The 110,361-nt window shown below is 39.4% G+C and overlaps 1 protein-coding gene across 16 annotated transcripts; it reads left to right on the top strand.

Moving 5' to 3' along the window:
- The first annotated feature begins 28,567 nt into the window (after positions 1 to 28,567).
- On the top strand, positions 28,568 to 109,716 carry ARHGAP12 (Rho GTPase activating protein 12). Of its 16 annotated transcripts, XM_074867371.1 has the most exons (20): positions 28,626 to 28,704; positions 31,286 to 31,332; positions 34,493 to 35,247; positions 62,982 to 63,245; positions 70,401 to 70,541; positions 72,150 to 72,230; positions 80,488 to 80,613; positions 84,442 to 84,516; positions 87,283 to 87,344; positions 88,945 to 89,026; positions 90,972 to 91,094; positions 95,894 to 95,998; positions 96,347 to 96,445; positions 99,029 to 99,131; positions 100,143 to 100,262; positions 103,137 to 103,235; positions 105,368 to 105,445; positions 106,289 to 106,423; positions 106,702 to 106,804; positions 107,234 to 109,716. In XM_074867371.1, exons 3-20 carry the CDS (start codon positions 34,579 to 34,581, stop codon positions 107,406 to 107,408), a joined length of 2,640 nt encoding a protein of 879 aa, XP_074723472.1. In that variant the 5' UTR covers positions 28,626 to 28,704; positions 31,286 to 31,332; positions 34,493 to 34,578; the 3' UTR covers positions 107,409 to 109,716. The 16 variants fall into 16 exon arrangements, 15 of the variants coding, with proteins under 15 accessions (XP_074723463.1, XP_074723386.1, XP_074723395.1 ...); XM_074867362.1 differs by lacking the exon at positions 31,286 to 31,332 and having other exon boundaries at positions 28,568 to 28,704; XM_074867285.1 differs by lacking the exon at positions 31,286 to 31,332 and having other exon boundaries at positions 28,617 to 28,704; positions 95,897 to 95,998.
- Positions 109,717 to 110,361: the final 645 nt, after the last annotated feature.

The following is a 110,361-nucleotide window of genomic DNA, read 5'->3' as shown; positions in this document are numbered from 1 at the left end:
AACTGCAGTTACCTGCACTCATAACCCACAAATTGCTAAGGAATTCATTGACAGAACAAGTTTGTTCTGTTGGTTGGCTTGGGGTGGCTTCCCTCTTGAATGGACCAAGAAGTTGTAACACCAATTTAAGAAGTGTCAAAATGGATCACTATATTTAACATGTGCTATGTGCAAATCTTTCTCGAGTCACTTAAGTATAACCTCACTGAATGACACACAAAACTCATCTTGAAGATGATTACTGAAGACTGATGGGTACATCAGAATTTTTACCTGTGGATTTTTGAGCTGATGAATCTTCTGAGCTCCCTACGCGACTGTTCATCATTCTATCTTTAACCAATCCTTGCTGGGGGGAATGACAAGTGAAGTGGGACTGGGCAGGGAGAATAATTTGAGCTGCTAACTCCCTTCAGTGTTTCATTATGAAAGTTGAAGGTGCAGAGGGTATCTGCCAGCTAGGCTATCCAGTGTAAGGGGGAGAGGAAGAGTTTCCCGAAGATGAAAAATATAACACAAAAGAAAAGAAGAAGAAAAATACATCCAAACGAGACTATTGTAACAGAGCATATTTAGCCTTTTTACCTTTGAAAAGGAAAGAAAGGGGTGTTGCATAGCATGGTGTGGCATACCTGCACCCTGGATGCCTTGCAGGTGTAGATTTCACCAGCATACTCCTTGTAGGGTCTGCTGTGCTCTACACAGTGTAGACATACAAGTATTGCGGGATGGAGCTAAATCCATCAACTGGCTTCACCTAAGGGACGTGTTGATACGTATTACCTTCAGCAAGTAAGGAGAGCAGCATAACCCACATTCTCCACATTCCTAAAGCCACAAAACAAGGTGTGGAAATGACTCGGGGGTGCCCCCAGGTGTGTGTTTCAGAGAGCTATTTCCGCAGCGTCTTTTGTGAGCAACAAATACCCGGGAGCCCCTGTCCTGTTATGAAAGTCAAGTCAAATTATCTCCTGCAGTTGGAGACAAAAGCACTTCACAGCTGATAACACCGTATTGGAGATACCTGAGACACCACTTGCTGTTTCAGTGGATGCTCGATTTGGCTTTTGTCAGCAGCAGCGTTAAAAAGTGTGTTAAAAAGCAAATTAGCTCAGCAAAGTGTAAATGTCGGTGTTAGCCTGTCTGCTTAGAGCCTCCATCAACAGGTCGGGTTTGGATCAGCCCTGGGGAGTGTTGTGCTGCCAGGGCCAGTGTTTTACATGATCACTCAGCATCCTATTAACAAGAAGGTATTTGAAGAATATTTTGTGCTGAGTGGGTGTAAATGATTCATTAAATGCTTTTACTCCAAAAAATACCCTTCAGCAGAAACCATGACATCTTAGTCTGTTGCCCCGGAAAGCTCGTTTCAACCACAGCTTACTGCAAGGCCTTTCTGGTTTTGGTGTCAGCCACGTGCAGCAGCCTGGTGATCGTCTCTGTTTTCTAGGGTCTGGTTTGCAGTGGGGAGTGCAGCAGGGTGACCCCCCCTTCCCACTGCTGATGGAAGAGGGAAGCTCCTTTGGGAGAGGGTATCCTCTCATATGCGCTCTCAGAGCTGTACCTTGTCGGGTTTCCACGTCCTGGTGGGTTATTCGGAGAGGCAGCGCAGAGCTCCCTTTGCTCACAAGTGGTCAGATGGAAGTCCTGATCCTGCCACCACCAGCCTCAGCCCCTGCCGCCTTTCCCGGTGAGACTGGAGCACTTCCCCCCTGCCCGCCTTGGGGGCCCGGTGTCAGTGACTTGTCACTGTCCTGGGGGAAGGGAGGAGCTGCCTGCTTTTCCTGGAAGAAGTTCGTATTCCTGCTCCTACAGGTCTGTTTTCCTCTCTAACTGCGAGGCCACATGCCACAGGGACACGTAACAGGAGAGGAGCTGAAACAGCAGGGCCTCGAGGGGAAGAAATACAGGCCAGGCTGTGGAGCAATACAAGTTTTGAGTTTGGTGTGTGACACTTTCTAGGTCTGAAGTTCAGCTTACAATAAAAAATTAAGAGCTCTTCCTCTGTCATGGCTGAGGTCTTTCTACTGCCCATGAAAAGGCTACTTTGTTGATGAGCCTACAAGGTCATGATGAAGTGTGACCCACGCTTGTCATGTCACTACCTGGGGCAGTAAAAACAGAATTGCCCAGCTGGGGTTAAAATTTCAGCTATGCAGAGCTAGTTATTAACAACCAGAAACTAACTTACCCTGTGCAAGCCCCTTCCATGGGTACTTTATGAACCCGGGACCTCAGGGATGCGAGAGAGAAAAAGGAGAGGGCTGCCCCTGGGACGATGGGAACTTGCTCACTGGGAACCGCTGGTCCAGGGATCCGGTCGTTGAAGCCGACGGATGATGAAATCCCTGCTCTCTCCCTTGGCTCGGGCCTCTCTTCTGGCGTTAACCTGACCCCCTAACTCGGGAGCCCGGCCCTACCCTTTGGGAGAGCGGGTCCCGACGCCGGCCGCCGAGGCGGGCAGGCACCGCTGGGGGGCGCCCTGGGCCCACGGGGCCCGGCGGCGGGACTGGCCGGGCGCGGCGGAGGCGGGGAGGGGGGAGTGGGGGGGGTGTGTGATGTCTCTCCTTTGTACGGGGTTGATTGGTTTTGCTTCCAGGCGTTAACCAGCGCAAATGACTGCTCAGGTCGTTTACGTTTAGCAGCCTGGGGCTCTTGGGCGTTACTGGTTGCCCGCCTGTGTCTCTGTGTCCCTCTCGCCCCCGAGAAAGCTCCGTTTTCCCGCGTTCGGCGGCGGCAGACCGGCAGCAGCCCGGCCGCAGGGCAGCGGCTCCTCACGGGGCTGGAGCTGCACTGGCCTTCTTCGAGTCGCCGGCTGTTTTGCTTCCTTTAAACCTGCTTATAATTTGTACAAGTCCTTCCCATCCCACAGACCTCTTCCCCATCCCAGATTTCAGAGGGGACACTTCACCAGGTAACAGAAAAACTGGTTTTGGCCTCCTCGGTGCTGAGTGTAGAAGACGACTAACGCCTCTGGGCCTGCTCTCGATATAGCTCAGCAGGCGGTTTGCCTCTTCCGTGTGTTGTTGGCTCTTACAGAGCTTTGCATCCCCCCAAACCCCGACATCCTTTGCTGGGGGGCTGCTGCTCACCACCCGGCCTCCCAGCCTGTCCGGGTGCACCCACCTACCTGTGGGGAGAAACCGTGCGGACTTTCTTCAGGTGTAGCATCACTGCGGGCTCCCCTGAGGTGTGACCTTTAGAAAGGCTCTTAAATAAAACCTGTAGAGTTCATACTCATGCTAAAATACCCAAGTAGCTCTACTGCCCTCATGCAGAACAAGTGCCATTTGTCACAAGGAAATGCTCTGGGAGCAGATCCTGTGTGTTTCTGTATCATGACATGTAAAATAGTGACTGTAAAACTCTTCTTTCCCACAGAGCTGCATAGAATTGAATCTTGACATTAAAATATTGTGAAAAGCTGCATATTATGTTTCTGAATAAGTACCAGAATATTCTCCTAGGCATTTTGTGGAAATTTTTTTTAAACCATCTTTATTTAAACCATTTTTTTTTCAGGAAGATACTTGGAAATGTCACAAAATTTGGTATCTTTATTTGAACTGCAAAATAGTGATATAAGATGCAGAAAGTCAGACCTCTGCAGTGGGTGAATCATTATCAAATCCACTCGTAGGTGAAGCTTTGAGACATTTTTGTATTTTTCTCTCATTTCCAGCTGACTTGTCTCTATTGATCCACAGACACATGAGTAGCATGAGAGGCAGCAAGAGTCATTCCTGATGAGAAATGGATTTTATCCCCCCACGCTCATTATTGTAGAGGACTGTCAGTTTCCCTTGGCAGCCCGTACAATGGGCTTGCTCTCTAATAAATGCAGATAGCATTAAATTAATGTTTCATTCCCATGGTGACAAACAGTGGCATCCAGTTCCAGCACAGGATAATTCAATGACAATATGGCAGCAAACAAGTACCTTGCCTGTTATGGGCTAATCAGAGATGCAGGGTGTTCAAATTGGACTCAAAGCATCCATGTAGCTTGGAGTGAGTTTATTAACCTGGAGACACACTGGTGAAAATGAGCTGGGAACCAGGAAAAGAGAGAATATGTGTAAAAAAAGAGCCAGCGCACATGAAAATGATCATAAAAGCATGAGTCAATTTTAATAAAAATTTTCCTTCTACTCTTCATCCAGCTCTAACTGGAAGCTGTGCAGGAGCTGTTGGGAGGAGAACTGTATCCACACTGATTTCAGGAGCGTAAGTATGCATGGCCATGAAGAAGAGGATCCTTGTTTCATATGCTTGGTTAATGAAGATGATAGAGATCGGGCTGCCAGCCTGGCGAACGGTGGAATTTGGCCTTGGTATGTTCTTTGGTCAGAGTCTAGCAGCCGAGGATAAGGCAAGGCTGTAGAGAACCAGACCCAGAGGTGTTTGAAAACTTACATGAAAGAGCTCCAAAAGACAAGAGCAGATATTCACAGCAGAGAGAGAGTCTAAGGGCTGTTGAAGCCTGAAGAGTGACCAGAGAGAGGCCTTCAGAGCCCTGCCATGCTGCTGGGAAGGGAGCTGCTGGCCCTCAGGCAAGACCTGGCTCTGAGGCTCCTCTCTCTGCTTCTCCCCTGCTGCTTTTGTCCCCTCCCTCTGGATGCATAGCCGGTGGGCCTTCATTTGGTCCAACAGTGAATGCATCTTTCTTTTGAATTTATAATACATATGTGTAGATACTCTAGAGAGAACAAGATACTGAGCTCTTGAGACAACTTGTAGAGGAGAGATTTTGCAAGGACAGGGATTTCAGCCTACATTATTATGACTTGCCCCAGGGTTTTGTTCTGCACATCAGCAGTTCTGCAGGAGGGGAAGGACCAGCGGCAGCCTCTTGGAACAGAAGGTTCCCCTTTCACTTGCACTCAGCTATACACGCTACGTGTTTCTGAAAGGCTGTTTTGCGGCATGTGTTCTCAGTGAGAGCAATGCTTCAGTTAGTGCTTGGGATAGAATCTTATGGGTGCTAGTTGCTTTTTCCTTTCCATCACATTAGTTATTTCAAAGCATCTCATTTGTGTTCCCTAGAATTATTCTAAAGATTCTCATCACACTTGGTTTTTTTATTAATGAAAGCTCTTGGAGCCACATCTGGCATGTGTTATTGATCATAATCTCATGGCTGGAAGCTCATCTTGGTAGCTATAGCAACAGAATGTTTTTTTCAAATGTCAACATATCTCCACAAAAAGTGGAGTAAGGGGGAGCAGATCATTTAAATTACTGAGCAGCTAATAACTCTTTTTTTCTGTAACCAATTCTGAGTTTTCTAATTTGATACAGTAAATAATGGATAGGAACAAAATCTTTTGACAGCTACATCTGCTGTGGAAGCTCATGAAAGAGAATAACATGGATGCACATGGTGTCTCAAGAGTCCTTTTCACTGGTCATGCATTGCTCCCATCCTCTGCTGGGCTGCAGGCATCATGGGAGGGAGGGCAATCCTCCCTCCGCTACCCAGCCAGGCAGGGGTCTCAGACACTGCCCACCACAGCAGGGCTTGCTCCAGCTTTCAGGGGCAAGAGGTGCTGTCAAAATGTGCCTAAGGGTTAAGGTGAAATGATACAGGCTGAAATTATAACTTTCTGTAAGTGTGCTCTGATGCCAAAAGGGAGGTTAGCACCATCAAGTTGTTCTTATCAGAGATTTTCTCAGGTATGTCTCAGGTACAAGTCACCTCTGAACCGGGGGAGCTTCACATAACCTGGCCTGCGTTGCAGGATGGCTCTTTGCTTCCAGCTCCCATGTTTGGCTCTGAGACCATTCCGAGCGGTGTTTCTTCATCCTGCCTATAGCGGCATGCTGCTGGCACTTGAAAATAGTGATGCTGGGACAGTCAAATGAAGCAGTGGGTGGATGCTGTTGCCTCCCTTGCTTTCCCTTAGGGCTTTCCAGCAAGGCAAGCAGAGAACCGCCCTCAGCCTCTAGCCAGAGCAGAAAGTCAGCTGCAGCTGTGGTTGCCTGCCCTTTTCAGATCTGCAAGAAACTACATATGGGTATAAACAGTATTTCTAAAAAATTTCTAGAGATTCAACCCTTGACATCATCTTTTCAGCAGCTGAAAAAAAAAAGCCCTTTGGAGGTGCTGGAAACACAGCCCTGAGAAAATCCCAGAGGGCAAAGGACAAGCTGCTTCCCTGGGGCCCCTCACTGCTCCCCAGGTAGGGGCTAGAAACTGTTCCCATTAGCTCCCTGATTGATGATCAATGCAAAATGCTTCAGTGGCCTTGACGTGCTCCCCCAGTTGGCTCTTGTGTGGCATTCCCTAAGTCTCAGTCCCAACGTGGGAGGTCTCCCTGGGGCACAGAGCCTTGGGCAGGGCTGAGGTTCTTGGCAGCACCACACAAAGGGCCTATATTATTATTATTATTATTATTATTATTATTATTATTATTATTATTGAAATCAAGCTCGTAGCTGTAGGGCAAATCATCCAGGGGCTCTGCAGCTTCAAATATCACCTATTCAACCCCCACTTCTGTGCAGTCCTCCTCCCCACAGCCCCACCATCAATGTGGCATGAGGCTTTCCATGCAGACACCTTTTCCACCTAAGAAACCCCATAGATCAGCCCCTTTATCCCGCTCAAAAACCAGGGTGGGTTGGGGGTTTTTCTGCAACGTCTTTCCTGGGTTATGTTCAATCTCCATTCATCCCAGCGGATGGCTGTGGCTGGGCGTAAGTGGCCACATACACCCAACCACAGCCCCAGCATTTTTCCCCTGTGTAGATGATGCAGCCGCTCATGCATGTTAATCCCAGCGCCAGGTCACTGAACGGGAACAAGGCAAGGATTGTTCCTCTGGAGACTGGGGGAAAGTGGGAACACAAGGCGTGGGGAGGGGAGAGGAGAGATGCGCCGCCCCATCCTAAACAGCAGCAGAGGGTGAATTGTGTCTCCGTTTCACTCTGTGTAATACCAAGGGCTGGTTGCTGGAAGAGATGCTAAGAACTTGTTGCTGCTGAATAAAAGGGTGAATTGGCCCGGGTTGGCGCTGACTTGGTGAAACACGTTTCCCCTTTGCTGCACTCACAGAGCACCCTGGGAAAGGAGATAACCATCAGGAAAATATGTAGCCACGGTGCTGCCAGGGATTTGACGCAGCAAAATACTTCTGCCATTATTGGTTTCTGCTGGTTGAAGCGCACCTCCCTGCCGAGGCAGGTCCCTCGCTTCTCTAATGCTTAGAAATCTGGGTAGGTGAGGTGCTGGGTACAACGTCAGTGGGAAGGACCAGTCTGGTGTGGATGAGGATGAGCTCTGTGATGCTTTGCTTCAAGTTCAGCTGGTCAAGTGCATCGCTGTGAAGAGTTTACAATTTCATATGGTGAGAGCAGAAATGGAAGAGTAAAATACGTCCATAAGAGTAGACAAAATCAATGTGCCTGGAGAGAATTTCAAAGACAAAATGGCTCATGTGGTTTGGGGAAAGTCAAGGGGGACTTCTTCAGAGAAGCGGGTGTTGTGTTAGGCTGGATAGGAATAAAGGTGTATAGAGCTTTTCTTTCCCCGATTTCATTTCTTCCCCTGCTCCTACATTTCTCGAATGCTATCCCAGGAAAAGCCTTTCACCTTAAGCAAATATTTTATTGTATTAGCATAGCTTAGGGGGTCTAACGGAGTAGAGCTAGAAGAGTTTGCCTGGTGCTGCAACTAGCAATGGGCAGTGTCATTGGCAGGATCATCAACAGAAAATTCAGCATCCACTGGGAAGTTTTAGACTCATATAGACCTCAGATATTTTAGAAAAGATTAATGAGACCACCTTTTATTTTAATTCCTGTTGTATCTTTACAGCAGTGCAGGTTACACACCACCACACACATCTAAGAGGGGCCTCAGACAACACCATAACCCAACATTTAGGTGTACTCACAGCAACCTGCCCTGACCCTGTAAGGATCTAGTTCTGTTTCCTCCTACTTTTCCACACCCACAGTCATCAAAATCCCTATATGTCTGTCACCTCCCAGGCCACTGCAGCCAGGGAGATGGGAGGTGCTGACCCCTCTTACACCCAGATTAGAAAGTCTTGGTGGTAGGGAATGTGCTGCAGGGAACATTTCAGTATTTGGTATTAAATAATTGTAGGAGCAAGGATGGAGAAAGGGCATTTCTACCTTTGCCGATGAGTGGTGACCTCTAGGCCAGAGACTCACGCTGACTTGACACAATAAATATTTACGGACTCCGTTCAAAAAGGGGAGAGCTTCCGCATGTGGAGCTGAGAGGGCAGTGAGAGCCTGCAGCTGCCCATGGGCGGAGGAAGGGGCTGGACCAGGGTTTCCCACATCTTGGCTGACTATTTTAACCACTAAACCAGGGGGTGAAAGTAGCAGCAATGAAAACCAAACCCAGCACCTAAATGAACCAAAACAGAAAGTCATGATTCATGTATGGGTCTACAGAGAGGATTCCCTACTCCCACTTCCTGTGTACTGTCAAAGAGCTGAAAAAATCTCATCCTTCTTTTTTTAAATATGGGATTAGAAAGAATATTTGCAAAGAAGTGTTTAAACCCTTGCAGGGAGCAGGGCTGGGCTCTACCCTCCCTGGCAGCTGTTCCAGCAGCTGCCTGGGGCACGCTGCACTCCCTGCACTGGCTTTTCATCTTGAGGGTAGGTACCTACCTCTTCTGTGTCCCCTGTGTAATTGGGATGTTATGAATGCTAGCTGAAAAGTTAAATATCACAGGGTGCTATTGCAGCCTAAATCATCCCTGTGACTCTAGTCTGTGTTTGTAGCTAGTTGAGTGTGATGATTGTAGCAGGATTGTTTTCTAGGCTTGGAGCCTGAAAATGCCAGACAGATAGAGAAGGAGAGCAGGGCAATGCATTTAGCTGAGGCGTTAGGTCTGTCTTCTCTCTATATTACTGATACGTTCATTTATATTTGACTCTGTCAGCGTTCATTTAGTACACATGCATTAGCAAATACTTACTAAAGTCAGATAGAAGCTGACTGCTGTCTAATACACCAAATACCTCAGCCTACTTACAGCACTACACAATGTATGCAGTATTTATTCAGGTATATATATATAAAAATACATATATATGTACACATACATGTGTGCGAATGTATGCATGTATATGTATGTTTGAATTTCTTATTCCTCGAGGCAGTTATGTTCTGCTGATCCTTTGACGCAGGGACAGCCTTGTGGATGCTCTCCAGTTGAAATGACCTAATTCAATTTATGCTGTGAGCGTGGGGTTAGGCAGGGCTGTTCGCCGCCGTGCATGCAGCCCCAACCCACGCAGCCTGAAGTCAGCGGCAGCCCCACCAGTGCCCAGGGAGGCTGTGGCCAGAGTTCCTCCTGCTCCAGGGAGCAGAGCAGCCACGGGTGAGCATCCCTCCAGCTGGTGGGATGGGAGCAGCTACCCTTCCCCAGCAGGGCATTGGCTGCATAAACCAATTTGGTGCACATTGGGCCTGGTGCCAAGTGTCAGAAAAGCTTGTGTTTTATTTAATAGGCCACTTCCAAGACAGAGACTGAGTTGGCAACAGTCCTGCACTGTGGACTCCCTGCTGTGAACTTGCTGCCTTCTCCATGGAGCGCAGTGAGTGTTCGCTAAGGAGCACGCAGCGCCCTGGGAGTGCGGCGTGTCATCCTAACGCTGTGGCTGGTGGTACCCCCGTGGCTGGCAGCAGCAGCGCACCGGCTGCCCATGCCAGGGCAGGCCAAGGGGGCAGCCGGCAATTCAGGCACCTCGCAGTCAGGTGGCATTGGTGACCACTGCTGCCACTTCTGCACTGGGGGGAATGGTGGTAGGAAGCTGCTTGCTGCCACCTCTCTTTCTGCACAAGCACCCCCAGAGCATCTATAAAGTGGAAGATCTTGTCCTGTACTCTGATTTACTTGGAAAAAGATAGGTCACTAAATATTGACTCATTCTGCAATGAGACTAATACTTTCCAAACAGCTGCAGGTCTCTCCTACCCTCTGAAATATTCTTGTGGGGGAGTGACGTGGAATATGTTCCCCTCTAAAATATTATTTTCATTTGATGTGTGTGCTAATGCGTGTGCAATATTATCACTGAGATTACCCCAGACAGTCACATGTTGGAAACTTTGTACAGTTTGTTTCTATAATGGCACTTCTTACTGCTAAGCATTTTAAACTATTTTTTAAAAGTAAAAAGCAGACAAATAAATATTGGGAAAGTCTTGCTTGAGACAGGGAAATCAGGTCCTGGGGGAAAAGCATTTTTATTGCTCTTATTTTATGAAACACTTCACAGAGGTCAGATTTCTGTGTAAAGATTGCACATGGGGGTACAGAATGATTTTCTGAAAGTCTGATAGTACGTTACTAGCAGAGGCATTAAATGCTGATGGAGGGGATGGAGTGGTAGGGCTGTGTTCAGAGTAAAGCACCTTGCTCTTTGTTTGCCTCTTAAACTTCTCTGAAACAGGTTTACACAACATCTTGCCTCTGCCTGTACAATTTGGCTGTGCTAGCTGAGCTCTGTCCCGGCCCTCCCTACCTTCCCTTGCAAACAAAGGAGGGCAGGCCTTTGCCCACAGGAAAGGGAATATTAAAATTTAAAAAAACAACCCCCAAACCTCAGGAAAGGGCATTGTGCTTTGAAGGGAGCTAGCCTGCTCACCCGCTCCCCAGTGACTCATGTCCTTGGTGGCTGTGAGCAGCAGGCATGGCATGAGCCTGAATCAGGATGTTGATGGGTGCCGCAGGCAGCCATGGGCATGTGTAGACTAAACGGGAAGTTCAGGTCTGGGATAGCGAGGCTGTGGCACACATCACCGTTCCTGCCACAAAACAGGCACGTACCAGACTCGACACAGGTGCTTAGGGACACTGCATTTGCTTTGCAGGCACTTTTTGAGTGCTCCTGGCTGTTTGCAACAGTGTCCAGAGTGTCACCTTAGTTGCCCGCTGGTTCGGTAATGCCAGCGGTGCAGCAGGCGGTGTGCGGGAGGAGGTGTTCAGCAGGGAGGGGCCCGTGGCACTGGGGTGCTACAAGGAGCAGTGACTCAGTGGAGCGTGCTGCCGGCTGCCACGCTCCTTCCTGGAAGGAGTCTCTGCCGCTGTTCCTCTTTAAAAATTATGAAATTGGCTTCTGTGGAGGAGTATTGTTCATAGTCATATTTAATTAGATAAACCTCCAAGCTGGGTGTGATGCCAAGAAAGGCGCAAGGTTAACAAGTCAGAGTGTCAAAATCTGCTTTTCCTACTTGACAAAAGTGTGTATGAATTTCACTCTCACACCGTGACATGGGGATGTACCTCCAGCTGGCCCTCAGCCTTTTGCTGGCACTACTTGCCTAAGATTCACTGCAATTTTACAGTTCTTGAATGACTGGCTTGGATAGATCAAATCTTTGATGTATGTATTCCTATCAACCCTGTGTGTGTGAACAGGAGGAAGTGTAGAAGCGCTCATCAGGACAACAGTAATTAGTTGCAACTTCCGAACTGAAATGCACAATTAATGCTGTGTCACATACCGAGTATCAGTCATGCAATGAGAAGGTTGTAATGGCAATTAGGAATTCCAGAGTTTTAGGGCAATCGCTGTGCCAGAAATCCTGCTCAGCGTGTACAAATTGTCCTGGGCAGTATTAATCCATTGTGCAGCATCAGGCAGACGAACTGTTTGCATCTCAGGGTAACTCTCTTGCAACCAGATCTCCAAAGAGATGACAGTTCTTCTGTCCTGGAGCACATCTCTGCGTGATAAAGCAACCCTGAGCCCAGCTGAGAGCCAGGTCCCTCCCTGCAAAAAAAAGTCAGCCCCTTCCTTCCCTCATGAGCTTCTCTCCTTCCACAGAGAGTGGGGAGTGGACGTGCAGCAGGCAGCCCAGGGCTCCAACCTGCCGACCCATCGAAGAGCAGGGGCACAGTGTCATCAGCGCCTGAGCAGCACTTCCCTCCACCAGTCACCACCAGGTTATGTGAGTGTTGCACACACAAGACTGACAGTGAGGGTCTCTCCCTGACAGCACCTCTGAAGAGATCTCCTCACCTGTCCTACAAACATGAAGCATGGAGAGCCCTGCAGGTCCTGTGCTCTGCTGTGCCGCAGGGGCTTGAAGCCTGAGAGCTTCATAAAATCATATTTTCTTGCTCTCAGAGGCAAACATGTCAGTTTTACAAATGCCAGCAGCCCTTACCTGCCCACCTACCAGTTTGGTGAACAGATCTCAGACTTACCCATGGCATTGGAGGTGTGTGAATGAAACTGATCTGTGCCTGCCCCAGTGCCCACGGCTCAGCAATGCTGTCCACTGAAACCACCAGGTTACGCAGCTTGTCCATGGGTATCCTACCATCATTGTTACACATCCAAATATCTGTCCTGAATCTGAGACACCTTTGCAATGGCTGAGCTCATGAGTCGCCTAGTTGCAAAAGACATCCCAAAGGACAGTTATGCCTGGCTGATGCCACTGTGTTAGTCCTCTGATCCCATCAAAGTCTTCCAGCACCACAGAGGCGCTGCCAGAAATGTTGGTTTGGGTACCCAACCTGGGATTTCCCAGTGTTTGGGTTTTCTCAGTCATGGTGAGGGTCGGGGCATTTTCCTGGTCACCTCCAAAAGCAGGGAAAGGGCGGACTAGCTGCCTACTGAACAATGGGGGGGACAAACAAGTGGTGTCCCCACTGAAGTTGAAATTTAAAACCACACCACTTTTAATGTGCTAAGACACTTAAAAAAAAAGAGGGAGCTGGGGGCCAGTGCAGACAGCGCAGTGCTCTATGCCTGTCAGAGGGAGGAGAGGGAGGGAGATGGTGAGCTCCCCAGTTTCCCCATTAACACCACTCCTGCTTGCTTTTTTTGATTTTCAAGAAAGCAAACTTGTTTTTTCACTAAATGCTTCCTGCCTATATACCCCAAACTCTTCATGTTTGTTACTGTTTTTCCTAAAGCATTTTGAACTAAATGCTGCTTTCAAACCTGTCCCCAAGCCCTGCTGCTACTACAGGATCTGCTTTTTTAACCTTCCTCCCCTTAATGGTCCTCTTACAGTATTTATTGCTCCCTCTTTGAATAATGGGAGATTAATTTAATTCTGCATCTTTTTCACATAGTAATTGTTATTAAATCTCTGAATCCTGATGCAATATTATCAAGCAGCTTCTACCAGCTGCTACAGCAGTAGGGCTGGAGCCACAGACCACTGTTTTTTTTCATTTTGTGGAAGTCTTACAGGACTCAAGAAGAACCAAATATTATTTTCACTGCAGACTTTCCACAGGTTACTAAACCAACGCCTGCACTAAACTGACTGCCCTTATTATTCTGAATAGGGAGGCAGTTCCATGCCATCATTATGAACTGGTTTGAGAAAATTACTGATTTTTTCAGTTCAGCAGCTGAACCAAAATGTTAATAAAAGAAACAAAGATCAGAGTGAGCAGTGTGTAAAATTTGCAGGTGTTTCTTTTACGTTAAAAAAGTTTTGTCCATGTTAAACCATCCCATCTGACCCAAAGCAAAACATTTTCTTTCCTTGCATTTATAAAAACAAAAATAAGAAGAGGCTTCATATACAGATCTGTTCCTACACACCCAAATTTATCCCTCACCAATAGTACCTCACACAGCAGGTGGAAAAGATGGCAAAATAAGAGAAATTTAAACCCACATCTGCCATTTAGGGTCAGTGGAGACTTTCCTGGAGCGTGCTGGCCCAGAGGGGTTGGGAACAGCCATATCTTTGGTGGCCAAATGCCTTGGGAGAGACAGTTGTTCCTCTGGCTCTTCTCTTCCCCCTCAGCAGGTTTCCAGGAAATCATGTGAATAAAAGCCTTTGTAAGGAGAAAGGAGAGAGGGTCATGGAGACAAGCTGGAGAGGACGATGCCAGCAAGTGCCACGCTGACAAGTCCTTCCTCAGAAAGCAGCTGTGCTCCTATTGTGCTGGGTGAATGACAAGGCTCTGCCAGGATGTCACGCTGACCCAAAACGTTGCCGCTGTGTCCAATTGACCAATAAATCATGTCTTGTTCGGAATGCTCTCCTGAATAGCTGGGTAATCACTGCTTGTTGGCTAAATGCTCCCTAATGGGTGAGGTTTCATTTGGAGTAGATGTGAGTCTCTGATGCCTAAGGGTGAGTGTTTTTCAGTGGTGCAAACTGGAAGAGCCTCCAAGTGAGCCGGGCCAAGAGCATCCTGCAGCATCCCCCCTCCACAGTGGGGAGAATTGTCACCAACAGCTGATCATGTTTTTGTTTTTTTGTTTGTTTTTTTCCTAGAAATAGCTATTTGGGTCAAATTTATGAGCAGTTTTGGGATGACTGAATTACTTTTGGGGGAGAATTTGCAATTTCCTTCTAAGAAACTGCTGAGATCTACCAGTTAATTGCTATTAGCAGCTCTGAAGATCCTTTGGGCAGGTGGAGACCATGTAGAAGAGACAGAAGTGAGACAAAACATTTTCCAAGCAAAGATATAATTAGGGATTAGAGAGACTGATCCTACTGCATAGTGTAATTAGGGGATTATGGCATGGCATTGACCTGGATTAGACTTGACAGAAAAATCTCTACCCTGCTATATAAAACCTTCCAGGTTTTGATATGGAAACCTGTAAACAAAAGATCTTCACTGCCTTAAACCCGTGTCCTACAGCAGCCTCGCACAGCTAAGGCTTGCATGTTGAGGAGTGAATGGAAACTTGTGTGGTCTCCTGGGTTAGAGGTAGAGAAAACCCTGATGGGAGGTGACCACCAGCTCCGTCTGCTACTTCCCCTCCCCTGCAGGGAAACTGGTCTCAGCTGAGCCTCTTCTGGTGTCCCCAGTCCTCCCCCGTCCAAACCTTTCTCTGAGCCCCTCCCGGGTGTTGGCAGCCTGGGGGAGTGGGCTTGAGGACCTCCTGCTCTGGCTTCTGGGCAGGTTCCTACTGAGATCTCCACTAGGGTTTGGGAAGAGGCTTGAAGGGCACCCACCACCCCCCCAGTCCTGGGCATCACGTGGGAGGACAGAGCCACTTCCTCCTGTGAGGCCAAGGAAGGCACCTTGTGGGCCGGTGGGCAGGGAGAGAGGGAGAAACCTGCCTGCGCACAGCCCCAGTATCACAGAGTTCTACATCAGCCAAGCCAGCCCCTAAATCAAATGAAGACAAATAAAATTGTGAGAATCAGCTACACAGATTACATTCCCTTACCTCCTACCCTAAAGCATTTCTAAAATCAATAACTCAAAAAAAATTAAATCATACCTCTAAATGGACCACCAGCAGTATAGGCTTGGGTGCTCTTGGTACATTAGTTGATGAATTCTTACTAAAAGTCAATAAAACACTCCAGTGAAGCATCCCCCAAATCAAGCAGTAAGACCAATGCTGCCATTCAACCTCAGTATTTTTTGTGGTGCTCAGAGCCATAGATTCCCAAGGAGAAGAGAGAAGCGGGGAAGCATAGTACCCTCCCGCAGCTACGAGCACTTGGCCGTGGGTTTCTTTGTCATGTACTACAATTGCAGCAGCAAGGCTGCCTAGTTGTCACGTCATCTTCTTCTCTCCCTGTACCACTTTTTTGTTTTTATCTAGTATTAATTCTTCAACACAGAAGCCACCTTTTTACTGTGTTAAATCCTTGTTCATGACAGTATAGATTGTGAATGCAAATGACTCTGAGTACTTCACTTCCCTCATTACATACTCTCCAGCACACAGGTGGATAATAAAATAATAATCTACATCTTATGGTCAGTTAACGAGAATAAATCCATGGGTGAAATGAATGTGACAAAAGCCTGCTGTGAGAAGGCCCTGCAGCCTCTGCAGATCCATTTCCTGTTCCATGCTCAAAAATCAATGTATAGTTAAGTTTCAACAGCATTCACATGTAACTGCTAGATAATAAGAGGAGATCTTGACCAAATCAAAGGCTTCTTTTACTTTGGGGAGCACTGATTTTGACAAGGTCATTTGTCTTTCTCTTGCTGTGCAATCACAGAATGAAAAATTGCAGAATTTACAGAAAATAGAGTCACCAGCACATCATCTTGTCAGCCTATGATTTGTCTGGAGACGAATGACTGTCGGATTTCCTCAGCCTAGGAAGCTAATATGAACACTGTCTGTGGTCTAGTAATTTTGCTAGACTTCCCAGCACTCACACCAAGCCAAATATTCAGGATAGTAAAATGAACATATTTAAACATGTAATTTTAATGAAAAATTATTCCAGAGCAAGTGTTTGGATTTTCAGATCCATCCTCTTTTAAGGTATTATTTGGAACTGTTTCACAATTTTATCTATAATAAGAACTAAATATTTGTGATACACCATAAGCTTGTCTAGTAAGTGTGCTTGTCTCCCCTATACATTCTATTTTCCTTGGTGAAGATTATTACCCCCTTGAGTACCATACTCAGCCTTTTGCTATCTGACAAGCCAATTAAAAAGTTATTTGAAGTTGTAAGTAAAGAAGTAAAAGAAGATTTAGAACTATAAAAAGTAATCGGTATACTTCTATAAAAGCACATATCTGGAGGATATTAAATGACTGCAACGTACAGTCAGGAATAAAAGGTAACATAACAAATTTGAGCTGTCACTTCACCTCCCATTAGGAGATTAATTAATTTTCCTTTGACAGTGATAGCAGTTGAGATTCAACATAACGACACATGATATGAAAGCATAAAAGCTTCTTTTAGAAGTGCATATTGATAGTCATCTGCCTGGGACCCTACAAAGTACAGTAGGTCTTTTTTTTCCCCACATTTGGCCCAGCAGGACCATTAGGTGGTTTGTCAGAGGTTGCAGAAAGGCTCAGGAGCTCCTGAAATTGGGGTGCGTCCCTATTTCCAGAGAGGTTTTTTGGGTTTGGAAGATGCTAAAGATTTTACTGTTCCTAAAATACCTGCTTGCTTAGGGGAATTTTAAATGTGAGTCTTGTCACTTGTGTTTGGGATTAATTAACCCTTGGGAGAAAGAAGTCTTCTTGTATATCTAATAAAATTGCCTGAAAAGGTCTGTATTTAAAAGAAAGCCTACATGCATGACAACCTAGTTCTGCATAATAATCCTGTCACCACTGCATGGCGGTTGCTTTGGGGTTCACCCAGAGCCTCGGGGGCAACTTGTTCCCTCAACACCCCCAAAGATGCCACTTGTGCTGCAGCAAGCCACCAGTTTGCAGCTCTGCCATCCAGTTTAAGGGGCCTGACTTTACTTCCAGGAACTGGGATTAGTTTCTCTGGCAGTCCACCCTGGTTTTCCAGCAGATGGCAATAACCCATAATGGGTGAGCTGGAGGAGCTGGGGGCCTGCGCACCGGTGGGACAGGAGCCTCCCCAGCAGCCCTGCCAAATCCCGGCGGTAGGGAGAGAGGGGAAAAGCAGGGAAGAGAGAGCAGCAAGCCGATGAATAATAGATTACTAAAATCTAGCCAGCTAGAAAGTGCATTCACAGGAGAGGGAAAGAGTGCATAATTCATCTGTAATTGCTCAGGGGGTGATTTTAAATAAAGAAAAGAGAAGGGTTGCACATTCCCTTTGTTTCTTTTTTAAATTTTCCAGTGATGGAATTGTGGTTTTGTTCACATATCTTGGCCTTAGGGCTCAAAGGTGACCCAGCTACCGTCCTGCCATCTGTAAGGTGATGCGGCTGGTCACACATGGGATGCCAAGGCGTGACTGAAGTATGACCTAAAAAATGACTGTTGCCTGTAATACTGCAGGCAAAAAGTGGTGAACGTAGAGGATGCACCTTTAAAAAGTCAGGGACAAAATCCTGGTACTATCTTGTTGATGACTATTTCATAACTCCTGAAAATACTCCAGAGGAATTTCTATCTTGTGATTCACCGTTAATCATCCTGCTCACTTTGCAAACCATCAAATTTATGTGAGGTTAGCTTTTGTCACAGCGATTGGAAACCTCTTTAACTTTCTTGTGTTTCTCCAGAATAAACAAGAGAACAGGAGAGAAAACGCAGGCTGGCTAACCTGGAGTCTATAAAGGATGTTTCCTTGGGAACTGACCATGTTTTTGTCTAGAGTTGATGATTTTACGTGATAAACTTACCCTCTGCATTTGTCAAGATTAAACACCTCAAAATTCTTATTGGCATTATAAAAAGCAACATAAATATAGACCCATACTCTCAGCTCAGAGATCTGCTTGTGCCAACATCCCGTCTCTGAAAATCAAGCTCTTTTAGAGGAATAGCAAATGAGACAACATGCTCTGATTTCCTATTCACCGGGGGGAGGTACAAAAGGCTGGTCTATGCTGTAAAACCTGAGCATTTATAACTGTCCCTGTTCCACGGCTACCTGCGTAAAGCTCCTTTTGTTTTCTCATCTTGCTACACTCTTGGCCTCAGTGAAAGACTTTGGCAACAATTTCCATGCTCTAGTTTGTATGAAAACCTTTCTCAGTTTCTACTTTGTAACATTTCAGTATAACTGAATGTTCCCTTCTTTTTTCTTTTCTATTGATGAAAGAGCGCACTTAGAAACTTTTGATCTGCTTTCTCCTTACCATGATGTTATATTTTTTCTTATGGTGTTTCCTTATACTGGTCTCTTCCAAAGATAAATTTTTCAACCTCTTCAAAAAAGGCATAATAAAGTGGGAAGAATAGGTAAAACCCACTGATAAAACATGCTGAAAAATACTGAGGTAGTCTTACAAGAAAAGGCAATTCTTCCATTTTTATGTCTCCCTTGCTGTCTTCCTAAGAAGCAAATTAAAAGGTCTGAGGAAGATAATTGTTTTGGGTGTGTGTGTGATTGAGATCCTAATAATAAAGTAATTGCAAGAGCAATAGTTGAAGACCTATATCTGTTAAAAATTAGTGACTGCTTATTATTTACACACCATTGTATGAGCGGACCTGTTTTAACTTCTGCTAGCATGACAGCTTCTCAGCCTCCACAGCAACAACCTGTTTCATGCTTATTTTTGAATTACTGTGTGTTCAGCACCTATTGAGACACTGTTTGTGGCATGCATGGAGTATGTGGTCCAGATTATCAGCTCTGCGCTTATTTTACTACTCAGTTATGATGAAGCTGATGCAGGTAGATGAGCACTAGCATATCTTTCAGTGCCAGATGGACTGGCACAGAAAAATGCAGTCTGAGAGACCGGCTCAGAAGTTAATTGTCTTGCGCTTTATTTTCTGAACGAGACAAGATGCCTACAGATACTGTGTTTCTTTTAATGATAAATTGTGGTTATTAATGCACTAAATATTTTCCATTAAACAAGAGTAGGAATGGATGATATATTTCCCAGTGAATAGTAAACTACAGTCTCATTCATTCAAAAACTTCATAGATTTGATCTGAGTTCATTTGAATGATGCTGCCTAGGGAGAGCAAAGGAAAAGCAATGTCACCGTATTCCCATCACGGAGCTGGGGGAGGGGACCGCCTCTCTTTGAACATTCACTCTCAGCATGAAAGATGCAGGTTCAGTGTCTGCTTGAGGGGATTTAAGACCCTCCACCACCTCTTTCTTAGTCCTTCATTGCTAACCTCCATGCCATTAAATATTCTGGGGTGCTTGCAATCCTGTTGCTGCTGTTCCACTTAGCATTAATAATTAAATCTTCACTGGCAGAGGTACTGAGCTTCAGATATCTTCCATCCTCGAGGAATGCTCCAGGCTGAGAAGCATTCATGTCCTTTGTTGAAATGACTGCTCATATATTTTCCACACACCAGAACTGTGCCAGCCAGAGGGACTGAAGGTGGCCCACTTTAGAGTGACTGTCTCATGGTTAGGATGCTAATCTGGAAGAGATGGTAAACATGATTTTAAATCCAGTTTCTGCTTCATTTGAACTGAACTACAAGGTCTTTGTTTTGCTATAAAAACTCTCACATTTAAATTTGTTTTGATGCAAGTCAGAGCTTGTTTTTAATTTTGTTCCCCCCCCCCCCCTTGCTTTTTTTGTCTCAGCAGGAAGCCTGAGAACTCACCCTCCCTTTTCATTAATTGCAAACATAACGATAACAAAACTCTGAGCCAGTGAACACCTCTCACTTGGCTTTGGAGTTTATTCATCCCTAAGGTATAGCTATTATTTCGTAATTGGAAGCACCTTCTAGGTATTCTTTTATCAGTAGTATAATAGATGCTTACAGCTCTGCTACTACTTCCTTGTGAGCCTGCCTTGGTGTTAAAGCTTTTATCTTGGCTCAGCTGTTTGCAACAGCTCTGGGGCTCCTCCCTTCCAGGACATAGTTTCATCCTAACCGAAACCAGCATCCTACACAGCGTCACTCTGTCGTTAGGGCAGACAGGTGCTGCGCCATATTTCTTCCCACTCTGCAGGAAGAGATCATGACCTCAGTTATGTAAAACAGTGGATGGAGCATACATATTATGTACCGCTCAAGTCATGACCTAGTATGCACAAGGCTTCTAGACTTTCAAATTACAGACTGAGCTAATTAGAACTGGCTAAAATATCCAGATATTGCACATGTTTTTATTTCACAGGCTTCAAGAGATATAAGCCTCTACTCTTTCCAAAAATGTTTATATTTGGCATCAACATTTTCACTAAAATGTTTAACGTTTATTAAATTGAAACCTGATTACATGGATCGATGATTTTGATGAAAATAGGAGAGTTTGGAGATTGGCTTAATGACAGCGATATAGGCAAGAAGTTTTCGTGAATGCTTTAGGGAGTGCCGGCACAGTGGATGGCTGAGCCTACAGGAAAAGGCATTAGACAACAGCTGTGGTGTAGAGGTGAATTACAGTGTCACAGCTAACACAGTCTTTCTTTTTCCCCTTGCTTTATCATGGAGCAATTGTAAAGTCAAGCTATAATCTACCAAAAACATTCCAGGGGATCCTTCACATCAGCTTGGGGTGTGAACCTATGCTGGTCCAGCCAAAATACTACAAATTTCCATTCTTTCTAATGACAAACCAATTTTACTATTTAAAACCACATACAAATAAAGACCCAGCGAATCCATTTTTGTGAGTTTCTCCCATGGTTTGCTCTCTAGTGAAAAACTTGAATGACTCATTTCTGGCTAGAAGCAGCCGGGACAACAGAACTAATGGCAGCACTGACTGTGTCACCTACAGCGTTATTGCTATGCCAGCCTTAGAGCAATTAAATACTTTCTAAGGGTTTCTTTTCCTTTTTCAGTGGAAAACAACTGGGCAAATAGAAAGAACAAGGAAAACCAGCAGAGAAACTTGCAGGAAGGCAAACATAAGACAAAATGTGGACTTGGATTTCTGAAGATATCTCTATTTGAAGAAGAAGCAACAGGATTGGAAAGGGTTTGGTCTCTGAACTCCAGTGACTCCTTGGGAATGGCTATGATATGCTGAAATTAATAAGAACTCTGAGCCAGCACATAGTTTCCTTCATACCAGCCCACTCAGGGACTTGAAATAACTTTTCTGTCAGAAGCAAAGCATAGAACTGAAAGAACGAAACACAGCGTGTCATGGAAATGTCATAACCTACCTGACTCTTTCTGTAGTAGCTATTGGCACGGAAGGTTTGTTTGTTCTTTTATGAAGCAGAATTAGATAGAGAAGAGTTGGTGCAGGGGCTATAATGGAACAGAGGAACTGGGGAAGAAAGAATAAAAGGTGGCATCTGTACTAGTAAATTAATCATGGTCACAGGCACTGGAACTTGATCATCTATACTGTGAAATTGTTAGAACAGTCCTTCCCATGGTTTTGGTCAGAGGCTAACCTGCTGTCTCCCACACATGCCCTGTGATGAGACGTTTCCCAATAGGCAGTTTAGATGTTAACACCATATTTTGAAGAGTAAGAGCTCTATGGCTGTGGGCCCTTCTGGGCCGGTTGGCCTCACTGTCTGAGGGATGCTCAGGCCTGTTTAGCTCCCTGATATAGGCCCATCCATAGAGAATTCAGGGACCTTCACATCCTTCTTCCTTTGACATAAACGACCAAATCACATATTTTCTCTAAATGTATCTAACAGCATCTTGAAACAAGTTAAGATTTTTCTTGATTCTAGTGCTCTCTCTGAAGCCATTCAAAACTTCTACCCTTCTGATGGCAAGGAGCTTTAAAAAAAAAAAAAAAAAAAAAGCCATTTGCATCCATTTTGCTTAGAGGAAAAAGATTATGTTGGTATTTCCCCTGACATATTTGCAGAGAGGAATCAAAATCTCTCTTCACCTTTGTTGTGTTCAACTAAATACAAGAGTATGGAAATAGTTAGGGACCTTGCAGAAGATGGAGTGTACTGTTCACATACTTCAAATAGTCTCTTCTATGCTGAGTGATAAAAAAAAAAGGATTCTGGCTACTCTAGTTCTTATTTCTATTACAGGTAGAAAGCATGTCCTAATTTCCAACTCGTATCTATTCACAGCTCAAATAGGAGAGCCACCCTGCACATAAGGGTATTTCATGCAACCACAGCTTGCCCAGTCCTGTAGACAGCCCTGGACACTAAAGCTGGGCCTGTGCTAGTAAATAAAATGGGCTGAGGCTGTCCTCTGGCTCTGGTGAACTGGCAGCATCCATCAGCTAAGCTCTTTCACTCTCAAAACCAGAGTGGGTGCATCCAAAGTGCCTAAGGGGAACAGTCTCTGGTCCGTGCTAATTCTCAAACTGCTTGAACATGGAGACATTCACTTTGGCTAAACCAATGTGCCAAAACCATGCCAGGGAGCATGCAACAATTTAACACGGTGGGTGGCCCTGTTTGTTTACCAGCACAGCCATAGCCTTAGACTGTAATTTGCAAGAATGTTTACTGAGCTGAATATCACAGTTACCAGATGAAATATTTTTCTGAATCACTAGGATGCATAGAGTGAAACCTCTTCCATCAGGATTGTTCTCTAGCTCTGTTTTCTTTAAGACCAACCCCATGGTGACTAAGCAACATCTTTAAGAGAAAATATCATGCTTATAAAACACAAGATTTCAGAGAAAAACTGAAATATAACACATGCATGTCTATTTTTCTGGGGATAGGTAGGATTAAATTCACGTCAGGCAGCTGAAAATTAAAATTCCAAGTCACTCAGTTTTAAACTTTCTCATGAATTTGTCTAATTCTTTTTGTACATGAAAACTTTTTGCATTCACCAATTCCAGTAGCAATGATTTCTACTGTTTAACGACATTGACAGACTCTAGAGTGCAATTGTTCTGATCACATATGGGCACCTACTTTAAGATGAGATTAATTATTCCAGAGTCCTTTGACTGTAACAAATAAAACTCCACTGATTCTCAAGGGAGCTTAGACATCTACCTTTGATGTAGATACATACTAATAGACACCCAAAAAACCTGGGCAGGATGAACTTCTCCCCTGACTTGTAGCTATGCCTGTTAAGCTGAGATGAATTCCATACGGTCTATCAATTTCTGCTGTTCCTCAGAAATAGCATTCAGTATAAACTGGGCCACCTCGTATAACTTCACTTTGACTGTCCACTGGGAACTTTATTGGACCTTGAGAAGCCTCCGTGGTTCCATGGGATTGGCAACGTGCAGTTTGAACTTCCAGCTTCAGAGCGCCTGGAAGCGAGCACGTTGCTTGCTGAGCCACGCTGGGCCCTTGCACTGGAGCAAATTCTGAACTTGTGTGATTTGGAGAACCAGAAACTCCCTCTTGAAGCCTGAATTTTGTGCAGTATAATAAAATGAACTTCAATATGAATAAAACAGTTAACACACAAGGTTTTATTTCATTCTTTTTGCACACCTATGTAGTATCGTTATTTCAATTCTGTTTATCAGTGGTTCATAAATACAATTTCTTCCTTTTCATTAGACAAAAAATAAGTTACTTAGAAATTAAAGACACTGATGTAGGACTCTCAATTCTCCAAGGTATAAATGGACATTTACATCATGCTTTTTGAATATCAGTACCTTTCATTACAGGAAAGAGATCTTATTTAAAGGATTAATTGTGCCTTTTGTATGTTTTGCCTGTTAGCTCAAACCATGGCTAGATCAAGGCACGACTAGTTGTGCAGAGCTGACTAAGATTTAGCTTAGGCAAAGGCCTTAAATCAAGGTAGCACAAAGAAATGTTCTCCTTCACCCACTGTCTGCTTTAGCTATTCTGTCAGAAAATTATTCAATACCTTTCCCCACTTTTAATTCTGTGCTGTGACTCAGAGGTATATTTTCATGCTCAACATAGAAGTAATACAGTTTGGAATACTACTCTCAAGAAAGGAAAAGCAATAAACAGTTTAACTTCACAGGCAAGTAGTGAGCCTGGTCTTGGCAAGAGCAGTATTAAAGGATCAGCTTGACCAAAAGAAATCCCACTTTGTTCTTTAGTACTGCTGACAATCAGATAGTTGTAAAAAAATTGCTCTTTTTACTTGCAAACTGAGACTGCTAATACAAACAATAGGCACATTTGAATTTCTGTCACAGCTTCCATTGAATGATCTCAGAGAGATACAAATACTAAACACCACAATGGCCATGTGGCAAATGAACAGAGCAAAGTAAAAAAGCATGCGTTGACCACAGTCCATTCTGGCTGATACTATTTACAGAAATAATCTCCTGGCAAGATGGAAAAATCTTACAAATTCCTCCCCAATTTTTCACAGTAAGACAAATTATCTTTTCTGAACTGTGGATAAAAGTTCTTCCTTAAGGCAGAGAACATTCCTTTGTAGTGTCATGGTGAAATAAGTTCTTCACCGAACTTCTGAGAAATCTTGTTCCTTTTTCTATATTCTTTACTTTCTTTGTTCCCTTTTATATAAATAAAAATGGCTCATCTGCTAGTTGAGTCAGGAGATGGGAGTAAATTGACAAGTTCATGCAAAAAGCCCACAGTATTTGCACTTCGTTAAAAAGTGTTTTTGTAGTAGTGAGAAAGAACAGAAAGGAGGAATTGATTGTATGTATATATGTAGGTAGTAAAAGTATTTTTAGATAGAGGTGAGAGGCTAGAAGCTGTCAAAAAACTGAGAGTAGGAGCAGAGTAGACAAGAGATGCCCCAGGTAATGCGCTTTTTATATCAGGCAAGTTGAACCATTTTATAAAATACACTTGTAAATAGTATTTGAAGTAAAATAAAAATATTTTCTATTGATATGAAAACTGTTTGCTTAATTAAGTGCATTTCTTTGTCTAAATTCAGAACGGTTTCTCTAGGGCATATCGCTACTGAGGTTATAAGACCAAACACGGAGAAAAAGTCTCTGAAAAAAGGAGTGAAAACCCAAGGAAACAGCAAAATGAGCAAGGTGGGTATTTGCAGTATCTGCCTGTTAGATGTGAGAAGGCTTTTGTAATTGCCTTCTCACTCATTTCTGAAAGAAAGAATCAACATAGTTCATAATGAGATTAGTCTGTTTGGTAAGCGGGGGTGGCAAACAATGAATAAACAACAGGGTTTAATACCGATCACGTTTTAAGCAGCATATTTCTGTTGGTTACCCAACATCAGTCCTGGCATTATGACTAAGAGGATGGCAACATCCAATCTCAGATACGCATTTCAAATTAATTAATACACGACACGCATCTAGAATTACTGTGACTGAGGCATAAAATAATGGAGAGCCGAACTTGTAGAGATTTGAAATAGAGGACTCTAAAGAAAAAAAAAAGCAAAAAAGTAAAATTGGAATTTGCCCTTCAATTTTAATAGGCTCAGATTTTTATACACATGACCCTGGTATTTCAGAACTTTGGATCTAAGGAGGGAAAGTATCCTTTCTATGTCTATTTCAAATGCTAAAAATGGATTTTTCCAAGACTGAATTTTCAGAACTATGAAACTTTTTTTTCTATGGATTTGTGTTTTATGATAGATTGTAAGTGTTGGGTCAACTCTTTCTCCACAGCTGTGGCATTTACAATGTCACTTTCTTATGTGGCTTCTCCTGCATCTCTATACGGCTGCCTGCTTTCACAAAACTTCTGGGAGCTTAATTACCTTTGAGACAACACCCTTTTGGCAAACATAGTTAAATTTAGACAAAGGTTTTGAAAGTTTGGCGTAACAGAACAGACAGACACAGTTCAAACATTGACTTTTCATAAGGAATCAGTTTACAAATACAGAGAAGGACGTCTTTGTGTGTGAGTTATGATATAAAACATTCAGAACACAACACATACATGAATTAAGTGTCCTGTAGTTTCTACCACAGCTCACATATCCTACATAAAGCAGTTGCAGTTGGCAATTCTTTCAACCCCAAGATTCATGATGTCACTACGTGTACTGGATCTTTCCACATAACATATACATATAGTCCCGTCTGAGGTGTCAGTATGACAGCCATCCTACATCTCCAGGAAAAACAAGTCACGGTGAGTAAAGGTTGCGAACTCTAGCTCTTTCTGCTCCAGAGAAATGACAGAGAAATCCTTCACAGATGGAAAATGTAACAGATGCTAAAATTGGAACTTGGGCTGGACAGTTTATTTGTAATGTGGAATCTTTTGTGACTGCACTTGGGCAGGGACTCAAAATTACATATCTTCTGGCACCTTCGGCTCTATTATGCATGTTGATATTATGTGGGACCATTGGTTCAACACTGACTCAGAGGGAAGAGTGCCTCCGACTGAATCACTAATGCCATATCCTGCAGCACTCTAGTGAAGCCTTGGCAGTAAGGAAGGATAATTACAATGTGGTTACTATGACTGATTTTTGAGATGCTTTTATGTATACCTCAGGCATGTCAGCAGGTAAAATGCAGTCAGCTTGCTCAGAAATACCCAAGTGTCCTGAGTATATTATTTTCTACCACAAAACTGGGCATACAGATAGAATCTTATTAGACAAAAAATGCAACTGAACACTATACCCTGAATTACTCTGTATCTTTTCCACATATATATAATTTACAAAACAGTAAGTATGAATACAAAACTGTCCTTGTACAGATTTCTTTCACCTTTTGATGATAAATAACAGACATTTATACAAAAGATGTTGCTTCCCTTACAACAGAAACACTAGTCTCTAGTCTGTTTTTCCAGAGTCTGTGAATAACTGCTGAATGAGTAGGTGTGACAGTGACATCAGCCTTCCAACATCAACAAAATTTTACTAACAATGTTATAAGGCCAGGCAGCCCAAAGTCAAATGATCCTTGGTGCCAAGGGGACATTTTCACAAGTATCAGGCTGACATACACAGTAGCAAAACTCTGCAGTGTTTACTACTTGTCTTGCATGTTGTCACATGCCACCTGATAGGAGGCATCAAGGAAATACCGATACGGGAAATATCATTCGATACGAAAATGTGTCCACATGGTCAGTTATACCTACTGATGCTATTTTAATCTCTTCCTCAAACAGGGTCTCTGTTTCTCTCTTCCTCTTGCTTGCACTCCTCAGGTCTCTTCCCATCGCCTTTCTTTGCCTTCAGCAAATCTGTACTTCCTACCTTCTGAAGATTTTACTGTCTCCTTCCTTCTTCTGTGTGTTAAAATAATCTAAGAAAAAGTTAGGGCCAACATCAGTCTTGATTAGATTAATAGAGCGCAGACAGTTTACACATCTCAGTGCCATTGTTTCAGGATGTTTGCAGATTCATTCCGATACCACTGTATGGGTTACAGTCAGTTCATGGTTTCAGGGTTATCTTTGCAACCATGACGACTAGATGCTATTTTTTTAAAGATGAAGATAAGATTACTTACAATTTGAAAATGCTGTGAAGGACACAGAAATGTTCCCAAACTGGACATTTGTCAACTTTTACTAATGTAGTAAGAGATAGCAAGCAAGTTAACTCAGAATAACTGAATGGGATTATTTTATTTCTTTTTGGTCAGATTATTTGAAATTGTTTCTTCAGTTATGAACTACTAAGCACTCAGACCGACCCCTGGTTGCAGGGAGGAAGGGGTGTAGCTTTTGTTTTCTGTTTTTTTTTATTACTGAGAGAAAGGTCTGGATATTTCACATTAACATGTGAATTAGAAAATGATCTTATCGCTCTGGCAGTCACGCTGGATTGCTTTAGCGGACTGTATTAAAGATGGACGGCAGAATGGATGGACTAACCTGTACGCCCACCAATGCCAAATTACGCGCAACGCCCCCTTTGGGGGCCAGGACCCGCGCTTTCTGTCAGGCTGCTGCCCCTCGAGCCTCCGCTCTGGCGCCAGCCCGCGGTCCCGGACAGCCCCACGGCCGAGCGCTGCCCAACGGGCTGCAGCCAGGCGCGGGGCCGCAGCTCCTCAGCGGGCAGCAGCCGCGGAGCCGGGGCCGCGCCGCTCGGCCGCTCACGCTGCTGAGGGCTCCGCGGCGAGCCCCGCGGCAAACACCCCCCCCCCCCGCGCCCAGCCCCGCCGGCAGCCACGCGCGGGGCGGGCGGGGCTCGGCGCACGCCGCGGCAGGCCCAGGCTCGGACCCGGGGGCGGCGCCCACCGCCACCCCGGCCCGCGCCGCGCGTCCGCCGCAGCGCTCCTCGCGGCGACACCCGAGACCCGAGTGCCATCGCCGCGCCGGCAGGGCCGGGCCGGGCCGGACGGGACCGGATGAGAGCGGCGGGAACGGGGCTGCGCTGCGCTCGCCCCTCCCCGTGCCACACGCCCCCCGCGCGCCCCGCCCCCGGCACGTGACGAGGGAGCGGTGACGCCGCCGTGCCCCGGAGCTGACACTCGGCGTGGGGCCGGCGGGGCGGGGGAGCGGAGCGGAGAGCAGCGCAGCGCGAGAGCGGCCACAGCCGGAGCGGGACCCGGGCCCGGCCGTGCCGCCGGAGCAGGTGAGGGGCCGCGCCTCCCGGCCCGGCGGGGGGGAGGGAGCGGGGAGGAGCGCGGCGCCGCCGCCGCCGCCGCCGCCGGGACAATCGGGCAGGGCAGGGCAGGGTGGCCCCGCGGAGGGCACGTCCGCGGCCGCGCCGGGGCCGGCTCACGGCAGCGGCCCAGGTCCCCCGGCGCCGCCCTCCCTCTGCCGGGGCGCCGCCGGGGAGCGCCTGCCGTGCCAGGCGGCCGGCGGGGGGTCTGGGCGGCGCCGCCCCGCGGTGCCCCCGGTGGCTGCGGCGGCTTCGTTCCCTGGGCGCCGCCGGGAGCGCGGAGTTGGCGGCGGCGGGAGGCAGCTCCGCGCCCGGGCGCTGCCGGTGCGCCCGCGGAGCCGGGGGCGGCCGGGCCGGGCCGCCCGACCTGCCTTGTGCAAGCGCCGCTCACCTGCTGGGGCCGCGGCCGGCGGGAAACAAAGGGCGGCGGCGGGCAGCGGCGCCTTGGCGGCCGTTCCCGGGCGCCCCCGCCGACCCGGGAGGGGGCTTCGACGCCCTGGCGTTAACTCGAGCGCGGCAGCTTGGGGTGGTTTAAAGGCCGGGGTGCGGCGGTGCGGCGCCGTTTGCAGCCGGTCGTTGGAGTCAACAACTTAACAAAAGCCCGCGACGAGGAGCAGGTGGGCTGCTGGTGCGTGGAGGCTCCTGAAGGTGCGGGGTGCCGCGGCGTGGCTCGAAAAGTTGTCCTGACGGTTATTTAAAATGCATCGCTCATCCAGTGCTCCGAGGCAATTGTTAAAGGGTTACTTATTATGCCTTTAATTTTTAAGGCTCTGGGAGCTCTGGGAAGCTCGTTTATTTGGAAGTAGTGCTTTTTCTCTAGCCTGTGTTGGTAATCTCTGAGGAAACAGTAAAGGATTAAGTTTGTTTTCATAAACCTTACAAATTGTCTGTGTCTTGTCTATATCTGTTGTTTGTTTTTGCATCTTCGCATCTATTTTTATACAACTTTTGCATGCTCTAGATGTGCACTTTGCAGATGGTGGTTTTTATAGGCACTGCTGAGGGCTGGTTGTCTGCGTGAAAATATTAGCTGAGGAGTTAGTTGTGCTGGATAAAGAGTGGTAACCCTTGGGAAGGAAGGTATGAATAGGGTTGCATTCTAACCAGATTATTGTGGGACCAGTCTCCCAAGCAGTGTTCATGCAGTACAGCTTGCACCCCGAAGAAAAATGCCCAGGCAGAAGCATAGAATCTAGTGAGCTGTAGCCAGGGTATCTCATCTGGCCTGAACTGATAAGAATTTATCCTAATTTAGCTCCAGTAATTGAGTTTATTTCTGTATCAGCACTGCGGAAGGGTTCATTTCAGTAGTGGGTGAAGTTTGATGCTGAAAATGGAAAAAGATTACACAAGTCAACTGCTGCTGCTTTGTAGGACACCCTGAACAAGGTCACACAAAGATTTTTAAGGCGATTGTTTAACATCCTCAGTGGCATTTTTTAATAACTTATCATCTGCTTGTATTATAAAGTAAGTAACAATTCCATAGCCGTGGTAAGGTTTTTTCCAAGAGAAAAATAAAAGAAATAGGAAAAAAGTTTTTAGTGTATCTCAAGTCTCAATTATCTGGGTCTAGAAGATCAGAAGAAAATACTCTGTGATATGAAACACCTATTGTGTACCTTCTGATGTTTATGTTTTTTTTTTCTTGTCTCGATAATGGTGAAGTTAGGGGTGATCATGTCTAATATGATATATGATTGTATTATCTACATATCATATATGATCATACTTATGATTCTGTGTGTGGTAGGACCATGCTTCTTTCAAGACCCTTTGCATGTGCTTCGAGATCAATGTAGTGAGCATCGTTCTGCCGTTCAGATGGAGAGCTGTGGTGGCCGCCTTGCTGTAGGGTTTAAGTCGCCCTGGGAAAGGCTTACCCCCGAGCAATCTAAAGCTTTTCAAACCCCACCCGTCTAAGGTGGGGTTTAGAAAAGGTCTCGTTTTGTGTGGACGTAGATAAAATCCGGCGAGAGGCAAGCGTTTGCACCCTCGCGTGGGGAGAGGCCCCCCGGGCCGTGGCCGCGGAGGGGCGCGGGGCGGGGAGAGGAGGCAAGGGAGGAGCTGACCCCCTCAAACACCGAGGGTTGCCAGCCTCACTCGGCCTTAGCTGAGTAAGAGGTGGGAACGGTGCCCATCGGAAATCGGATCCCGAAGAGATCTGTGCGTGGGTATCGAGTGGAAGAGCCTCTGGCCGCTTGCTTCCCGAGTGCGGCAGGGCGCTGGGCGGCCGGGGCCGTGGCTGTAATCACGCGTGTCCTCTCCTAGGGCGACGCACGTGCTCTGCGAAACGGTGTTGCTGCGTGGGGATGTGGCCCACCTTAAATTAGCTACCGTGTAGCAATCGGGGTTTTCCTCAGCAGAAGAAGAGTGTGGCCTGAGTCTGTTTTTTGGTATTTGTAAGTTTTCTTAGGTCTTTGGTGTCAGTGGGGGCATTTGTTGTTATTAATCTCTTAATCAGGCATTGAGACTTTATTTAAGGTATTAAATCTTACAGCTGTCCTCTGTGGAAGTAAATAATATTTCATGATTATTGTCCTCTAATTAGGGTTCTTCAACCTTCGTTACCAGAGTGGGTGCCATCCAGCATTACAGGTAATGGTAAAGGAAAAAAAAATACAGTGAGATTATAAAGTCTGACCTGACCTATCACTTCAGCTGTCGACTAGTAGCACAACGAAGTCAGTACTCCAAATGTCAATACTGTGCATTCACATCGGAATTATTCTAAGTCCCTTACAATAGAGGTTTGGCCAAGGCTTTGGTGGCTCTTTAACCCGAGTTCTATGAGACAGATAGATGGACACTTGAAAGGACATGACAGTGAGCTGTCCCCTGGAGAGCGCATAGGGTACAGGCAGTCTACCTTCTGTGGCACAACAGCTGCATTAAAAAAATTCAAACAAAATAAAATGTAATGCATTTGCATTTATGAAATCAAGACCATGGTAGTTGTTTGCAGACCTGCAGGGTTAATGTTGATATTTGTTAAATTTGGAAAGATTTCCTACCTATGCCATAGGTATTGCTTGCTTTTCTCTGTTGAGGTGGAGAATTAGAGCCTTGTTTGATCCTGATGATGTGTTATGTTTATAAAACTGTTTTAGTGTTCTGATCAAATGCAGAACACAGCCTGTCTCTTTTTGATCATATGTTCAACATTACCAAATGTTTGCTGTTGACTTGATAATTTTGCCGTTTGGGTAAGAGAACAAAAAACTGTGCTGCTTATTTTTGTTGGTTTTTATTTTTTTATGGAAAGGGATGAGACTGCAAAACTGACTTCAAAAGTGGATACAGCTATTTTTGTAGCTACTGTATTTTATTTGACCTGTATTTCTTAAAATTCTGGTTTTTTAAGCATAAAATGCAACTTGTTGAACCTATCTGTCTTGAAAAAATGTGAAGCATGCATTCTCAATAAATACCTGTATGAAATTGGATTTTTCATTTCTCTTTTGCCAAACTTTTAAACACTTGGTAGCCCTGTGGGAAACCATAGACTTAGGTTCTCTTCTTGGTTTCTGTATTGGAGAAGGAAAAACAGTGTAAATAGATCCTCATGCTACCTTTTGACTTCCAAGGTAGCAGACTTTAGAGGTGGATTGTAACTTGGGAACACTTGCATTTTTCTGGTGTATGACCTTGAAGCCATGAAGGGGGTTGGTAGCAGCTTTGAAGTGTTGGGAGGAGTCAGGTTTAGTAATGAGGAAACCATAACATTTGTTAAGGCAGAGCTTCCAAAACTAGGAAGAGAGTGGGAATGGCTGCAGTTTGTGTTTACCTTCTGCTACAGTTGTTAAATAACTGCAGAGCTGCACTTGAAAAAATACCTATTTATGTAGAACAGCAGGTAAGCAAGTTTATTTTGTACCGAGTCTGTAAATAGACTATAATGCTGTGAATTTCAGTGTACCATTTTATGGTAGAGAGAGTAAACACCAGAATCCTAGCATTCTTTTCTACTCTCAGCTTTGTTGAATGTGGTACCGTCATTCCTTCTGCTGAGTCCTCGATAAAATTGTCTGACCTTCTGATTCCATTTGGAGCTTTGCGAATGATGGTAGCTTTCAAGTTACCTGTAGGAAATGCTTCCTGGAGGTAAAAGAAGATGGACTGTAGGAGAGAGAAAGATGCAGTTTAAAGATGGGCACTCTGTCTTGGCATCATACTTGAGCTTTTTAGCTGCTTCTTTCTCCGCTCAGTTATGTGGGAAATACATTATTTTTTTCAAGGCTCAGACCAGATGGCAGAAATGGTGAAAGAGAACTTGAAGAACTGTTGGGGGTTTCTGCTTAAGCTCTCCCCAGTAGCCCTTTTTTGTTGTTGTTTCTGTCCTTAGTCCCGTTTAGGGTAGCTGAGTTTACTCCGTGTGTGTGTCTGCATGGAATTGCAGTAGTTCCACTCTGTGGCAGGGTAAACGCTCCAAATCTCATCACAAAGTCTTAACTTGCGGAGTTGCAACTTTCTACATAATTTTTCTCATTCATGAAATATGCATTTTTAAACAATATTTATTAATCTCTATGAGATTAAATGTGGCAGCATTTTACTTGAATTCACCTGCATTCTATTTGAATGCTAGAGATCTTCCCCTTTACTTACCTGCTTTGATTTTCACGATTAAGAAACCGTATCTTTCATGTTAACTATGTTGTGTTCAGTCTAAGTTGGCAAGACTGATGCTTATCCACTTAAGAATTGTGACATTGATGCTACATGATTAAATAGAGAGAACTTGTAGTTCATGGGTGCGGATACAATGGCGTTGTCTGGATTATAAGGTGCTGAAAGCCCTTCTCAAAATTTTCACGTGTTATCCATTTTTTGGTTTCGGTTCGTAGTCCTGTTTCATTATTGTTGGGTTTTTTGTTTGTGTTTTCTGTTTTAGTCAAACTTTTGGTTAGATCAGGTTTTCTCTAAGGTATGTCACAAAAAAATTCTCTTAAGAGCAAAGTAAATATGTGAAATTTAAATCACTGAAACGAAAGTATCTTGGAAACATTGAATACTTTAATACTACCATGGTTATAGATTAAATGCTGTATTGCAGTTACACTAGCAATTTACAGAAATAAAAAGTGATTATACCACCTGTTTTATGGAAAACAGCTAGATGCATAGGCAACGTGATCTGCAGCCTCAGACAGCGTGGGTCTCATAGCTCCTAGTCACCTCCTTCTCCAGTTAGGTGAAGGTTAGCAGGCTTTAGGGTGTGCAGCACGTATGGATCAAGGATTGCCAGCCCCTGCTGAACCTGATGACCAGGGTGTAGCATTGGAGGAAGATTTAAGAGATTTTGTAAGGAATTTTGAGCACTCTTGAACTGAAAGAGGAATCAAAATAAGCAAATAATAATATCTTTTTGAATATTTTGATTAAAACCAGTGTAGTAACACAGTTCCATTAACAAATTAAGCCTGTGTGTAAACAAGAGATTGACTCGGACTAGTATTCCCTCCAAGCCCCTGATGATCGAGCAACATTAGTTAGTAATAGAAACAGGCTTAATGAGCCACTTGATAACAGGAGGTTTGTGTGAATAGGAGAGTTAAATCAGTGACTAACTTGTTCTACTGACTTTCTGTTTTATCACTGAGAAAGGTATCTGAAAATCTTGCATCTTTCTATCAATTGATTAGTTTGAGGTTGACATAAATTGAATAGGCAGGGTTATTTTTGAAATTAATTGCCTCTGAAGTGCTCTTAAACAATTACTTTATTACATATATATGTTTTTTTCTTTTTCTTACAGCTCTGTTTATTAACAGGAAAATAACACTTCAGAAACAGAATGTGGCTTACCTTTTGCCTGAAAAGGTGAAATCTTTTCAAATAGAAATGGCTGATAAAGGTGGGAAGATCATTCCAGGACAATTGTACATTGAAGTGGAGTACGACTATGAGTATGAGGCCAAGGACAAGAAGATTGTGATTAAGCAAGGGGAGAAATACATCTTGGTGAAAAAGACTAATGATGATTGGTGGCAAGTCAAGAGAGATGAAAATTCCAAACCCTTTTATGTGCCAGCACAGTATGTGAAGGAAATACCACGAAAAGCGCTGATGCCACCTGTTAAGCCTGCAAGCATGCTGCCAAATAATGCTTTGAAGTTGACGCATGGATTACAGAGATCAACCGAAAATGTGAATAAGTCACCAGAGCTTTCTAGTTTTGGAAAATCTTCTCCAGTTCAAGTGTCTTGCTTAGTTCGAGATGCCAATCAAAATCTGGGACTGAACAATAGCCCCGGTCAAACTCCCGGTTTGAGTCTGGACCTTACCCAAAACAATGGTAAACTTAACAATGAGTTGCAATCTCCCAAGGTTTCCAATCAGTATAGAACCGTCTCCATGGGTCATTTCCCATGTCCAGAGTTCTTGGAAATAGAGAAGACCAGCTTTTTGCATGAACAATCTTGTGATTCAGCAGGAGAAGGCTCAGAAAAAATTCACCAAGATTCGGAGTCTGGAGATGAACTCAGTAGTAGCTCCACAGAACAAGTGCAGGTAAGCTAAAAAAATCATCCCTGTAGATTTGTCTGTGTTGTTTTTTTTGTTTGCTTATTGCCATAGTTACTTGCTACTGTTTTGAGACTTATTCCTAATAAATTCAGATTGTTGAAGTAAAAATGTCATATCTCAGCATGAACTGGTTATTGAAGACTAAACAGTTGATGTGTATAGCTCTATTCCTTGCAGAAATACTTTGCTTTGGCGATTAATTCCATTTACGTTATCCTGTGATTCAATGTTACAGAACCACTTTTGTTCCTTCTTCATTAAGATTGTTTTGAGATGACACTGAATTTGGGTTATATTTTCTTCCAGACGAATGGAGCCTACTGCAGTAACTCTTCACTTCTTGGCTTGTTGAAATAATAGTGCTAGTTACTGCAATCTTTTCCTAAGTATGTGTATAGATAGTGTAAGAGCTGTAAATAGATGTATTAGTGGGTTTAATAGTTAAAAAATGGTACACTTAAGATTTATATGTTTAATTTCTGGCTTGATTCTTTTATTTGTAGACTCTCATTGTAATGAGTCAGCCTTGCCAATTCTGCTTTTTACAACTTTACTCTGTATTAAAACTCAAAACATGTGAGTTTGTTAATTAGTATGGAAGAATCTCAGGAATGATGTACTCCCACTTCAGGCTAAAACTGAGCATTGATGGCCGCCTTAGTAAAGTGGTTTCACTTTTTTTTTTTAACAGGCCTCCTCCACCCCCAACAAAAGATTAGCACTCTGATTTAGATAATCAGGTCACTTCTAGTGCGGGTAACCAAGTTAATTGGTCTATTGTAATCTATCTTTTTTCCTTGAACCAATGATGTATGTGTACTGACACATAATTATGTATGTGTGTATATAGGTAATTCCAACACACCACACCCTTCCCCACATTCTGTAGGGAGATGTTAAATTATTTTAAAATTCTAAGGTTAAAAGCTCTCTAGTCTTGAACTTTCTTACTCTGTAATGTTAAACTGTTATTGCTTGGGTACAAACTGATCATTGTAGTAAACACCACTTGCCAGCATGTATTCAGAGTACTAAAGGAACTCACTCAAGTGTGGTAATCAAATAAAGGTTGATATCAGCTAACTTTAGAAATAAAAATCTTATCGTGGAGTGAATCAGTACTTTGCTAATAAGACAGAATTAAGACAAAGCTGCTTAGTTAATGAGTGAATGTGGGAAGATCTTAAAGATACAAGATTGTTTGGGTGATTTAGGCTTGGACTCTGAACTCTTATATATATGTATTTATTGAAATACTTGGAATCAGTAGTTTTTTTAATATCCTACTCTGTTCTTGACCTCATTCTTGAAATTCAAAATTTCTCTAGTTATGGGACTTAATGCCTTTAATATTTGTATCTTTCATGAGAATTTTATTTTGCCCCCCCCCCCCCCCCCCCATAATAAGGAATAAATAGAATTACTGAATTTAATTTTGAGTAATTTCTCACTTATGCAATGTGAATATTGATCAGTTTTCTTGCACTTTCTTTACAGAGTGTACTAGCTCACTGTAGCTGATATGAGTCACTTAGAACTTGGAAGGATAAAATAATTATTAGATATTTATTTTAGAAGTGTGTGTAGTAGCCCATCTGCTGCTGTAGTAATTGATCGCCAAACAAATGATGAAAATACTAAGGAATATTTAGAAACTCTATTCTACTTTAAACTTTAGTGTGGTAAACTACATATATTGTATGTTAAGATAGTTCCTTGTACTGTGTTGACTATAGTGTGATGCATCTCCATCTCTGAAGTAGATGAAATTCATGTTACGTGCGTGTCTTTTGTCAGATGATAAGACATACGTGGCCTGCTGCTCAGTTTCCACCGGACCCTGTGGCTATTGATGCAGTGACACTTAGTCTTTTCACCTTTCTCCCTCCTCCCACCCCCACAAATATACTTGACTCAATGCTACAACCTATTCATAAGTTTGGATTTGAGTGGAGCAGCTATGCACATATTTGTAGACTTCACTGGGTTGTGGAAGGTCTGAATACAGGATTTTTTCACAGTACTTAACTAATAATGCTACATTTTGTCTGTGGAAGAAGCATGGCAGTTTCTGATGTTACTGAAGGACTTGCCGTTATTGTGGTCTTGGGTGACAAGAATCTGGATGCTGAGTCTTGCAGTTGTCTTATTTTAAAACTGTGAAGTAACTTAATCTCATCATGTGCAATCACAAGCTCTTTAAATACAATGAAAATGTTTGATATTTAGTAGCCATAGGGATTAAAGCAGTAGTAGCACCAATGTCACTGTTAGCTCAGTCTAGATATTCAGAGTGCCAGCCTTCTCACTGGAACAGCCTTGTGTTTTTTTAGAATTCTTTCAATAATGACTATTGTTTAGTAGAGATCAGCTGTGCAGAAATTAATGGCTCAGAAAGCTGTTTTTATTGCTCTTAGTCTGTAGTGAGAACATCAAGTTCCCGGCTTTCACGCACAAACAGGATTTCACTTCACAAGACTGACTGTAGTTCTCCCTCCCTGCCTACTGTGGAGTTCAGTTTTACGCAGTCTGCATTATAATAAACTCTAAACTACAGGTGTTTTCTCTTAAATTTGTAAGATTAGAAGCAAGAATGACCTTAATAATAATACCTTTGTGTAGGTGATTTTTTTTGGCTCAGGGTTAAGGTGATAGTACTGAGCCCTAGCCCAACCTTCAGTGTGTTTTCAGTATCCTGAGTACAAATGTATGAGATGCAGAGAAATGCTTCTGTTATGAGATTCTTCTAAGAGGTGGTTACATTATTCTCTGAAGATTATCCTCCTTCTTTCTGGTAATGAACTGCAGGTTCTGCAGCTGTACAGTCTGGAGCTCATAGGCTTGCTGGCTGTGGAAATACTGGAAGATCCAGAGTCTCCGCAGTACTGCATAAAGGAAGGATTTTTTAGCAGCTGAAATATTATATGAAATGAGGGATAGAGAGGTAACTGAGAGCAGAACTTGCTAATGAAAATTGAAGCAAATGATCTGGTCAAGAGAAAGAACAGGACTGGGTAATGAAAATTCTTGACATTTTATGCAAAGAATTTCCAACTATTGGGTGCAGCTCTGGTGCATAAGGCCTTGTAAGAATCAGATGTGAGTTTACAGACTTGAACTGTAGGAAGGTAGGGCTTGAGAGGAAACAAGCTACAGTTTAACCAGATTTAAATCTCTGGTGGAGACGGTAACTGCAGGTAGAATTGGAATTGAATTAAACGCTTCAGGAGTGCACAGCTGGACATAAGAATCACAGACACAGTGGTGGTGCTTGAAGCTGTGAGAGTCAATGAAATTCAATAAAATTTTAGGAAAATGGTGTCAGGTGTGATGTCCCGATCCCACAGGAAGGGCAGAAGATACTCTTCAGAGAGGCCAGGAATGGGGGGAAAAGGAAATTTCTGAAGAGGAGAATTCTGCAGCAGAAGATGGACAATACTTGAAAGAAGCAGATGGGAAGTCCCAGCACTATACAGTAGAACCCTGAGTAATTGTTCCAAAGAAAAAAAAAAAAATAGGCATTAGGCATGCCTGAACAGGAAAGAAAAGTTGAAGTAAAAGTGGAAGACATTAAAAGAGATCTTGAAAAGAAGCTTTGGGCAACGTTTGCAGGTAGTATCTACTAACAAGTTTTGAGATAGAAGGCATGTAGATGGAGAAAGAGTTGGGTAAATTTATAGATAATGTCAAGAATGGTTAGGTGTTATCTTTATGAGGATGATACTTCCCAATAAAATTGTTGCAGACAAATTAAAATATTTCAGCAATGCTAATGCGTAACCTGTGTGAAATAACTTTGTTTCTCCTGAGTGTTACCTCCTCTTCTGTCATAGGGGACATAGAATATATTTAACAGTAAAGTACATGCACTGTTTTAATGTTACTTTTTATGCTTATTAAAAGTTACTTTTAGTGACAGGCTGGTTTTAATCATTATAAATATAGACAGTGACCTATTTGCAAAGATTGTTCTTTCATCCTCTTTAGTAATTGACTATTGCATAAACTGTGAAGCACTAAAGGGGATTATCACTAGGATGGTTGTTTTGCTTTGATTAATTCTGAGTAGTAAAGATCTTGCAGAGAGATCTTTGTGTTACCTCTGCAATTGCTATGGGATTGCTGTAAATTTTTTTTTATTTGGGAAAATAATTTTTTTGTGTTTCTGTAGAAGATATGAGAGCACGTCTTCTGGAGATCTTAGCATTCTTGACTTTGTTACTTAGTGGAAAGGCTGGTGGCAAATCGTTAAACTGCCTTGTTGGTCAAACATTAAACCTCTAAAATAAATGGCTATTACTGGTTTTGTGGAACTCAGAATTAATTTTCTTCTATTGTAAGATATCTTGTGCTGTTTTATTTCATTCATTTGCCTGAGGAATAAATAATTTGACAGTAAGAAGGAAGCACGCTATATACAAGAGGTTTTTTTCTTAATGAAACTGAGCATGTTTGCAGATTCATGGTGGCATGTATAATGTAATATTTGGAATTATGTTTTAAGTACCATCTTTTTAATCTCTTAACTCCTTAAAGTTGGCATTTGTTATTCAAATGATGTTAAATGCTGAAATATGCCCATTATAATGAGGTGAAGAATAACTTTTAGTGACAAGGAACTAAAAGCTTTATAATTTAAGGAATTTTGTAAAACATTAAAATATTTTTTTTTTTTTGTAATTCCAGTAACTGGTGCTAGAACTTTGTAAGCTTGAAATATTTTCTAAGTTACATCAGTAACTCTGAATGTTGCCTGTCCAGAACCTTTAAGGAATACTTTTCCTGGCTTTTTTTTTTTCTCTTACCCAGTGACAACAGATCTGGATAGTTTCACTTTATAGTGGTGCTGTTTGTGATTGGCTCTGTCTCAGTATTTTTAATATGTAAGTCAGCTATCAGATAGTTATACCTCTCGGTCTGAATGAGTAATTCTGGATTTAGGTGCCCTAGAATGAGGAGGCACTGTGTCCCACTAACACTGCCTACAGTCTACATGCTCCTCTGAATTTCCCTGCTGCAAATCAGATTGACCTTCTTTAAAAAAAGAACCAAAATGCAGAAGTATTACGTATGTGAGGCAATTGTTGAAGAATCATAACCTGGGAGACAAGTTGGTTTTAATTGCCTGGCATGTTCTAATATTGGTGTCTGAATGCTCAGCTGAGTAAGCTAAAGATCTGCTTGGTACGTGTAGTTTTGTGTTGTGCTTTCAGAATTGAAATAAGCATCTAGAGCAGTGTTAAAATTGTGCAAGTGCCAACAGAGTCTTCTGACTTTTCACCCGTTTACCTTAATTTCATGCAGAAAATGGTAAAGTACAACTTCCAAGGCATCAACCTACTCTAATAAACCTGTGCCTTTCATCCTGGTAGTACTACTTACTGGCTCAAATGAAGCTCCAGCTGCAGTGCTTAAGGAGTAACAGTCATAATATGGAATTGATTTTTCTTTTTTTATCTAGAAAAGTGTAATATGAGTTTTGGTGCCTGCTGTCCCACCTGCCTTTTCTTTTGAAGCAGTGCAAGGTGCCACCCTTGGCAGGGGTGATGGCAGAATCTTTATGGATGGTGGAGTAAATGCTTTAAACAAAAGCAGCTCTAAGAAGAGAAACTGGTGTTTTGTCTGACTTCTGCCTAAACTGAAAGCATCTGGAGATACCCAGGACTTGCTTGTTCTCTACTGGCAGTGCTTCTGTTGTTTTTAAGTCGGGAACCTCCAGATATAGAACAAACTTAAATTGCTTTGTAATGAACAAAAATCCATTTGAGAATATTTGACTGTATCTTGCTCTTGCATATAACTCTGAATATAAACAATTGCTTTTGGTACGTCTTTACCTAGTTACTATCTAGGCAGTTTAATATTGCAGTGTTTGCCTATGGAATAAATGTGCTGTTATTTTGTAGAATTGTAAAGAAAGTATCATTTGTTTCACAGCAGTGTGACAAAATGGTAGGGAACGTATGACTCGGTAGAATAAAATGCAGAATGCTTTTTTCTCTTTTTTTTTTTTTTTTTTAGGCAGCTCTCTCTGGAATAGTAGACATTTGTGCTTAAAAAAAGGAAAGTAAAATCTATGGGTATCTAGTACCCAAACAGCTGATATTTCTCTGACGTGCCTTGCCGGATACGTTTGATTTAAAAGCGATAGAGAGAAACAGGTTTTGCCCTTACGTGAGGTTTGTTCTAATGCTAAAGGACAAAATCTTTCAGGATAGTAAAAATTGAAGATTTTCAGGAGACTTTTGTGATGGTGAGTAATTGGGCAACATAGTGTTAGATTACACTTCTCGATTTTGAATTTAGCCTATCTTAATATGGCTTCTGAGCTAGTCCTTGGGAAAGACTAATGTTTTAGTAGATTGTTTTATGAAAGAACTAAGTTAATGCAGAGAAGCAATCAAACCAGCATAGAGAAAGTAGTACAAAATGGGGCAAAACAAAAATGCAGAACTCTAAATTTGTGGTATTTCTGTATTTTAAATAGCATGCAGTTGCCATCCTCTCTCATCTTGAAAAGGAGATAATAGTGCTGAAAATAGCATAGAAGAGGTGAAAAGTATGAGTGAAGACATGGAATAGCTCCTTGTATGAATGCTTTGCAAAAACCTTACATGCTAGTGGGTGCACATTTAGTACTGCATACAGAGGACTCCTGATTTTGAAGTTGGTATGGTAGTTATTGATGCTGAAATGGCTGAGAGATTGTTGAGAAGTAAAGCAACCTTAATTTTGGTATTTTTTTTCCCCCTCTTTCAACAGTTTTTAGCTGTTTGCCCTGTCTTTTCATTTGTAAACTCTTGACAGAGACTGGGAGCTTGTGCAGAGTTGTGCTCTGAAGACTGGTGTAGGTGTTTGGAGTCTATATTTCAACTAATTCTAGTTCTCTGATAAAACAATTTTGTAAATGAAAGCTAAAAATTGAGGAGCTGTCTGAATGAATTGAGCTTATTGCTTATGTTGGGTTTTGATGTTACGTTATTTGGCTTCAACTTCTGTTTGTAGTCAAATTAACGATTAGAACTTACTGGCTCCTATCTTATATCTGAAATTACATATTACATTTTGAATTTAATTAACATAGTTTTAATTGTTCCCTTTTTCAATGGTTTGCCTGGGGTTTCTGGATTGTCTTCAGATCATACAGTTAAATGAAATAGCTTCCCTGTGTTCTGTTTAAATGCAGTGCTGAAGAGCAGAGTTTTATGTATGTTTTCTGGTGGCGTCTTAACGTACGCAGTTGCTAGCCTTCTCTTGCCTTCATGAATTACTGTTCAGTTGAATCACTTTGCTGCTCTAGTCACCACCTGGCTCTACAAATATTGCTGGTACAGCATTTAGATGGAGTGTTGCTGGCTTAAGCGGTATTGTGATTGAGTATGTCAATAGTCCATACATACTCCTATACTGCAACTTGAATAGTCATAAATAGTCTGCAAATCTGATGTATTGGAGGACATGCTTGCCTTTTTAGCCATTGATGTGATGGCACTTTTACAACAGATGTGCCCATGTAAAGAAATATTCTAATAAAATATTATGTCTGATAAAAACAAAAATATTGTTAATAAACTTTCTGGTCTTTCAACTAGTTGTTCAACATATCTAATAGTGTTGTATACGCATTTCTTTTCTAAACAGCTTGATAGATTGCCAAGATGTTTAGAAATGATTCATAGTACAACAGAAATTTTATACAGTGTTGCACGTAACCATTGTTTGTTCTTTAAGCATTTAGAAGAAGCTTTATTCTGTGCTGAAGTGTGTAACACTAAATATGAGATTCCTGAGTGACTTTGATTTGACTGCTTTTCCTGTTGAAATTGAAAAAAGGTGCTTCCCCATATCAATTCCTGGTTATCTGCATCCAGTTCAAAGAGCTAATAGCTGTCATGCATAACTGCATCGTGCTTTAGACACCGGGAACTCTCTATATAATGTGTGTGTGTATATACATATATTCACTATATATAAAGTTTAAAAAAATCAGGGGCCACTCTTCTGTTTCTTGATAGCACTTTGAACTTGATTTGCACCTCATAGTGCAACTACCAATTTTAAACTCCTTCACAAAAACTGAGATCTCATTGGTATTGTCCTTTAATTCTCCAAATAAGTTCATTTATCCTGCCTGCGACTTTGTCCTTATCTTCCCTCCCAGGTGCTGCACTCTAATTTTTAATGGCATCTTCATGCTACCCTAGGGCCCTGTACTTTTCATACCATAATGTGTGTTACTCCTTAGTGCTTGCACCCACAAGCTATGCCAGAGGACTTCATCACTTCCTCCCAGGCATGCTTTTCCCAGCGGGGCTCTATGGCTGCCTTGCTTTAGGCGGGGAGCTGGAGCCTGAGCTCTTGGAGAAGAGGCAGTGTGGCTCTGCCAGTGGCCCAGCTGTCACACAGCGTTGTCCTTCCAACCCTCTGCTCATCGCTCAGCCACTCATGCTTGTGCCCGTGGCGGATCCTAATCAGTCATCCACTGCAGCCTTTGCAGCAACAAGCTACAGCCTTCAGCTTTACTTGCTTGCTTTCTTCCTGCCTTTGCCAGCCTGAAGGGTTATGTTCTTCATGTGTCTTCATGTGACTGTCTGAGAAGAGAGGACATTTAGGATGAGGGAAGTAAAACTTTAGAGATACTTTTTCTTGTTATTCTTCCATGCTCTTCTCACGAGGAGAGACCTGTCTCAGTTCCTTCTTTTCCTAAGTTTGAGAGCACTTGTTCGTATAGCAGCTTGTGGGTTGTGATGCACCAAGGTGTAAATTTTCCGTTGTTTCTTTACTTTTCAGTTAACTGTATGTGTAAAAACTGTAGGGCATCCCTTGCTTTTTCCTAGTTCATAAGTTGCTATTGTAACCCTCAGTTGAGCAAAACTTGCATATACTAAAATTTTTTTTGTCTTTTGTGAAAAAACAGAAAAACCCAAATCCCAAGTGCTTTGCTAAAATCTAGGTCTAAACTCTTTTATTCTTCTTTCCTGGCTTTGTAAAACTCTAAAGCCTCAGCAGACTTTGTCCACACTTACTGTCTGATGATATCCCATACAGTATTTGTGAGGGCTGTAAAGCTGCTGCCTGTCTTTGCCGTGCTGTTTATTAAAACAAATAAAGACAACATTGTGGGCTAAGAAGATGTTACACTGACAATTTCTTTCTTTGCAATTGATTTTCTGAGGAAAGTTTTTGGCTGTAGCTGGAAGGGACTGTATTTAGATACTGTGTCCATAGATGGTATCAGGAATTCCGTATGCTTATCCTGCTCTCACTTCACCTTCTCAAAGTGCATCCTTACTGTCTGTCCAGAAACTGCTGCTTTGCTTCACTGTGTATTATGTTAAACTGTGATTTGAGCACTGAGGACCAGGCTTCTGTGTTGTCCTTGGTATGGTTGGATCTGAGCTTGAGTGCAGCCTCAGAATTGTTGTCATGTAAATAAAATTCCACAAATACTGTATCTTTTTATATCTTCTTAACTGTCATCTGAAAAAAAAAAATGCTGGTTTAATATCTAACTTTATTGAAGTAAAGGGGTAGTTGCAGACTTACTTTATTTTAACATCTGTTTTAATGTTGAAACACAAAATTAAGTGACAAAAGTATACTTATGTACTCTGGATAGCGAATTGCAGAAATAGCTGTTCTTAAAAGTGAAAGAAATTCTTGCTAGTGTAAGGAAAATAAAAGGGAAGAAAGTGCAGAAATGCATGTCTGAGTGTTTCATGCTTTCTGCCCTGAAACTGGGTGCCAACAAAGTGTCTGCAAGCAGGGAGAAACAGACTTAAGAAATACAAAGGACAGACATGACTATTTTTAGCTGTTGCAGGGGGGAAAGAAGATGCAACCTGGTTGAGATTCCCATGAGAATTTTATTGCTTTGCTTAGTTCTGCTGTAAGCAGTATCTATAGCCTATTGCTGAGTATTTCTGGGATAGTCTTTAACAGTGTAATTGTGTACTTGCCTTTAGCATTTTAAAAAACCCCTCAAAAGTGATCTTAAATCCCTTAAATTCTTGAAGTTAGGCATGATGGGTTGGATGTATTTCTAAAAATACTCATCCTGCTATTCAGTACACTTTTGCAAAACAGAATCTCAATGTTAAAATTAGAGTAATTGTAGTCTGTTATAGCTCAGTTAAAAGTTGAGAATTAAAAAAATATCTTGGAAGCACCATGGCATAATTACAGGCTTTTTTGTGTGGTCTTAAACAGCTACTAAAGGAATTTTTTTTTTTTTAAATAATTCTTACATAAATGTGCCAACTACTAACACTTATTTTGTTTCATCCTGTTATATCTTTTAAGGCAGAATTTTAAACTGAAGTCTGAACTTCAACTGTTGTGTGTATGTCTTGTCTGGCATGAGACTTGGCTTTCTGTTATCCTTCGTTACAAGAAAAAGGTGTTATGCATGATGTAATAGTGGATGTTCTTTGTCTTAAGTCATTAAAATATGAGTTTGAGGGACTTCAAGCAGCCTTAAGAACTTCAGAGTTTTGATTGTGTGCTGGAGCATGTATGTTGTTGAGATATTTAGCATAATAAACTAATACAAAAAGATCCTCCAGATTGAAAAGGATTTGGAACAAGCTGTTTGATATGTTTAGAAGGACTTGCGACATTTTATCTTAATTCATATCTCTCTCACCTCCAGTGTAACTGATGAATGCTAATGTATGTGGGATTTTTATGGTTTATTTGAAAACTTTAACATACACACTACATAGCTGAGTAGGTATGTTTACTGGAGGTGGCAATACATAAACAGCCAACTTCTGGTCCTGTTAGGAGCCCAAAGTGTAATGGGAATTTAATTTTAAAATGCTTTTCCAGTGGAGCTGTGAACTTTATTTCTGTAAGTGCCAAAACTGGAAGTATTTTTCCTGGTCAGAGGGGTTTTAAGCCCAAAACACATCTAAAGTATTGGAAAAAAATGTTAATTTTAATGCCAAACATTTTTTACCTCATTTGCTTGTTGCCTTAAGCTTTGTTTGCTTTGGGCAGGCTGGTGAATGTCCCATTCCAACATACTCAGAGACAGTAAGGATGTCAAAGAAATGCAGTATCTTAAAATACCAAAGACCCCTTTGAAAATTAAATTGTAATCTCTGCTCTAAGTTGTTGTACAGTGACTTTGTCTTGCACATTGTACAAAATCTTGCTGTCACGGAACCCACTGATTGTATTCAGCGTTACACAGTAAACGTTGAGAGCATACTGTATCTGAATGCAAATTTAGTAAAGGATAATCCAGTACAGGGACCGGTGGTTTTTAAAGACAGGAAGGTCTAATCTGTTCACTGTTGGTTGAAACCTGCCAGGTGAAAATGAGTTTTGATGTTAAAATAATGAAATTTTAGATAATCTATTTTAATAATGAGCTAAATGAGTAAGTGGGAGCTTAACATCTAATTTTAATGTAACCATTTAAAAGATTACTTGTTAGTTGATATTATGTTTACGTATGTGAAAAAATAATGAATAGTATGTGAAAATGGCTTTTTATCTTCTGTAAGCTTCAGTGATGCTTGAGGGAAGGTTTATGTGGAAAAAGCCTATGGAATCAAAAACATATCAAACAGCTTGTTCCAAATCCTTTTTAACTTGGGGGATCTTTTTGTGTTAATTTATTATGCTAAATATCTCAATAAAGGCATGCTTTATGACAAGGGTGGCTTTTTTTTTAATTGGTGTTTGTAACTTCTTGTTGCTATTAGATCTGTTTTGTTACAGTGTGCCAGTATGGCCAAAAGCTTTGTATTGCCTTGGCGAAAGGTGGCATAGAACTTCAGTTTCTGCTCAGTATAGATGATTCTATATGCTAAAATGTAATGTACATGTGCTCTTAGCACAGTTTAGCAGTTTAACATCTTCCTGTAACTCTTGTCCTGCGTTTCTCTGAGAGGAAGGGTGGCTGCCAAGGTTCATCATACCTTGAGGCTTCATTGTAGGTTTTGCTACGATTGCTGTACTGTTGCCATGCCAGATTGTTTGCCCATCCTCTAATCCCTCATTTCAATGGCAATCTAAAAAGCGCAGCTATTAATACTTCCAGTAAGTGTTATTTAGGAGATATAGCTAATCATCCTGTATACTCAATTGCTGCTCTTGTGAAGACAAAAGCATTTGGAGCAATGTTAGCCTAAAGCCAATTCAGGTATTTAAAGTTTTCCAATAAGCTTTATCTTTTTAATGTAGCTGTTGTACTAGATGTGACTGAACAGCTAAGTCTTAGCAGTCATGAAGCAGAATAAGCTCTATTTATTGATGGCAGTGTTGCAGAAAGCTCTCTGGGCAGCTGGCTGATTAGCTTGCAGCACTGTTACTTTACACAGACCCTCGTGGGACCTGAGACCTGGAGCTCCTACAATGCCTGCAGTTGCCCGTAATTTACCTTTTTAGAGAAGCTCAGTGAAAATGTCTCCAGAAAACGGCATAGAAATCAATGGCAAAGTATTCTTGTGAAAACTTGTATACAGTAATTTTAAATACACTGAAAACCTCGTTTTTCTCTCTGCTTAGTTCATGTCAAATTATTGTTTTTCCAGAAATAGTAAGGCTTTATGTGCCACTAGTTTGATACTCTGCTTTAGCTAAATCATCAAACAAATGCAACAGACGTCTAAAGGTGCATTATCAACTGATGACCATAGTAGAAAAATAACATGCCCTTTACCCTAGTATATATTTTTCTCAGAGACTCACAGAAAGTTCAGCTTCCATTCAACCTGTTTTCTGCAGTTGAACAGCTGCTTTCTGTCAGCTTTCAAGAACAGCTTTATGTGCTGAGCTTTGCTATATACCTTAGTGTAGAGATTTTTAATGCATACATGTCCTTAAAAGCATTTTTTTTTCCAATAGCTTGGCAGATAGTGCTGCAATACTTTATTATACTTGTAGTTTCAATGAGAATGTTCTCTAAAGGCTGGTGGCTCCAGCTGATCCGCTGAATGCTGAGCATGGAATTATAATTCAGCAGCATGGGGGAGGGCCACGTTTGCCATAGCAAGCGACAGGGCACTGCTTACTGCATGTTGCTTAATCAGCATGAAACTATTAGCAAATTCTTGCCATCTCAGCTATAATGTACTTCTCATAGGTTTGCTTTATTGCATAGGATAGTCAAAAAAGCCTGGAATGTTTTAGTAATTTTAAGTAGCATAACATTCTTCTTAATGAAGTTTGACAGCATTTTCTAAACTCCCTCACACTGTATAACGAGTACCATAAATGCATTCTTGTGTACTAAGTGCTGGTAACTTATTTTTGTCATTTCCTCATGAAAGTTTTCTTACATGAAAGCTTTTGACATACTTTTAAACTCTAATGTAGTATATAAAATAGATTCTTAGCAACAAAGCGTCTGTATAATTATTCCATTTTAACGTACTCTCTTAATTTTGCCAAAGTTTTATATTTGTCAGAAGACTTTGTAAATCGTACTTCAGTCCAAAAAAACCTCCAAACTCCTGAACATTTTTGTGAGGTTTTTGTTGCCTTTTTCTTTAATAAAAAATTACCCCCCACCCACAGTATTTTAGGACATGCCTTGTAATCTGGGGTGTGCAATGCACAGGGGGGTTAGTGTGGCCTCTTTCACTCAGTCCATCAGCAGTAAGTTTCAGAGAGGACTAGTGCTGGATACTTGAATCTGACTTTTTCTTCTTTGCCTTTTGCTTGAGTCAGTATTAATTTATTCTTGTTATGGCAGTTTAGCTTCTTAATTTTCCTGATAAATCGGTGTGGATCTCTGATATCTAGGGATTGGGACAATTTTCAGTTTTAGTTGTCAGCAGTGAAAAATGGCGTTGCATAGCAGAAAGCCAATTCAATTATGTCAGTTTACTTTTAATAATTTGTGAATTTGCTTCAGAATCCTGGGAGAAGTGGAAAGGGTCACTGTGTTTCCCTGCTTCCCACCGTGTTATCAGACAGATGGCATGGGTGGTCTGCGTGGTGGGCAGGGATGTGGAGAAGAATGCAGGTTCCTATTTTTATTGCAGGGTCTGGTTCACTTACAGTTGCGTTCATTTCTCTTTTACATTTGAGAGCCTCATCTCATCTCTGGAGCCAGATCTAGAGAGAGGTTTTTACAGTCTTAATCCAGCAGTGCTGCTCGTAATCAGAATGGCTCTAGCTTGAATGTAGCACCATATGTGGGAAGACCAGATTCCATCTTTATGATCAGTGCATCTTTAGCAGACCCTGTCTGGATTGATGTAACGGTGGCAGCAGGCCTTTGGAGATCGAGCCTTTACTTGAAATAGTCAAATATTTGCATTTCCCTCCTCCTTATTTCTGGCAGGCTATACCTCTTTGTTTCAGCTTGTCATCCTATAAAAACTTTGTTTGAGAAGGACCTGCAAACAAGAAGGGGGATTTCTGTGAAACATTTAACTATGATTAGTTGTTGATACTTGTCTGAAGGAATGAAATCAGCACAGAGAGCTGGAATAAGATTTTTTTTTTTTTACAATTTTTACTTTTGTGTCCTGTTACACAGTTGGCTTCTACAGCAAACGCAGTATTTTGTTAACAGAGAGTTCCAAGCCTTTAAGGGAGAAATTTCAACTGAGGATGTCAAATGTTAGGTAGTGGCCTAATTTTTTTCTTTTTGAGTTATCAAAGAACTCGAAGATGTCACAGTCAGGGATAATTGTAGTGACTTCATAGTCTGATTTATACCAAAAGTTGTAGAAAAAGTTACAGTGAAACAGGAAAAATATTTTTGTTGACCATGTCAATTATCAGTCCAATCTATAAATGTTTTCACTTCAATATACCCCCTAAAATGGGTGCTTAAAAAAATACATATATCCTGAACTATGTTATGGGGAACTTGGCTGACATGCTGTGCTGTTTAACCTTCCTTCATTTCAGTTTTTGTACCACTGTACAGTTGAAAGTACTAAAGTGGAGCTATTTCCTATTAAGCAGATCTGAGGAGTCAGAAAATAATATATATATTATTTTGATTATTGAAAGCTTGATGAGCTGCTAATTCTCAAAGCATCTAATTTATTATTTAAAATAGCTTTTCTATGGAGTGGGCCTGTAACCTCTTGATTCTCATGGTGCTTGACAACTAATCCATATGGCTGCCTATTCAACTGCAGTCATACTAGCTTGGCAGAGGGACTACTTTGTGTTTTGTTTGGGTTTTTTTTTATCATAATTTTTAGTTTAATTTTAAGATTTTTTTTTTTAAACTTGAATTGATCAATAGTGATGTAGGACATAAGGGACCATTAGAACCTGTTCTGACACCTCTTTTGTAATGCATGCCTGCGAACATAATACAGTAGTTTTCTGTGTGAAACCTATAACTGGAAGAGGGGAGGTATTTGGATTTAGTTTTGGCTTTTGAGGGTGGATGTCTGTGTTGAGAGCTTCTGGATATAGGCTTTGTCCATTGTTGAAGAACCCATTTGTTATTATTCTTTGAACATTCTGGTGCATGCTTTTTTAAAAAAAGAGTGAGTTTCTAGACCATGTGACACTGCCTTAGTCTCTTCACTGATTATTTAAGATGTGATAGACATACTATAGGCTGTATGCACTGATGCTATTTTGTGGTTCTTTCTCAATTAGTGTAGCATACAATCCACAGATTTTTTTGTTAATCCTAATGGCCACATTAAGATTATATTTGAACTGCAAAAATTACAACGAACTGCTTCTGAACAGATAAATATTGAAATTTAGGTTGCACTGCAGTTATGCAGAAGCTTAAAAAAGCCAAGCAAAAGCTCCAAAGCCCAGTTCGCTTAACTTTGCTATTTTGTATTACAAAATGCAACTTGTTTCATCATTTGCTTATGTGCAACTTCTCAGGGAAGACAAGCAACTTGAAGTTTCCTGTTAGTGCTGCAGCTGTGTAAGTGAACCAGGGGGAAATGGCCACAAGTCTCAGTAAAACTGCTCTTCATTAAACATGTGGGGTTTGCCATCTAACTCCATAACGTGTTGTAGGTGGTTTGTTTTTTTTTTTTTTTTTTAAATTGTACCTGGGAATTGACTTACTGGCTCCATTTCTGAGGGCTGTGAAGTGATAATTCATAGTCAAGGAAGAATAATTGAAGCACAAGCATTTCCAGTTGTCTGGCACACTTCAGGATATTGCTTTAGGTGACTTAAATATTGTGCTGGAAAGTTTTTTTAGTATAGAGATGATTTCACTGCCTTTGTGACTGTCTCCAAACACAGAAGTGGGTTTGTCCATTGTTGAACTACCTGCTCTGAGAAATCTATATATTAATTCCACAAAGTACAGCATTCTGTATATTTTCCTCTTTGGTTTGTTTTGCATCTTACTAATTTTTTGGGTTAACCTAAAATCTTCATTTCCCTTACTGGTATGTTTCTGAATGTTTTATAACTCTTCTGGGTTGTAACTTATTTTAAGTATTGATATACCCTGGAGGTTTGCAGAGGAGACAAAAATATAGCATCTTTTCTTGCTTAAATTGATTAAGATATTCCCACCATACTTGACCCAGGTTTTTCTACTAAAAATTAATATTAGTAATGTGCTTTTTTAAAAATTTTGCAAAAAGTTACTCTTCAGCACTCTGAACAATACACCATTCCTATTAGAAAAAAAGAAAATAAAAATTGACAGGCATAGCAGTCCAGCATAGTTAAGACTATGTATTAGTCCTTTGCCTCACTACACTTTCTGTCTCATTTGATGACAACTGTGGCAAAAGTATCCCTTTTCTTTCTAATTTTGTAAGGTAATATATTAGATGCAGAGTGAGGTGCTTTTTTGTGCTTGTCCACACAGACTGATAGAAGACCTTCAGCATTGCCAGAACTGGTGAAAGCCTCACTGGTAAGTGGGCAACTCACACCCTAGTCTGTGCAATGGCAGAGTTCCCTAGATGTGTTTTATTTCGCAGTTATCTTGGTTTACCTGTTGCCTGAGATAGTCATAAGGAGTAAAGCTTATCAAGTTTTATCTTGTATGTGCATCAGCCATCAGTATGATACCCTTTTTTATGTGGTTGGAAGGGCTTTGGTGGCTGTGAGGAAAATGTGTTATTTTATATTGCATACATGAAGTATTGCATGTGTTTTATGTTAAAATAGTTTTTCTCAAAATACTAACAAAAACACTTTCTTCAGAGATCAGTTTTTTCACTCCAAGTGGAGGACTTCAGCTAGTGAGCAAAATTGTATTTCTCTTTTCACTCTTATCATTCATACTACTACTGTGTTCTGTACTTGGAGGTGATAGGAAGACCTGTCCTCATTCAGCTTAATCTTTGTTATTTTGTGTCTGAGCTACTTGGGGTACTTATTCCTTTGGCGTGAGGCCTCTTCTACTTAAGGTGTGTTCTTTAATGCTCCGATCACTATGGTACTATATTGCTTGTTTTTATAGGGTGTTGATTTTTCTCATAAGAACAAGGATTTAAGCCCAACATTTCAGTTGTGCATACTTGTACCATAAAACAGCTTCTTACTGTACATTTTTAATAGCTTGCTCCATTTGTTTCTAACTTCAGATGTGAATGTGCTGCCGTTCAAGGTGAGGGTTACAAATGTGTGAAGCTATACAAAACCTGAGAGCAATAAAAGCAGAACAACCCCAACATGGTTCTTTCTCCCTTCACAGGGACAGAAGCAAGAATATCAAAAATGCTGTTGGAAGTTGTTGACTAACCTGCACTTAAACCTTCAAGGAAAGTTGAATTTCCTTATTTTCCTGATCAGGCTGTTAAAAGATTTCATCCCTTGTACCTTGCTTCATTCCATACATAACTTTTTTTTAGATGTAGCCATTTTTGAGGGGTTTTTTCCTGTCCCTGGCGGAAACAGACAGCTCTTTACTTATTATTGTCTAACTGATTCAGGTTTAGATATTTGAAGATAATTCTTTGTCCCAGACACCTTTGGGGTTTAATGATGCAGCTTAACCTCCTTAAGAGCTAACAGGTTCTGGAAGAGAAGGTCCTGTCTTCCTGTCTCAAGTCAGACACTTCAAAGGCACCTCTGACCTTGCAGGGACCTGCAAATACCTAGAGGGTCTAAAAGTAGGATTGTCTTGTTTGGTTTTTTTGTTTTTAAAGTCTCAGTGGGGTTAATTTGCTGCTATTCTGTTTTTTTTCCATCAGCTTGCTGCGGGGTCACATCAGCATCATGGGGGCAGACCGGAAGGGAGATGGGGTTGCTTCTCTTGGTAGCAGGTGTCTTAGCTATATCTTAGAACTGTGTCAGTAGTCTTTTATTTTCTGAAATAAATGAACTTGTGTTTTTTTTCTAGTTTTCTAAACATTGAGTTGTTGGCTATGTCCTTTATTAATTTGGTGACATGAATTGAATTAGCAAAAGCATTTGCTGAAGTTTTGGTATAAGCGGAAGTGTCAGTGTGGCTTCTGCCTTTTTTTGCACGAAGGAAATTCTTTGCTTATGTGCATGGGGAGTTAGGGTAACTAACTCATTTAAATCGGCAAATTACTTTTGGCTTCCCTTTCTGCTAAGATGAGCAAAACAGTTTTTTCAAAAGGAAAAAAAGCAAAAAAGAGGTGTGGGTGTTTTTTTAAATAGTAGATATTCTTGTGTGTTTAAAAGGATAGCTGTTTAAATATTTGCCTGAAATGAGAAATAATGGAAACATCAGGACTTTGTGTGCACAGTCTTAAGAACAATTACATCCTGAGATTCATATTTCCCTAACCTCAGTCTGTTTTGTGTTAGAGTATGAATAAATTACTTGATGAACAGGTTTTGTCATAACTTTTCTAGACCTAGTGTGTAAAATTTGGTTTTTGATTTGTAGAGGTACAGAGCTAGCACGACAGTGTGTAAAATATGGTTCTTCATATATTTTGAAATTGTATAGCCAGTTAGGATCCCTAGAACATACTTTTCAGATGTTGCTCTTAGTTTATAAATTGGGCTGTATTGAAATTTGTTTCTCAGGTTTTTAATATAATGTTTATGGAAGTTAATGTAAATAGTGACACTGGCTGTTTTCTGAGAGGGTTGCGTGTTTATTCTCAAGTGAGACATTCTATTCAAGGAAACTGCCCACTGGAGATTTTGGGACACATGAGTAGCACAGTACCTTTGGGAATAGTAGCTGCCAGTAATAAACTCAGGGAAAGCTCTGAGAAGCAGATGTGGAGGGTAGCAGCTGCCTATTAAACTGTGTCAAGTACAGCTGCTTGCGTGTTCAGGAAAGGATAGAGCCTACCGGTTCCGGAATATGTTCTTGTTAATATATTAGTAAGGCAAGCCAACAGAAATTATTCTAATATCTGATTTCGTACTATATCATGGTTATGGCCTAGGCCAGTTGCATCCTAGGCCAGTTAGCTGTGTTATTCACTGGGGTTTGCTGCCTTAATTTATTCCCATAACATATTTCCAATATACCAGTAAGTGTGCTGATGCATTAGCATTGCTCATACTGTTTGAATACTGGTGATGTTCTGCAGCTGCATACGTTATAAAAAAAAAACTTATAAGCATTGCAGTTCATAAGCTCAAGATGATATTTTGAAATTATTCTAACACCTAACAAAGAAATACTAGCATAACAAATGCTTGCAGAATTTGCTGCCACAAGCAACATTTAGTGAAGCAGAGTTTCACACAAGTGAAATCTGCTTTTACAGCAGAGTAAAAGGACAACAGCTGTAAATTGTGTGGGAGTTCTGCATTTTCTTGTCAAGTGTTTGGAATTAAATACCCTTTCTGACAGAACACAGATTTGATGACTGCTGTGTTTTAGAACTGTCTCTTGCAAATTGTTATTTTCTCTATTTTTTTAGAAAAAACTTAGTGTTTAGAAAGTGAGCCATTAATATATACATATGTAGGGTGTTTAAATTTTTAATGGCTCTGGCTTTTTCCTTCTCTTTGGAATAATAGAATATTACAATTTTTGTTCTGCTGAGTCATGGGTTTTTGGTAACTTGCGTGGTAATACTTAGATTTCATTCTCTATGATCAAATAGTACTCAGGCTCTCTTTTAGGCTTTTGAGCTTGCCCAGTAATACAACTTAAGTAACTTTTGAGTAACTTGGGAATCTTATCAGAGGTGATGTTTACTTTCCCATGTGCACTTTCCATGGGGGCCTGGCTTTACACTGCTTTGTGTAAGCACCGGACCCTCAAAAGTACACTTAAATGCTACGGGATCTGTACTTTTGAAGATGTGAAGTGTAGAAAAAATAGCTATTCAGTTCCAAGTGACTTAAACTAATGGAAACTTTTTCTTGACCTTTAAGCTATTATGAATTCAAATAACACCATTCTACCCCCCCCAATTATATCTTGTAGGAGCTAACTTTTTAGACATGCTATGGTACCGTAGTGGTGACAACATAGAAGTGTTGCATGAAGATGTTAATGCTCTGGCTTAAAAAATACTTTGACCCCTCTGAGGTAAATGAGATGTATGACTATACATTAAGTCAATTAAACCAGTAAATGGCTTGTTAAGTGAGGGCTTTCCAGTACTTCTGAAACTTTAAGACATTATTCTGCTGTATCAGTTATTCTGCTGTAATGCTTATAAAACAACTAAAGAACTTGTGTTCCTGTGACACTGCCCTTCTGAAAAGCAGTAGCTGTTGGCATATTACAGGACAGTTTTCCACTGGAGAAAGCAAGTTAAACTTTTCCAATGTTTTATTAGTGTGCTATCATAGGTTTTTATAGAAAACAATCCTTGAGAGACATCACAAATAATTCCCAACAGCTTTATTCTTCACAAATCTGTATTCAAATATGTACTGCAGGTTCCCCAGAGGTCAAGAACTGACAGCAGTTAAACACAGAATAAACTTGGTATTTCTACTAGTATTGTTGAAACGTCCTTATTACAGAACCAACTTGATACCACTTCCATGAGGGTGGAGGAAAAATAAGTGTGTAAATCTCTTCTACTGCATGGCATGTCCAGGTTGTTGAAGATGCTGACTGAATTTCTGAAATAGGTTGCAAATACTACATTATGTCTGTTGAAAGTATCAGGGTTTTATCTGGTGAAGTAGGCAGGGTGAAAAAGGGGTGAAGAAAACTTACTTGCTGACTTTTTTCAGTGTTGTTAAATTAGGCCACTCCTAATTGGGGTAAGGTTGCTGTGTAAGTATGTGTGAAGTAAAGTGCTTCATATGGTATTTAAATTTCCTACTATAGGAAAAGCAGCTTTGTCTATATCCCCGGACAAAAGCTTTTTTATGGAAGGGAGAAGCTAGATTGTGCAAGTGGCGAAGTACAAGTACGGTAAACACTGTCATCTTTGTGCATGTTTTACAAAGGATCCCATTGTAAGATCTTATTTCCGTTTTTTAAAGTATTTGACGTCACTGCTGCAATCCTTCGATCAACTATATACTTTCTTTTATTGCTATAAATTTTCTGAGTTCGTATGTAATAGTTTTGCTCACTGAGATGGTCATGAGCACTACAGACATGTGAATGGGAAATCTGTAGAGTGTACAGGAAAAAAAAAGGTTTTCCATCAGTTTTCTCTAATCGGTCACTTACAATGGATGATCTGGGAGTATTGTCTCAGGTACTCAGACACAGCCAACTGCTCCCCTCTCCAGCAGGCCACGAGGTACCAGAGAGCCTGCCTGCTGCAGCCGCTTTCCACTTCTGTTTGTAAGTGCTTGTGAATGTGAGGAAGCAGCCACCTCATGGCTTTCCACGCTGCAGGATTTTTGCAGTACAGTTTAATGAATCATTGTCTTGATGAGTATGAAAAAGATTTAAGTCACTTTGTTTGGGCTACCGAGCAAAGGGAATGTATTTAGTTTTAGAGACTTTTTGCTATTTAACTAGATTTTTTTTTTAAATTAATAAGGCATTACAATATTACCAGATAAAGATATCTATTTTCAGCAACTTTGGGATTTTTTTTTTTTTGCGTGTGTGTTATGGGAGAACTAATGCAGAAGGGAACTTAAATGGCTGAAATAACACAAGTGCATTCTGGCAGAACATGATGTCTTATGTACTAAGACTCTTTGTTTCATAATTTAGTTTCATAAATGAAAATATTAATAGATGTAGTTACATTAAAATTGTATATAAACAACTCCAGAAATAAAGTAATAGCTCAGCCTGTAATTCAGTGTAAGTAAAATGCAAAATTGACCAAAAGATAAATTAGTGAAAGTAAATCAGATTCTTAATTTTGCTGTTATTAATCTGATGGAAAGTTATTGGCTAGCCATTTTAAAAGAATTACTTTGTATCTGCTTAATTTTTAAATGGGACATTTTAAACATTTAACTGTTGAATGGCCTTTACTAGGCATATATATTTGAATGATTTATATGGGATTTTAATTCTGCATTGCTTTACAATGTCATTTTTTTCTTATCACTTTATAATGGCAGATCAGCAAACATGAGAACTTTTAGTGCAGTTAGTATTGCACTATTATAGCTTGTCTGAAATTTATACTTAACTATTAACAGGCTTCTAATACTTATTGTCATCTTTTTACGTGTTCCTTAGAGTGAATTACCCAGTTAAGGTTGGAGAAGGCTAGTGCATAAAAAATCGTTTGGGTTCCCATTTCAGTTTGGCTTGTTAAATTAGTTTGCTGTCTTCACCTTTGAAGTAGTAGAGGAAAATCTACTGAAAAATCTCCCTTGTGGATTTTTGGGTATTACAGTAAGTTTTAAATGTGCCTTAATATGTTAAAATGAAGGGAGAGTGCAGAACATGTTTGTAAAAACATAAGCCAAGAGCAGAAAGAGGAAGGAAGAGATGAGCTAATTATTCCAGCTGAAGCTGTCACTTTGTGAAAATGAAACTGTAGAGTTTTTGAGATTTTTTTTTTTTTTATATTATTCCTGTTGAATAAAGCTGGTATTGAAGTCCCAGGCCTTCTGAAAAAGGACAGTGGCAATTCTTTGGCAAGAAGCTTGGTTGTTTAGGGAACTGGGATGCTTCGTTCCCTGTCTTGGGATGTTGTGGGATGTGCCTGTTCTCTCCCCTTTCTCGGGCTTGCTGCTGCAAAGAGTCGGTATTCTTTTGTTTTCCTTCGGTATAATGATGTTCTTTCCCATTAGCATGGACAATCTGTTGCTTGTAACTTCATAAAGAGTATTAAGATGACATTTGCTTTTTAATTTTTTTTCATTTTTAGCAGTTAGTTTCAGTAATCTGAATGGTGCTGCTGAAATGGAAGCTTTTAATTTCAAGTTCATAACACTAAGAAAAGCTGGAAACAGAGGCATGACAACTAAAACAATTTATTTGTAAAGGAGGGAAAATCACGTGTGGTAGGTCATGCTTTGCAGGCTAGCGTTGCAGTTCTTTAAGCAGTTGTTATGTTCTAGAAGTTTTGGGTTGGATTAAGTGCTGTAAAAGGAGAAAGGTAATTGCCAGTTTCAAGGAGACTTTGTTTTCTGCCTTTTAACTGCTGGCATCCTTGATGCAGTATGTTCTCATTGCATGGAAATAAACCAAAAGTGTTTTTAGGTGGTGGACAGGGAAGAGATCTGTAGTCCTTGTTTTTCCCAGAACTTCAGTCCTATCCTGTTGGAGTGCACTGAACTTTTTTTTTTAATTTTGAACACTTAAATATTGCCATCTGAAAAAAGCCATTTGTAGAAGGTAACATTAAAATTTAAGGTATCCTCTGAGAAGCTGATAACGCATTTTGGTAATGAAAAGTACCTTGTGAAGTATAAATTTGCTTTTCATTCCACTGAGTGGAAGTGTTCAGAGGCCTGATAGTGTATCTGCAGCCTTTGTTGAAAATGTTGACTGTTCATTCATGAATGATTAACAGGCACATATCTGCTTCCTACTGTGTCAGTATAAAAACTATCTTCTGAAAAAGTTGTGTACAGTCCCTATTTGAAGAATCTTGTGTGTTTGATTCTGAAAACTGTCCAGCCTGCATGAAACTCTTATCAGTTTGCAAGGATTTAGTGCAAGCAGACTTTTCTGTGAGACTGAACTTAAATACAGCAGATTCTAAAGTATTAAAATACAGAGCATTACTGAGCTAGGGAGAGGTCATTATATACATAAAGTTGTAATAGTTCTTAATGGATTGTACAATTTTCATTCAAGTTGTAGCATCATAGAAGTATTTCTGCTTTCTAATTTTTCTTTATCACTTTTCTCGCAAGAGTCCTTCACTGTTCTTAGCAAGAGAAAGCAACATGAAAAAGTCTGAAATCTGTAAAAATAGAAAATGGATGTTGAAATGTTTTGAGTATAAGACATTTTGTGTGTGTGTGTGTGCATGGGCACATCAAAGGACATGTTCTTGTGATTCTGATAGTGAGAAGACAGAGTTTCTTTTGGTAGATTTAATTCCATGTTTATGAACGTTCAGAGGTTGTTAATGCAGAAATGAAGCCTAGGGAGTGAAGTTCTAGCTGGAAGTCCTCATGTATGTACAGAGCTGTTTAGTGTTTAGCATATATTTTAAGCTTCCCTTAACTCTGTATGTCTGCTTTTGGGAAAACAGACATGGAAGTGGTCAGAAACTATTTTGTTCTAGGTAGTGCTTTATCTATTCAAATTTGTACACTGGCAATGAGTAATGGGTTTGGTAAGTGAAAGGAGTACAGTTAAATTAATTATTAAAGGTTTTTGCAGAACGCTGTCTTAAAACAGTTCTGTGAAATGAAACTGCAAGGTGATACAGGGCCCGGGAGCTCTACAGGGACATCTAGTGGGACTTGCCTCTCTCCCAACCTGAGGGGGGGCGAGGATTGACCTTCCTGCCAACACCACGCAGAAAGTACACTAAGGTTAATTTCAGGAAACTTTGAGCTTTCTAAAAGCTGTTTTTCTCATCAACAAACGAGAAATTCTTCACAAAATTAACCTTGATAAGGTTGGGTGCTGTTGAACTGAGCATTATTGTAGACACAACAACATAGCTCATTGCGTGGCTGAAGGTATGAGGAAGTATTACTGTATGCTACGTGGTTATTTAAAATAGTTTCTGATAAGAAAGTTGTATCCCTCAAAGACGTACTTATGAGCTAAACTGTGTGTTGTAGTTAGATTGATGGCTTTGTGGGTTTTTTTGGGTATTTTTGTTTTGTGGGGGTTTTTTTTGTTGTTTTGCTGAAAGCAGTAACTTAAGGGTGCCTTTAAAAATTTTGCAATTCTCCCTGAAAAGTCTGTCAGAAGAGGGAGCAACAAGGAATGGAAGTAGCTGGAGGCTTCATTGGCAGGACAGTCCTGTTTGTTGTTCTGGACAAAAGTTCTGGCTTTCCCTTGAAAACCAGAAATTGGTATATTGAGTTTGGAAGTACTAAGCATTCAGAAGAAAACCCCTCATTATGCTTTCATATCGTGTTACTGTTTTAAACTTAACTAGTATGGTGCCTGAGTTATGTTGCAGTAGGCTGACCGTGAGCTTCCAGTATTGGCTTAGCACATACATATCCTCCGGTTTCATCTGGAGTTGTTCTGGTTATAATGCTGAAACCATTGAAAAACTCAGTGTGAAACCTCTGAGCCATATTCCTATGTTTTGCTTGAGAAAATGTTCTAAAAACTGTGAAGGATTCTGTGTCATAGCTTTTCTATTTGGAAAACACTTTTATTAATACACAGAACTGTTCTTTTAATAATGGCATTTCATTGTCTTAATTAAAACAAAAAAGCAACTGGCAAATGCAGGCTAGACAGTAAAGCCTTCTTACTGTGTTGTGTGGAAGAGCAATTTTAGGATGGGAGTGTTGTGCAAGCCAGCGACCTCCTGCTGCAGCAGCCAAGACACTCGATGGTGCTGCTTTTGCCACTTCCTTGAAATAGAGGAAGAACCTGAAGGTTTGTGCATTCCCCGGTGCAGGTGTGTGTTGGTCCTTCAAATTACAAGCCCGGTGGTTTAAACGTGGGAAATGCAGCTCTTCAGTCTGACTGGGAAATGAATGCAGAAGCTGCACTCTTGAATGAGCAGACCTCAGGGTTACTCTCCCAGCATCCCGGGGAGTTGAGGTTCATCCCTGAAAGCAGTGGGGCGATGCTTTGTTCATAGTAGTGTTCTTTATGCTGTTAGTGCTCTCAGGAGCAACTCTACTAAAGGCAGCTGTTCTACCCTCCTAACAAAGAAAAACCACCACCAAAAACCAGAAACGGGTGGTGGAAAGGCAAGATGCGGATAGTAGAAAAAGTCTTTTACTGCTCATCAAGTTTTGTAACAGTTTTTTTTCCTTTGAGTTAGGTAGAGGAGGGTACTAATTGGTTTTGGCTCTCTGATTTTGCCAGTGCTGCAATTTTTTTTTTCTTCCCCCTTGTGGTTTGTCTTAAACATACTTGCTAAATCTAGTAAGCTGTGTTTTCTCTTTTAAAGGAGCACAAAACAAGTCCATGCCTGTTTTAATCTCATTAAGTTCCTCTCTAGCTGTTTCCCCTTTTGGTTGTGGATATTGTCCATATTTGGTTCTAGCTATGGTGCAATCAGTTTATATCTGATTGTGTGGTATGATATGCTGTCTTGCCTGAGCAAACCCCAATAATTTATGATTAGATGTGGTCTAGATTAGCAGCTTATTATTTTAATGTTTAAAAGAACATTATAAAAGATCTTTTATATAATGCAGTATGTTATTTTTTCTTGTGAAAGATGCAACAAGAGGCACAAGGACTTGCCTGCAGCAAAACTTCTGAATAAAAACCAAGCAGGGGGAAGGGATAGTATAAATTATATAGTTCTTTCCTTTAGAGTGGCTAAATAATGTGCCTTAAGATACAGAGATGGCCGTGCATTACCAGGAAACTATTCAATTTGGTTTAATAACAAGCTGCTCATAATCACAACTCTCATGAAAACACATGCTCTTATATTCTGCATGATGTGTTTTACATACTTATATTATACTTTAAAAATTGAACATCTGAAAGTGTATTTCCCTCCTGAACACATTAGTGGCTTATTTGAAAGTACTTATCGTCTTAGTGAGTGCCGTGGACTTTTAACCATGCTTTCTGCTGGCACGTGAACTATTTATTAATGAGAAATTGTCACTAGTGTTTTGTTTCCTCGCAGATATTTGTTGTTCTACTTGTGTGCATATATAGGAATAAAACATATATCCACTTAATTTCTATAAGAAGAGAGTGGTAATCAGAACACTCAGTGGTATTGCTTGTAATGTTTTTAAATAAGCATCTGTTTGGAAAGGCATACAGGTAAACTGTCCAGGTGTTTTCCAGAGTTTCTTAGTCACAACACTGTGCTCATCTTTCCAGCTGAACTGTCTGTTCAGATCTCGCTGAGAAGATAAAAGTAGTACTTTACATTCACCATCATCTGTATTAGCAGTGGGGGGGAAAGGTTAGGCAAAGATGGTTCCCCAACAAGCAGCATCTCAGAAATGCTATGTTTTGTCTTGAACAAGATCATATTATTTACAATATGAGCAATACTTGAACTGTAAAGCTTAAGTTTTTCAACAAGGCAAGCATATAACTATTTTGATGACGATTCCAGTGTATTTCAAATCCACTGTAAGACATAATTATCAGCTGTCATCTGGAGAAATGCTGAAAAATTGTTTCAGTATTACATAAGTACAGCTTGTGATATCTACCTTATAGTTTACAACCTAATGTTTTCACGCCCCAGCATCTTGTGGCTGCCCTTTGTGCTTTTGTACATAACAACTAAAAAGGGAGTTTGTTGGTTTGTTTCACTGCTGTAATATATTCTGATTTATAAGGGAGCATTCTAAAATTCATTTGCTCTTTAACAATGCATTTCTTCTCTCAATAGCCAACTACTCCACCAAGCCAAGGGAGGCCTGATTCACCAGTTTATGCTAATTTACAAGAACTGAAAATATCTCAGTCTGCACTTCCTCCACTACCTACAAGTGCTCCAGTCCAAATAAATGGGGAATGGGAAACCCATAAAGATACAACAGGACGCTGTTATTACTACAACAGAGGATCACAAGAACGAACCTGGAAACCTCCGCGGTGGGCCCGAGATGCAAGCATTAATAAAGGGGATTCCCAGAGCCATGCAGATCATGAGGTAGTTCCTTCTGAGATCACAAGCAATGAGATTGTAATGCAAATGAATGCTGTTTTGCTATGGAATTTGGCATCTGAGTTTCAAGGTGTCAAGGAGTGTCTTCATTTGGTTTTTTGGTCATGTGTCTTCGTATGAAGTAGGAAACAATTTGGGTCTTCAATCGCTTTTGTGTACATGAACTGTGTGCAAGAGTAGTAAGTTGTAAAAATGCCTTACAGTCCCTCAGCAGGTATTGCAGCTTTTCTTTTAAAGGTGAAGGAAAACTAAGATATTTTGAAACTAATAGGACTGTAAATGATAATAGAGTAAGACAGCCATTGTAACTTCTCTGACATGGAGTGCGTTCTCTCTTTCCCAGTGTATCTGATGCATTTTTGGTGGAGAAGTGGGGGGGAAAAGAGGGGGAGCGTGACAGTGCTTCTAGAAGCAGGATTTATGGGGATGCGTTGAAAAAGGCAAGGGGAATTATTTTTATCAATATCAGTTAAATACACAGTAAAACAAAGGCAGGAGATATAAAGGTGTTTGCTACTGCTTGGTTAATGCTGTGGCAGTAAATTTAAATATGAGATATTTTTCTGATAAAGGAAAATATTTTCGTAGAGAGAAGTTAAGATGGATTTACAGATTAAGATGGATGTAGAGAACTCCAGAGTTCTGGAGTCAAAAACAGTCTTAATATGGAGTTCCACAACACTTTCCACCCACATCAAAAATACTGGCATAATTGAAGCTTCTATCTAATTAAAATGTATTGATTTTTATTTTAGAACTTACATTAATACATACTATTAATAGTTCTATATATTCTGTGATGCTTTAAAAATGTTTATTTTTTTAAAAAGGGGCAAATGTGACTTCAGACTCAAATTCGTGAATTCTTAAAGAGGTGGAATAATCATAGTGAATATAAAACCAAGTTTAGCTGGATAACTTGTTGCAGCATTTTATTTAACCATTTGCTTAGGAGATTTGAATTTACATACTTGTGAGTGATTTCTGCCTTGGATAGCTGTAGAAGAAGCTAGGAGAAAGGGCAGCTGAAGGAGCAATATCTTGTTATCAAATTGTATTAACTTTGAGAAAATCCTTTTCTTCATTCTGTGAATAATATCTTAGAGAACAGAAGATGAGAACGTTAAAGGTACCATGGTAGAAACTCTGCCTAGCTAAGTGTCTAGGTCCAAGGGTAGCAAATGCTGATGGGGGGGGAGGAAATCCATCCTTGGTTTTGTCAAATAGCCACAGGAGCTTTTGGCTAGATTACATTCAGGCCTTAAACATATTCTTTTGATATATAAATGGATTTTTTTCATTAGATAGACCTTTTGCTTTTGCAAAACCTCTTATCAAAGCTTTGCTGCAGACCTTGCTCAAGAGAGTTTAAGCTTACCATGAAGTTATTTATGTTAAAAGATGATTTGGGCCAATATTTGAGGTGCAGATATATTCTGCGTGGCCAGTTGCTAGGGAGAGCCAGACAGTGGTGTGTGTTTATCTGAACTACAGTGGTTCAGATAAAGCAAAGGAATAATTGGGAGATGGATATTACTATTTAAATATGCTTAAAATAGTGCTCTTGTGTTCAAACAGTACTTAGGTTAATCAGTTTCCTGACTGAAAGAAAGCAAACATTTATCAAGAAATCTTCTGCATGTTTCACTTTTATATACTTTTCAAATGTGTATAGTTTAGGTGGATTTCTTCCAAAGCCTATTGCAATGTTTAGTTTTAAAATTTAGTTGTGGGCTGCTCAAAAAATTATAGATTGCTGGAAGCCCTGTTGTAGAAGTGTACCTCTGGGATGGTAGTGCAAAAAACAGGAGAGAAAGGAAAAAGGCACCCTTTCAGTGCCTTTGGTGATGACCTTCATAGCAGCAGTGACATCAGCAAGCATTTAAACAGCCAAAAAGGCTGTGAATGTTTTCTACCTAGGTTTTAGTAAAGCCTTTGACAGTTTCCCCACAGCATTCTCCTGGAGAAACTGGCTGCTCATGGCTTGGATGGGTGTTATGCTTTGCCGGGTAAAATCTGGCTGGGTGGCTGAGCCCAAAGAACTGTGATGAAGGGAGTTAAATCCCATTGGAGGCTGGTCACAAGTGGTGTTCCCCAGGGCTCAGCACTGGGGCCAGTTCTGTTTAATGTCTTTATCAATGATCTGGACAAGGGGATCAAGTGCACCCTCAGTAAGTTTGCAGATGACACCAAGTTGGGCGGGAGTGTTGATCTGCTTGAGAGTAGGAAGGCTCTACAGAGGGATCTGGACGGGCTGGAGTGATGGGCCGAGGCCAGTTGTATGAGGTTCAGCAAGGCTGAGTGCTGGGTCCTGCACTTGGGTCACAACAACCCCATGCAACGCCACAGGCCTGGGGAAGAGTGGCTGGAAAGCTGCCTGGCAGAAAAGGACCTGGGGTCAGGTTGGTTGACAGCCGGCTGAATATGAGCCAGCCGTGTGCCCAGGTGGCCAGAAAGGACAATGGCATCCTGGCTTGTATCAGAAATAGTGTGGCTGTTAGTATAGGACTAGGGAAGTGATCATCCCCCTGTACTCGGCACTGGTGAGGCCGCACCTTGAATAGTGTGTTCAGTTTTGGACCCCTCACTATGAGAAAGACATTGAGGTGCTGAAGTGTGTTCAAACAAGGGCAACGAAGCTGGTGAAGGGTCTAGAGAACAAGTCCTGTGAGAGCAGCTGGGAGAGCTGGGGTTGTTTAGTCTGGAGAAAAGGAGGCTTGTGGGAGACCTTATTGTTTTACAACTACCTGAAAGGAGGCTGTAGCGAGGTGGGTGTTGGCCTCTCCTTCCAAGTAACAAGTGATAGGACAAGAGTAAATGGCCTCAAGTTGTGCCAGGGGAGGTTCAGATTGGGTATTAGGAAAAACTTCTTCACCAAAAGGGTTGTCAAGCATTGGAACAGGCTGCCCAGGGAAGTGGTGGAGTCACCATCCCTGGAGGTATTTAGAAATGTGTAGATGTGCTTAGGGAAACGGTTTAGTGGTGGACTTGGCAGTGCTAGGTTAATGGATGGACTCAATCTTAAAGGTTTTTTCCAACCTAAATGATTCTGTGATTCTATGAAACTTTCTTGACACAAGCTAGTGGCAGCAACAGGTAAACTAGAGAAGTGTTTGTGGCTGTCACTTTGGTATCTCTGATGATGGTCTATTAATTTCTCTCTGGCTGTCCTTTTGCTGGATAAGACTCTTTAGTCTGCATAAGGTGATTTTTTTTTTTTGAGTAGTAGCTCTTCTTGTAGTAAGTGTAACTGTTTTTCTGTTATCTTCTTTCTTTTCATGGAAGAACAATAATTCTTTCTCCCCCATCTGCAAATGATCTCTTTGACTTACTCATACTTCTGTACCATGACTTCACAACATGATTGCATGTTCAGAAAATTTGATGTTTTAATTTTTTTATTACTCATAACTTACTTCAAGCATCAAAAATAAACAAACTGAGCTATCACAGATTGGCCTTCAGATAGTTCTATCTATCATGTTTTCAGTCTTTGTAAGACCAATGGATGATACATGTTTTGATTAATTTTTAACTAGACACAAGTTTATATTTCCAGTAGCGCAAGTTCCTTAAGTAATTTGTGTCCTCTAACTCGGTTATCAAAGTTTGAGTCCTGGGAGATACACGTTGCAAGGTCATATCAATCCACTTTTCAGCAGCCATGTGTTGATTTTGAAGCTGCCTTTTTTTCTCCTTTTTTTTTGTTTTGTTCTGCATTTGGGAACGTACTTCACACTCCACTGTTCATGTTCACCTTTTTGTTTATGACCTCTGAATACTTAAACAAAAATACTTAGAGTAAAGGTTGAGATCTGAGCCTAAACTACAGCAAAATCCCAAATTTTGTCTGATTATGAAGACTTAGAGCAAATATGTCTTAATTAGTAAAAAAAAAGATTTAATTTATTATAATGAAGTTAAGTTGGCTTTTACACACTAGTCTGAGTTATGTTCATTCCCTTTAGATTCAGTAATAAAGGAGCATATGGAGGAAGGTTAAATGCTGGTTGTATCTCTACTGATTTGTCTTCGGAGGAGCTTGTATCGTATCATATTAGGTAGCAAAATGGCAAGGTGACCTAAAAACTTTGAATATTCATATATTCTAATATAGGTGTAATATATTAGAACATGAAATAGCTTATAGTTGGTCTTAGAAATTTGTGATTAGCAAATTGAATTTTATTTGATAATTAAGAAGGGGCAAAACTGTATGTAACTTGTCAAAGAAGTTGGTAGTAGATGTGGAACAAAGAAAACAGTTGTACGTTATGGCAGTTATTTGAATGGGGTCGGGGGAAGCAGTGAAGTCCTATTGACAAGGCCTCTAGGAAAGTGTATAAGACTTTGGAATTATAGATAAAATTTATCAGAAGTAGTGACTTGTTAATGTATTTGAGGAAGGAGTGCTTAACAGTAACTGGAAGAAATTTGTTAGATAGTAAAGGGATTTAATTAAGGTGGGCTGTAGAAGGAATGAGATGTCGTCATATCAGAGAAAGACAAACCTCTAATACCTAGCTAGAAGACCATAATGTGAAGTAGAGACCAACAAATTAAACCATCAAGCTGCAGAAGAGCAACAGGATTTCATTTAAATGGAAAACTACATTTAAGACATGTGGCAAGATGCAATTTAATTCTCTGGTTTTTGTTTCAAAATAAAGGGTAATAAAGGGATACTAGCTTCTTTAGTTAGTATGCTTTCTTATTATTTTGATTTTTAGAAGTAGAAGTAACTTTCAAAACTAGACTGGTTAAGTGATAAAGAGAGACCGTAACTGTTCCTTTTTTTTATTAAATGCATGGTGATGAACTGGTCTCTGCCCTTAAGAATCTTCCATGTAGACGAAAAAAAACCAGGAAAGACAGTAGAAGCTACGATGCGGGGGTCCTTTTCTGTAATTTACTTTAGTGTCACAGCAAAGTTCTTACAAGGTGTAAGGTTGGACAGCTGTCTGCTTAAGATGGCTTTATTTAAGTGTGATAAGAGTGTAATTGGGAATGGGACTCTTTAGGAAAAAGCATGGCTGATTCGTAAAAAAACATATAGGCAGTTAATACTGAAAAAGTGTTGAAAGTTTAACTGAAAGTGGCTGAACGTGGTTTGACCAGTGTTCTCTAAGCCCTGTTGATGCACCTTTAGCAGTTGTTCCTACTAGCTGAGGGACAAGGGAATGCTTTGGCTTGGTAAACTTTGTTACAAAGTCAGGAATTGTGTTTAAGTTTAGGTCTGCAAAGGTATGTGAGACTAGTTAAGCCCTGAAGCATCAAGACTGTTACTATATGAGCATCTTCCAGATAGACACATTAACAGACATTCTTACTGAACAACAGTGTTTTTTCTAGGAGGATTTTCATTTTTTAAGTCTTCCGTTTACAGGTTTTACATGTGTACAGTGTTTCCTCAGTATCAGGAGTTGCTTGGAAGAGGCAAATACAAATGCATTATGTTACTAGGTCATAACTGCTGTTAATAGTAATAATAGAAATGTCCAAAATCTACCACTTTGAACGTATGTCAATGCATTTAATATTTAACCATTAAAATATAATATAAAATTAAATATGTGTGATACAATATAGATATCTTCTAAAACAGCAGTTCAGATGGGGCCAATAGCACTCTTATCAACTCCTGAGTCTTAATTCTTCAAGTGTAAAAATAGGACTAAAGATTTTTTTATTCCACCAGTGGTTAGAAATTGGCACTTCAGAATTTCGTATTACCCCACATGCAAGCGAGGTGGCATTGTTTAATCCATAGTTTACATGCTTTCATTCTGTAGGCTGTAGAGGATGCTTACATTTTTTTCATGTTACTTTACTAATGACCTGAAAATTTCCCATGGGTTTTGCTGTGCTCGGTAAGCTGGCTCATGTCAGTGTAGGGAGTTTGTGTCACACAAGTGGTAAGGTACTCAGAAGGTAACACCAAAAACCTATGTAATAATAATTCGGAAATGTCACTAAACACATAGTGTCTAAAACCACTGGCTTTTAAAAACTGATGAGTTTCTGATACCTGGATTTTTTTGGTAAGATTTAAGTTTTTCAGGAGAGTTTGTTTTTTTTAGTTTAAAATTGAAATTCTGCCTTTCTCCTGCTTTTTAGTTTTCCTCAAAACCCTTATACTTGTGTCGTTGAACCTTAGCCTATATTTAACTATCGTAATTTCTGAACAGCAGGATGTATTCCCTCTTAGGTGTTATGCTTCCTAATAGCTGAGGATCCAAGATAGTGTGAAAGGGAATCTGCACTGAATTCCTCAGGAGACTCTGGCATAGAGATATTGTTGTGGGAGATGAATGCAGGGAGGTTTTTCTTTAACGCACGGAATGGGTGCTTTGAATAATACTACAATATGTTAGCAAGGAGACGAGCAAGGTGTACGAGGGAACAGAGATTGTTTGACGTGCGTGTGCAAAATCTTTCTTCTACTTTACCTGTCAAACTTGTTCCTTACATTATAATTCACTTCTGCCTTCAGAAAATAATCTTACACCTCAGCTAGTTGTGCAAAATAGAAAGCCTTGGTTTTACATTGTTCATTGTCACACTCAGAGTTGGAAAGAGGAGAGTGGAAATTCCTAATATTGTAGGATGCATTGCACAAGTACTGTAAAGTGCTGGGACCTACAAAGGTGCAAGTGGAGTTTCAAGTTGTCCTTAATGATTATTGTGCTTCCAGATACTATTTGGGAAGGGAAGAAAAGGATTTAGGTATGAAAGTTGGGATGTTGCCAGAAAACCAAGGTAGCAGTTCTCCCAAGTTTTTTGAGGCAATGCAGATAGCTAACTCTCTTCATCATTCAGAAATGTAAAGTTGTGGAAATAAAATTTAGAGTGGAAAAAAAATTGGAGTTTAAATAAGTAGCTGAAATCTGGTATAGTAGAAGTTTAAAAAAAATTGTATCAGTATAAACCAGTTGTTCTGAAAGTACTCTGAATTGCCTAGCAATTACCGAATATTTCTGTGCTGTAAAAATGCATCTCTTATTCTCTGATGTAAGATATAAAAATGTGAACTCCCTGCATTTATTATTATTCTCTTTCTAGTGAAATAATCTTTGATCTTTCAGATTTTAAAGCACTTTCCTTCTCAAAACTGCCTTGTATGTTTCTGACTACTTGTAGCATCTTTCATCAGAAGAAAACGACCACAGTTCTTGTTACAGCCAGTCAGATAGTCAGTATGGTTCTCCTCCAAAGGGTTGGTCAGAAGAGTTGGATGAACATGGTCAAACCTTATATACCAATGACTATACTAATGAAAAGGTACTTTTTCCTTCTTCTCATCACATGTTCTAAATCTTTTCCACTAATTCACTGTTAGAAATGCAGATTTCGTTTCTAGAAGCGAAAAGCATACCAAAGCTGTATCTACTTTTGTTTTTAAATACGCATGGAACTTTAGCAACTGAACTGCCTTTTTAAAAAATTTTTTGTATGTTCTTTACTATTTAGGAAAAGTGTTCTTATTTCCAGTTGGGTATCAGATTATATTAAATGAACATACCATGTATAATTTTTTAATTCCTGCCCTCCCCCATCCTCTTCAGTTACACTTCAGGAGTGAACTTCATACCAGTATAATGTTTTTCTTACTGTCTTTTAGGAGGTGTTCTTGTCTACGTAAGCCTTCCAGTTAAGATGGTTTCAAGCTGAAAATAATGCTGCTTTATCAGTTTCATCCTTTACTTTACTAGAGATTTTCAGTACTGATTTCAGATGCTGTAGTTTAATTAAGAAGTTTGTCTATGATATCAGCAGATTTATGTTCTATTCTAATTATTTAATTGCTACTGACAACTTACTGTGATTCTGGGCATGTCATAAAAATGTCTCCCACATAAGATTAATGACCATATTTGTTTATATTTGTAAAGCAGTCCATTTTTTTTAATTGTTCACTAAAGTTGCATTTTGTTTTTCTTAACTTCAAAAAGTATTCATTGAAACAGCAGTTTGCTTATTGTATTATAGCGCTACCTCTTTTCCACTTGATGTATGCAAGTTTTTTTTGAAAGAAGTTTTTAAATAATTGTATGTCAGCTTTGGAATTTTATCCTGCTTAATCTATTTCTGCTAACCATCTGTAGAACACATACCTGTGATTTGGCAAATAGGCAAACTTTTTTTAATTGCACTGGGATTGATAGAAAACAGGGTTTCCTATCACAAACAGTTTATTGGAAGGCAGTCTTGTGAAACCTGCTTGACCCAAAAGCCTTGCTGTGAGTGTTTTTGTGCATATTTTTTGTGTGATCTTCTTGTAGACTTTTGTTCATTACAATTCTTTACTTTCTGTATAACTAGTAACAGCAGTTGGCATAGCTTTACCTCTTTGATTGTGGGAGTTGCTTATAGAGGTTACAGAAATTGTATTATATTCTTCATGATTAGGAACTGCATCTCATGTTCCTGTTGATGTTTTAAAAATGGAGTTGTTCAACAAGTGCAATTATCCCTTAAATTATCAGCAGTTGCTGGCTGAGCTGTAATTCTGTAATTTTATGTATAAAATCCTTACGTAGATCTGATGCAAAGATTGTGCTTCCTTAAACTGACGCCATAATGTTGGCGAGAGTGAGATATGCCAACTTCAGAAATATGTTTATCGCAATCTCTTGTGTGATATTGCAGGACTATTTTCTGAGGAGTTACAGAAGGAAAAAGTATCAGTGAACCTAATTCAGGAAGCTGAAAACCATGTTGCTCTCATTGCTAACTAACCTTGGTTAGTTAATGGAGGTTGTGTGCTAGACACTGCTGAAGCGGATGGCACTTCATTAAAAATTTACTTTAAATCCCAAGTATCAGAGATTTACTGTGTTATGACTGTCACTCTGATTACATTTTCTGTCATCACATTTCTTTCTGCAGTGGATAAAACACGCAGATGAACAAGGCAGACCATACTACTACAGTGCCGATGGTTCCCGATCAGAATGGGAGTTACCTAAGGTGAGTGACCTAAAAAAAAAACTTTGACAACTTGAGGCTTTTCCAGCCTCCTCAATAAATGTTCTATGGGGCCTTTAATGGGAGTTATTCACAACAAGAGGACATATATATTGCACTTTGTTATTTCTTGCATTTTTGTGGAATTTCTGATTGTGAAGAGAAAAAAATATACTCAAGGACATGAAAAATAGATCTATGTAACTATTCAGATGTCAAAAGAAGATCATCTATCTCAGCTGAACTGAGCTTTTCATGTAAGGCAGCAGAATAATATCTGTGATTTGGCTGTGATAAAGGAAACCTCTATAGGAAAAAAGAAATTTTTTTGCTACAAAATGTTCCAGAGAAACTGTAGTATATATTTACTACCCTCCAAATATATGCTTATACAGACAGGTGTTGAAAAACAAACGTTTCAGCAGAGTTCTGTGGTATCTTTGAGAACAGTTTTATCAGAAGTGTGTTCAGGTATTTATTAATCTTGTAGTGAAAACAGAAATTTGTAGGAAACTGACAGAGCTAGGGATACTTGGTAGTCTGAGGATGTACCTAATACTATTTAATTCTCATTTTCACTTTGAAAAACTATAGGACATTCGTAATAATGGTGTAGTTGTATAAGTCTTTCCTGCTATTCGGATATTTGTTCAATCCTACATAGTAAGGTGACCATAAAAAAGTCTCACCTAAGAAGGAGCATGTTTCTCAATCATTGTTTCATCAGTCCAAAAATTGGTGTCCTAAGTCACTTCCACTTAGAAAGGAGCAACCTTAGTAGATAGTGCTTTCATAATGTTTGTGAGAAAATATTTACACTGAAATTTATGAATGAAGCTTAAACTAGATTGTTTTGTTATGTTGGTATAAGAACTTGTATCTGAGTCACTGAAGAGTTGAGTTAGCTTTGTGAACTTTCCCATGTTGGTCTGATGTGTTAGATAAATTTTGTAACATACATAAACCTAACAATATAATCTGTAACTATAGGTTTTAAAAGATACTTAGCTATTGATTAGCTACTAGATTAATTAGTAGTCTGAAAATCTGCTAGACCAGATTTTACCAGAAGCAATTGTTAGTTCAGTATGTATAATTGAAGTTAATTTTGGGGAATAATGTCTTGGGCACTTCATTCTGTGACTTCTGCAATGCAGAAAGTTTTGACTGTGAAGAAGTAGCTTTTCACTAAAATAGATAGGGTTTGGATTAGCAAATTAAATTTGGCTTTAATCCAACTATAATAAATCAGAAAGATAATCCAGAACTGTTACCTGAGGCGTATTAGCATAAATAGTTGGGATTTAGTGTTTGTGTGTTAGTGCATGATATTCTAGTGGTTCTAAACGAACATCTGAGCTCCATTGTATTAATAGCTACCTACAGAATGAAACATAGCCTCTCTTTCTGAGTTTGTGATCTGATAATATTTTCAAATCATCATGTATTGCTGTTACAAATTTTCCTTGGAAATTATTTCTCATGAGCCATTTGGGCAGAATGTACTCTTTAGTTCCTTCTTGAAACTAGTAAATGTGGGTAGCAGCAAATGTAAGGTTTACAGAAGTAAATGAGCGATTGACTCTTGGATTCACAATCCAAGAAATTTTTCAGCCAAAGATTTAGCTAGTTCCTGTAACTATATATCTGAAGAACATACAGCAGAAATGTTACACTTGTGAGTAATTGAATGATTGGCCATTAGTCTCTTGAAAATCTTGCTGAAGATGGTTCCAGAAGTGTTTAGGAACAAATGAATTGGAAAGACAACATAGACTGCAGAACTGCTATGAAGAAAAATAATCTATATTGAAAACTAGCATGAGTGGTGGGAGAAAACAATAGAAAGACTTCATCATTGTAACTCTTGTTTATATGAAAATTAAGTTACTAGGGAAGAAACCCTACTCTTGGCCATTTTTTTTTCCCCCCAGTGTATTTACTTCAAATATTGCCTTCCAAAATTTGTTGTGAAATAAAGTGATGGAATAGCATAGTCATGTAGTGCTGTTAAACCAGAAAAAGAAGAGAATCCTTTTGTTACATGGTTCTTTATAATCTGGACTTCATTAGAACTAAAAATCTGGAGGTTTCTGGAGATAGTACATTAGCTGAGAAAATGCTATAACATTAAAAATCTTCACTGTTATAGCATTAGCTGTAAATGTGAACATTCTTGGGAATAACACTTCCAGTATTCTGGTATGTGTGAAAAATTATGAGGGGGTATGATGGGGAGGGAGGGCAGTTACAAAACAGATTACTTCAGACAGTCTCACAGAAAACCCTCCAGTCATGTATATTTAAATAACATATAGGATAGCTGAATGCCTCTGGCTAAAGATGAGTCTCAGATGGAGTAGCTTTGACAACTGCTGAAAAGTCTTAATAAGGCTCCCCGTGAGTGTGACCCAGCTTTTTGCAGTGGAAGTGAACAACATCCTGAATTTTTCTTTAAAATGGGTAATAATATTTAACCATAATTAGTATGACGTCTCACAAAAGACTGAGTTTTCTCCTACGCTTATGCATTCTGCTGCATTCAGTTGTTGGTTCTTGCAATTATTGGGGTGGAAGAAGAAGAAGAAATAAACCAGCAAATAAGTTCATTCCTTCCTAGGTCGCTATGATAAAATGTTTATTTTGTGTGTGGTGAATGAATAGTACCTAAATTGTGTTGAGAAAGGCTACAATCCTATTCCAGAAACATAGTTTTCTAGTACAAGTTTTATAATTTAAGCAAATGAGAAATCTGTATTATGGGGGGAGACAGGAGTGAAATTGATCTCAGGGAATGAGAACTCTCTGATTTCTAAAGTTTAAAAAGGTAGTTTTCCTCGCTTCATCATATTGATAATTATGTAATAAATATTGAATAAGTAGCTCAAAGGGAAGCTGGAGAGGACAACCTAATAAAAATTTTTGGCACAAGCGGTCTCTCAGATCTTCAAAATGCGTTCCTAGGCTGATAGCTGGCATAACAACATGAGTAGACTTTGAAAGAAAATGCATCTGCTATAAATAAGCCTCTGGAGTGAACTCAGTTTTGGTGTTAATATTTACAGACTGTGATATTGAAATTATACTTTCTCATCTCAGAAGTTCCTGCAGCATTAGCTCCCCTTGCTGTATCCACAGAGGAAGCACTAAGTAGAGTAGCTTCATTTTTGGCAGTCTTAATAGACCAGCAGACTGCTAATTCACTCTGTGCATTGTCAATGTCAAGTATGAGCTCCGGGGCCTCAATTCTGATACTCAGGTGAATGATTTTCCTGCTGGAGACCTGAACGCTGTCAAACAGAGCATGCTATGTGAAAAATTAAAACAAAACGTGATGCAGGTAATATGAGAAAGATACTATGCAATCAAATGCTGAAAGAAAACAAATATGAGAACATGTAAATAAGGCCTGGTTGCCTTACGGTAAATTTGTCTTGTTCTGAGCAGTGCTACTTGATTTGGGGTAACACACTGTGTAAGTCAGTGCACTATCATTAGCAATAATAGATCATCTTCATGTTCTTGTCAAAATTGGGGATTGCTTGGCAAGAGTTGAGACAGTCTCAGCCGATTTGAGGATCTAGATGGTTTTTAAGGACAAAAGTGCAAGTGATATGACAAACCTGAGGTAAGTATGAGAAGGCAGTCAGATTTTTTTTTTCCCCCCTTTCTCTTTAATGTGTGTATTTGTACTCAAGAGGCCTGGTCTGGTCTTCCTCATTTGTCCTGATATTTGGTGGTTCCCACCCCCCTCCCCTCTTTCCAAATAAGGTGAGAGGGGGGTGAAAGTGCCCCCAGCTTTTTCTTGGGCAAGCAGCAGGACCTGTGACAATCAGTGCTGACTTGGAGCTCTTCTTCAAAGATCAGCCATCGTAGTGATCCTGAGGGTTAGAAGGTGAAGCAATGGATGTCCAAGGCAGAAAAGAGAACCAAGTGGGTTATCTAAGATGTGTCTTTCAATCACTTGTGCATTTGAGGTAGCACTGCTTGTCCCAGTGGTCTTCTCCTTCTGCATAGGTTCTGTTCCTTCAGTGCAGCTGATGCCTTCAACTGCTGTCATCCAGACATCCTATGGTAGAGAATGAGGAATCTTCTTGCCCTAGAGAAAGAAATAGAATGAAGTCCTTAAAAAGACTTATTTATTTATGTAGGTTTAGGAAAAATGTATTACTGATTTAGTTAAGAAAAGCGAAAGCTGTAACATAGGTGTTAGGTCTATCGCAGCAACAAAAAAGTTTATTCCAAGCCAGTGACAGTAGTAGCACTAAAGAGTGGATTTGTGTTGAGGCAACATTTAAATTTTTTTTTAAAAAAAGTCTTTTATTTCAGACAGTCTATTGGGATAACTGCAAATAACATGGTAGACCATATAAGGTGCTAAAGAGTACTAGGATATCAGAGTATTTTTAAATGCTGCTGTTTTGATCTCTGATTGCAAGATGGGAGAGTAAAATGCTTAACTTCAGGGAATTTGCTAGCTCTCACTGTTGGTTGCTTCCCACTCTTTTCTCCCTTCACCCACCCAGTTCCTTTCATCTGAATGAGGATGTTGTTAATGCAAACCAAGAATAATCTTTTTTTTGTTTCTTAAATCTTGACAGATCTGTGTCTCTATAAGAATGCGGACAACTGCTACAAATAACTCAGAGGTGTTACATTTATTTCAGTCACAATTAGGCTAGGACAGAGCCTTGTGCCGTGCTCGGTTAAAATTAAATATAAATCTCTCAGCCAGATGAGAGGGTTAGAAAATTTTATACAGAGACAAAGAAAGCTTTTAAGTAGCTGGTGAAGGCATTGAACAAATTCAGCAATGACAATAACCCTGTGTGACCTAAATTTACACCACTGGTGTCCTTACCCTACGCTAAGAGCTGTTATAACAAGAAGTCTGTGTTACTTGGTGCATGCAGTCAGAGTGTGAAGAACGCGCTCATGTCCTCCCTTCCTCATAGGAGATGCTCCCGGTGAAATGGGGAACAAACTGAGGTGATGTGCTGGAGGGGTTAATGTAATGGGACAAATTTGAGTTTGTGGAGGATTTTTCAAGCAGCAGTAGTGTGTATATTTGGAGTTGTGTGCTACATTATCAGAAGCATTAGAATTAAGAAAATAATATTGCACCCTAAGAAGATACTATTAAGGTACATGGTGTAGCAGAGATTGCCTGATGTGTAGGCTTGAATGGGTCAGTTTTATTGCAAAGTGTGGCCCTTGCCTGATCTCTGTCTTCAAGTTTACACCAAGGTGTAGGCATAGAAAGCCTGCTTAGTCACGTAAAAATAAGATTTTGCATGAGGGAAGGAGAGCCCAACCTAGTTGCTTATTGTTGCTGATAAACACTGGGAAATGTAAATGCCTGTAGGAGAGGCAACAGCTCTGCAGGTAGGAGTCCTATGGAGTGTCAGTAAATGAATCTGACCTGAAATTGTTCTGCAAGGCTTTCTGAACTAAGGAAGATTGGGTGGGGGCAGACCAGAGTATGAGGGGTGGTGTCTGACCTGGCTAGGCTACTAGCTCTGACTGCTTCTCTCTAGCTAGTGGACTCTACCTGATCTAGAGGATGGCTAGTTCCGTCTGATAATGCAGAGTCTGAAACAGTATCTGTATCACACTGTGATTCTCTTTGGAGATCACAGATCAATTAATTTATTTTAAAAGCGGAGGCTTGTCTTGAGCCGAGAAATGCATAAGCTTTTTCTTTTTTTCCCCCCTTAGTAGTGTGTTCTGCTATTTGTAATGAATAAAACAAACAAACAAACAAAACCCCACAACATAAACACCTGAGCAAAAAATCAGAATAATTTGGGTCGGAAGAGACCTTAAAGATCACCTAGTTCCAACCCCAAAATGTTTACTTGATGCCTCTATTGTTAGAAAATGGGGAAAAAATGTCAGGTGTTCCCTTTAAAGACTTGTCAGTTTACTAACACTGTTTGTATCACCAATGCAAATTATTTAAGCTGCTAAGATACATATAGCTGAAGTGTTCCTGAGTTGTTAGCAGTGCTTTGTTAATGAGCTCCGTATAGGGTTGCTTTGCTTTCTTGTTAAATATGTTTTGTAAAACTAGAATTTCATACTACTTTACGGGTCCTTTCTCCTTCAGGATGGATGTCTGTTAGATAAATTAACTCCTGATGGCTTGTGATGGTATCAAAGGCACCTTTTAAATACAGATCACCTGTAATTATGCATGTGTCCATGTCCTAACTCTTAACATAGACTTAAATTCAAGATAGATTACTTTAAAATAAGTCTTTGACTGTTTAAAGTTAAGTTCCTTGAGTTTCTCAAATGGAAAGTGCATGGAGATTTCCCATAAATAATATTCACCACTGTCACTGAAGTGTAAATCTATTTCTGAAGTAAATGGTTCTGTTTCATAGCAAGAAATATGTTTGAATTTCTCACTTAAATGCGTTAACTGCTGTAAGGAATGCTGGTTTTGGCAACCTTCTGTGATTTAGACATAGTTTCACTGAAAATGGTTTAGATTTTAGTTGTAATATGGGTGGGCAGTTCTGCTGCATATTGCTTAGCTTCCTGCCACAGCTTGAGTTGTAGGAGCATCTGCAGGGTGGATATTGCCATAACAAGAATGTAAGCTAGTATTAAGATTCCTTGCAGCATGAATGATGGTTCAGCTTTTGATTTAACAGGGGGACGAACTGAGAGTTGCTTAAACCTCACCATTGTAAGAAAGCAGTTGTCATGTGAGTGTAAATGTGCTGAACCCACTACAAAGTCAGTGCTATTTCAGAAGTGAGTTTCTGCAATGATAACCAATACATTTCTGTCTGTACATGAACTGCCAAATTTTATTCTCAGTACTGCAAGATCCATTCACCTGGGAGTGTTTTACTACTCTTGTACATACTGAAATAATGTAATGAAACACTAAAGTTACTTACCTTTTTAGCATCTGTTGACTTATTTGAGCATTAATTCATAGTAAAACACAAAGCTAGCACAAGCATAGTGTCTGCTGTGGTAGTAGTAATGCTGGTTCTTTATTTGGGCAATAATGTAACTGTTACGCAGTTCAGCTTAAATTTAGCATTTATGTTATTTAGGTTAAACATTGCCATGCTCTGTTGGTATGTGTAGATATAGGTTACCTGAGGCTCCGAGCTTACAGTAGGAATTAGTAACAAAACTGTAGAATTCAATGTGCTTGCAAGGATTACAGCTTTAGACTTTTTAAATAAAAAGGGCACTTGACTTTCCTTTGTTACTTCTTACCAAGTGGATTCTAGTCCTTTACCTGACTCCTCAATACTGCCTAATGTTTCTCTGTGCAGATTTTAGTCTTCTGATGCTGAATAGAAATAATGAGATTTTTTTAATGACTTAAAAAAACCTCATACATTGATGTTGCCTTTTCTTGTTTGTATTTTCAGCATTAAACAGTGTTTGAAATATTTTTATATTTCTTTATAATGCTACTTCAGTGTTGGTGGTGATGATTTAAAATGGCAATGCTACTAATAAGTGTGTTGCAATGGTGACATCTAATTAAATGCTGGGTCCTCCTCATGTCCATCACATCTTCTCAGCCTGTGCATCTTTGGATGCTCTTGAGTTATTAGAAAACCCATGTTAGGATAAATCCGTTCTCTCCTTGGCTATTACAGTTCTACTGAGTCTTAAAATTATTTCCTACTAAATGTTACTTTCCATGCTTATGTACATTCCACACCAGGAAATCCTTTGATTAGTAATCTGATGTGATTATTCTGAAAAACCAAGTCCTCACCCTGTGTCTCCTCTCTTAGGCATCCCAAACCTTTGGGTCAAGGAGAATTGTATCCAGGCAATCATAACTCTCAATCTAAATACCTTACTGCAGGATAATGGGGTTTTCCTTTTCTTACATGAGAGCTAGACAGGTGGTATGGTACTGTTGGTGCAAAATGAAGAGTGAATGTTTAAATCTTGTATTCTAATTCCTTGATGGTTCTCAATATGCTGGTTGATTGCAAAACCAACAGTAGGTTGTTGCACAAGAAATCAAACATCTCTCTGCCAGTGGAGAGTATTATCCCAACAGGCCAATCTTAGTTACTGCCTTAGAGAGGACTACAGCAGAAAGGACAGTTCTGAAGACTAAATGCAAAATAAAACCAAGGCTATTTCCACATCCTTGGATGACATTGGGAACCTGAAAGCTTGCACTTTTAAGGTGTATAAATGGTATGTCCAGGTCTTGTTTGCATGAATTAAATTCTACTTATAGTTTGATTTTTCTCTTCTTTAGTATAATGCTTCACCACAGCAGCAGAGAGATATAATAAAGAGTAGGAGTCTGGACAGGAGGCTACAAGAACCAATAGTTTTAACAAAGTGGAGGCACAGCACAATTGTGTTGGACACCAATGATAAGGTAGGAGCAAGTTAAACAGCATGCTGGAATACCAACTGTTTCTGATATGTGAACTATTTAATCTAACAGATGAGTATGCATGAATTTCTGAAATCTCTTTTCTTATATTTTGTTGTATCATTGTGTATAACATTAGAGAAGCCAAGGCCTGTTTGGTAACTTTACTGCTGCTACTTTGTGAGTAGTAGGTCTTTTTTCTTTTTACCCTTGAAGTATTTCAACTAGTGTTTGTTCAGGGTTTGGTGTGTACAGCCATTTTACTTATAATTGGGAATCTCCCAATTCAGTTTAGACTATGGAGTGTAAGTAGAGTTTGAATTCAAGAATTATGGATGTGGGTGAGGTTCTCATGTAAGGTATAGTGATATTTAATGCCTGGATGTTTTAATTATAGGAAACACAAGTAGGAATACACTTGCAAGATTGCAGATGAATAATTGAAATATTCATAGAATTGAAATAAAAATTGCACTTGCTAAAGTAAAAACTATGCCTTAAAGATGTAAATAGTAGTAGTATACAGTGGATCTATCACTTTAATGCCTGTTCCATTGACCTCCACTGTAATAAAGAAAGAGGAAAAGCTGTGGGTGGTTACAGCAGGGTTGTAATATTGTTGTTGAAGGACAGAGGACAGTATTGGAAGTGCTGAAATGCTTGGCTTTGATCCTGTCAGGAGCTGAGCTGGGTGTTTAGTCTGGAAAGAGCTGCTGGTCAGTAACAACAAAAGCTGTTTTCTGTCCATTCTTAGGGCATGTTCTTGATAGTCTATTTTGGGCTGTACAGTAACAGATTCTGTTTAGGCCAACAAGGAGACAGAGCCTCTCCCTTGCTCTCCCTCTGCCTGTCTTCCTCCAGTTTGATTTTTGTCCCAGTCATTTCTGCTTGTGCTGGGACATTCTTTCTACCTGGGGGTTAGAAGTGTTGATGTGAGCTGAGCGGAGAGGAACTGAAGCAGGTGTTGTAGGATGGTGACTTGCTGTTTTCAGTAATCTTTCAGCAGTCCATCCTAAGATTCTTGGAAACTGAAATACTTGTTAATGCTGAAGTCTTAGCACGGGTTACTCAGAATGAGCTACCAGGAAATGACATTGTAAGCTCCCTTTTTCTAAAGATACAGGGAAAAATGAAATCAATGTAGATTTGGGAGTATGGAGAAAAGTCTTTTAAGTGGGCCTGTGTAATCACAGATGTTATATTCAAAACTAAATGGACAAAACACAGTAGTTGCAATGAAAATGGATCTGCTGCCCACAATGTTACTTGATTGACCTGTTGCTTCTGGTACGTCATGGCTGGCAACGAAACACCACATAGATGCTTGCTCACTCCACCCTGCCCCTGCTGTGGGACAGGGAGAATTGGGGAAAAAAAGTAAAACTTCTGGGTTAAAATAAGAACAGTTTAATAAGTGAAATAAAATATAGTAGTAGCAGTAGTAGTAATGGAAATAAAGATAACAAAAAGAGAGAAATCAAGCCTGAGAAAAGACAAGTGATGTACAATGCAGTTGCTCACTGCCTGCTGACCGATGCCCAGCCAGTCCCTGAGCAGTGATGGACTGCCAGCCAGTCTTCCCACCCACCCCCGTTTATATACTTCTAATGGTTTTCCAGGTTGAAATGGAGTATAGGAGAGTGGGTTGTCATGAGTTGACTTAGTTCCTAAGAATAGGATTTATTGGATTTTATCTTAAGCTTTTGAGCTGTCAGTTTAGAATATATCATATGTGGTGCTGAGGAGGCAGTGAGCTGTGCTTGGCTGGAGACTGTGCACCTGTAGGCATTAGTTTAGCTCAAGTGATTCTGAAGTCCCCTCTAGAGCTCCTTTCCCCGCCCTACTCCTCCTTATGCATCCTTTTGCACTTCATGAGAGACAGTCTAGATGGCGTCCTGATAGATCAAAGCTGAGTGGACACTTCTAGCCTCATGTACAGTTTAGGGAAGAGTTAAATTTTTATTTTTTGGTGTAAGATTTACTTCTGTTTTGGAACAACCTTTATGTAGTGCTGCACTGAACAAAGAAGCTCTTGTAAAACAGTGAATAAGTGGAACTGTTTACTTTTCTTCAAGACTCCAATGTTCAAATGCCTAGACCTTAAACCTAGTGAAGCAAGCATGAAAGTGTACAAATGCCTGGTGTAATAACCAAAAGAAACTGTATTTGAGCCATACTTGTAAAGCCTAAGTCAGTAGCTTAAAGTTTCTTTAATGGCTTCAAAACATGGAGGCAGCATGCATTTTTTAGCAATAAGAAGACTATATAGTTTCATATAAAATATGATGTTAATGCTTTGAGAAAATTAAAAATGTATAGAGGAGCAGTAAACTAGTGTTTTGTGGAAAGGCAAAATCTGTTTAGTGCATTGATGCACCTGTTTTATTACCACTGTGCTGGCAGGCACACAGTTATATATTCTTCTTTAAATTAATATGTGGAAAGGGACTAGTCCATGACCACAAATACTGGATTTCTTGTTCCAGAGTTGCTTAGTGTATGAAAGCTATCTCAAAGTCAGAATGAAATAGTAAGAACAACAACTGGTATTTGTCTGAATAGGCATATCAGCCCTAAGTTAGCTTTTTTAGCTGACTCCTAGGGAAACTGTTCTTTTTATTTTCCTTATTTGTTTTTTTCCTGGGAAAATGACAGAACTCAATTCTATGAAAATAGGCCAGTCAAAAGAGTGCTTAAAAGTGAAAGTATGGGTTGCCATGGCTGATAAGAATTTGTTGATATCGAATGTACGTGTTAACCATTTATTGGCTGTGGCACATATCTGTATATAGTTATCAGCTAAACAAGTTGGTAAGCAGAGGAAATAATACCTTCTTGGGGTAGACGATGTTGATTTCCTTTATTTGAACTTTTTTTCCCCCTCCCTACGGATATCTGAAAATACAGAACATTTAGGCTGTTCTTAGGATTGCTAATGTTCTCTGTTAGGCTACTAAAATAACCAGTGGGCCACTTCTATAGGTAGATTTACAAGTGAATTTTAAAGCACGGATGTGCAGTGTTATGTAATGCTGGAAAAGCAAACTGACTTTAGGAGAGCTATCAAGGGAATTAAAGAGGCAGGGGGAGAAATGTGTTAACAGTAACAGAGAACAAGTGATGTTTTTCTTCTGTTTGAAATTCTTTACCAGATTTTCAAGTGGTGTATTTGTGCAGAGCAATCATTACTTTAGAGGAAACATGCGTTCCTTTTTTGTTCTGGATGGGCCGTTTTTCTAGTTTCCAGAGATTTACTACTTCTTTTTGGTCTGTAGTTAACATCTAGTTTAAAACAAAAACCTGAATATCTAGAAATTCAGTGCTTGATTGTAAGGAAATTAATGTTCATGACTCACAAAAATTAATAGAGCTGGTATATGCTTCTCTACATATAGAACAATTTATTGTACTAATCTTGTATTTACTAACCAGAGAGACATAATCTGTTCTTTAAAATCTTGGTATTTATTATATGGTGCCCTGTAATAAGTTAGTATTATAAATGTGCTTCATAATTTGATAGCTATGTCATATAAAAAATCTGCCCCTTAATAAGGATGAAAGCTTTGCTCTAAAATGTAGGTATTAATATTTTTTGCAAATGGATATGTGCTAATTAACCCAGTTTGAGTGTTGTCTGTAAATCTTGTAAGAACACTGTTTAGTAATCAGACTTATAATACAGTTATCTGAGAATATCATGAATGCTTTAAAAAAAGTACACTATTTTGTAATGTGTGAATGTGTATATATAAAGTACCTCAGGGTTAAGAAAAATTAAAAGAATTGTAAGAAAGAGAATAACTTCTGTTACCTGTTTGAATTTTATAGGAGTCATCAACTGCTTCTAAGGCCAGTTTTCCTGAAAATGAGTCCTCTCCTTCTTCACCAAAGCATCAAGCCACAGTCAGTATGCAAAGTGTTTAAATAGATAAGTAGATGTTGTAGAAACTGGGCTATTCATGATTAGAGAATTGAGGGTAAGCCTGCTTGTTATTGAGAAAAATAATGGGATAAAACTATTTGAAGGCCTTACATTTTAAAAGGAATGCATTGTATCCAGCTGTGCTTTCAGAAAAAAAGGTAAATGTCTTTGGTGATAGGAGACTAAGTTAAAAATGCACTGTGGTATAAAGTTATGTCAAATTATATAGAAGTCAGTTTACTTCCTCCAAGAGTCATAACTTCTCACCTAGCAACTTGGAAGGTAAAAGCAGAAACAAACTCACCCTCTCCACAGAATCTCTCACTGTCAGTAATCAGTAATAGTTTGTAGTATTTGATATCTTTATTTTTCCCTTCTGTTTCAGTCTCCTTGAAAAGACATAGAGGACCTGGCATTAAATAAACTATGTCTTTTTGGTTTTGATTCTACTAACTACTGGGAGGAAAACTTAAGCTTGTTAAACTAGTTATGAATGTTTAACAGATTTTTTTGCTTGAGTTTATATTTTAAATGTGATCATTGCTTTTAAGCAGTGGGAAATAATTACAAATTTTTATTTTTTTAAAATTTTGGAACTGTACAACAGTAGCATTGAAATATATGCCTTGACCAATTTTAGCAGCCGTTTAGTAGGTAGCTCAGGGCACTAAAGGCACAACTTCTGTTTCATTCTTACTTTGCATGCAGAGGAATGGTTCTCTGGCTTATTCATGCTAATCCATCCTTACAACTCTTCAAACAGTTTTGCACAATAAAATAAACATTGTTTATTAAGCAAGCATAGTTGATAGCCTTACACACAAGCAATTATTACTGCATGTATCCTAATTTCTTTAAATATGGCTCAGACCTTGAATTATTAAAATTGTATTTTGTACAAGAACTCACTACTCTAAAAGAGAATAGAAAGCAAGGATCTGTATCTTTAGCTGTCCCCTGGGATTTGAATATTACAAAGAAAGCTGGTGAATTTTTGTATATTTAGATACTTAATTTGCTTTCCACTTCCTTTTCCCTGATTACATTAATTTTCCCATTAGTACCCCCTAGTGTTGCTGCGAAGTAGGACATATGATACTTTTTTGAATAATAATTCTTTGGAGCATTCCCACTGCTTTCACCAGGAGTAATTTATTAAAACCACAATTTATTTGAGAAAGTGGGCATGGGTTCCTCAATCACTGTGAAAGATGGTGACAAGCCCTTCCACTTACTAAAGCCAAAGTTTTGTTAGAAGGGTGCAATGCATAGGACTGTTAGTGGTAGTCTACATGGATCACAAATGAAGTGACGTAAGAATGGGCTAGTTTTTTTTCTTGGGAAGAGGGGGAGGGAAGTGCCTCATTTCTTCTATTGAAAATAACAGTTTGGGAAAACAATGTATATATTACTGGCTTGGGAAGGCATTCCAGCCTAATGGAGATACTAGATTGAGTAAGAGTAGCAGTTACCACTTGGACTGAAATAATATCTGAACCACCAGCTAAACACTATCATCCTTGAAAATGTCTTTTTTATATTTTATGTGCTGTGCTTGAGACAGGTAAAATTTTTAAGGTTCATGAAAAACAGATCTATATCTTGAAGAGTGTTGTTGTAGTATTCCAGCAAAAAATTTCTCTTTGATACTGTATTCTGCAGTTATGGGCCACTTAAATTTGAGATTTAGAGGAGAATGCTGAAGAGAATATATCTTCATTTTCATTGGTTCTAAAATTGAGGACATTTTTGTTACGATAAAACTAATTTGGTTCCTTTCCCTAGTTGATTGTTTCAACTAATAGCTTATTTCTTAAATTAGGAACTGCTGCAAGGTGTTACTGAAAAGGAATTGCTTAAAAAAAATAATTTAACATTCCTTTAGCACCATTCACTGGTTGGACAAGGCTGGAGTGACAGGAGAAAATTATAGAATTAGTTACCTCATCTTGAGAGTCACAAATGGTATAAATCTATGGTTTTCTTTTTTATCATTATCCTTTTATATAAATTCCTTTATATTTTATTATTTTTGCATAGAAACTAGAAATATTCACTCCAAATATTTGAAACTTGCAAATACTCTTCTTGTTCAGCGGTGTTCTTTTTCCACTATTCACTGACTGATGTCCAAATTTGTACAGAGACATGCCAATATAAATGATTTTCATTAACAAGATGTAACTAAGTAGTTTAAAATTGTAATATTTTGCTTGGGGATAGGAAAAAATAGGACATCAAAGAAATGTTTCACTCATCTGTTTTTGAAATGAGTGTGTTATCGTTGAAATGCATAAAAATTATGTTTTTTCAAAATACGCAATTATGTTAAAATAACTTGGAAGAATTTTTTCAGAGAATTTAGGCTGTTTGTTTGTCAGCCATCTCCTTTTTTTAGTAAAGGGCACAAACATAAATGTGCTATTATACAAACCATTATAAATTTATGTTTTTAAAATTTCCACTGTCTAGTAGCACAAATTATTTAGTTTGACTTGTCTGAAGAACCTAGGCCTTGAAGAAGGAAAGCTTTTTATCCTCTGGATGGTAATGAGTACTTTCCCAGAGGAATTTTGATTTTGCTGATCTCTGCATATTTAAATAGACTTAAGACAGTTTCTTGAAGTTATAACATGGGCAAAGATGGGTCATTGCCAGAAACTGATTATTTAGGGGATTGAATTCAGTGCCCTGATAGCAATAGAAGATTTTCTTCTGTATTTGTTATGTTTTGCTCTATCTTATAGGGCCAAGAGAAGTACGGGTTATTGAATGTGACAAAAATTACAGAAAATGGGAAGAAAGTTCGGTAAGTCTTGGACTTCTAAAAGTACATGTGCATAAGAGTTTGTGTAAGGTATCTGACTTTTATATTAGAACAGCATACCGGGTTTTGCAGTATCTTATTTTTTTAAGCCTTAGATGTTTTCCTGTAGGACACAGAATTTCCTTATCCCAAAGTATGTGTTTCTCCCAGTGAGCTAAATATAGTGGACTTCAGAGAGCCAGAGGTTCATGTATGCCAGGGCAGTGATTTCCTGAAGGTGTACTGATGAGAGACAGCTCTTTAAAATGGTATTGATTTGTTTGTTTAAGAGAAAATCTGTATAGGTTATAGCCTGTCTTGTTCCTTGGGTAGAATCAGTGTAAGAGGGGCTTTCAGACTTCCGCTTCATCTGCTTTAATTTCCAAGGAGTATACATGTCATGAGCTCCCTAATTCTTCCTTCTCTCTGCTTGTGAAGGTTTTGAAGCAGAATATATCACCCAACGTTGATGTCCCTGTAGGTGATGAATAACCTCATTTCTAACTTCCTTTGTCTGCCTCACAGGCAGGCATTTACATTATAAATCATAATGTATAATCAAGTAACGGCATCTCACTTTGACTCTTTGCAAAACACCAGAAATCTGTGTTAAATACTGCATAAGTGTGGCACATCCTCAGATTTTAATTCGGTTTACTTTTTACTTTGTTTACTTATAACTTTTTTAATTTAATCTTTTAAGTCTAATACTGTGTAGTTCAGTGTTTCCCAGACTTTTGATACATGAAGCATGCTTTTCCTGAGGATTAAATAGTCTGTACCCAGCTGATAGTCCAAAGCCACCCTGACCTAGTCCGGTGTAGCCGAGCAGCACATCTCACCCCCAGTTTGGTTCCCAAGAGCTTGGTAGGAAAGGGTGGACAGTGGCTCATGTAAGCTTCTCCTAATACAGTATACTCTCATCATTTGTGTGGCATCTATTGGAATCATTGATCTGGATTACTGAGCTGCTGTACAGAAAGATGCAACATGGCCGTCCTGTCACTTTGCGAGCTGTTGAATAATAATTCATGTTTGGGCAATGGGAATAGATTGTCAGGTCTTGTCAAGACTTTCATTTTTTTAATCTCAGGAGGACAGGTATTCAGGCATAAAAGCAAATAGTTAGACAGCTGGAACAACTCATTTATTCTTTTTCTGCATTTTTTTAGATGTGTAGCGAGTATTTTATTGCCAGTGTAAATGAGCTTATTACATAAACATGGGACACTTGCATCCCAGTTAGATGTGATCAATCAATTTCAGAACTATGCAGTACTTTGGCATAATGTACTAAGTACACAGTAGGATGAGCATTCCAGATTAGCCCCTTTGAAATTATAATTGTATGGTGTTCCTCTTGGTGAATTGCTTCCACTACTAATTAGCTTTGTTTGATTTAGACTTTGATGGTCAGGCTGGGACTGTTAACATATGGTCCCTTCTACAAATATGATAGCAATTAACACTAGCTGATGGCACTAATGACCGTATATATGGTTAAGTACATTAACATACAGGCCAGCTGGGCAACAATGATTGACAGTTTAAATATCTACTTTCAAAGTCAATTTATCTTATGTTTGTTTACAAATATTTACAGAAAGAATTGGATGTCGTCATGGGCAGTATTACAAGGTTCATCACTGCTGTTCACTAAAACCCAAGGAAGTGGAACTGGCTGGGTAAGCTCAGGAACAACCCTCACCCTCATTTAAGTGTTAATCACATAAAGCACAATAAATTAAAGCCCTCTTATTTGTAGGGCTTAATACTGATATGCACGCATAATTTAGAAAAAATAAGTGTCTTTAAATTCGCAGGAAAGTAGCTTAATGTAACAATTATGGTGTAGAATGAGGAGAAAACCAGGTGTACTTTCTTGTATTTCAGAAACATTTTTATATTTGATAAGTAAGAAACTGATAGAGGTATTCAGTTGCCCTGTAAACTTACAGTTTTTGCTGCAGGACAAATATTTTTCTATTCCTCAGTGATGTGTTTGTCTAAACTGTTTGTTTTACTATTCTTGGATATTTTTTCATAAACTCCAGGTAATTTTGAATGTGACACATGTAATAAAGTAGTCTGATACTTGGCTTGTTGCATTGGACTACTTGAATAATGTAGTATTGTTGTTGTATTTAGTCTTTGCCTTCCATATTTTGTTTTATATCTGCATAGTGCATGAGAAGTATTTGTATCTATTTCATTGTCTGATGAAGACCTTAAGAGAAACATCACACTGATGTTGATGATTATTCAATTTTTATATAATCTCTCATTTAATAGCACTATAATTAAATTTGCTGTATTTGTTCAGCTGCATTCCTACATAAATAGTTACAGAAATGGTTCTTTATGACTTACCTAGTTTTGGAGGTCTGACTTGTGATCTGCTGTAATAACTAGAGGTCAGATTCAGTATTCGTTATTCCAGTTTGTATGTTGTCTTGCTGTGCTTTGCTGATCTTTCTACTTGGCTCACTTCTTCCTGCTGTGCTTCTTTTTGGGTAGTGAATTGGTATTGTCAATTCTTTTCTAAAGCATTGAGTTTGTTTCACAGCTGTAAACATAATTTTTTTTGCCCTTCCCTTGCTGTAGAAGGGGTGGTTGGAAAAAAATGGGTGAGGATGGATAAATAACATCTGGGGTAGAAGAGAATGGAAAGAGTAAAGTTGGGCAAAATGATCAAGCAGAAGGAAAAGAGAAGGGAAGGAAAAAGAATAAAGGCATGAGATAAGGTAAATTATGTTGTCTGGTAGGAGCTGCACTTGACTTCTGCAATTTACTTTTATAGCGAAGGATTCAAAAAGTACTTACAAAACTAAAGTCTGTATATGCATGTTTGGAAAGTAAAAAAATTTCACCTGAGAAACTAATCAAGTTCCAAAAACTATTACAGCTACTAATAATCCAAATGTAGCTGTAGGTCAAAAAAACAGCAGCTAAATGTTGATATCATTAAAACACACAGTGCTAAACTAAGATACTGTTTATGAGTGTGTGATACTGTTAGGAATGAATGTGGGCCCAAATGAATTATCCATAAAAGATAACAATTTTTGTTTATTGCTTAGAAATACTAGTGTAAGTTGTGTTACACCTTCCAAATACAGTCATTTGGTGGGGGGAAAAAAGGCATAAATTCTTCTGATACTTTTGCTCCACTTAAATTATCATAGTCACAGTATTTCCGTACAACACTGTCAGGTATATGTCAAGTATTGGAGCTGGATCAGCAAAACAAATATCAACAGTATGAACAGAATAAGGTGAAGCTGGAAATATTAGAGAACCTCTTCCAAGGACTTTCTGTTGTATACCTGCATATTCACAGTTGACTTTGTAAATATATAATTAAATATTCAGCACACACTCTTTGCCCTCTGTGTAGGAACTTTTTTGGGGGTGTTAAAAATTCCACCTCACGTCTCAAACTTTAATTTCTGTCAGTATTTTAATAAGGTGAAGTCAAGTCTAACAGTTTGACATATGATAAGAATTACATTTCTTATCTTATGAGAAGAATATTTGTTTAGTGTTCATCTAGTGATTGATATAACCATATCTTTTTTTGGTGTGCATTGTTTTGTGACTTCATCAATTTTCTTCCTTTTTCTCATCAAGTCATTTTGCCAAGGGGGCTCAATTCCTGAGCTCTTGCTCTCGCTGCTTTCTTCTTGGAAAAATGCTCTCAGTCGTCGACCTGCTGTCACCTATGTAAACGCTGACCAAGTTTCAGCTATCACTGTATGTGTTCTTGTTGCATGCCTCTTGTCACTGTAAGGCTCTTTACCACTAATCTTGAAAGTAAATTTGAATTTTTCCAAGGTTTAAGTTTTGTCACTTCATATAACACCTGTGTATCCTGTTTGCTGTTTTCTGAAAGTCATCCCAGGTGCAAATTAACACAAGTGTATTGCAGTAATCCTGTAACTGTTCTAATGGAACAAAGTAAAAATTGCTTCTGCTTCATCAGTGCCAGAATTATAATCCCAAATTTGTCTACTATTTGATCCACTAGTGTATTGACTAATGAACAGTATGATATGGTCAGTATTTTAACAGATATTTTATGTCTAATTCTCTAACACAACTAATTTAGGATGTTTGTAAGATGCCTGTGATACCTTTGATACAATGATGTACATGTTGTTGGTTAATTCTAGCTCTAATTGGAATACCCAAAAATGTAAATGTTATGTGTAAAAAGCTGAAGGAAAAGAGCTCAAGGATGTTCTGGCTATATGCCACGTACATGTAAATTTGTAGGACTCTTCTATATAAAATGTAAGCATCTGTAGTCATGGTTTGAAGTGTAGATGCTGAGCATAGAAGTGCTGCGTCAGCAACTGGTAAAATGTTGGTAGGTAATATGGTGGCTTGTGCTCAAGGTGGATGAGGAAGAATTTAGATAATGATAATAGGGTTAGAAGAAATAAACAGGCTTGACTGGTTGTATAATTGGTTTTTAATATCACTTTCTCAACACTCTTGTCAGAATCAAACTAAAGCTTTCATGGAAGAAATCATATGCTAAAGACATTAAAAGCAATGTTTCAGTAATTTGACTTCTTGAGGATTTTGAAACATTGGTGATGTTTAAAACTATTTTGGTATCTTGGCTTGTATTTCCTGAAGAGTGGAGGGAGAACTGTATGTTTTGAGCTTAGTTAAGATTCATGAGACTTCTAGAATGTACCTTAATTTTTAAATATTTTTCTGGGGTGGGAGGGGGTGGGGGAGTAATTGCAGGCTTATTCAATTAATCTTGTGCTAAAAATTATGCAACTGCCTTTTCTTTGTCAAATTCATTGCTATGTATCTGAAAGCCTGGAACTGATAATTTGTACACAGTTTGGTATCCTTTAAAATGTTACTTTCTATAAGGAAATTCTGATTTTTTTTTTTTTAATACGTCTTCTCACAGAAATTTAAATTTTCAACTGTTTAAAGAAGGTGTGTCTCAACTTTTGGTGTGAGTTGCAATAGCTATTGCCAACTTAGTGATGGGGCTTCATAAAACACACCAAATGGTAACCGCTTAGAAGGATTCATCTGTCAACCTTCTGTAATAGGTGCATGTCTTCAGTGTCAGCTACAGTGGTGGTAAACCAAAATTGGGTAAACTTCTCAGACATCAAGAAAATAAATGGTCTTCAAGGTTCATCTGGGCAAACTGTTGTTTGCTGTGTTATACCACTGTGTTTATTATAGCCAAGGATGTTATATGTACGTTACTACAGTTCATTAGTATTGCACAGCTGATTATACAGGAGCTCAGATGATTATCATGAAAACTATTTGGAATGCAAATACTCCTACCAGAGTCTGGTTTCAAAAACCTTTTATCATTTTGCTGTGACAGTAAAGAATGCATTTTTCTGTTTTTGTTAAAGCTGTAAGTTCTGAAGCTCCCTTACCAGCCACAAAGGAGCACCTGTCTCCTCAGCCCTATTTCTCCAGTCCATCCATGGGTGAGGAGAACTTGGAATTAAAATGTTCTACCCAACTCTAATTAGAAACAGAATTATGGCAATGGCAGGTGTCATTTGTACATCCAAAGTCTTCCCATAAATAACATCCAATTCTGTTTCCAAAGAATGCTGGAATGTATTACAATACAGACTGTGTGGCTTGTCCTGTGGAGGCTTCCAGGACTTTGAGAACTCTCCTGAAAAGATTGAAAAGGCCTTCTATTTATTGATGGCAGCACACATCTTCAAGGCAGTCCTTAAGCTACACAGCATCTACTATGTCTAAAGCAAAAAAAACTCAAACCCCCTATTCATTCTAAAAAGTAGTTCTCTCTGCCATATAACTAACATAAGCACATCCCAGGACTCTGCTTTTTTTTCTAGCAGAAGCTATTAGAAGTGACTCAGGACAGCTTCATATTTAGGACAGCTGGCAGCACCATGTATAGACCTCTCCCGCTTTTTGTCTCGTACTGCTGCGCTTTCCAAACTTCCCAGACAGCTCAAAAGAGAAATCAGTAAGAATAAGGTGTCTGCTCAGTAAGAGCTGAATTGATCTGGATCAGTGCTGACTTGGTAGTTCACTCTGTTTTGAAAAAGCAGAATTTGTCTAGGTGGCAGCAGATGCTAAAGGGAAAGGTTTTCTTTTTACTGCTCTCCACAAAAGCTGCTTGCTTCAGGAGGGTTTGATTTGCCTTTAGCTAACCCTTGTATGCAGAAGGTCTGAGCAGCCCTGTACAGGACTTGCTCCTGGAAGCTTTCAAGGAGGGAAATGGCTGCTGGCATCTTGTTTTCATACACCCAGGAGCAGAAAAAAACCTTGGCAGGAAAGCTCATAGGAGAGCCTTGCATGCTAAACTTAAAATTTCTTTGAATAAAGAAGTTAAGTTTGTGATGAGTATATAATGTATTGGTATATCAGAGGAGCTTTTCAAAGAGACTGGATTATTTGCTTGGGTTTCCCCATCATTGGATCTCACGCAGCAGTTTGAGTACTGCTTGTCTGAAGGAGCGGGAGAAGACTTCTTTTTTTCCCCCTCTGAGAAATTTAGCTTCTAGTTTTTGGCTTGTTCTGTGCTGCTCTGAAATGCTGAAGGGAGTCGGGCCAAAAAGATGGGTAGAGTGCAAAGGTGTTCGAGGTAGTCCTGCGATCTGTCAGATGGGGAATTCAGCAAGCTAATGTATTGGAGGGCTTTCCTTTTGGGGCAAAACAGCAGTGACCTGTTAAATTTTTTGTTGTTGTTTGTTGATTTTGCCTGTAGCAGGTCATCTCCTGTTCTTATAATCATCTGGGCGGAGTTTTTAATGAATCTCCCCTGACCCTGCAGAGGACTTGGACACTAGTCTCCTGCTCTCTCCAGTGCCAAACTCTACACATTGATATTCTCCCCCACCCCCAGCACACAGCAAGATTGGTCTAGGCTGTCGGGAAGTGTGTGGCTGGGGCACATTGGTTTTATGTGAAGCAGTTACATGAATCTCTCTTAAATAGGCAGCTGCTGCATAGCTGCCTACAACTGCAAGAGCCATAATGGCCCAGAGATTGTTCCTCTTCCTGTGGGCTCCACTGCTAAGCTGAGCCTCTCTCAAAAACATTACTATAATTGATAAGAAATGTTCTTGGATGAGGTATCTGAGAATTAAGTTAGAAATAGAAGGGTTGGTTGGTTGTTTTTTTCTTTCCCAAGTGCTGGTTGGCATTGGGTAAATTAGAAATATTCTCCTATTCTGATATTTCATAGGTAAAATAAAGAAGTTAAGATGCTACTTTCCATTCAACACTTAATTGCCCTTAGGACTCAAGGCAGGGAGATTTTCCAGTGGTAAACAGCCTACCTAAAACACAATTAGCATTAATTAACATCCATGCTGGGAATTTAATCAGAAGCAGCAGATCAGTTCTGTTTTCTGAACTGTTTTTTCTCCCTTTGGATACAGCTGTTCTTGTACAGGCTGGGAACTTGTGTTTGCAGCAAGGAGATTGTCCCGGGGCTTATAGCCTCCAGAGCTGTCACATCAACAGCATTCGCACATCAAAGACTTCTTAAAGAAGTAGAAATGAACCTTTCTGATGGATCAGATGCTACAAGCTTCCCCTAGAACTGCAGCATTAAATTTCTGTGCTACAGCCAAGTGACTTACAGCTTTCCCTGCTCTGTGTCTTACTTATTTTACTCATAATTAGAGCTTTTTGTTTGTATGGGTCGTTGAACTGGTTTCCTTGAGGAATGATAGATCAAAGCTATGTGGTGTAGGTAAAAACCCTAGTAAAAGTACTCTATTTTAACAAATTGTGATACGTAGTATATAAATGTAAAAGTAGTAGGTAAAAATAGCTCCCTGATGTTTTCCTTCAATTTTTTTGAAGTGTTACTTGTGGGTTAAATGCTTTTTTTAAAAATCACTTCAGTTATTAGCTGTTTGTTTAGTAGCTAGACAGTGAAATTGAGTTCTGTATACTTGCTAGGATATGCTCCAGTATTGCAATAGAAACGGTACAGAAGAATATAAAATAATGTGAAAAGCATTGTTGGAAATACATATATTATGAAAATATAAAAACTGCAAGTGCTTTTTCAGAGCAGGAGGGATGTGATTCCTGTCTAGTAAAGCTACTGTTCCTGGTCTGATTTTTGGTTTTGTATGCAACCATTGATTAACTGACAGAATGGATTTTTTTGTTCAGTTACTTATTAGCTAGTTTTCTTTAAAGTTTGGGACTATCTTGACTAAAATCAAGCTACAATCGAATGCTGTATGGACTTCTACCATTTGTGATGGGAAAAAGAGCTCTGCTGGAATCTGGTTGGCATTTAAAGTTATGGAATTTTAAGGGGTTTAAGCTGAGCAGCTTTTAATAGGCATGCTTAAAGGGTGTTTTGTGTCTGTGTTTTGTTTTTTGTTTTCCTGCTATCATGCCTGTTGGTTTGTGGCAAAGTACTGTATTTGTATTATGTTGTATAAATAAATGGAAATAATGTATGTTGTATTTAGAGGATTGCAAGACTGTGTACCTGTTAGGAGTTTCATTCTTTGTTTTTCAGTTTTTCATGATTGTTCCTTTTTTTCCAGAAGTTTGGTGTCAATCAGTCTAAGCCAGAATTTACAGTGGATCTCAAAGGGGCATTGATTGACTGGGCCTCAAAGGACAAATCCAGCAAAAAGAATGTTATTGAGGTGAAATATTTTATTTAAATGCAGAATTATATGTACTTTAATTAATGACTTAAGAAATTTTCTCTAAACTTAAAAACGTTAATTGAGTTTTCTACACTTCTTCCTTCTCAAATGTAGACGTATCTTAGTACCTGCAAGAAATGTCCATTTTTAATATGTCTGTATGGGATATGATTTTAAATTTTAAGCAGACTGTTATTTACTGTTTTCACTGGTAAGTGTTCTTGAGTGACTATATAATATCTAAAAGTTATACCAGGGAGAAATTTAATTTGATTTAGGTAGTTTCACTTTTGAATTCTAGAGTGTTTATCAATTCTGATGATATCTGTTTTTATTTCTTTAAAGCTAAAAACCCGCCAAGGAACTGAGCTCTTAATTCAATCTGATAATGACAGCTTTATTAATGAATGGTATAAAGTTCTTAACTATACCATCAACAATCAGGTATGTGTTTGAATTGTGACGGCTCTATTTTCAAGGTAGTGTTATTTAGTAAAATAATGGATGTAACGTCTCCTAGTGCTTCACGTACATCTTCATTTCCTGATTTTCTTGAGTGTGGGTAGGAGGTTAAGGATATGGCGATTCCTGGTGGTGACAAGTGAAATATAAATAATAGTGGCAAAGGAAGAAGAATGGCCCACTGGTTTAGGAACCAGGAGATGTGGCTTGACCTCTAGCTCAGAAATGAGCTTCCTTCTGTGGCCAAATACTTGTTCTGTCTCAGTGACCTGAAAGGTTCTGACAGAGAGGGAAGGGAGTAAAGGCAGGAGGACAGCCAAGGAAGTGCTCCGTGACACATGTTAATCTGCTTTTGATACTGCTGTTCACTTAAGGCTGCACTAAAGTGCGAATTAAAAGCCCTAGCAAAATACTATATTATGTCATCTTACTGGGCAGCATAATGCCAACTATTTAATCAACAGAAAAGTGATCAAGCATTTGCTCTTGATATTGCCAAACAGGATTTGCCATCTTTGAATTCAGAAGAAGTTGGAGGAGATCTTGGAGAAAATATTCCTCTCGTATCCACTTGACTTCATGTGTATTCTTAATTTTTATAGTTACAGGCCTGACTGCTGCTCATAAGCTGCATTTATGTTGCTTTCCATGTCAGTCAGTGGCCTCCATTTCTCTTGGCTCTGAGAGTGTTTTCCACCCAAACACAGCAGACTGATATGAATGGTTTAGTTTCCTTCTGAGTGCTCATGGTTTAGGCTCTCTCCTGGTATGAAAATGTCATGACCCTTAATAACCAGGTAAGGCAGTCACTCAGCAGTACCCTTCTTCCTGTCTGCCCAGTGTTATGCTACTGAGGCCACTTCTTCCCTGCTTAAAATATAAATGAAGATGGAAAGGCTGAGAGATGCTGTGATGTGAGTGAGGTGTTGTGTGTTAGGTTGAGGAAGTGAATGGTGGAATAGAGAGAGTTTATCAGTGCTCTGGAGAAATGGTGATATATTACTGCTGGGAGTTGGTAGCCAGGAGACCTAAGACTACAAAGTAAGAGCTCAGAAAGTACATTGTTAGACTACCTGATAATATGGAGCACTGAAGCTTTGGATACAAAAATCCATCAGATCTGAAACTAATTTTGGTAACTTCATGGCAATAGTAGCTGTGAATCTCTTGCCCAGGACAGAGGGGCCAGTTCTAGTGTGATGAGATCTTCCTCAAAAGAAGGTACAGATTAGATTCTGGTCCCTTTGCTCCTTCAGGCTGCTGTTGTGGCAATATGCTGTACAAGAGGAAAAGCTGTCTGCAAAGGATGTGGCTCCTCTTTTTTACATACAGAATTTTTCAAGTGATTAGATTGGACTTGTTCCATAATACAAACTAGATTCCAGGTGATTTTTTTTTTTTCCAAAGCAGTTAATGGTTTCAAAATTACCAGTCCTAAAAAGCTTTGAGGCTTCTTGAAGAGAGCACTGTCCAAATGGTGTCAGTGGCAGAGGGATACTTAGTGGGGACATTAATTGGGCAGTTGAATATATTGATCTTTGATGTGTAAAAAGGCTTTCCAAAGCTTTTGAAAAGCAACAAGGAATGCAGGTGTTTAAAGCTAATATCTACCCTTCAAGATAAAGTGCAGCTTAGTTGATGAGGTCATGCTTCTGCTCATTTAATGCTCTGGAGTATGCAGCCTTGCCTTATTTTTAAAATGTCCTTCCTTGTAGCAAAAGACACTGTACAGTCAGATTTTTGTACCTTCATAGAAGTCAAGTTCACTTTAGTAGAAGTGAAGTAAGAAATAAGTGGTTTTGGAAGGGAGTATGTTGCACTGAGACCAGAGGAGGTCCCTTTTCCTATTTTTTGATATGTCTGCAGTCATGCATGTAGCATAGATGTGAGGCTGCAGGTGGTCTGTTTAACAGACTCTGGTATCTGCCTCCACGCTACAATATGGTCTACATTGTCACTTGACTGTGTTAAATGAGAATATACTGAGAGCAGTAATGCAGGGCAAGAATTTTAGGCGCTGGTATATTTACTTTTTCAGGAGTGAATTTGGCGTATCTTTTGACAGTGTGGAATTTTCCAACTGGTAGTTCTACTTTCTATTAAGAAAATTATAATTACAGAGATAAATAGGATAAATGGTCTTAGAACTGTTTTTTAGACTCTTATCAGTCAGGTGCTTCTGTAGCAGGCCACGAAATAGCTGATGTTTGTCTACTGGATTTGGAAAAAAAAAAACAAACAACATCCCAAACAACCCAACATTTCTATTGTTTATTGCCTGATGTAATGAAGTATTATCTTGAAAGGCTGCTTGTACTTTGTTCTGTCTCCAGCAAAACTTTATTGGGTCTTATGATCAAATAGTGTTTCTCAAAGCGATTCATTCTGCCAGTGAGAATGGTATAATCTCTGAAGATATTTTAGCTTCTAGAGTTCAGGAAAGATTAAATGTCATTATAGGGAAAAAATGTATGCTGTAGAACTATCTACAGGAAATGTTTGTTTAATGGTATATTCTATGAATTGGCAAACTGATCACGTTGTATATCTTCTTAAATCTAATAGGTAGTAGAGTCTGATGAAGCATTAGAAGATGATGTACCAGATTCCCCTGGGGTGGAAAAACAAGACAAAGAAAAAGAGAATAAAGACTCTAAGAAACTTCGTTGTGAGTTGAAAATTTTCCATTAATTGATTTTAGCAATGCCAACTTATTTTCTGAATCTTCAGTGTTATGTGTAAATAGAGGAGAAGTCAAAAGGACAGCTAGAAATGAAACTACTGAAGTCTGGAAACAGGCTTTTATATGCTTCATTCGACATCTTGGTGCTAGATAATAGATTTTCTTCCATGTTTCATTAATCATACTTGAAAAAAGAAAAAAAGTACCAAATATCTTTAGCTCCTGCTGTATGACACATGAAAAACAGGAGAATAGGCAGCAGTGTAAGGGATTATTTTCAAAGTGTTGTCAAAATGCACAGGAGTAATTTGATGTTTGTTTTCTGACTTGTGTAAATGGTTTTGAATAAGAATTCTTTTGTCCTTTTACATGTTCAAGTAAAACAATTCTAATCAGTTTTGGTTTTTGTCTGTGGTACAGCATCTGTAAATATTTGCACTATTAACTTAAACTGCAATTTTGCTGAGTTGCTAATGTTGTTATATTGGCTCATGTAAAGAAACTAAACATTTTTTATTACACCTTTAGAATTTTAGAGCTAAATTTCTTTTAGCCGCAGAAATTTTGTTCTATGCACAGAAATATATTAATCAGTCAGACTATTTTCTGTCTTTTACTTTTGGGCCTTATATGTAATTTGCAAGAAAGTATTTCTTTCAAAGTGGTTAACTTGATGAAAGGCAGGACTGGTTTTGAAACAGTCATATATTTAAAATTCCGCATCAATTCTATATGTAAGCTACCATTTAGTTAACTTCACAGGCAACACTTAGTTTTACAAGATTTTTGTGACAGGGTTGTTCCTTGGTAGTTTGAAAAATGTCTGCTATTTACAAGGAGTTCCAAGAAGTTAAGGAAAAAAAATACAGATGCATTGCAAATTTGTATAGTTTTTAATGTGGTTTTGAGCTTAATTTTTTTTTCTAAAAGGTTGGTTCCTTGGCAGATAAATGCTGGTTCTGTGGATATTCATGCTAAATGCATATCTCTTTTCAGCAGTGAAAGCACCAAGCAATATAGATTCCACAGATCAGAAGAAGACCAAAACGAAGCTCAAGAAGTTTCTTACACGACGCCCTACATTACAAGCTGTCCGTGAAAAAGGCTACATTAAGGGTAAATGAACCTTTTTAACAAAGGAAATAATTTGAAAAGCTGAATTTAGTGGTTCATGTGTAAAATGGGGTTAAAATGGTCTAGTTCTAGAGTAAAATACATATATATATATATATATATAGCTGGTTTAACAAAAGTCTTCGATGTATAGTGTAACTGGTGATTGATACTCTTCTGAGCACTGCTACTAGCCACTAAACTTCATGGAGGATGTCCTCTCGTTCAGCTCGTTACTGGCAAAACTGCAGTGAAAAATTGCAGGCCCGGGAGCCTGTTTGGACTTGGAGTGCTGCTTAGCTAGAGAGTCCATTTGGTCTGCTCTTCTGCAGATAGCTTGTAGTTGTTTGTGCATGCAAGGGAGAGAAACGTCATTTGGGTATAAAGCTGAATGCATGTGCTCATCTGTTTCATAAGGGTGTTTTAGTCTGAGTGGAACCAGACGATTGTGCCATCTCATAAGAAATTAAATATTTAGGCAAACCAGGATGAGGCTAAAGGAATCTGAACTTAAACATCTTTTTACCCCTACCTTTTTTGAATGTATACTTTTTTAAATTGTTTCACAAACAATGAGTCTTACAGATATTCTTGAATCAAATTTATGAAAGAATTGATTTCCATTTGTCACACTTGTAGAAACTTTGAGAGAACAGTATTTGCACAGGTTTAAGTTAATGTGTTTGTGTAAATTATTGACTTGGTACTCACTGTAAATCTTTATTTATTTGTATGCTTTAGCAGGACTTGTAGGTGGTGCTCTACTAGGGTCAAAATAGCATATGGGTAGGCAAATATCAGACCAAATCCTACTGTGATTTGCCTAACTACATACTTTAACAGCTGTGCTTCTGTTGCATGTGGCGTTTGATATATTTGTGTATCTGCAAATATAATTTAACTGTAAATTATGGAATTTTTGTTTGGGATGAGAAGCCATTATTCCCAGACTTTGGCGTTTTTCTCTGCTTTACAGCTTGGTATTCATGTCATGGCTCAGTGACGTAACTTCTGACGTTAGCAACAGTGAACACTAAGCCAAGTTTAATTTGTACACATGCGTGCTGATGATTGGATTTTTAATAAAGACGTTAAGGAATGAAGAGTTTGTTTTTATTTAAAAGCATGGTGTAAATTTTAAAAGTTGGATCTGCGCTGTACAGTTTTACATTTACTGTATGAATGAAAAACACAGAAGTCTTTATGTAAAAGCCCAGTGTACTTTTGTGGCTGCTACAGAACAAGCTTAGTAAATGGAAAACTTGGCAAACCCAGTATGAGCAGAAAAAATAATGAAAAGTTCTAGAAAAAAAACCCAACACTTGAAACAGCATGCACTAAGCAGAGAAGTAACTGTGCTACGTGGAAAAACAAAATTACAAAATTTACTTTAAAATGAGAGGGAAAAAATGATTTCTGTATATGTGGAAATTATTAAAAGTCAGAGGCAATTGTAGCAAATCAGTTTGTTACTTGCTAGAATTTTCTTGTGCTACCTAATCTGCATTGCTTTACCTGCTACAGCTGCATGCTAGCCTGGCTTTCTACTGTGTGGGCTTTCTCAATCCCTTGCTACTGATTCTGCTTGTACAGCTGGCTGCGTGAGTAGCAGCAGCAGGACTGAGGTGTTGTGTATCACCGGCCTTATACGCATACAGCTAATAATACCACTATATGCCAGTTTTCATACTATACAATTGGTTTGGTGTGCTGTTGGATTTCCCAAAGCAGTAGTCAGATGCAAGTGTTGTTAATTACTAAACACGAAAAATGGGCTAGATGCTATGCATGATGTAAAGGCAAGAGCAGCTTCTCTCTTGCATAAGCTCTGAAGTAAGATCTACTAGATACCATGAAGATGGCCACTTACCTTATTTAACAGATTAAAAAAAAACAAACCAAAACTTTCTTCCCTTTAAGACTGTAAGCTTTGCTTCTCTATCTCAGGACCCTATTTCAGTCTCATGCATCTGAACAGGGGAGGCCATCTATTATTTGGGCGTCTTTGATGAAGACCATAGAAATGGGTCAGAGATTTTGCTGATAACATAATTGGAACAAGAAGAGTTAACGTGTTCCTGAAATACACTAAGACACTGCAAGAATCTGTTCTCTGCCTGCCCAAGCTCATTTTTGTTTTTGTTCCAGTTTATGATAGAAAACATTCCCCCTGGATTGTGTAGTTTTGAAATGACTCAAAATTACCTTTGCCCGTAAATACCTGTATTTAGATTTCAACCTTGCAGCCAGGTTGCATATGCATAGTCATACTTGCATCCATTCAAAGCTCTGTGATGTCAAGGTCTGTCATTTACAATTCCATGTCAGAACTTAAAAGTGTTAGAAGTTAAAGACTCTACATTAAAGTAAATTAATATGTAATGCTGGGTTAAACAGCAGGTGCAATGAACAATGAAATTTTACAGCATTTTTTCTGCAAGCAATGCCATTTTTCCCCCCCAAGCAATGCCACTTTGCATAAAGTTTATTATCTCTGTTCAGAATTGTAACAAAGATTGCAGTAAATGTATTTTGAACTTGGAACAGAAATGGAGTGTAATGGGACATTTGAATCCATTAAATTTCTGACTATATGGCTCTTACAAGTATCTCCTGATGGATTAAAATTATATCAGTAGCAAAAGTTCCTTATTCAGAGACTCATGTTTGTATAACTGCTGACACTCTTTCTTACTGGGAGCCTTTTCTTGCTGGGAGCTGCTGAGAGCTCTTTTCAAAACTTCTCTATTTTCACTCTAATACTGCAACAATTGTATCCAGTAGTCTTTGCCCTTTGTAGAGGTTTGTTTTAACCTGAACTAGTTCTGTCACTTGAGTCCTGTTCCACTGTAAATCAGTCTCTTTACTTGGTTCCAGATCAAGTGTTTGGTTCCAATCTCACCAGCTTGTGTCAAAGAGAAAACAGCACGGTGCCAAAGTTCGTGAAGCTGTGCATTGAGCATGTTGAGGAACATGGTATGGTTGAAGTTTTTTGTTTCCGAATCTCTCTTGCTCACCACACTATCTAATTTTGAACATGTTAATCCTTAAAATGCTGTAGATTTATTTTGGGAAATTAATCTGAAACTTGTATCTGCAGTTGGCAATGAGTTTTTAAGAGTGGGGGGGTAGGTGGGATGCAAAATGGGGAGAGGGGAGGAAATCCTGTATCTGAGAAAATTGATCTGCTTCAGTATATTTCAAGCTGAGGAGAAGGCAGGACAGCCTCCTGGCAGCAAGGCTCTAAGGAAAGAGGGATTACAAGAAGTAATAGAAGAGCTCAGCCCATCAAGTTTTTTTTCAGATGAAAAGAGAGACTGTCAAAACGCAACCATTCATTTTTGGAAGGTTTACACGTGCTAACAATCAGTTATATTAAAACTTCCTTGAAACAAACTTCTAGGAAAAGATTGTGTTCCTGCTCTGTATATGCATTGACTACCAGAAGACAAGTCTATCGGTTTGATGCCCTTCAGCCAGTTACACTGATTGCTATGTGAAGTTTTGTGCAATTCTGGAGATATCAGTGTCCACATATTGACTCTTTTTTTTTTTTTCTTTCTCTGCTTTCATTGCAAATAAGTCTCTCCTATGTAATAACTGAGAAAATTATATGTTCGAAAGCTACATGCTACATTCTGGGTTGTCTGATGTAAAGGACATCTTCACATTTTTGTTGAAAGTGTGTTGGTTGTGACTCCTGACTTGGCTGTAGTCTGTGCTGGTTTTCTTGCTTGTTTCTTGCTGTTGTCATTGCCCTATCTCTTGGAAAAGATGACTGAGAGGGGATTATGGAATCTCCATAATCATCATTCAGATATCTACCAGTCTGTTAATCTGAGAACATTCTCTTGAGAATCAGGGTAAGTGTTACAGGGGAATGTTACATGTGAATTTTAAGGCATCTTCCATGGGAACTTCATTTAGGATTTTGCTGCAGCCTGTAGTCCTCTTTCTTAATGCTGCTATTTTATGGCCTGGGAGGGGAAAAATAACTGCTTCCATTGCCTTGCCCCAGTTTGCCAAACTGTCACCTTACTTGTAACAGCAGGCTTTATTCCGTTTGAGATCTGCAATTTATGAGAAAGGGGTTATTTTGCTTTGTTCTTTTTTTTTTTATTTCTTTTTTATTTTAAAGGCAAGACTGCAGTGAAGATAGTGGTGAAGTTTTCCTTTTTTAAATACCTGAGGGGAAGCTGACAGAAATGAACAGCTTTTTTTTTCCCCACTTCTCCAACTCTTCTTCCTACTGCCAGTATACTTCAAATCAGTTCTTTCTGTAAAGGAATGACTAGTGGATTATGGGGAAAAGGGATATGTCAGATGGTGCTGGTAACAGTGCTGTGTTGCATCAGACAACTCCTTGAGGAGCTACAGGGACTTGCAGGTATTCTGGCAACACTCACACTCTCAGTGGCACTGACTCACATGCTGCATTCAAGTGACATTTCAATAAATTCTTTACCTCCTAATCACTTCTGAGTAACTGCAGTAGCAACCACAGAGGCACAGTTTTCTTCTTTTCTGGTTGTGTGTGCAATACTGTAAAGGCAAGGGCTACCCGTCTTAGTCTTGTAGGCTGTTGGGTAGTGATGAGTGTGCATGCACATCATTCCTTCTACATGCAAACCTGGTCGCTTGACAACTTTGAGATGCTCTCTATGCATGACTTGATTTGATTTTTCTTTAACCATACATTAAAAAATTGAACATCCACAAAATACTTGGTTCTTGCATGTTGGACTCTCATATATTCCCTGCCCACCACCACCAAGAGCATCTTAAATGAGACACCTAGTCTCATTGAGGAAACTTGAACCTGTTGCCTCATTACTACTGTTTTGCTGTGTAAGAAGTTTTAGAGATTACTTTGAGCTTGGTGCTACCAAACTGTGTCAGCAAACTAAACCTCCTGATATGCCCTGCCCATCAAAAAAGCTAGTTTAACTTTTTTTTCCTTTTGTTTTTATTGAACCAAGTGTTCTTTGTTACAAGGTGGGTTTCTTTTGGTTTGAATTTTGCTGAGTAGACCTATAAAGAAGCAGCCTAATGATTTCAGAATTCATACACGTGTAAGGTATTAAAATGGATTTATCCCTTTGTTTTAGGATTAGATGTTGATGGCTTATATCGAGTTAGTGGCAATCTTGCAGTGATACAGAAGCTAAGATTTGCAGTCAATCATGGTAAGCTTCCTTCAACTATATTGCAATTGGATATTCTCAGACTACTGAAGTTCAGAAAGCTCAGAAAAAAATTTTCTTAATGTATAACTGCAGTTGTTCATGAGAAATGATTGTCATCTTGAAAGTAAAATTACTTCAGGATTGCAGAATTTAAGTGTGTAATACACAGCATTTGAAAAACATATCATCCTGGAGGTTTGGTCTTATGTGGAGCATAGAGGCATTGCTAGAACATAATTCTAAAGAAAGGTTGCAATAGAATTGCAGGGCGGGGGTGATTTCAAGCAAAATAACTTAATACCTAATGGAAAAACAGAAGGCATATTAAGTTTCCACTATCACTAAAATTGTACGTTAATGCTTTTCAGTGAGATTTGCTATTGCCTTTTAGTATGGGGGTGCTTAGCTCCCCTTTGCCATGCATAGGGTGTATAATACCCTTTAATGTGGCTATATCTTGGTGTTTTGTTCAGTGGGAATTGAAAGGCAGCTTGCAACTTGGAAGAGGACAGTAGCCCATCTACAGTTCTGACCTCTCATTTCCTGACTGACAGGGTCTAACAGTAAACTGTGTTATGTCAGCAGTTCCTATTCCCCTTGTGTGTAGAGGAGCTGCATGTAGTGCAGTAGGCCGAGTTTGGCCATCTCTCTCTGTAGTGGTTGAGTTTTTGTATCCCCTTTTACACTGCTGCAGCTCTGTATCCCAGCAGAGAATGGGGCTGAAGCGAAGTAAGTCTTCACTGCTTTAAAAGCACTAAGTACAGAAGAGTAGTTAAGTTTATTTTTTAAAAATGGCTTTTTGTAGTTAATTTAACATTAATTATTCATTTTTTTCTCTCTCAGATGAGAAACTAGACTTGAATGACAGTAAATGGGAAGATATACATGTCATCACAGGAGCTCTAAAGATGTTTTTCAGAGAATTGCCAGAGCCGCTGTTCACTTATAATCACTTCAACGACTTTGTCAATGCAATTAGTAAGTCAGGAAAACATACGTGTGCATTTTTAATAAGTTTTGCTCAATATGTACAATTCAATTATTTTGGACAGTAAAATGAATATTTTGGTTGTGAATGTCTGCAAGGCTTTCCGGAACTTGTCTGTCGGTAATGGACGGTCCGGCCAGGAGGTGGCAGTATTTTATCTCATATTAGCTGCAAAATGTTCTCTTTTATTCCCATTCCCTGTTAAATTTTATGCTAAAGTTTAAACAAAAATACCGAATTCTTGTTTCTACACCTCATCCTTTTGCAGAACAAGAACCAAGGCAGCGTGTCCATGCTGTTAAAGATTTAATCAAACAGTTGCCAAAACCAAATCAGGACACTATGCAGGTACTCTTTAGACACCTGAAGAGGTAAGTAGCAGATAGAAGGGAAAAGCTTTGTATTGCTGATCCTCCCTTGAAGCTAAATAATCCAATTAAAAGTACTAAGTGACTGTTTCCACTGCATTTTTCTTGTCTGTATTGGCCTTGGTGAAAACGATATATCAATCTGTATTTATACAGGCTTGCAGAGCACCAAACAGACATTAGACAGTATATGTCATAGTTGTGAGGTTTACTGCCAAGTCCTTATGTTTGAGGGATTGAGAGAGGATCAGGAATAGCATTTCAAAACAAAACTTTCCTGTAGAGAGGGGAATCACAGCAGCTGTATGTCTTAATAGGAAGACTACTCAAATAATCTGATTAGTCACTTGCTTTGGACTCTTTTTTCCTGTCATCCTAGTACTTGTAACACTGGTAAGTCTCTTTTTGTGTGTTTTTTTTTTTCTCTTTCAGAGTTGTAGAAAATGGAGAAAAGAACCGAATGACGTATCAAAGTGTAGCAATAGTTTTTGGTCCAACCTTGTTAAAACCAGAAAAAGAGACTGGTAACATAGCAGTCCACACAGTATACCAGAATCAGATTGTAGAATTAATTCTACTGGAATTGAATTCCATCTTTGGACGCTGACGTTTTTCTTGGAGTAGAAACTGGAAGTGATGGGTTGGCAGCAGTACTCCATCAGAAGGAAAGTCTCTTGCTGTACATGATGTATTATGTCTGTGGACCAAGCAGCAACTTGTTTTTTGCACTTTTGGGGAGAGGAGAAATGTTTGACCACTTTAATGCGGATTAAAGACAACACTTTGGATTTCTTTGAAAAGTTCAATGTTAAAAGTGAATTGAACAGTTTATAGTTTGCCTTTTTTAAAGTAGCATTGGGAAAATGTAATATAGGTTCATACACTGGATTTCTTGGAGAGTAAAGCTATTAATCTCAAACTGGATAATCTGGAATTTAATCTTAAATTTCATCCACTTGATAGGGAAAAGTCCTACCAACTGGTATGAAAAAATTCAGTGAAGTTACATCTTAAGCTTGTGTATTACAACCTACTCAGATCTGTATGACACTTTTCCAAGGGGTTTCTGCATGCAGTGACTGTCTTAAACTTGTGCTAACAGTTTGGTTTAGTTAATTCAAATTTAATTCCTCACTTGATATCTGCTGTCCTTTTTCCTTTTTTCCCCCCTTTTTCTTTTTTTTTTCTTCCTTTTTTTTCCCCAGCAACCTTTCTGGAACTTCTTAGTTGCTTTATAGAACAGCACACTATTTCAAACACTGAACTTGTAAGGATATCCAGCAATGGATATTTGTCTTGTGGCATAATAGAAGTCATATTTAATAAACATGTTCATTTTTTTCAGGGTATTTCCTGAGCTAAGTTTTGTGTTATACTGATTTAAAGGTAAAACCCTAAGTAAATACCAACTGTAACACTGTATGGAGTTCTTCGTATAATGCTGTGGTAGTGGAAGTTTCTTGATGTAAATACAGGCTGTTCTTTTGATTATTGTATATAATTCGGTTCCTGTATAGTTTAAGAACACTTTAGTCACACATTTCTAATCATGGGTAGATTAGCTACAGTAGCATAATGTTTCCAGTGGATGTCTGGGTTTCAGCAGGGAAACAAGTTATGGGGAGGGAGGGGGGACCTAACTGTGTGCACTTTTAGATGTTAATTACATTTGCAGACAAATAGCTGTAATGCAAATGGTACTGGAGAAATACTGAGTGTGCTTGCTAAATTGTTAATGCACTACAAGAGGAGCCTTTTAGGTTATTTAATATGTACAGGATACATTAGAAAAATGTATTATGAATTCTAACATCTACAAATAGTGAAACTCATGTTTTGATAGATAGATGTTTGATGGAATCCATGATGCTAAATTTAAGATCTTCTTTTTACATTAATGTAGAATAATTTGTAAAATTGGTTTTGAAAGATTTTGTTACAGGGAGCATGGTCTGCTGAAGATTTTTTAAATGTATTTTTCTAGACTAACTGCTGTATCTGACATATTTGTTATGTCTAACCTGAATAAAGAAAACTGTTAGTTCTTTTCAGAGTTTGCCATTCCCACTTCAGACAACATGAGCCCCCTTTAAACAGTAAGACTGATGTATCTTACTGCTTAGCACAGATACTACTTGTGGCAAAGAGTTGTCATACTGGATTAAAAGACGAATGCTTACTTTATAACCTGACAATTTTAGGAACTTCCCTGTCCCTTTAACAACTTAAATTCTAACATAAGGTTCAGAGAGGGCAGAAGTAAATTATGGATATAAATTTGCAGTCTTTAAAACATATCTGAACTTAACCTACTGTACAGAAAGCAGGTACACTGGGGAAATAATTGTATTTCGCCTTTGATCTGTTGTACACCTTTCACAACACAGTTCTGGCTTACAGCAAAGGGGATGTGTGGTGAAGTACTGAGGTGTAATCAGATGAATGGTACGAGAATTTCATGAGCATAGAGCTTGCATGAAAAGTCTTTGGAGATAAGAGAGAAGATGAGTTACCTTGTGGCTTTCTCACTGTCTTCTTGTGGTAATGGTGAAGTCTTGTGGTTTGTTGTAAAGCGACCTGGGTGAGAATTGTGAAAGCTTCATCTCTGTGTTTGTTGTCAGCCTCCTGGTAGGCTGTCAAACTGGAGCAGTGCCGAGTGGCAGGTGTGCCCCAAGCTACTAGACCATATCAACAAAGTTGAAATCTGTTGCTGTAGATTATTCAAATCCCAACTTCAGCTGTAGCATAAAAAATAATTCCCACCACTAAAGGAGAGGGCTTATCCACAGGTCACCTTTTCTGTACAAGTGTTATGTTTTTTCAAAGAAAGAATACCTTTTTAAAACAAATTGATAATGAGGATGTCACACTTTTCCTTGTATTCCCCCCAAATAAAGCATTTTGTTATTACAATATCTAGTATTGTTTTGTGCAATGAAGTTGTCATATGTTTTAATGTTCTTATTTTTAGTTTGGGGAGGGGAGAGTATTCTTTTAAAAAGAGGTGTAGCTAAACATTTGAAACATTTGGGAAGAGGAGGCCATCCAAGCTGATGGTGTGCTTGTTGTGACCAACTTGAAACTGTTTATGTCAGCACATTGGGTTTCTTGACTACTTGAAATACCTTGTCTTGGTCCTGCAGTTAGCTTTAATTTAAAAAATTAAAAACAGATTTTTGCAGAAACACAGCAGGGGAAAGCAATTTGTATTAGATGAAACATAATTAAGTTTATATATTCCTCACTTTGAGCTTTAAATCAGATTTGGTTCTAGTTTAAAACCAATTTAAAGACTGAATATAAACTCTTTTGCAGCCATAACCACCCAAAGATACTGGAGGTCCCATATTATGTATTGGTGCCAGTTGAGCTTTTGTTCCAGCACTAGAACTGTGTTCAGCTCTATAGCTCAGCAGCACAGTGTTAGTACCAAGCAACTCTCAGGCATTTCTTCACTTTAGAGCTGGAGAGAGAAGTGGATACAAAAAAAGACAAGGCAAATATACACAGTCATTTCATGTAAATTAGTTTTTTTAAAACCAGAGTTGCATGTATAAATA

Source organism: Strix uralensis, chromosome 1, assembly GCF_047716275.1.
Source record: "Strix uralensis isolate ZFMK-TIS-50842 chromosome 1, bStrUra1, whole genome shotgun sequence".
NCBI classification, from domain to species: domain Eukaryota; kingdom Metazoa; phylum Chordata; class Aves; order Strigiformes; family Strigidae; genus Strix; species Strix uralensis.
Note: the sequence above shows the minus strand (reverse complement) of the source record. Positions and strands in the feature narration are given on the sequence as shown.

Coding starts and splice junctions, on each gene's coding strand:
- ARHGAP12 (XM_074867362.1), top strand. CDS start 34,579: ATGGCTGATAAAGGTGGGAAGATCATTCCAGGACAATTGTACATTGAA. Junction 84,517..87,282: donor CACCAAAGCATCAAGCCACA/GTCAGTATGCAA, acceptor TCTATCTTATAG/GGCCAAGAGAAGTACGGGTT. Junction 106,424..106,701: donor CGACTTTGTCAATGCAATTA/GTAAGTCAGGAA, acceptor ATCCTTTTGCAG/AACAAGAACCAAGGCAGCGT.